The sequence below is a fragment of the Rhododendron vialii genome, chromosome 8a, assembly GCF_030253575.1.
Source record: "Rhododendron vialii isolate Sample 1 chromosome 8a, ASM3025357v1".
NCBI classification, from domain to species: Eukaryota; Viridiplantae; Streptophyta; class Magnoliopsida; order Ericales; family Ericaceae; genus Rhododendron; species Rhododendron vialii.
Genome location: NC_080564.1, coordinates 18,399,429 through 18,542,834, shown reverse-complemented (window position 1 = coordinate 18,542,834; position 143,406 = coordinate 18,399,429). Strand labels below are relative to the sequence as shown.

The 143,406-nt window shown below is 40.3% G+C and overlaps 7 protein-coding genes and 1 long non-coding RNA gene across 19 annotated transcripts; 2 read left to right on the top strand and 6 right to left on the bottom strand.

The window, feature by feature from the left end:
• The first annotated feature begins 26,190 nt into the window (after positions 1-26,190).
• On the top strand, positions 26,191-35,198 carry LOC131335722 (uncharacterized). 3 transcript variants are annotated; one of them, XM_058371203.1, is made up of 4 exons: positions 26,194-28,002; positions 28,118-28,310; positions 34,647-34,995; positions 35,134-35,198. In XM_058371203.1, exons 1-3 carry the CDS (start codon positions 26,435-26,437, stop codon positions 34,857-34,859), a joined length of 1,974 nt encoding a protein of 657 aa, XP_058227186.1. In that variant the 5' UTR covers positions 26,194-26,434; the 3' UTR covers positions 34,860-34,995; positions 35,134-35,198. The 3 variants fall into 3 exon arrangements, with proteins under 3 accessions (XP_058227188.1, XP_058227186.1, XP_058227185.1); XM_058371202.1 differs by having other exon boundaries at positions 34,647-35,011; XM_058371205.1 differs by lacking the exons at positions 34,647-34,995; positions 35,134-35,198 and adding an exon at positions 33,481-34,578 and having other exon boundaries at positions 26,191-28,002.
• LOC131335721 (uncharacterized) lies at positions 29,598-33,328 on the bottom strand. Its single transcript, XM_058371201.1, has 3 exons — positions 30,719-33,328; positions 30,507-30,625; positions 29,598-30,172 (listed from the first exon to the last, which is right to left on the bottom strand). Exons 1-3 carry the CDS (start codon positions 32,517-32,519, stop codon positions 29,777-29,779), a joined length of 2,316 nt encoding a protein of 771 aa, XP_058227184.1. The 5' UTR covers positions 32,520-33,328; the 3' UTR covers positions 29,598-29,776.
• A 28,781-nt stretch (positions 35,199-63,979) lies between the features above and the next one.
• On the top strand, positions 63,980-66,192 carry LOC131335720 (transcription factor MYBS1). The gene is made up of 2 exons (XM_058371200.1): positions 63,980-64,618; positions 65,511-66,192. The coding sequence occupies exons 1-2, from the start codon at positions 64,194-64,196 to the stop codon at positions 65,980-65,982; spliced, it is 897 nt and encodes a 298-aa protein (XP_058227183.1). The 5' UTR covers positions 63,980-64,193; the 3' UTR covers positions 65,983-66,192.
• Positions 66,193-67,242: 1,050 nt separating this feature from the next.
• LOC131335719 (histone deacetylase 15) lies at positions 67,243-89,542 on the bottom strand. Of its 5 annotated transcripts, none has more exons than XM_058371194.1 (18): positions 89,386-89,542; positions 87,718-88,017; positions 87,439-87,615; positions 87,128-87,242; positions 84,866-84,942; positions 83,435-83,510; positions 81,805-81,869; positions 81,421-81,476; positions 81,164-81,287; positions 80,934-81,059; positions 80,638-80,688; positions 80,195-80,263; positions 75,753-75,861; positions 73,770-73,849; positions 73,361-73,443; positions 73,225-73,270; positions 71,927-72,104; positions 67,243-67,531 (listed from the first exon to the last, which is right to left on the bottom strand). In XM_058371194.1, exons 2-18 carry the CDS (start codon positions 87,970-87,972, stop codon positions 67,335-67,337), a joined length of 1,884 nt encoding a protein of 627 aa, XP_058227177.1. In that variant the 5' UTR covers positions 87,973-88,017; positions 89,386-89,542; the 3' UTR covers positions 67,243-67,334. The 5 variants fall into 5 exon arrangements, with proteins under 5 accessions (XP_058227177.1, XP_058227180.1, XP_058227179.1 ...); XM_058371197.1 differs by having other exon boundaries at positions 67,243-67,536; positions 71,933-72,104; XM_058371196.1 differs by having other exon boundaries at positions 84,866-84,915.
• Positions 89,543-96,472: 6,930 nt separating this feature from the next.
• Positions 96,473-102,573, bottom strand: LOC131335718 (probable E3 ubiquitin-protein ligase RHG1A). Of its 4 annotated transcripts, none has more exons than XM_058371192.1 (6): positions 102,462-102,573; positions 98,130-99,316; positions 97,936-97,986; positions 97,766-97,864; positions 97,386-97,550; positions 96,473-96,804 (listed from the first exon to the last, which is right to left on the bottom strand). In XM_058371192.1, the coding sequence occupies exons 2-6, from the start codon at positions 99,291-99,293 to the stop codon at positions 96,655-96,657; spliced, it is 1,629 nt and encodes a 542-aa protein (XP_058227175.1). In that variant the 5' UTR covers positions 99,294-99,316; positions 102,462-102,573; the 3' UTR covers positions 96,473-96,654. The 4 variants fall into 4 exon arrangements, with proteins under 4 accessions (XP_058227175.1, XP_058227173.1, XP_058227174.1 ...); XM_058371190.1 differs by lacking the exon at positions 102,462-102,573 and adding an exon at positions 101,908-102,444; XM_058371191.1 differs by lacking the exon at positions 102,462-102,573 and adding an exon at positions 102,053-102,444.
• A 2,967-nt stretch (positions 102,574-105,540) lies between these two features.
• Positions 105,541-106,250, bottom strand: LOC131335717 (uncharacterized). Its single transcript, XR_009202606.1, has 2 exons — positions 105,950-106,250; positions 105,541-105,846 (listed from the first exon to the last, which is right to left on the bottom strand). It is a non-coding gene; the product is annotated as an uncharacterized LOC131335717 (long non-coding RNA).
• A 643-nt stretch (positions 106,251-106,893) lies between these two features.
• On the bottom strand, positions 106,894-112,713 carry LOC131335716 (uncharacterized). 2 transcript variants are annotated; one of them, XR_009202605.1, is made up of 4 exons: positions 112,378-112,713; positions 111,728-111,843; positions 111,316-111,369; positions 106,894-107,027 (listed from the first exon to the last, which is right to left on the bottom strand). XR_009202605.1 is itself a non-coding variant. In XM_058371189.1 (4 exons), the coding sequence occupies exons 1-3, from the start codon at positions 112,691-112,693 to the stop codon at positions 111,318-111,320; spliced, it is 477 nt and encodes a 158-aa protein (XP_058227172.1). In that variant the 5' UTR covers positions 112,694-112,707; the 3' UTR covers positions 106,894-107,027; positions 111,316-111,317. The 2 variants fall into 2 exon arrangements, 1 of the variants encoding a protein (XP_058227172.1); XM_058371189.1 differs by having other exon boundaries at positions 112,385-112,707.
• Positions 112,714-117,538: 4,825 nt separating this feature from the next.
• LOC131335715 (TPR repeat-containing thioredoxin TDX) lies at positions 117,539-137,275 on the bottom strand. 2 transcript variants are annotated; one of them, XM_058371188.1, is made up of 11 exons: positions 137,254-137,275; positions 132,145-132,259; positions 132,003-132,039; positions 125,597-125,743; positions 125,419-125,506; positions 125,260-125,340; positions 125,087-125,151; positions 124,816-124,956; positions 124,379-124,495; positions 123,260-123,290; positions 117,539-118,143 (listed from the first exon to the last, which is right to left on the bottom strand). In XM_058371188.1, exons 2-11 carry the CDS (start codon positions 132,252-132,254, stop codon positions 117,809-117,811), a joined length of 1,152 nt encoding a protein of 383 aa, XP_058227171.1. In that variant the 5' UTR covers positions 132,255-132,259; positions 137,254-137,275; the 3' UTR covers positions 117,539-117,808. The 2 variants fall into 2 exon arrangements, with proteins under 2 accessions (XP_058227171.1, XP_058227169.1); XM_058371186.1 differs by lacking the exon at positions 137,254-137,275 and having other exon boundaries at positions 132,145-132,337.
• Positions 137,276-143,406: the final 6,131 nt, after the last annotated feature.

The window sequence follows — 143,406 nt, the reverse complement described above, 5'->3', positions numbered from 1 at the left end:
TTCCCGAGTGGTAACCTCCAGTTGGATGTTGTAATCATATTGCGCCACGAAAGCCGCATATAAGTCTTCCCACGAGCGCTTCTTCCTTTCATCCAACGAAGTGAACCAGTAAAGAGCATGTCCCACCAAGGTCTGGGAGAACATTTGGGCCATGGCATCCTTTTCTACTCCCCACATAGATAGTGCTCCGATGTACCCAGTCAAATGCGCTTTCAGATCCCCAGTCCCGTCGAATTTAGCAAAGTCGATTGGTCTGAACTTCTCTGGGAGCTTTGCGTTGGGAAAAAGGCAAAGCTTGTTGATGTCAAAACCTGTCGAGGCAATCTTCTCGTTTCTCGCAACAGACTGTTCTAACTGGGTGATCTTTGCCAAGACTGCTGCCATCTCGGTGTTCTGTGGGGCTTCCACTTCGAGGATCGGTTGCTCCGGGTTGGGATTCAGGTTTAGATTAGGGTTTGGATTTGGGATTGGGATTAGGTTCGGGTTCGGATTCGGATTTGGTTTTGGATTTGGGTTTGGAAGCCGTCGGGCAACCCCGGTTATCATCTTCATGAGTTGGGCGATTTGATTGTCGGTACGTTCGCCCAGACGCTGAATAGCTTGCGTGATCTCCCTCATTTCTCCATTCGGGATTTCCTAGTTCGGTTCCGGGTTTGGGTTAGGATTGGGATGTAGATTTGGATTTGGGCTCGGATTGCCTTCGCTAGGATTTGGATTGCCTCCGTTAAGGTTGAGGTTTGGGATTAGGTTCGGGTTTGGATTGTCTCCGTTTGGGTTGAGGTTTCTGATTAGCAAGTCCATTTCCGCCCTTGAATCCGATGCACTGGCGGGGTCTGCCTGAAGTTGGAGTCGCTCTAATCTCTGTCCCAAGGGTCTGGTCCAGGAGGGTATGATATTCTTCTTCCTTGGCCCAATTGCTCAGCACTGATAGCAAAGCAAAAACCGCGCTCAGATGTGGTCCCTGCTTACATTTTATGAAGTTTATGCGTAATTCTTTGGAAAATGCATGCGTCACCATCACCGTTGTCGACTTTGGTTTTTGAGAAATGATTGAATATTTGAGAGGTTGCCGTGATCCTCAGATTTTTAGGGTGTATCCTCATTTAAGGAGCGTCGTTCCTCAAAAGATGCTAAAATAAGTTAAGTATTCGGCTAGTATCTCATCAAAAAATTGACCATCGGTTTGGAATGACTTGGGGTGAACAACGTGATACGATAACCGAAGTGGCGTAAGCGGCACATTTGCTTTTAGCCTGGGCGGTGTCGGCATCATGATGTTCTGTTTCCGTGTCATTCCTCCCTTTGGTTAATTCCCCGACCGAACACTAGTCGAGGACTTAACAAAATCCTAGTTTCCCTTAGGTTTTAGCTTGAGGACTCATATGGTTAACAACACGCGTAAGGGTGCGTGACTCTTCATCGGGTCTCGGAAACCTCCCAAAGACCGCGCGAGCAAGTCTCGAGAACCATGGCTGACAGCATGATGGCGTGAAATGAAATGCAGCACATAGACATGATATAGCACATAATCCTACCCTGCAGGCCCCTGTCCTAATTTGGAATGTTCTATGGCTTGCTAAACATGTACAAGGGCCGGTTTTGGCTTGAAATGGGTTCCTCGGACTAGAGTCAAAGTATACCTCCCACTATTGAGCGTACGCCCAATAATGGTACAAACGGTAGAGATGACTCATCACGGTCGAGGGTTGCTGAGTGTCCCGGGATTCCCTATCACCGGCAAGCCGGGTAGGATTGCCGAAACACAACAGCGGGGCTGCACGAGATATATACACAAGAAATAGATGATGAAACAAAATCAATTTGAAAATCCCACAAACATTTTTCAAGCTTGGCTCACAAGTTTAATAAAACCATGATCCCCAGCGGAGTCGCCACTGTGGGCTACCACAGCCCCGGGTGAGATCGGGGTGGCCCGAAAAACACATACCGCTCCGGCTGATCGATTTAAAAAATTTTGAAAAGTCGCCACCCGGATTTGTGGTTCGCCACCCGAGAAACTGTTTTCGATTTGAAAATTGATCGATTTGAATTGAAAACCAGAGATCATTCGAGGATTCGGAAGCCATGTTACGAGAGGGGAAGGGTTTTACGGCCCCCCCCCCCCCCCCCCCTCGCCCGGCGCGATGTCGATCTCTACTAAACGTTTGTGGGATTTTACAAATGGATTTTGTTTCGTTAAACACGTAGCAGGTATCCACAGGTATGGCAAATAGGAGGTGTATGCTGGTGCTTGTGTACAAGGAGTGATGAAATGATGATGGACACATGCATGATGGCAAAGCTGTATAAACTGCTACTGGCTTCACTCTTGAGCGCTTGAGAGTACTCTCAGCGCTTGGGAGTTCTACTGACCAAATCCTGCAGAGTTTGTTAGCCACAAATAGGATGCCAAATAACAGTGTATGCTTGTGCACATGTATAGAGGGGGGATTATGTGATGAAAGACAGCAAGGTAACAGGAAATGAAACACTGCTCACTGGCTTCACTCTCGAGCGCTTGAGAGTGTCTGAACCCCACCTGCACATTCTGTTAGTACTGACAAAACATAATGTAAAGACTGCAAAATGAAATACTATTAAGCAGACCACTGGCTCAGCAGAGGACTTGAAAGACTGAGATAGGACCTCAAATTTTCAAATCATGTATCCTTGCCATTGCACGAACAGATCTACAATTTTAAAAGAGCAAATTACATATCCATGCATGCAGAAGCTCAGAAAGCACAGGAAACTGGGAAAGTGAAATGCAATGGCATGCATGCACTCCCGAGCGCTTGGGAATATCTTTGAGCGCTTGGGAGTGAGCTGCGTGCCAACTTACTCTCAAATAGAAAATGGCACCACTTCATCATGCAAACACCCTTATCTAAATTTTTAACAAGAGAAGATCTTATTTTTAACTTAGGAAAACTTTGTTCTTACTTGAGATTCATAAGAAACATTTCTGTTTTAGAAGAAAAAATGATCTTCTGTGTCTGCATGCCAGAGTAAAACCATTTTATTTAAAAGTGCACTTCACCCCCAACCTGCTGCTTACCAAAATGCCATGCATGAGACTGGAAACAGTCCCGAGCGCTCTGGAGAACTCTCGAGCGCTCGAGAGTGTTTCCAGTAGGGGTTTTGGGAAAACATTATTCGTGGACTCTTTGCTCTTGCTTTTTCACTAAGGTCTCCCAACCATGCACCCAGCATTAAGGGCTGGGACAGGCTAAGAGACCCCCCTCAGAAGGGAGAACAGCCTCTTGATTTGAACCAAGGATAGAAATATTTCTACCTTTGCTTGACACTTTGCTCCTTGGATGGTTGTGAAAGGTGAATGTAGAGTGAAAAAGACAAGAGATCAGAAGCTAAGAGTGTTCTGGATTTCTTGCCCTTTTCCTTGATGATTTTGAAAAAAACCTTTGAAGTTGGGAAAGAAGTTTGAGTTTGAAAGCTTTTTCCCTTGAACAAGAGAGAGAAAAGAGGAGGGGTTTAGAGAGATATAACTTTTGTGTCCTCCCTTTCAGCAAAAAATAGGTATATATATAGAGCATATAACCCATGGTTTTGAAAAAATGAAATGATTTTGAAATAAACCCTTTTTTTAAAGAAAGAAATCTTCAGCTGATATCCTCTCTGACTGAGGTTGAGTGTTGACTCACCTCAGCCGGTTCAAAGGGAATGCAATGATGGCTTGCATGGATAGTGGGAATATTTTTCACCCATTGGGCACTGGGAGAGATCTCGAGCGCTCGGAAGTGGTGTCAAGCGCTTGGGACCGTATTCTCGAGCGCTCGAGAGTGAGCCAGTGCCAGTGGTTTTTGGGAAATAGTTTGGAGCGCTTGGGAATGATTTTGACCATTTCCTTTTTAAATCCTTTAAGGAGCAACGTCTCAATTGGTACATGGCTTGTTTTGATCCATATTCATCATTGGGGAGTCTCAAGGCCACAAATTAAGGAAATTCGACAAGTCCAAATTGGGGTGTCTACACTGGGCCCCCCAGCTCATTAGGGGTGATCGGCCCGTTCATGTTGGGGATAGCGCTAGCTCTTCGGAAATGGCATTCGCACTTGTTCAAGGTTTGCTGCTCCCTATTGACATGCAGAAAGAGTTCGAGGCTGCACCTGATCGGCTCATTTCCACTGGTCTCGTTAGTGGGATCAAGGTATAGTATTCTCATTACTTTAAAGCATACTTTCCCTTTGCTTTATTTCTCTACTGTAATATCTTCTTGCTCATTTCTCAGTTTATTCAAAAGATTATTACACTGGGCCAAAAGTTCCAAGATGCAGATACTAAAAGGATCACGTTGTTGAACAACAACACCAGGCTGCTCCGTGCCATCTCTAGACTGGAGAGAGAAAGAGACAAAGCCAAGGCCGATTTTGAAGAGGCAAAGGACAAGCTTGGGACAGCTGAAGACAGCCTCAATCAGGCTTTGGTAGAAATGGAAAGAACCAAAAAAGCTGCTTACGAGGAAGGCTACCAGAAGGGGTTTGATGCTGCTACAGCCAGCTATGTGGAACAGATGCCAGCCATACAAGACCAGATCTGGGTTGCCAGCTGGGAGGCTTGTCTGACAAAGGTTGGTATTGCTGAAGACTCAATCCTCTGGGTGGAAAATGACCTGCCGAGCAAGCATTCTGCAGCGGCTCAGGAACACGAGGAATCCCCAAATGATGATGTCGAGCAGCAGATTGAAGATTTTGCTGATGCAGGGGAGGATATGCCAACTTACACTCATCTTGTGCAATCACCTGTTCGAGAATCAAACCTTGAACCCATTAACCTGGAGGAGAATACAACTGAAGGTGATACTACCGTGGGAGCCAGTGGAGAGGTCCCAAATGAAACTCCTTCAGAGATCCAGAACTTAGATTGATTTGGTAAGTCTGCATAAAACACCTTTAAAACATTTTGGCTAGTCCTAAGTGACCATGATATTCGAGCCCTGCGTGGCACCAGTACTTTCTCTTCATTGGTGGTATTTTGGTAATACAGGTATTCGGCCCCTTGTGGCATAACTATACAATTTGCTCGGCTCCTCTCGTTTTTGTATGTGTTCGGATGTAAACAGATTTATCTAAGTATTTCATACTTTGATCTTTTAATCACATGTTTGCTTGTGTATAAGTGTTCCTGTAAACATTATTTTTGTACTCTTAAAACTGTTTTCTAAGTTTCTCGTACTTTTAAACCGTTTCTAAGTTTCACGTACTTAAAAACTTTCTAAGTTTCTCGTACTTTTAAAACGTTTCTAAGTTTCACGTACTTTTTAAACCGAACTGCCTGTTCCCCGCTCCCCAATACGAATGGGGAAAAACAAGCCCGTAGTTCGTATTCTTATGGCAAATACCAAGAACGCAATATTATACTGCAAAAAGTAATTTTTATTGATAATCTTTGAAACTCAAGAGGGCGTTATTCGTACCCCTTGCAACTAGCAAGTAATAAAAACATAAAAGTTTTACTCGTAACTCCCACACAATTACGAAATACAGCCCTAAAAGACTGGAGACCTTTTAAATAAAAAACTTCCTTAAATTATGGATATTCCAAGGCCTTGGTACTGAATTTCCTTCCAAATCTGTCAATCTGTAAGCCCCAATACCCACAACTTCGATCACTCTATACGGGCCTTCCCAATTGGCCCCTAACTTGCCCTCGTTAGCCATCTTGGTGTTACCGAGCACCTTTCGAAGTACAAGGTCTCCAACACCAAACTCTCGTGGGTGGACATTTTTGTTGTAGCTTTTCATCAGTTGCTCCTGATATGAGGCTAAATGAACCAGAGCCCTTTCCCTTCTTTCCTCGGCAAGGTCAAGCTCAATCTCAAGCGCCCTGTCATTGCCCCCACTCTCAACCAATGCAGTTCTATTGGTTGGAAGGCCAACTTCTAGAGGTATAACTGCCTCTGTACCATATGCCAATGAATAGGGGGTCTCTCCCATAGACCTCCTAGGCGTCGTTCGATGCGCCCATAGTACTAATGGTAATTCATCTGGCCACTTTCCCTTTGCTTTATCCAACCTTTTCTTAATCCCGTCAAGAATGGTTTTGTTAGAAGCTTCTACCTGCCCGTTACTCTGAGGGTAGGCTGGGGTTGAGTAGTAATTTCGTATCCCGTATTGGGCACAAAAAGCTTTAAACTTTTTCTGAAACTGGGACCCATTGTCTGTAATCAATGAATAAGGGACCCCAAATTAAGTAACAATACTTTTCCACACGAACCTTTCTATCATAGGTTCTGTGATTTTAGCTAATGTTTCTGCCTCAATCCACTTAGTGAAGTAATCCATTGCCACCAACAGAAATTTCCTATTGCCAGTTGCTTTGTGGAGTGGACCCACGATATCCATACCCCATTGGGCAAATGGCCAAGGACTTATCAATGGTATCAAGTCTTCTGCTGGCGTCCGAATCATTGGTGAGAATTTCTGACACTTTTCATAGATTTTCACATAAACCTTGGCATCTTCTTGCATGTGTGGCCACCAATAACCTTGAGTAATTGCTTAGTGGGCTGTGGATCTGCCCCCAGCATGACTTCCACAGGTTCCCTCATGAATTTCGTGTAGGAATTTTTGCACCATCTCAGGATGCACACAAAGCAAATAGGGACCTGTAAAGGACTTCCTGTATAATTTTCTTTCTGGGGACAGCCAAAACTTAGCAGATTTGGTCCTTATCTTATGAGCCTCCTTTTTGTCAGAAGGGAGTATTTCGTCTCGTAAAAACTCCACGATTGGGTCCATCCAACTTGGTCCTTGGTTCACGTCCAAGACCAAGTCCACACTTCGCCCAATGCTCAGCTTACTCAGATACTTTACTGCCACCTTCCTTTTAAACTCAGTTGGTACAGCTGCAGCCAACCAAGCTAATGAATCTGCATGAGCATTCTGTCTAGAACTTATGTGTTCAATATATACCCTTTCGAAGGTATCAAGCAGGTCTTTGGCTGCCTGTACGTAGGCTGCCATCTTTTCACTCCGGGTTTCGTATTCTCCGGACAGTTGATTGACCACAAGTTATGAATCACAATACACCCTAACCCGTTCTGCTTTTAGGGTTTTTGCACTTCTCAAACAGTTAAGAGTGCCTCGTACTCTGCCACATTGTTTGATGCACTGAAACCAAGCCGAACAGATAGTTCGATCATTACTCCCCCAGGAGGAAAAAGGACTACCCCAATTCCTGATCCAGTATTACATGCTGATCCGTCAACAAATAGCTTCCATTCCATGGGGCCCTGTTCGACTGAGACTTGTTTCCTCGTGGGTGATGTCTTATTCTCCTGTTCCTTTCTCGTAGGAGGCAGGGGAGCTACTGCAGGAGAAAACTCTGCCACAAAATCAGCCAACACTTGGCCTTTAATTGCCGTACGCGGCTGATAATCGATATCGTACTGGCTTAATTCGACGGACCATGTCGAGATCCTTCCTGAGAAGTCTGCTTTTCGTAACAGTGATTTCAATGGAAACTCAGTATAAACCGCAACCTTGTGGCTTTGGAAGTAGTGTGGCAATTTCCTTATGGCTGTCCTAAGTGCCAGGACAAGTTTCTCTAGAGGCAGATATTTTGTCTTTGCATGCAGCAGTGTCTTGCTAACATAATAAATAGGGATTTGTTCGATTCCCAAATCCCTTAACAGGACTGCACTGACTGCATGCTCAGAAACAGCTAAGTACAAAACTAAAGACTCACCTGGCTGTGGAGTTGACAAAAGTGGGGGCTCGGCCAGATACTTCTTCAGGTTCTGGAAGGTCTGTTCGCACTCTGCTCCCCATTCGAATCCCTCCCTCTTTTTCAATAATTGAAAAAAGGGTCTGCACTTATCACTTGATCTGCTGATAAATCTATTAAATGCTGCAGCCATTCCAGTCAACCTCTGGACTTCCTTAGTGGTTTTGGGACTTTGTAGCCTTTGTAGGGCTGCAATTTGATCAGGGTTAGCTTCAATCCCACTCATGGTCACCAAATGGCCCAGGAACTTTCCTGAACCGACTCCAAACGCACATTTCGAGGCGTTGAGTTTCAGTTTATACTCCCCCAGGATCTTAAAAGCTTCTTTTAAATCCGTTATGTGTCCCTGTTAATCTCGACTTTTCACCACCATATCATCTATGTAAACCTCCATAGTCTTGCCAAGGAGTTTTTTGAACATGATGGTTGCAAGTCTTTGGTACGTTGCCCCAGCATTTCTTAGCCCAAATGGCATGACGCTATAGCAGTACAACCCTCGTGGTGTAATAAAAGAAGTATTCTCTTGATCAGGCCCAAACATAGCAATCTGATGATATCCTCGATATGCGTCGAGAAAACTCATTCGCTCATAACCAGTAGTTGCATCAACTAACTGGTCTATCCTTGGAAGAGGAAAACTGTCTTTTGGACACGCCTTGTTTAGGTCTGTAAAATATACGCAGACACGCCACTTCCCATTCTTTTTCTTTACCACCACGGTGTTGGATAACCACTCTGGGTAGTAGACTTCACGTATTGCTTTGGCCTCCAGCAAACGATCAACCTCTTCAATTACAGCATCCACGTGTTGCACGGCTGACCTCCGTTTTTTCTAAATGACCGGCTTATGCTGAGGATCAACATTTAAATGGTGACAAATCACACCTGCATCTACTCCGGGCATTTCTTTTGGCCCCCACGCAAATACATCAACATATTCCTTCAGGAATCTTATCAATTCAGCCTTTTCGTCTGATGGCAATGATTCTCCGATTAAGAAATATCTTTCAGGATCAGTGTTGTTGATCAGAATCTTCTCCAGGCCTTCAATCACCTTTTTTGCCGGACTTCTTCCAACATCCTCGATAGTTGGTTGATTTGGTACTTCTAATGTATGAACGTGGTGGGCCTTTGGGGCTCTTTTAATGATGGAAATTAGACATTGTTGGGCCACTTTCTGATTGCCTCTAATTACTTCAATCCCATTCAATCTTGGGAATTTCACCATCTGGTTATAAGTCGAAGAGACCGCTCTCATCTTGTGCAGCCATGTCCTCCCTATAATCACGTTATAGGAAGAAGGAACATCGACAACTAAGAAATCTGTTTTCAACACCATTGATCCAGCCCGAACAGGTAACGTTACTTTTCCAAGAGGCCAAACTGCTCATGCACCGAACCCAATCAGGGGTGTTGTAGATTGTTCCAAGTCTCTTTGGGCCAGCCCCAGCTTCTTGTATGCGTCATAGTACATTACCTCTGTACAACTTCCTGAGTCCACTAAAATCCTCTCGATGTCATATTCCCCAACTTGTAAGGTTATGACCAAAGCATCATTGTGGGGTATTTGGACATCTCCCAGATCATCATCTGTGAATGATATGCTTTCATTGCAGATATCGCTCTTTCACCCCCTCTTGTTACCCAATCGCATCACGTGCTGATTGTGCCTGACTTGCCTTTGTAATAGCCTGACCTCATTTCTCGTATAAGGTGTGGCCAACACATGTATCATATGGATTACCCCTTTAGGATTCTGCTCATATTCCAGCTCCATGGCTTTCCCTTTGTCCTTAAGATCGTCTTGGATAAATTCCTTGAGATAGCCCCGAGAGACCAAATCATCAAGGTGTCTTTTGTACATTTCACAATCTTTAGTCATATGGCCCCAATCTTTATGGTAGCTGCAGTGCTGATTCGTAGCACGTTTTGCGTCTTTATCCCCGCCTAGACTTGAGGGCCATTTGAAGTATGGCTGATTCTTTATTCGATAAAGAATCCTATAAATTGGTTCTTTCCAAACCGTAGTGACGGAAAAGAAAGATTTAGGGTCAGGGGCTTGCTTATCCTTATACGGCTCTTTCTTAGCCTGCCCGTACTCCTTTTTTTCTCTGTAAGCCTTGGGGTCTGGCTTATTCACTATCCTAACGGGCGCCTTTGTCTGTTCGGCAATAACCCTGCCATCCTCTCGGAGTATGTCATCCTCCATTCTGGCGTGTTGTTCAATTCGCTCCATTAGTTTAGCCAACGTTGCTACCGGATGTGTAACGCCCCGAATTTTGGGTACGTTAAAAAGACAATTTTATTGAAAATAAACTAAGTCTGGCTCTTTATTACAACAAAACTAAAGAGAAGTACTTTTATTACACAAGGGAAGGAAACTAAGGTTCCTAACTACAGCTCCGCCTGCTCCTCCATCTGAGCCAGCTCTTCAGCTCCAAAGGCCTCCAAGGTGTACTGCTCACCTTGATCATCTACAAAGTCTGACACATTATACCAGCGTCACCACCGATATAATATGTCAGGGTCACCAAAAAGGCAACACCGTGAGCTACGAAAGCTCAATAGAAAAATCCTTACCCGCTAACCCATAACTTACAAACAACAAGTTATAACATCACATCGATTTCCACATGATATGTATATACACAGCTAACAATGTCACATCCACATTCGTTAATCAACTATTGTTGGTGTCCAAGATTCTCTTTGTTTCTCCTACGCGACTCATCGTAGACCGTGTCAACATTTTCACATTTCAAACCAACCTTTCAAAATCATTTGCATTGGCTCCGTACCGCGGATAACCAAGCTACACACCTAACCTTTTAAAATCATTTGCATTGGCTCCGTACCGCGGATAACCAAGCACACACCCAACCTTTTAAAATCATTTGCATTGGCTCCGTACCGCGGATAACCAAGCACACGCCCAACCTCGGTTCCGCCGCGCCAGTCTCCCGAGTATCCTCACAATGGTTCCGCCGCGCCGGGTTCCCATTGGCATACCGCGGATAACCAAGCTACACACCCAACCTCGGTTCCGCCGCGCCGGTCTCCCGAGTATCCTCATAATGGTTCCGCCGCGCCGGGTTCCCATTGGCACACAATTGCATTGGCTCCGTACCGCGGATAACCAAGCTACACACCCAACCTCGGTTCTGTCGCGCCGGTCTCCCGAGTATCCTCACAATGGTTCCGCCGCGCCAGGTTCCCATTGGAACACACACAAAACACACACCACACAATGGGCTACCATGTCCAGCCACATTGCGGTTTCCAAAACATTTCACCTTTTTCAAACATTTCTTTTACACACGCACACAACTCACATAATGCCACCCAAAACCGGTCATTATGTAGTTTCAAAATATTTTCTTCCTCGAAAAACATTTCCTTTCATTAATCACACCCTAGGTGTCATGTTTCTACTTTCTCGGTTCTCGTGTCTCGTTTACATGCAAAGACTCCGCGGTAGGACAAAAGTAAGCAGGAATCATTCTAACAAGATCATCCAATTCTATATTACTTATCACGCTCAATCACCACTTATAGCATAACACCACATGTACGGACGCCCTTGGAGTGTATCACTTAGCTTTATTCAAAGCACAACGCCACATGTACAGACGTCTTTGGAGTGAAATCACTTATGCTTTATCACACCACAAGTAATACAAGCAACTCATATATGCATACTCATAACCATCTTAAATATCAAAAATACGAATACTTAAAGTAAATAGGTAAAGATACACTTCATATAATTAGGAGTAGTAGATAGGGAGAATCTACTTTATACTTGGGGTGGACGATAAGGGAATCCTACTTATACGTTGAGTTAGTGGACAAGGGACTCTACCTTACTTCTTGGCGGTAGGGCGGCTACGGAAAGTACGTCGGTGGTCGGACGGAGTAACTTCCTACGGTATGCCTTCGGGAGCTTCGAAAGAGAATGGTTTCTCTTGAAACTTCTTCTTGACTAATACTACTCTACTTTATGGATCGAAGGGTGGTCAGGTGGCAGTTTAGTGGCGGTCTTGGATGAGTTTCTTGAAGAACACAAGAACAACACAAGAACATGAAGAACAAAAGAAAGAACAAAGAAATTCTAGAGAGAGAAGTTGCTAGGTGAAGGTGTGAGTTGAATGAGAAACATGGGGTGCTATTTATAGGCAAAAATCTTGGGCTCTCCCTCCCTCTCATGGCCGGCCCTCTCTCTCTCCAAATCCTCCATGGATTTGCTCCATTTAAGTCATCAAATCACCTCACATGTCAAGCCATGCCTTGTCCAATCATATCTTAGGTGTAAGGCTAAAGAATCAAGTAATATCTTAGGCTTTTTAGGTGAATCTAGGTAATGATAACCTAGGTCTTGCTTGTAGTCAAAATCTTAGGCTAATAAAGGCTAGGATAATGGCCTATCATAGGTTGTCATTAGGCAAATTAGACTTAGGCCTAATAAGGTAGCTTGCATAGCTAGGTTAGGCTAAATGGTAGGCTTGCATGGCTAAGATTTGTCCTTGGATGTATTATGGAAGATTTGTTGGAAGATTTGGAGACAATGGTACAAGATTTTGTTTTAAACAAAGCATAGAAGTACAATGGAGAGTTATGTTTGGTTAGGAAGAAGATTTACCCAAGGATTTGAAAGATGTAGGAAAGTCAAGTCAAGGTACAACCCATCTTCCTCCTTTCTTCCTTCCCTCTCTCCCTCTCTCTCGGCTACTCTCTCTCTCTCTCTCTCTCTCTCTCTCTCTCTCTCTCTCTCTCTCTCTCTCTCTCTCTCTCTCTCTCTCTTTCTCTCTCAAGTACACTATAAGTATATATATATACACACATAATAACAAAGGTACAAAAGTACAAGATTTACAAAATCAAACACCCAATAAAGAATTGTAATTAGGCACATGTTGGATTTAAACAAATAAACTAGTGTACTCTAGGAAGATCAACTCCCCAATAAATTAATCCAATTGGGTACAAAACCCCAATACAAAATAATAAAAGAGTACTTAGGAAAACTTAGGCCTTAAAGGCTACAAGTACTAGCATAATAAAATATTTGTACCTCATCCCATGGGGTTTTTGAAAAAGACTAGTTTATTAAACCCATGTACTTAGTTGAAAGAATAAGGCTATTACCCAATGGATAATAAATACCCTAACTTTTATTATCCAATGGACAATAGTAACTAGGAAACTTTTTATAATAAAATAATCAAAATTGTCCTTTTAGGAAATTATAAAATTCCATTTATGAGTACTTGATATTCTAGCAAAGAATATAAAATTTAGGGTTTCTATTATCCAATGGATAATAGTTCTCCAAACATTTATTGTCCAAAGGACAAAGAATAAATCCAAAATAATAAAAGAAAATAAATAAGAAATTTCTAGGGTTGAAAAGGTTGACTAGTCAAATCAACTTTATTGGAAGGTTCCCTAGTCACATCGGTACTTTATTTGGTCAAAAGACTCTATTATCCAAGGGTCACTAACTTCCCTAACGGTTATTACCCAATGGATAATAATTCCCCTTGCGGTTAATAACCGATGGATAAAAGAGTACAAGTACTTTTATCTTTAAAATAGGATTTTGAAAAGACTACATGTACTTTTAGTCAAAAGCTTATTGTCCAATGGGTAAAGATTACCCTAACATCATGGACCAAAGGGTAAAGGTAAAAGGTTCAAAAGTTTCAAAAGGTCCAAAAGGTTCATCTAGTAACGAGGTAAGTCGGTTGCTCGGTTCCTCCAACTAAATTGGTCACGTAGGGTTTCTAGTCGAGAGTTAACAATTGACCAAAATCTAACTATGACGAAAATAAACAAGAAGTCATATTGCCACTCAAGAGAAAATAAGTAATTCAAATAAAATTCAAATATTTAACGAAATTTTTACTAACCAAAATTCAGGGTCGTTACAGGATACATATTCAAAGACCAGCGCAACTCTCCCCGAACAGGCAAGCCAGTCTTGAAGGTTACAATCGCATATTCTTCACTGCAGCTCTCAATCTCATTGAAAGTCTCCCAGTACTTTTTAGCGTAATCTCTGATCGGCTCGCTTTCCGCTTGTTTCATAGTGGAAAGGCTTTCAAACGTCTTCGAGGCTCTTTTGCTTGTCAAGAACCGGGCAGTGAATTCCTCGGCCAACTGCCTCCATCCTCGTATGGATCGTGGGGCCAAGTTATGGAACCAAGATAGGGCCACCTTCCCGAGACTCGAAGGGAACATTTTGCACAAAATGGCATCATCCCCATCATGCATGAACATAGCCTGTTGGTAGTGATGTATGTGAGCTACGGGGTCTGCGTTTGTCTCGTAAAGTATGAACGTACCATGCTTCACTCTGCTTGGCAACCTAGCTCTTGTAGCCTCCTTGCAAATGGGGAGGCTGCTATATTACTCAGGGCCTTCCGTGCTGCTTCCCGTGCCGTCATGGTTTCATCTTCTAGTCCTTTTGTTTTGTTGGGTCTAATCCTTTCCCAATCGGAATCAGGTCTTTCGTACCTGTCCCTATGATGCTTCCTAGTCCCTTCCTCCTCAGGGGTAAAACTTCGGCCCTTACTTCTCTACGGGCATGCGTGCCCTGGGAATTTCCGGATTCCAAAATGCAAGGGCCCAGATCGAGGGAGCGCGAGCAGGGAAGCAAGCACGAGCAAAATACAGAGTCGCCACTTGGGTTTGAAGGTCCGACACCCAAGGAATCGTATTTCAGAGCAGAACATACTAGCAAAGTAGACAAGCATACTTACGGAACCTAATTGGTTGAATGGACGGACGGACCGTCGCTGGGGATGAAAGTAGAAGTGGACGAATGCATCGCCGCTTGTTGATCAAATTTGGACAGGACATGCTGTCGCTGCAGATGTTGATGGGACCGGCCGTCGTTGCTGGGGATCAAGCTATCCTCGGCACAAAGTATTCCAACAAACATGGGTAGGTCATGTCAGGCAGGTTGAATTCCATCTGTAGGGAATCAGAGCCAATCTCCTTATCAAAGACCATCCGAGACAGAGCAATAAGCCTGCTGGAAGATGCACTTGCGGCTAGACTGAGGGTGATTGTCGTTCGGGACAGGCCAAGACGGACTCTCCTGGGGAACAATTAGTTGCGGATGAACGGACCATCGAATGATGTTCTGGTCGTTGTTTGTGGATTTGAAAGGACCGGCTATCGTGAAGGCGAACGGAGAGATCAATGTGCCGAATGATCAGATCGTTGAGGAACTTTGACAAGAGACGGGCTGATCAGTGTACCGAAAGATCAAGCCGTTGGGAACTGTGACAAGAGACGGGCTGATCAGTGTACCGAAAGATCAAGCCGTTGAGGGATTTGACAGGACTAGCTGTCGTGAATGTGGACGGAGAGATCAATGTGCCGAAGATCAAACCGTTGGGGGATTTGACAGGACCAGCTGTCGTGAATGCGAACGGAGAGATCAATGTGCCGAATGATCAAACCGTTGGGGGATTTGACAGGATCAACTGTCGTGAATGCGGACGGAGAGATCAATGTGCCGAATGATCAAACCGTTGGGGGATTTGACAGGAAGGATCATCAGTATAAATGATCGAACCATTGAAGTCCAGATGGGAGGATCATCAGTATAAATGATCGAACCGTTGCAGTCTGGATGGGAGGATCATCAGTATAAATGATCAAGCCGTTGCAGACAGGATAGGAGGATCATCAGTATAAATGATCGAACCGTTGAAGTCTGGATGGGAGGATCATCAGTATAAATGATCAAACCGTTGCAGACATGACAGGAGACGGGCTGATCAGTGTGCAGAATGATCAAGCCGTTGATTTGGTGGAGATAGACGATATGGCTGACCGTCATGGATGATATGGCTGACCGTCGTTGAATGACTGATATGGCTGACCGTCATGGATGATATGGCTGACCATCGTTGAAATGACTGATATGGCTGACCGTCATTGATGATATGGTTGACCATCGTTGAATGACTGATATGGCTGACCGTCATGGATGATATGGTTGACCATCTTGGAATGACTGATATGGCTGACCGTCATGGATGATATAGCTGACCATCGTGGAATAACTAATATGGCTGACCGTCATGGATGATATGGCTAACCATCGTGGAATGACTGATATGGCTGACCGTCATTGATGATATGGCTGACCATCGTTGAATTGGAAGGGCGGATCACTATACAAATTGATCGTCATCGGGGTTGGACAGGACCGGCTGTCGTTGATTTGAACTGGCGGATCACTATACAAATTGATCGAGCCATTGGGGTTGGACAGGATCGGCTGTCGTTGATTTGAACTGGTGGATCACTATACAAATTGATCGAGCCATTGGGGTTGGACAGGACCGGCTGTCGTTGATTTGAACTGGGCAGATCAGTATGCTGAAAGATCAAGCCGTTGAGAAATTTGACAGAACCGGCTGTCATTGGATTGTTCTGCAGAAGATCGCATCGCAACCCTTGGCAAACAAATGATATGACGGCAACCATGCTGGCCATCTTCCTGCTCTCAACATTTAATACACACAATATGCAAGGGTATGTATAATATACTGAAAATGTAGATGCAAGCTAAGGGCAGCTCCTTGGAGGACAACGACACCTAAGGACTACCACTGAGCCCCATTACTATACTGTCTGTTACTTCTGAGATGCGCACCCAGATTGATAGACGCTGAACGAGCTGACGTGCCCCAGTTGACGAAATTAGGCTTGCGTGCCCTTTCTTCGATGCTTGGGCAGATGAGCTCCAGAGACGCTTTGCTTTGCCTTGGGCCGACGTGCGCTTGCTGTGCACGAGATTCCGCTGCTTGTGGTTTACAGATACTAGGGTAGCAATGTAAAAATTGCATTTTCCAGTTTATTGACATGTAAACCATGCGCTAATATCTAATTTGCATTGACAAGTGAACTGAGTCGATACACAGACACACATACATGTACAAACGTGCCTAACTCGAACAAAAAGGGAGAAAGACCCCAGATACGATGCAGATCCTTAGACACAAGGAAAATAATGAAATTTTGGGTATTAGAGTGCCAAAACTCATAATAGTCCTTTTAGACAGGTGAAACTGACACTTGTAAGGTCAAACATATGTACGGTGACCTGGATGAACAAATAGAACTGAGAAAAGCATCTCGACATGACAATAGATTGAAATCTAGAAAAATGCCACAAAAACGGACATGAGACACAGATAAAGACACATATAGGCCCGGACTGAAATTGACACCCCCGTGCAGTCACATTAGGTCTGCACGGTATGACAAAACTTGGCAAAAAGCCCCTTGAACAGGACTCGAAGGCAGTAGCTAACTGCTATTGATTGGCTGCTCGAATCAAAGAAGCGCGCGCAGGTTTGAGACCAACGCACATAACTATGAACAAGTGCGCGTGAACCTCAAACTAGCGCACATGACTGCAAAGCTACTGCAACTGCTCACACTAGACTTCGCTGAACTTAGAATAAACTGTGAGCCGTTAGGCCTCGCCAGCATTTCATTCTGTTTTTGATGCTAAAAATCTTTTAAGGCTTTATGCTCAGCTTTGAAATTGAATTAGTAGTTTGCAATAAAACTGAAAGACAAAAGGTTTTCCCCCTTTCAGACGCCTCCCATGCAGCTTGATCTTCGATCCTCTTCGACCTTTGATGTGTACCAAACGTCATCCATGGATCTGATTGATAGATTGTGACCGAGTCTCAAAGAGAGACTGCCTACGTATCCCAAGCTAGGGAATCAGGTCAAAACGTAGTTCAGGCCAAGGTTCACTCGAGTATTTTACCTTACCTTTTACGCTCTAACTTTTGCCTAGAACCGCCCATTTGGGTTTTCGGTCTAGCGAGCTTTCAAGTGTTGCCTTTACTTTTGCCTAGACCTCCTTCATAGGTTCTTGGTCTAGCAGGCTGCTCTAACTTTTGCTTGGAACTGCCCACCCTTGGGGTTTTCAGCCCAATAAGCTTCTCTCAAGGAAAAGTTGCTTTTGAATTGATCCAGGTTGACCAAGGTATTGAATTTGTTGCCGTCGAGGTCAAAGACCTTTGGCTGCAGCCCCAGATAATATGGCTTTAATGACGCAGAGTCAAAAGTGCTTCGGTTGACATGCCTTGCTCCGGGCCATTTTGTGCACTTTCTCACTTGTACTTGGCGGAACGCCACTGTTGTTGCCTTTGATCATGATGCGAGGCCCAGAGCCTTCTAAGCTTCTGCTTTTTGGATTGGCACGGATTGGCACCCGGTAGTAGAGGATTTGATGTTTTTTTTATCTCAAGACCAATGCAAGGCATGTCTTAATGAGACAACACCAAGACGTCAATGCTTGTCTGACCGAGCGCAATGCTCCTTTAGGGGCAGTGCTTGGACCAACTTTGAACCTTTCGGGAGGTTATACTTGTCTTTCAAGTTTATTTGAAACTACTTATCCTTTTAATAGGCTGAGCACGCCTTTCGTCTTCCCTTTCGGCGAGGGAACACATTTCCTTGGGGATGATCCCATCGAAATCTATCCCTTCGTCATCAGAGTCGACACAGTTTATATAAAAGCCAGCGAAGTACTTAGAAGCAAGATAAAGCATATCATAAAAACCCTCGGGGTTTGCCAAGTACAGCAGACTCGAAACTTGAAACAAATGCTACGATGTGGAGGGCCAAGAGGCACAACCTCCGACTCAGAGCTAGACTAGACAAATGCAAAAGACTCTGTGTCAGACTCAGACAAAACGCCAATGCAAACTAGACGTGGTTTTGAAAACGCAATTGTTAAAAAGCTACCCGTAGCTTCCACAAAAAGAGGTAGGATCCAGCGGGTCTCAAGCCCAAGCAACAGCACTTCGGCCTCCTCAGCTTCTTCGACCAAACCTACTCGGTGTTCCTTTGATCAACGGACCTCAGCCAGTCGGTCCTCTCATTTGCAAGCCCCTCATCACTGTCAAACCAAATGTCAGCAGAGGAAGTCCCAATTGCACAAACAGCAGCCAGCAAGCTGTCCTCAGGCTCGAACGAGATGGGTACATTCGGCTCAGAGCTCGGGTTGATTTGAGTAGGGTTGACTGTTATATGACCATCCAGAGGGTCAGACCCGTGTTGAGGCAAGGAGTCAAAAATGACATTGGGCTTTGGTGGAACTTGAATCGTGCCATCATTAATAAGATCTTGTATCTTGTGTCGGAGACGATAGCACTTGTTTGTGAAATGGCCAGGCATTTGGTGGAAGGCACAGAAATGGTTGGCATTGCAGTTGGCTGGTAAGACTTTGGGTGGGGAAGTCGGGGTCAAAGGCTTGAGATGCCCGGATTGGAAAAGCTTCTCCATTACTGTAGATAAAGGTGCCTCGAAGACAGAGAAACTCCGGGGTTGGGTTCGGGCTCGGAAGCTTTAAGCGTTTTGAACCTGATTGGTATCGACTGTTGATGGTGGTGGGGTTGTGATGATACCACAATCAACGAGATCTTGAACGGCATGTCAAAGCCGGAAGCAAGCATTGGTAGGATGGCCAGGCATCTGATGGTAGGCACAATAGAGGTTATACTTGAAGTTGGGTGATGGATTTTTGGGTAGAGGAGTTGGATTGAGGGGCTTGATGGAACCAGCATCGAGGAGCTTCTCATAAATTGAGGCCAAAGGTGTAGAGAAGCGTGAGAAAGTCCTTGGTGGGTTTCGGCGAGTGAACTGAGAATCCAAAGCGGAACCCTTGTTTGCTTCGCAGTTGCAACACATTGCCTCATCAATAGGATGCATTCTTTTGCCTTCGGGGCTGAATTCATCACTAAGTATGTCCTCCCCTTTGGCAATGGCTTCGACAAAGGAATCAACATCCTCCTTCGAGTGAGTCTTAGTCTCATGGAATTCAACCAGGTCGTTGAACATGTCTCCTGAGCATAGTTTGATTCCGACCGTTGGAGAGTGGTAGGCTTGAGGAGGTTCTTTGACTAGCCCCATATCTGGCTGCAGGGCTATGGAGGTAATGAGGCCAACGAGTCCCTGGACCATAATCATCTGTTTGTCCATCTCGTGACCCAATTCTTCTACAGCCTTCTTAAGCTCAGCCAGCTCCATTTGTATTGCCATTCTGAATTGATGAACGAGGCAGGTGATATGACCTTGGAAGCAAAGGTGCAACAGCTTCGGCAGATGTTCCCAAGCAGGTTTGGCTCTTCTTTTCGGTACTCTCCGACGATGCAATGGCCTGAAGCTTTGGACAGCAAAGTAAGACAAAAGCTCAGTGGTGTTCCTACAGCAAAATGCAATGTACACATCGTTGTCGGTGTCAACCCTAGACTCTAGAACTAGAGACAAGTCTATCACATGATGTTCGGACGCTGCCAGAATCCTCGAAATTCTTTTTGAGGGTGTATCCTTTGAATAGATCAAACTGATCCTAAGAGATGTCAAAACAGACTAAGTCTTCGACTAGTCCCATTTGAAGATTCGACTTTGAATTAGAAACAACTCGGTATTGACGGCGTGACACCTTAACCGGGGTGGCGTGAGCAACGCTGTGCTTTAGCCGGGGTGGTTGTAAGTGACAAAGCACTTGTGACCTGAATGATATCAATGTCACGACGTCAATACTTTGTGGTTCCTTATTGTCGGTTGAATCCTTAATCGGGCATGAGCCAAGGACTTAATAAGGTTTGATTTCTCAAAGTCTCGCTGATCTAAGGACTTTGAAAAATTAACAACGTGCACCATCGAGATGCACGACTCTTCATCGGGTCTAGCAGCGTCCTAATAAGCATAAGACAGACTCGAAAGAGAGAGACAACCTAGAAGCCGCCCTAAACATGCTCCTATGCAAAATAGAATGTATGTATGTACAGTTCCAGAGACGAGTTTGCCTCACGAGTTTCAGACGTTGCTGGAATCCTCAGAATTCTTTTCGGCGATGTGTCTTTGAGTAGATCGACAGATCTTAAAAGAAGTCAAAATAGACTAAATCTTTGGCTAGTCCCTTTTGAAGATTCAACTTCGAACTTGGAACAACTCGGCGTGGATGGCATGACACCTTAACCTTGAACACCGCAGTGTATAGTGACAACGCACTTCAACCTGGGTGGTGCCAGTGACACGGCATCACTACTTCGTTGTTCCTTATTGTTGGTTGAATCCTTAATCGGGCATGAGCCAAGGATGTAGTAAATTTTGATTTCCCAAAGTCTCATTGAACTAAGGACTTTGCGATTGATAACGAACATTCGACAGAATGATCGACTCCTCATCGGGTCCAACAACGTCTTAGACAGCGTAAGACAAACTCGAAAGAAAGAACCACCTTAAGCATGCTCCTATGCAAAACAGTGCATGTACAGTGCATGCGATAGGGAAAGCAGTAACACGTAGACAGTATATGGGGTTAGATGCAAATAGATCTTAACATGTAGCTACCTGTCCTAGTTTGGAGAGTTCTAATGCTTTATATATGCAAAGGCTGGTTTTGGTTTGTAACGGGTTCCTCGGACTAGAGCCAAGATATACCTCCCGCTGCCCGCGTAATCGCAGAGCAATAGTCAAACGGTAGAATGACTCATCATTGTCGAAGGTTGTTGGTCATTCGGGGTCCCCGAGCTCCGGTAAACCGTGCCGGATTGCCAAAACGATCCAACGCGGCTTTATCCCACATCGATGCATATGAAAAATGCTAAAGAATTTGATAAATCAAACAGAATCGCAAATTCGCAAATGCCTTTTCAAATTTGGCTCTCTTTATTGATCAATACTTAAAAGAAACTACACGAGAGAACAATTAGAAAAGCCCCAGATTGGATGGCCGGACACGAGGTCCTGTTAAATCACCAATCCTTTCTTTAGCAGCGCGAAGCTCACTATTTTGATAGACTTTTGTGGGATTGTTCTCGAGCGTATTAAAATCTAAGTATAGACCAATATTGATTCGGTCCCCAGCAGAGTCGCCACTGTGGGCATGCGTGCCCTTGGAATTTCCGGATTCCAAAATGCAAGGGCCCAGATCGAGGGAGCGCGAGCGGGGAAGCAAGCGCTCGCAAAATACAGAGTCGCCACTCGGGTTTGAAGGTCCGACACCCAAGGAACCGTATTTCGAAGCACTTGCCGCGCTGATTGATTTGAAAAAGTTAAGGAACCAGTCCGTCATAACCATATCTGGGTTCGGGAGCCAGGTTATGAGAAGGGAAGGGTTTTATGGCACCCCTCTCGCCCAATCCGGAGATCGGTCTCTACTTAGGCATTTGCAAAAATGTTTGTTTGCGATTCTGTTTGATTAATCAATTTTTTAGCCAATTAGGGCGGGGGAACAGTTAATCGGGGATTAAAACTGTAACATGTTTGCAGGATGTGATAGATAGCATGCATGGATGAGCAGTTAGTATAGGATGAGAACAGACTGCTGTGGGAGTTTAAACAAACTGGGAGGCCCCTGTTTTGGAGTGACGTGCGTAGAAAGAAACCAGCATGCACTGAACGAGTCACTGCATGTTGTTTACTCCTGTGCGCACAACTCCAAGACACGCGCGCGCCGGTGAGCTCAAACCCACAGCTCTTATTCTCAAACCATCTGGGCTCTAGAAGGACCAGTGCACACCCAGGACAAACCACGCAGTTTATAGGCAGCATAATATACAGTTTCAAGGTTGTAAAGCCCTACAAATTAATAAAACACCCCATAAACAGTGTGGGGACAAAATAATGACCTAAAACTAAGCTACCCGTGTAAGGCCACTCACTGGTCACAGGCATACTATCGCGCGACGGAGCCAGTCTGGCGCGCGAGGATGCGCCCTGGCGCTCTGTCGCGCGACGGAGTTAGTCTGGCGCACGATGGTGCGCCCTGGCGCACTGTCGCACGATGGAGCCAGTCTGGCGCACGATGGTGCGCCCTAGCGCGGACCAGTGTTTGGTTTACACATTTCTGGGTTCTGGGACAGGTCCAGAATGATCCTAGGGGTACTCCAAAACAGAAGACATGCAAATTGAACTACGGCTAGCAATTTCGAACAAAGGAAAGCAGTAAACTGGTTTTTAACATGCTTAACAGTGATCTATATACAAAATAAAGCATGAAATAGTAGGACACCAATCCCCACGCGGTCCATCGCATGCAGCACCGGAGTGTCGCGCGAGAGAGTGGGACCATCGCGCGCTGGTTCCTACCATGACAGTTTTTGAAACCTTGCCAGCTTTAGGACCAGAACTGGTATTGATTACCAGCCTTGGCCCTGCCAGCCCCCCTCAGGGATTAGAACAGAAAATAGAACAAAGGTATGCTATACCTTTGGTTTTTGAGTTTGAAAGGTGTTTGAACTTTGAGGTTTGATTGAGGTGAAGTTTGATTGAGGTGTTTGAAAAGGTGGAGGTGGAAGAACAATCTTTGTTCTTGGATGGTTGAAGTGTGAAAATGGAGGATTATGAGTGTAATCCTTCTTCGGGCTTAAAATTTGGTAACCCTTTGAAAGAATAACCATGGGGGGGTATATATAGGGGGAGATGGAGGTGAATCTGGTTGGAAACAGAGGATTTCAGCCAGTCCACGAGGCCTGGCTGAGGTTGCATTGGTGGCCAACTGTCCTCCTTCAGAAAGGTTGGTGGCAGATTGGTCCGTCGCGCGACGGAGTCAGTCTGTCGCACGATGGTGCGCCCTGGCGCTCTGTTGCGCGATGGAGTGAGTTTGGCGCGCGATGGTGCGCCCCGGCGCGCGATGGTTGCGCTCTGGTGCGCATCAGTAGGGTTTTTGGTTTTTTTGAAGTGGTTTAGGCCAGGTTAGGTTCAAGGGTTTTTCAAACACTCAAAGCTCAAAATCTCGACATTCCCGGGGTGTTCTTGATCCGTTTCATCATCGAGGAATCAAATACCGTAAGTAAACTAATCTAGAAGCCCAGATTGGGGTGTCTACATTCTCCTTCTTTTTGGAGAAGTCCTTCTTCGTTCCGGTGTTCAGCTCTTGCTTCTGCTCCTTTTTCCTCGTGAAGGGGCTTTTTTGTATTTTACCATAGCATACCCGTTGCCTCTGGAATCTCTTCGAGACAGTCCGAAATCCTCCGGGTGTTCCCTGATTCCCTCTAACTTCCTGATCTCATGCTCTCGTTTTTTAATCAGACGAGCATACTCCTCGATTTCTTACCTCTTTTTATCGAGAACATCTTCGCTATGGTGCATACTCATGGAGTGTGCGACTGATTCATCCCTTCGGTGGGATTTACTCCTTCTCGTGGATCTTGATGCCGTCCCTCCCTCTCTGTTCTTAAAGTTGTCATGAACAGTAAGGGAGCGGTCCTTACTCGTGGTCCTCCTATATCCGCCTTCGGGCTTTTTCGGAGCCCCAGGCGGAGATTTATCTCCACCTCCATCTAGCAGATTTTTCGGATCGTGTGGTGTTGCTGGATCTATTTCCACCATGGTCTTTTTTCAAAGAAAAATCGTTCGTTTCCCACAGACGGCGCCAATTGTAGGGGGATGAAAACAATTGATGTTTTGGATCACTTTAGATTGCAACGGCTTATTCGTGCCTTTTCACCGGAACCCTAATTCGTCGTCGGAAACCCAATCTGCAAAACAGACAAGGGGTGAGTGCACCTTTGCCTCTCGTGGCAAAGGCCCTCTGATGCCAAAGTTAATGTCACGTACTAGTCAATAAACCCTAATTATCAGTAGGAGGATATGTCAGAATGCAACGTATCTCGTACCTTTATTTCTAGTTTTACCTCATATTTATAGATTCGTGGATGCTTGCCGCCCAAGTATCCGTTTTGCACTAGGTTTCCTACTCTGTATAGGAAACCAAAATATCTTGGATTCTCATTCCCTTATCAGTTTATTACCTTAGTCCACTTAGGACTCTTTTCCATAGCTAGCCGGACATCCCACTTTCATTGGGTATCTATTCTAGATCCTATTTCCTCGGGATCTCATTCCTTAACGGAATAACACTGCTTCTGGACCTTTCCAAAGTGTTCTTCCTGTCCTAGCACCTGATTGGAGCTCCTTCCTTGTTCGGCTATCTCATAGCCGAACAGACTGTCTGGACTGGTTTACTTCATACTTTAACTGGTCTTTTATCAATCATTTTGGGCTTACGTCTTCTCATGAGCTCTCAGTCTGTTCGGCCCTACTCTAGGCCGAACAGATTATTTGGAGCAATGACTTCGCATGTTATTTCTCCTATTAGATCTATACCACGGTGCTTCATACCATATATCTTAATTCTATTTGTTCGGAAATACTTCCATACAATAGAAAACGGGTGGCCTTAGGAAACACTCTTGTAATGGCATTCATGATGGCTAACTCTCTTTCTGTGATGATAACATCGGGAAGTGATTCGGGATCTATCATACCCTTCAACTTCTTCAATACCCACGTGTAGTTGTCCTCCTTCTCCTTATCCATGAAAGCAAAGGCAACCGAAAACGTCGTCTTCGTCAATGTGATGCGAACAATCTGGAGCAAAGGAAACCTGTGCAATATTGTAAATTCACATCATAATAAGACAAAAAACAAGTGTGGGTATGAAAAAAGGAGTGTGAAAATCACTACTGTAAAACATTATCCTTTTTCATTTTTGTACTTGTTTTCCAGTTCTTTTACTTTCAAAAAAAATTACACGTATCTGTCCTAGTTTCTGTTAAATTGAACGGAAAGCATAACTTTGCATTTTAGTCCACAAACCATAGAGGGTATGTGCAAGTTTCGAAATGAGAGGGGCAATTCGCACCAAATCCAAACTGCAAAAGGTCAAAGTGAAGTTTGCCCTTCCTACATGCATTCCAATTGATTTCAATTCACCAAACCAAATGCATCCATCTCTCTTCCCTATCCGATTTTCCATCTCTTCATTGTCTAACACTCTAACCAAATCCATAGGGGAAAAAGTAAAAATAACTCTTGCCCAGTCTCATAAAGTTTGAGCATGAAAATGTCTCTCAACAAATTCTGAAATAAGAGCATATACAATGTAATAATTAAAATTGAATAATTAAAAATTGTCATATTATTTTTTAATTATCCATTTAGAGGTTGTCAAAGTTAGCAATGTCAAGTTCCACATTATTTACTTTTTGCCCATAATCAAAATGGGTTGCCAAAAATTTAAATCTAACGGTTAGTTTTTTTTTCTTCTCAGTCTAATAGTCTATATTGAATGACATTTGTTAAGATTCATATAGTGATCAATATTGTTAAATGGACAACCACTTGCCAAAGTAGAGAGTGAGTTTTACTTTCCCATGATGGGTGTACTGGATTGAGAAGACGTGGAGTCCAATAAATTTGGTTATTGGCAAAAGATTGCTAGTTTTGATTATTCAAATGTCAAAATTTGATAAGTTGCTTAAATGTTACTAAGTTTGATTATTACAATATAAACACTTTTTTGAGCACATATTATTAATTTTAACAATTTTTTTAATTTCGATTATTACATTATGAACGCTCTAACCAAAATTCGTGACTACCAGAATTGAGAATGCAATTGCAAAACGAGAATGGAGAGTGAAACGCAAATGATTTTGAAAGATTTATGAGTACGGTCTTGCAAAGCAGCAAAACTCTCTTTCAATTATTCCCCCTCCCATCTCGAAACCCATTGCATTTCTCTCGATTCATCCCTCCGTTGAACTTCCAATTGATATCTCCAAAGGCGTTCCAACTGAAAAATGAGTTCCTCAATCAATGAAAGGCAGCAGTGATGCTAGATTCACTTTGAAATGAGCCGGTCTCCATCCTTCTCTCTAAAACCCGACCAACCCATTTCGCAGATCGATCCACAATCCTTGCGCAAATGGGTCGTTGCCTTTTGCACCATCAGGTTCGATCTCGAGCAAGGCCAGCTCATCGAGGACTGTTTTCCACATGGCTCCCTCACCCAAGAAGAAGAGCTCGAAATCGCGTTCAGTTCTTTCCCCGATTCTGTCTCCCAGCACCACAACCGCTCCACCATCCACGATTGCATCTTCTTTTTCCGGGTCCGAAGGCGGCCCCCGAAAAGATCAGATTGTGGTAACCAACTTTCCCCAAAACCAGTTCATAATAATAGTGATAGTAATAGTATTAGTAGATACTTGTATGGGTTTGTGTTCAATAGGCAGAGACATGATGAGAGGCTAAAGAGAGGTGGTGAGCAGAAATCTGTGGTGATTTTATCTCACAGTCCTTACTCTGGTGTGTTCAAACCACTGTTGCAAATCATGGGTCCTTTGTATTTTGATATTGGAAACAAAGCCCTTGAGCGTATTGCTACTTATGTGTCAATGTGGCCTAGTCCGGTACCGGGTAATCTGATGGAGCTTCCCATTGGGAATGCTACGCTAAAAGTTAACTTGCCGCCGCCTCATAGTTTGGCCTCCGAGGGTGGAATATCACTTGAAGAGTCCACTTCCTCTATGGCTCCTTTTCTTCCCAATAACCAGTCAGTACCACAGGGTCTATTTCACGATGCGGATATTTTCGGGATATATAGGGGCCTTCTTTTACAGCTCTGGCTGTTGTGGGAGTTGTTACTTATTGGTGAACCAATTCTTATCATAGCACCAACACCTCCCCAATGCTGTGAGGCTGTCGCGGCTTTAGTTAGTTTGATTGCACCCCTCCTTTGTAGTGTTGATTTCAGGCCTTACTTCACCATTCATGACCCAGATTTTGCCCCCTTAAACTCGCTTCAAGAAGGGCAAGTTTTCCCTCCGATGGTTTTGGGCGTGACAAATCTTTTCTTCTTAAAATCGCTTCGTAATATCCCTCACATTGTTTCAGTTGGGAGTCCTTCTCTCAATTCAAGCCGGCTTTCTCTTGCCCCTAGAGCTTCTACTGGGAGAATGTCTGCTAGGCCTGAAGGAATTGGGATTAGAAATCTATCTTTGAAGAAATTGTCTCCGTCGAATTTATTGAATGCTGTGAAGTTAAGGAGAGAGGGTCCTCTCTGTCTTATGACGGAACACAAGGAAGCCATTTGGAGCACTTACAATGCAACAACTAAGCCAGATACTTCTATCTTGAATAGGCTCATTGATGCAGGGATGTCACCTAGGGTTGAGGAGTCTATGTCTGTTGTCAACAATGAGATACTGCGACGCCATTTTTTGGAGCTCACGACCAACTTCTTGGCCCCTTTTGGCCCTTATTTTAGAGCTACCACACCTTCTGAAGGATCTTCACCATTTGTTGATCCACCTCCACTCCCCCCATTCAATAGTGATGAATTCCTTGGAAGCTTATCTGCGAGAGGTCCGGGAAAGTTTTTAGCAAAGCGGATGAGATACAACTGGTTGGACCTATACAGGTAAAGAAATTAGCCCTCACCCATCATGTCCTTAATTAGGATGTTATTCTATGGTTTTGTTTATGCAGTCCAATGGTCTTATGTTGTCGAAATGAAATGGTTAACATCTATTTAGGCGATTCTTGAAAGGACAGAACTTTAAGCCTTGGTTTCAAAGAAGGCGTGCTGTTGCTGAGCAAGAACAACAAAGGCTTTGGAGGCAAGCAAGGATGAAGACTGACATTCTACAATTCATATCTAAAATGTCTGAATTGGAAATTGTTGATTCCTTCAATGCCATCGAGAGATATCTTCTAGCAGAAATGCAGGTGCATCTCTCGTGTATCATTTTCTGGTTATTGTGTCTTGTTTTCCATGATTTTCTTCCACCATTCGTATGAATGACATTATCTATGGATGCTTAGAATGTTGTCAAGTCGTAAAGCTGATTTAGAAAGAACACAAGTGCAATTAGAATAGCTTTTAATCAGTATTTCTGTTAATGCCAAGGCAATCATGGTTTTCTAGGTGGAAGGGTAAGTGTTCTCTTTTGGCCTTTTTAGGAAAAAAAATTCAGGGTCAGCCTCTAATTACGTTAAAACTAAGAAGAATTCGGGATATAAGCTTGATGGCACCCTCACCTCAAAAGCTAGCTTTTGGGATTGAATTCACCCAGGATTGTAAGCCAATACCAGCTAAATTCTTTTCTTCGAATTTCCACTGATTCGCTATTGGTGTCTACTGGAGCCTATGGATCTTGTGATGTGTTTCACCTTCTTTTATGGAGAGTACAACATCGGGTAGCCTTTTAGAAGGGACATCTTCCACATCTGCTACTTTTTTTGGTTTGGTGGTGCTTTGAGACTTTTAGCAAGACTATAGGCAGAACGGTTGCTGAAGTGGTTTAGATAAGGTTTTGGTGTCATCCATTTATAGCTTTTCAGTGTCGTTCCAGTTAAATGGTTTCTTACAAATGCCAATGTCTCAAGCTAGCAATATAGTTCATGGAAGAGCTCTATGAAGTGACTGCTTTTCTTGGATAGCAATTGGCTTTTGAGGTGGTTAGAGGTTAAGGCAAACTTCTGGGAGAATGTATGTACTTGACTGCCACAATAGTATGGGTATGTGTAGCTTTTTGACCAATTTTTTTTAGGTTTACCTCTTTAACTGCAGAGTGGGTAGCTTTGTGTTGGCCCAAGAGACCTTTACTTTTAGTTTGTTTTTAAAATGTTGTTTTTTTTATAGGCAAAATTATGCTATGAGGCATGAGTGTTGACCATACACGAGTGTAACCAATATCTTTGTGAAACTAATTTAGTCTCACCAAGTGAATTTAGGGCCATAAACCTCATATCAATCAGTTTGCATTTTTTAACACAAAGCTTTACCCACCATTCCTGGTCCCCAGGCAATGTTCTAAAAATCGCTCGGCGTTCGTCGCTCGGTCGACCACCTTCAAGCTTCAAGGCCTTTTAATCGCCGATTAATCGGCTTGTAACAATTAATCGGTTTTATATATATATATATATAAATATATATAAATATATATATATATATATATATATAGACACACACACACACACACACACACACACACACACACACACACATACACACACACACCCCAATGACAACCCTTATGAAAAAGTAGTAAAGTACTACGAAATAACTAGTCAATACAATGAGAAGTTTAATGTTCATAGTTCAACTTCATACCAAAGGAAACCAAATACGAAATTACTAGTCAATTACAAACCAAATAAAATCAAGTACGGAATTACTAGCCAATTACTCTTTACTCATCCTCTTCTTCCCCATATCCATCCATAACTTGGTCTCCATCGGACTCAAACTCAAAATCCTCATCTACCTCCTCTTCGGGATCATCTTCCGACAAAAAATCTTCCTCATGTAGCTCTCGTACTCCCACATTTCTAGTACTTCTTCTATGTTGGAGGACTTCATCCGCTCCCGTAGCTTCCCCGATCATCTCCCATGTAAGTCCCGAAACCGGGTCTTCTTCATCAACATCACCACCTTCCACAATCCATCCTTGCGCATGTGTTGCTTCACTAGCACGTAATACATCATTCCCCTTTCTTTTATTGTTGATGAGTCTGGCATTGAATTGGACATACACTAGATTGTTCAACCTTGTCGCATCTAGTCTGTTCCTTTTCTTTGTATGTATCTATACAAAAAAGAAAAAATCCTAAGTTAATATAATTCTTGTCCGATGCATATATATATATATATATATATATATATATATATATATATATATATATATATATATATATATATACACACTAGATTGTTCAACCTTGTCGCATCTAGTCTGTTGCTTTTCTTTGTATGTATCTATACAAAAAAGAAAAAATCCTAAGTTAATATAATTCTTGTCCGATGCATATATATATATATATATATATATATATATATATATATATATATATATATATATATATATATATATATATATATATATATATATAAAGAAAGAGAGAGAGTGTGTTTGTATTTACTCCCTCAAAAGTGCTCCAATTTCTCTCACACCCCGATGAACTTGAAGTCAAAGAGAGAATTCGAGTGGCCATTCTTTTCAAATTGGGTGTATGATTGCCATAGTTAGACCACCATCCAACTAGTCATAAAAGAAAGCACAAAAAAAATATATTACTAAGTAACCTAGCCAAAAAAAAAAAAAAACACTCAAGGAAAGTAACTACTTATTTACCCGGATCATAAGAGTCATTGTTCGTCGCACATCCCATTGTGGCTAATGGTCTTCCAAATCCACCTTCTTTGTTCTTGTACTTCAACAACTCTCTATTGATGACTTCATCTTGAACATTGACATCATCGGGAAAAAAAGCTTCAACACAAGTAAGAACCCCATCCATAATGATAGGATCATCTTGAATGGTATGATCTTTGTAGAAGTAAAAAGGATTTAAAAAGTAACCCGTCAAATGCAACGCACTATCTAACCGACCCTTGGCTTTCCCATCAATGACATCTAGTATTGGCCGGTAGTTAGTCTCAACTTGCTTGTATGCCCCTTTGATCTCTTCTTTTGCATTTTTGAGCTCACCATATACGAATCCCATTGAGGGCTTCCGATCCCCGTCAACAAGTCGAAGAACCATAACCAATGGACCAAACACTTTCAAGCATAAGGTCACACCATTCCAAAATGCCGTACTCATCACGGTAGCAAATGCCGTTTTCCCCTTTGGGCTCTTCGCCCATTTACTCTTGTCCCATGCGTCACTACTAAACATTGCCCGCAATTCTTGTTTCTTTTCCATCAAGCTTTGCAAAGTCAAGAAGGCTATCGCGAATCTAGTAACACCCGGCCTCACTATGTCTCTCCTCTTCGTATATTTTCTCATCATCGCCAATGTATTATGATGAGCATAAACAAAAATAGTGAACGCCTTAGCCTTATCAATAATTCCTTTAAACTTGGATTGCTTACCGATTCCTTCAAGCATGAGATTTATTGTGTGAGTGCCGCATGAGGTCCAAAATATGTTAGGCCTCTTGATCTTTAGCAAATCCGCCGCTGCCATATTGTTGGATGCATTATCCGTGACTACTTGAACTACATTTTGTGCCCCAATATCTTCAATGAACTTGTCAACGTATTCAAAGATATACACCCCTGTGTGTGATGCCTCCGAATCTTCCTTCGAAGAAAGAAAACAAGTCCCTTGCTTACAGTTAACGCACAAGTTCATAATGCTTCTCCTCTTTCGATCGGTCCAAGCATCCGTCATGATAGAACAACCCGTCAAAGCCCACTCTTCTTCTTGCCTCTTGAGTAATTTTTTTGTTCTATCCACCTCCTCCTTCAACAATGGCTCCCTTAGTTGGTATTGGCTTGAAGGTTCGTATCCCGGTCCAAATTGGCCAACCGCTTCAACAAAACGTTTGAAACTATCATTGTCTATGGCATGAAATGGAATACCGGCTTCGTACACCCATCGAGCCAAGTATTGATTCACTTCATGACTCTTCTTCTTCCAAATTGAATCTTTTATATTTGGTTGTTTTACCTTCTTGAATCCACTCGTAGTCGTGTCAGAAGAACCAGGATTGATCTCTATATATCTATCTAGGGGACCAAGAACATGGGGCCTCTTCCTTGAACCTACATGCTCAACTTCATCATCTTCAAATTCATCACCTTCTTCATGTACTATATTAACTTCCTCCCTAAGATTAATGCCTCCTTGCTTCTTCTCTTTCTTTTTAGCTGCTGTCTCATCAAGTGCCTTCTTACACTTTAATATATCTTCCTTGCTTGCCTTAGTGCATGCGGCAACATCTCCCTTAACCTGAGCTATGTGTTTTTTCATCCTACTAACCCCTCCAGTATACTGATTCCCACACAAAATGCATCTTAGGCGGTCCTTATTTTTAACATCCACAATAACTCCATACTCCCATCCAACATCATCCGATTTTCTTTTCAATACTGGCTCAGAATTAGAGGCCTCTGAAGATGGAATATGAGTGGGATCCATTGACATTTGATATCAATATAGTCTACACAGTAACACACAAAAAAAACCAAAAAAAAAAAAAAACAGAGAAGAAAGTCAAGAAATTGGTAAGTGTTAACATGATTATAAGTTAAGATTTCACACTTTGTGTTAATTGTTAACACCAAACAACACTACTGACAACACTTTGTTTTAAGATTTAAAAAAAAAACATTTTGCCATTTTGGCCACTGTCCAGACATGGCCGGCCGGTATGGAGTGAGTCGAGTGACTGGAGTTTATGGACTTACAAAATAAAAATGAGTTACAGCAGTGCGAGAGAGAAACTGTGAGAGAGAGAGCCATACGAGAGAGGGAGAGGGACCGAGGATTCGAGAGAGAGAGAGAGAAATTACAGCAGTGCAATGGTGATGGAAGGTGACGGCGACGGCAGGCGACGGCGATGGCAGGCGGCGGCGGCGGCGGCGAAGGCAGGCGACGTCGGCGGCTTCGGTCCAAGTCCAAGATCGATCGAGAGTGGTCTGGGTAACAAAGCCCTAAACACAGTAAACGGGATTCGAAGGAATTGAATCCATTTTAACTGGGTATGAGACATAAATTACAGTTACCCCCCTTCATTTTCTAAAAATACAGATTTTACCCCTTTTAATTGCCTTTTAACCGATTAATCGCCTTTTAACCGATTAATCTCCTTTTAATCGATTAATCGAGTAATCGCCTACTAATCGCCTACCGATTAATCGCCGATTAATCGGCGATTAATGCCGATTAACCTCCCGAGCGCCAAATCCAGCCGATTAGGCATTAATTTTATCGGAGATGGCAAATTTCCGATTAATCGCCGATGGCGATTAATCGGCGATTAATTCCGCCTTTTAGAACACTGTCCCCAGGGCTAAGGGAAAGCATTGATATCCTGACATTGAATTTAGCGCACTCACTCTGAAAGCATATGGTATATTTCAGTCCAAAGTTTTGAGTAACCCAGGCTTTGGAAGCTCACCAAGGATGGATGGTTTCCATGTATTTCTGTTTGAAGGAGGTGGTACTGTCTGTTTGACCCTGCTTCCCTGGGTTAGGCTCTCGAAAAGATCAGCAGTCTAGACCAGTCACTTCCACAGTTGCTTAGATGGTTAATTTGTTTAGAAACCAAGGCCTACTGGACTGAGTTCCCTTTGCTTGGAACCAGATGTTGTCTTATCTCATGGTTTCATGGCATATTGCAGTTTGGTTTAAGGACTGAATTCTGAGCCAACGCTAGTGCTAACCCTTGTGTGCAGAGCGGTTGGCTTTCTGTTGGCCAAAAACATGTTACTTTTGTCTTGTGATTGTCATGCTATGTGCTATATGGAATTAACAATGCATAGAGCTGATAAGTTCGAGCTTGTGTTCGATCATTAAAAAAGTTTGTTCAAGATCGATTTGTTACATAAACAAACCAAGCTTGAACAATTTTTTTAGCTCGTTAAACCAAGCTTGAACGAACTACTAGTCAGCTCGTTTTACTTTGATGTGAAAAATATTTAAGTTACTCGATATCGACTCATGATCGGCTTGATTAAAGCTCTTTTCAGATTGGCTCACCTGATAAATAAGCCAAGCTTGAAACATGTTTTTGTAGCTTGTTAAGATTTTAAAACCAAACTTGAACAATCCACTGCTCGGCTCGTTCAGATCATTTTTCAACCCTAACCATACACGATGGTAAGATAAATCATTGCTCTTTTTTATGGCTAAAACATTGCTCTTGGTTGCTTCAAATTCCCATCTCATAGCTGACAAATCTGAGGCATTCTTTTTATGCCAAAAAAGCGGAAAGTAGAGTATGCAGTGTGGTGTTTAAGTCTTTATTTAAGTTGGTTAATTGTTGTCATTATGTCTTATCAAGCTTTAGGAGTCAATATTTCCCAGACATGAAATACATCCATCGATGACAGTATTGTTTGTTCCATCTAGCGTTGTTTGTCTAAATTGTCTGACTGCTTTAAAAGGCATTTAATTAGCATTTAGCACACCTCAAACATTCAAGAGAAACGCATACACAAATTAATCAGCTTGACAGCCATTACGTTTTTTTTTTTTTTTTTTTCTTTTTTGTTGCAGTCACTTTGCTTCTCTCTTTATTTTACTTAAATACAACTTCTGCTGCTACAGTCTGGAAAGGCTAATGCAGACCATGCACCAGTTTGCCTGAAACTGAAAGGAGATTTGGAAGCAGTGTTCAATGTTCTTCCAAAGGACATGCAGCAGAGTCTACTTCTGAACCCTCACAGAGAAGCTCTGTTACAAGGAAGTCATGATAGGACAAACATTACCGATTGTCCTCTTGTACAAGTTGCCATCATTTCTTCCACTTCACCAAGATGACAATCAAAACGTGAACATAATTGGGAAAAGAGGATTTCTTGTGCTCCAGGAAAACACAAAAGATGCCTACATTTTGCACTGGTTTCTCAATCTCATTATTTCATCTACTTAATGAGAAGTTCCCTGATTCTCAGTTGTAATTATTTTTCTAGGTCAGTGTTTTTCCTTCTTTTTTCCCCTCCTCAGTCTCCCCCTTTACGACAGTTGTGCTTTCTTTCTTCTATTCTGTGCAGTGGAGTTTATTATCGGTATTTTGCTCTTTATCTTTCTCCAGAACTCCAGAAATCCGAAGGCAGAAAGAATGATGATCTACGTTGAACTGCATTTCCCTGGCACGTTGAGGTAATAATCTCTTCTCGCATTTTACCTCCAATTGTTTGAAAAGAACCTGGAAAAGAGGATTCAGAACTCGTGGTGGACCGGTGTTTTTGTCTTTCTAAGGGAAGATCGGAGGCTCATGCTGTTGGTTGATACTAAAGCTGTTAGCAATCCTTTTGCTGCATTACTTGGAGTAAAGACTCCCATTAGTTGTGTACTTATGTTTCGTTCCAACATTGTTTCGATTACTGGAAATGTCTTTGTTTTTTCATTTTTCAGAAGCATTTGTTTACTTGAGCATGGCAATAATTAGTTTTTTTCTAGAAATTGTGATTTTAGATCCACAATTGTAATATATAGAAGCCGATGGCATCATCAAGAGTTCATTATGCAACATGCTTAGGTATGAGAAGCATAGTGCTTATTGTTTCATCTGATCCCTTAAATAGAGTATCGCTGGTTTAACCTTCATTTGATTTGTATGCGTTATTTGTCTCATTGGTGTGCGATAGGTCTGATTATCAGTTGTGTTAGATGCACATGGTAGGTTGTAATACTTTATATTAATGAATTTATTGCCGTTCCTCCAAAAAAAAAATATATCTTGGTTTTCCCACTTTTCTTTCATAAAGACATCTCGTCCATTTGAATGCACTGTAGCTTTTTTTTTTTGGCTGTTCTCTTTCAATTAGGGAATACAATTTTTTAAGCTGCCATTGTTTCGTTTATCTACGACTTTCGGTTGAAGTTACCCTCCTATTCATTAGAAAGACTACAAATTGTGTCTGTTTGATTAGTACTACGGAATTTGGCATGTGTTTGGAATTTCAAATTCTTTTTGAAGCATAGTTGCCTAAATAGTTCAGTACAGAGGTCACTGTTGAGGCGTTTGTTCTAACCATAATGTTTTCCAATCGTTTATGATATCGAAATGCTATTGGTACATATAATCTGTGCACAGATTTTGTTGTGGGCTCACCATGGGTCCCACACAAATGATCCAAGCTGTTCATTAAATGTAAAATATTTTTTCAAGGGTTTCTATAAAAAATCAGCCCAATCTAATACCTAAAGGTGCTTGATCTAATCATCTAATTTTTCATTATCCGAAAATCTGAATGAAAATTTAGATAATTGGATCGAGCACTTATAGGTATTAGATTGAGCTGATTTTTTACGGGGACTCTTGAAAAAATATTTTACATTTAATGAACGGCTCGAATCATTTGTGTGGGACCCGTGGTGGGCCCCACCACAAAATCTGTGCACAATCTGTGCACAAATTGTCTGTACCACTAGCATGGTTCTTTATGATATGAATTTAACAACTGATTTTCCAGCGAAGATGATAGCCTTGAGATTTCCATTGTTTAGTAGCATATATGAGTGTAAGGATTCCATCCCTTTTTTTGAAAGGAAAGGAAGAAATTGGACCACAATCAATATAATCGTATCTCTGATCAAGGAATATATATATATTCAGTCCGGATCCAATGAGAGATCCCTTACGGCCTTACCGTGCGGGACTCCCCTTTCCCGATCGAATTGTGACGATCCGAGCCGCTTAAAGTGATCAGAACGTGATTTTAAGGGTACTCGCGAGAAATCAGCAAAAAAAATGATCGGGAAGGGCTTGATCCGAACAGTTTTATATATATATATATATATATATATATATATATATATATATACACACACACATACATGTGTATAATAGTATATGTATATGTGTATCTATACATATAGATATGTATAATCTTACAAAAAGTCTAGAAACACAATTTCTGGAAAGAACTCTGAACACAACTGTGTTCGGAGTTGTGCGATGTATGTAAGACCACATGCATCAAACGGCTTTGGACGCAATTGTGTCTGGAGTTGTGTTTTATAACATTGCTCTCATAATCTTATCCCTTTGCAGTACTTGAGTGAGAAAATTGAGAATCAGCGACTGAAGGTGACAGTGTTGGATCTTCTACGCTCTTTTATCTTTAAGGGTATCTTAGTTCCTATGGTATTAAAATGCTGGGTCATCATCAAAAGGAGACATTAAGCTTTCAAAGAAAGTGATGCTTTGGTTTAAGTTTGGGTACTAATATCCATCTCCAGTGGTTCATATGGCTTTTATACATTGGTTGTTTTACACCATAAGATGTCATTGATTGCTCCATGTGATCTAAGAATCATGAGTTAGGCTCCTTTTGTTTCGTCGTAAAATATTTTCCTCGAAAACTTTTTGCTCAAGTTACGGTGTTCGGTTTGGTAATCTACATGTAAAATAATTTTCAGTAAAATAATTTTTGTTTACCTAGTTAAGGTGTAAAATGACTTCCCGGTGCACATCGAGTCGCAGACTCTGCAGTCTAGAGAACCCAAAACAAGTGAGGCAAAGTAGCATTTTGACATAACGCTGCCATGGGAACCGATCATATAGGAACCGACTGTGCATAGACGGCATGCGGGACCTAACTCCGGATTTCGCAAGGATAATCTGAGTCTATAATCTGAATAAAAAATTGCAAACATGTATCAGATTACATTGATTCTTTGTGTGGCCTCTCAAAAAATTATTTTATAATTATTAAACAATTTGAATTATCCGTGCGGAATCCGGAAGGAGTACTGCATGCCGTTTGTGCACGGTTGCTTTCCATATGGTCAGTGCCTTTATCATTTTCACAGCGACAAGTCACCGACGGAAACACATGCACTCTCTCTTTTCTTGTGGGAGTGAGAGTTGTATCTAAAAGTTGCTGGTTCTATCTCTAGATTTGGTTGTGGGAGGTTAATTTGCCAGTGTTCTAAATCAAGAAATTAATTGGCGATTAATTGCTGGCGGGACCTATCCGATTAGGTCCGACTAACGATTAATCGCCAATTATTAGTTAGTATGCACCGATTAATTGTCGATTAATTCGATCAATCGCTCGAAAGTGACCGATCACTTGACTAGTGACTTTTAAAACATTGTAATTTGCCCTCTCTACAACTTGGAGTGGGGTAATTAAAATAGTATCACACGTTTTACAAATTTCCCTCTACAAGTTCAAGCTTGAAGCATCTTATCAGAGGTCTATCACATGACACTCGAGACGTCATGTAATTTAACCTCCAAGTGAAAATGAAGCTAGAGTTATATATTTCAAGTGATTTTGCTACTCTCGTTTTCTTTAACGGCACTCTCATTTTCTTACAAAACAAATCATCTTATAGAAACACAAAAGGGAGTGTCGTTAGAAAAAAGTGGAGTAGCAAAATTACTTTCCTGTTTTTCTGCTTTTTGATTGGGACAGCTAGAGCTCATTCAACTATTCGTGTTTCCGATGCTATTTTTGGGTTCCTAAGAACATCCACAATGGTCTAAACCAAAATTAATTGCTAAGGCTAGTTAATGTTTGTTCAAAAAAATACTCACATTGTAATAAGCAAACTAACAAATCTTTTTTGATCATCCAAAATTTCATTTTTATTTAAGTTTTTTTAATATCAAAATTTTATTTATCAAAAAGTCAAACGGATCTTAATTCAAGTTTGGTTTTTTCTTCCTGTGTTTTCCTTGGGGTTGTCAAGTAATAAACTCGTAGTAATTGATGGAAAAAAATAACTGATGGGAAAAATATCTACTTGACCCATATTCAAATATAGCTTACTGGCTCATTGCTACCAAGGTTCTTTGATTTCACATCATTCCTTACAAAATATTTGTGCAGTCCGTAAAACGAGAATTTAAGTTAAAAGAAGACATTTATATTATTTAAGAAAACATTCAAAGTTCTAAGTTAAAAGAAGTCATTAATATCTAGAAACTTTTATTGAATTTTTCATGGAGTATAAGTTTTCATTTTACAAACGGGCAAACATTTTAGAACATTATTTAGAAGACAGTGAAATGGAGAGAGAGAGAGAGAGAGAGAGAGAGAGAGAGAGAGAGAGAGAGAGAGAGAGAGAGAGATTGTTGCTCAAATTAGAAATGGAGAGACGACCACGAAGAGAGAGAGAGAGAGAGAAAGCATGGATAAGTGCGCTACCAAAAGTCCTTTTCTATACGTGCTTCTAAAGCGCATTATCATCTATTTTTGGAAACAAGCTACTGTATTCTCCAGAAACTCTTCAAAAATATTTGAGGTTTCGAACACAGACTGGGTTCCATCCATAATTCTGAGAAAGTAAAGGCACTGTATAATCATCTCCATTTACAGAAAATGAAGTAAAACCAAAATGATTGAAGCCAAAGTTGCCCATGAAGCAAAGGAACTCCTACTTCGTGACTTTCTGGGTCTTTTTGTTAACTCTATAGGCACAAAATCTCATATATTAGTGGTGTAGATAGTGCGGTAAAAAAAAAAAATAGTATAACAGCCATTCCAAAAAAATTGTCTACTAGTCCAGGGGCGGAGCCATAAATTTTGGTTAGTGAGGTCAAAAATTAGATTCATATGCAATATATTTTTTCTACGCACAAGTCCAAAAATAACTAAATTAAAAGGTTTAATTATAAGATCGATATGCATTAATAATTCATTTTTGCCTCATAATTGGCTCCGAAAGACTTGTTATATTTGAAAAATAATACATGATAGTCTTATTTCTAATAGTACTATCAACTCTCGAAAAGAAGAGAACGCTTGGGATTTTTATGCACTTAAAACAAATTGGGGCAATTTAGAGATTTTTGTGGGGTCAAAATAGCTAAATTATGCCTATTTCTATGAAAATTTGGGGTCAAATTAGTAAAAATGGGATAAAAATTATACCTATTCCAAGAGAAATTTGGCAGCCAGTGGGGTCGGCCACCTTCAATTCCCTTGTATCCATGTGCCTCCGCCCCTACTACTACGGACGTAAAATGAGAACTTTAAAGTATAGTATATATTCGCCAAAAAACAATTCAAACTTTATTTAAGATCTCTTATTGCGTGGTGGAGAATCCTTTTTAAATTGGAGCTGGTAAGATTTTAAAGTTGTTCTGGACGAGTTTTTTTTTTTTTTTTTTTTGAGCCAATGTTTAACCAGTGTACTAATCAACAATACTCTTTCTAAAGAAATTGTGTCGAGTAGTTTGGGACTTTAACCTTTTTAAAGACACGTTCCAGGATGATAAGACGATATTTTCTATCGTAGTCATGGATCCGAAGGAAAAAACTGTTCAAATTATCAGGGTTTTGAAATGTAATTGAATTTCTTTTAAGCTTATTCATAATTCTATAATTAAGCTAAACCAAAAATAATAATGTAGTTAATGTCATGAATACAAAATTATTACATTTAGACCATCCTCAACGGATATAGAGAGAAGGCAGAGCACAAAACATACCTCAATAGATTCTTCTTGGTTTTTTCCTCTCTTTTCCTTTTTCCTTTTTCCTTTTTTTTTTTTTTGAACGGCTCCTTTGTGGTTTTTTTATGGACTTATGGGTCATAATTGAGTTGATAAAATTGTATTTATTTATGGGCTGATTTTTTGGACTAGGTGTTTAAATAATTTTGAGCTGGGTGTTTAAGAAAGGGCTAAACTAAAATTATTACATGTATTTTATGGTAAAAGAAATTGTTTTGGGGTGTTCAAGACTACCTTGGCTTAGGTGTGGAGCCGCCACTGGCCCTTACCCCACATTACAAGTTCATCTACCTCCACTAAAGTTTACTTCATCCGTTCCGATTCTTTAGTCCTTTTTGGGAATCTGTGTCATTTTTTAATTGATCTATAATCTTTTAGATAATTTTGAAAACATCGTTTAGAAGAACTCATTGAGATCTATGAAATAAGATCCATATTGCATATAAATAGTATTACCAATTAAAAGTTATAATTAGTTTTTAATCCGATTGAGATAGGACGAGGGACAAAAGAATGGAGACGGAGTGAGTAATATATAAAGATATTATAAAACTTATTTTCACAACTATTCCAAATGTTCCTAGTAATCAAACACCAATTATAGCTTTCACCGAAAAAATTTCACTGAGATTCGCTGAGGTTTCTGATAAATGCGTGGATGTCCCATGAGATTTTGACAATTGCATTGATCTCCCTTACTTTAAAAGGTTTAATCTAGATTTACCATTCCAAGTTGACAGTAATGCTAATAGTTTTGGATCGTAAAAAACTGAAATGAAATGGAAATAATATATTAGGTGAACTAAATAACCATATCTTCTTCCTTTTTTTTCCCTTTTAATTGTAGTTTTAAATTCTGAAACAAAACTAGACGGATTATATATATTTAATGAAATTTGTGTAATAAGTAGTACATCTTATTCAATTTTTCTTATAAAAATTATATTTTTCACTTCATGTATCTCATTTTTGTGGTTTCATAATGTGTTTTTCCAAGCAAAATGCAATGTATTCCTAACTCGAGTCATATTCCGAAATTAAAAAATTTCTTAGTTTTTATTTGTAATGACTTATTTTGTTTTGGAAAAAGTGAATGTAACTTATCCATTAATTATTCTTCAATGTTTATTTTTGCTCTTTTTAATTTTCATTTTATCAATGCTTGAATGTTGAAAAAAAAATAGTCTTGAGATATACTCCCTTTGTTTTGGAAGTCTGTCCCATTTTTATGTAATTATAAAAATAGTAGAATTAATTGAGATTTATCAAAAATGATTCATATTAGTTGCGCATAAAAAGTGTAAACAATTAAATAAGTAATTTTTCATCTGTTAGGACAAAATGAGGGACAAACAAATGGGGACGGAGGAGTAAAAAGTTCAGTCAAACTCATATAAATAAATGTGCATTGTCTAATTTGATAACCCTTGTCTATTTGTTTCTCTCCTATGTGTATTTCTGAAAAATGAAAGACACTTATAAATTAATGTTTAATCCATCATAGAATTAAAATTATTAGAAAAAATTAACTGTAGGTACGTCGACCTGGGGTCTGGTCCCTTGCGTTGGCGCTGGCGAGGTTTTTAATTATTTTATTCGTGTGCTGTTAGTAGTCTCGTGATCTCTTTACTAGAGGCATCTCTCTTCAGAGATCATGGCTTTTCCAGTGGACGTTTTCAGGGGATTTATGGCGTTCGACGCTTCTATTAAGCAAATAGTGTAAAGACCCGTATTTATTTTATCAATGTTAATGCTTTATAAGTGCATGATTATCGAGAAAGAAATGTGAAATAATAGTGCTTATGTAATTTGGGACTAAAGTGATAGAATTGATTGTGAAAGGGTGCAAAGTGTGATTTACGTATATGTGTGTATATATATAGGAGGGTGAGAGAGTAGAGAATCATTTTTCTCCTCTCCATCTCTCATGCCTCTCTCCCCCTCTCCGACGTCTCTCTCTCTCCCTCTTGCTCTCTCACTCAAAACCCACACAAAATAACCTTCAATCTTTCATCTATGTGCGTATTGGAGCTCATACCTCATTGGATCGAGCTCGGTAGGTGTCTTTTGCTCGGAGTAGATTTTGGAGGCTAGGGCTCGGTCTCTCTCTCTTGGAAATTGTTCTTCGACTTCGAGGTAGGGATTCTACCTCTCAATATATGTAAAAGAAGTGTTTTCTTTTCTTGAATCGTGCCTATGGTTGAAGTTGTTGTTGGATCCTTGAAATTTTGTGAAAATTGATGCTCATAACGCGTGGGTATTGATACAACAAAAGCCTATATCGATACCCGTTGCTTATTCGGACTCCAATAGCATCAAAAAATTGTAGGCGTCTCCGTATCAATACAACATTTTGTTGTATCAATACCCGATCCTTATGGGGCAGTTTTGCCCATGCTGCTCCCCCACTTTGATTGTTTTGACTTCCAATCACTTCTAACTTGTTCTAAGCATCTCTGCGTCATCCCATAGCATGATTATTCGTACTCGTTGAGTTCGTGGAGTATCTATGCATCTTTGGCCCTTGTTCGGTAGAATTTGACGTCGATTACCAGATGAACGACGGTTGAATTGAGATGACACATTATGATTCAGGACCTACCGATGGGTATGGTGCCTGGCAGGGGGTATCAGGATCCCTTAATTGGCCCAGTAGAAGCTTCGGCTCATGACACATGAAAGGAAAAGACATTGGACACATGAAAAATGGAAGTGGTTCTAGTTGGAGTTGTGCTATAATCGTTAAGTTGAGGACTTAGGATTATTGAGCCAAGGTCGCTATTTATTGAGCGAAGGTCGAAAGGTGGAGTGTCTGTTGATCCAAGAAAGATAGAGTTGGTTATGAATTGGCAGCGACCGAAGAATGTGTTTGAGATTCGTAGTTTCTTGGGTTTGGCCGGATACTACAGCTGTTTTGTTCTTGACTTTTCTCGTTTAGAGGCACCGATGACTAGATTGACACGTAAGGGGACTCGTTTCATTTGGAGTGACTCGTGTGAGGCAGCTTTTGAGGAGTTAAAGATGCGATTGACTACAGCACCGGTTTTGATTGTGCCTAAACGTGGGGTTGACTACTTCGTATATTGTGATACGTCTAAGGAAGGATTGGGGTGTGCATTGATGCAAATGGGGCGAGTTGTAGTGTATAGGTTGCGGCAGTTGAAAACTCACGAGTGGAATTATCCTATGCATGATTTAGAACTTGCGGCCGTCGTTTTTGCTTTGAAAAGTTGGCGTCATTATTTGTATGGTGAAAATTTTGAAGTCTTTTCCGACCATAAAAGTTTGAAATACCTATTTTCTTAAAAAAAACTTAACCTTTGACAATGCCGTTGGATGGAACATTTGGAGGATTACGATTTCGAATTGAAATATCACCCGGGGAAATCGAACGTAGTGGCACACAAGTTAAGTAAAAAACCAACACTCCTAGCGAGTCTAGCTATCCATGAATAGAAAATGATGAATAATTTGGGCTCTTAGGCTTTGCACTTCAAGGAAGTTCGGGAAGGGGTCACGTTATGCAACTTAACCATGCAATCGACATTATCAACTCGAGTAATTAAGGCTCAACAACTCGATGAAGAAGCGGAGGAACTTCGTACTAGATTCCTTAGTGGAAACGCTCAAGAGGGGTGGATGATTCACGCTGATTAAAGCTTGCGCTATCAAGGAAAGTTATTCGTACCCGTTTCATGTCGGGAAGAAACCTTGCGAGAGTTTCACCATTCTTCGTTAGCCATTCATCCGGGGGGAACGAAAATGTATCATGACTTACGAAGGCAATTTTGGTGGTCTGAAATGAAGAGGAACGTTGTGATTTTCGTGCCCAAGTATCTTATGTGTCAACAAGTGAAAGCCGAACATCAACGACCCACAGGAGAGTTACAACTATTGCTAGTGGCCGAGTGGAAGTGGCAGAATGTGACCATGGATTTCGTTATAGGTTTACCGAGATCGCCAAGGGGTCATGACGTAATTTGGGTAATCGTGGACTGTTTGACCAAAACCGCTCATTTCTTGCCTATTCAAGTTACTGATTCTGTGGATATGCTTAGCCATTTGTATATTCAAGAGATTATTCGACTTCAAGGGATTCACGTATCTATCGTGTCCAATTAAGATCTGAGGTTTACCGCGCATTTTTGATAGAGTTTCTAGTCCGCTTTAGGCACCAATCTTTTGTTTAGTACCGCGTATCATCCTCAAACCGATGGGCAATCCAAGAGAACGATTCAAATATTGGAAGACATGCTTCGGGCTTGTGTCATGGATTTCCAGGGTAGTTGGGAGGATCATTTGCCACTTGTCGAATTGTGTACAATAATAGCTACCAATCGCGTATTGAAATTGCACCATATGAGGATTTGTATGGGAGACTGTATCGATCGCCTGTGTGTTGGACCGAATTGGGAGAGGCTACGTTAGTGGGGCCGGATATGATCAAGGAGACTTCCGAGAGCATGAAAGCAATTCTCCAATGCCTTTTGGAAGCTCAAGAGAGAACGAGTGAACAAATCAAAGTAATTCGCTAAAGATTGTTGACCGCTCAAAGTAGACAAAAGAATTATGCTGATCGTCGTCGTCGCCCGTTGTCATTTGAAGAAGAGGATCACATATTCCTTAAAGTATCACCGCGTAGGGGTTTATCGCATTTTGGGCAAAAGGGGAAGCTTTCGCCACGTTATATCGCCCCATTTGACATTGTGGGCATGCGTGCCCCTTTTTCTTTCCTAGGAAGGGATTCCGTTCCCCTCCTAAAAGAGAAAAGTGCCGGTTCGCGGGAGCGCTTTCAGCTGGACAACAAGCGCTCGCAAAAATACAGAGTCGCCACTCGGGTTTGAAGGTCCGACACCCAAGGAACCGTATTTCGAAGCACTTGTCGCGCTGTTTGACTTGAAAAAGTTAAGGAACCAGTCTGTCATAACCATATCTGGGTTCGGGAGCCAAGTTACGAGAGGGGAAGGGTTTTATGGCACCCCTCTCGCCCAATCTGGAGATTGGTCTCTACTTAGGCATTTGTGAAAATGTTTGTTTGCGATTCTGTTTGATTAATCAATTTTTTAGCCAATTAGGGCGGGGGAACAGTTAATCGGGGATTAATACTGTAACATGTTTGCAGGATGTGATAGATAGCATGGATGAGCAGTTAGTATAGGATGAGAACAGACTGCTGTGGGAGTTTAAACAAACTGGGAGGCCCCTGTTTTGGAGTGACGTGCGTAGGAAGAAACCAGCATGCACTGAACGAGTCACTGCATGCTGTTTACTCATGCGCGCACAATTCCAAGACACGCGCGCGCCGGTGAGCTCAAACCCACAGCTCTTATTCTCAAACAATCTGGGCTCTGGAAGGACCAGTGCACACCCAGGACAAACCACGCAGTTTATAGGCAGCATAATATACAGTTTAAAGGTTGTAAAGCCCTATAAATTAATAAAACACTCCATAAACAGTGTGGGGACAAAATAATGACCTAAAACTAAACTACCCGTGCAAGGCCACTCACTGGTCAGAGGCATACTATCGCGCGGCAGAGCCAGTCTGGCGCGCGAGGATGGGCCCTGGCGCACTGTCGCGCGACTGAGTGAGTCTGGCGCGCGATGGTGCGCCCTGGCGCACTGTCGCGCAATGGAGCCAGTCTGGCGCGCGATGGTGTGTCGTGGCGCGGACCAGTATTTGGTTTACACATTTCTGGGTTCTGGGACAGGTCCAGAATGATCCCAGGGGTACTCCAAAACAGAAGACATGCAAATTGAACTACGACTAGCAATTTTTAACAAAGGAAAGCAGTAAGCTGGTTTTTAACATGCTTAACAGTGATCTATATACAAAATAAAGCATGAAACAGTAGGACACCAATCCTCACGCGGTCCATCGCATGCATCACCGGAGTGTCGTGCGAGAGAGTGGGACCATCGCGCGCTGGTTCCTACCATGACGGTTTTTGAAACCTTGCTAGCTTTAGGGCCAGAACTAGTATTGATTGCCAGCCTTGGCCCTGCCAGCCCCCCTCAGGGATCAGAACAGAAAACAGAACAAAGGTAAGCTATACCTTCGGTTTTGAGTTTGAAAGGTGTTTGAACTTTGATGTTTGAAGGCTTGATTGAGGAGTTTAAGTGGTAGAAGCAAAGAACAAGCTTTGTTCTTGGATGGTTGAAGTGTGAAAATGGAGGATTGTGAGTTTGGAAGAAAAGCACTAGAGCTTGTGCTTAGCCTTTCAATTTTTGGAACCCAATGTGTATGGATCTTCTAGCCCTTCATGTATCAATTTTTTTGAACCCTTTTAATGGAAGAAGAATGGGAGTATTTATAGGGATGGATGGTGATAAATCTGGTCGGTGCAATGAGAGGAGCTCAGCCAGTCCATGAGGCTGGCTGAGGTTTGCTTGGTGGCTAAGCATCCCAGCTGATAAAGGTGATGGGGACAGCTTTGACCATCGCGCGATGGAGTCAGTCTGGCGCGCGATGGTCAACGATCAAGCTTTGACTGTTGACCACCACCTGGTAGTTTGACCATCGCGCGACAGAGTGAGTCTGTTCGCGATGGTGCGCCCTGGCGCGGGATGGTTGCGCCCTAGCGAGCATCAGCGGGGTTTTTGGTTTTTGAAGTGGCTTAGGCTAGGTTAGGTTCAAGGGTTTTGCAAACACTTAAAGCTCAAACACTCGACATTCCCGGGGTGTTCTTAATCCATTTCATCATCGGGGAATCAAATACCGTAAGTAAACTAATCTGGAAGCCCAGATTGGGGTGTCTACAGTAGCCCCCCTTTGACGGCACTTGAAGCACCATTGACTTGGTACAAGTAACATCAAAGGTTTCTAGACACCCCTCAAGGCAATCCAGAGCAGATCATACTAGCAAAGTAGACAAACATACTTACAGAACCTAATTGGTTGAATGGACGGACGGACCGTCGCTGGGGATGGAAGTAGAAGTGGACGAATGCATTGCCGCTTGTTGATCGAATTTGGATCTGACAGGCTGTCGTTGCAGATGTGGACGGGACAGGCCGTCGTTGCTGGGGATCAAGTTATCCTCGGCACAAAGTATTCCAACATGCACGGGTAGGTCGTGTCAGGCAGGTTGAATTCCATCTGTAGGGAATCAGAGCCAATCTCCTTATCAAAGACCATCTGAGACAGAGCAATAAGCCTGCTGGAAGATGCACTTGTGGCTAGACTGAGGGTGATTGTCGTTCGGGACAGGCCAAGACGGACTCTCCTGGGGAACAATCAGTTGCGGATGAACGGACCATCGAATGATGTTCTGGTCGTTGTTTATGGATTTGACAGGAAACGGGCTGATCAGTGTACCGAAAGATCAAGCCGTTGGGGGATTTGACAGGATGGAAGGATCATCAGTATAAATGATCGAACCGTTGAAGTCTGGATGGGAGGATCATCAGTATAAATGATCGAACCGTTGCAGACATGACAGGAGACGGGCTGATCAGTGTGCAGAATGATCAAGCCGTTGATTTGGTGGAGATAGACGATATGGCTGACCGTCATGGATGATATGGCTGACCATCGTTGAATGACTGATATGGCTGACCGTCATTGATGATATGGCTGACCATCGGGTTGATTGGGTCGGACGATATGGCTGACCGTCGTTGATGATATGGCTGACCATCGGGTTGATTGAGTCGGACGATATGGCTGACCGTCGTTGATGATATGGCTGACCATCGGGTTGATTGAGTCGGACGATATGGCTGACCGTCGTTGATGATATGGCTGACCATCGGGTTGATTGAGTCGGACGATATGGCTGACCGTCGTTGATTTGGATGGGTGGGAAGATCACTGTGCAGAATGATTAAGCCGTTGGAAATTGGATAAAACCGGCTGTTGTTGATTTGAAAGGGGAAGATCAGTGTGCAGAATGATCAAGCCATTGAAATTTGGACAGGACCGGCTGTCGTTGAATTGAAAGGGCAGATCAGTGTGTAGAATGATCGAGCCGTTGAGAAAAGGACAGGACCGGCTGTCGTTGATTTGAAAGGGCAGATCAGTGTGCAAAATGATCAAGCCGTTGTGAAAAGGACAGGACCGGCTGTCGTTGATTGAGATGGGCGGATCATCAGTCTAAATGATCGAGCCGTTGAAGATTGGACAGGACCGGCTGTCGTTGATTTGAAAAGGGCGAATCATGCTTCAGGATGACCGTGCCATTGAACATTGGACAGGACCGGCTGTCGTTGATTTGAAAAGGGCGGATCATGCTTCAGGATGACCGTGCCATTGAATTGGATTGAATTCTGATTCCCCAAAGTGCATTCTAAGTGCCAATAGAGCAGGACAGCGAGGTTGTGTGCTTAATGGTTACCATGGCAAATGAGACAAGGAAAGTGGCGTGTGGCATTCCCCCATTCTTGCACTAACCCACAGAAGCGATTCCGTCATAGAATTTTTCCGCTTTAAACATTTGATATACAATATGCAAAGATGCATACTAAGAAAATGCACAAATTGAAAATGTAGATGCAAGCTAAGGGCGGCTCCTCGAGGACAACGACGCCTAAGGACTACCACTGAGCCCAAGTACTTTACTGCCTTTTGCCCTGAAGATGCGCACCAAGATAGAGAGACATTGAGCGGGCTGGCGTGCCCAATTGACATGTAGCAACAGTAGTGGGCCTGCGTGCCCTTTCTTTGATGCTTGGGCGGACGAGCCCCATGGATGTGCTTTGCTTGGCCTTGGGCTGACGCGCCCTTGCTGCTTCAAGAGATTCCGCTACTTCCGGATTACTGATACTAGGGTAGCAATGTAACAATTGCGTTTTCCAGTTTATTGACACTATTTTACAAGTGTTGAAGAGAATGCAAAAACTAACTACTAATATCTAATTTGCATTGACAAGTGATTTGAATCGACACATAGACATGCGCACATAAACAGACTCGCCTAGCTCGAATGAAAAGGGAAAAAGAGCCCCAGGGTATAATGCAAACCCTTAGACACACGGAACATAATGAAATTTTTGAGTATTAATGAGCCAAAAACTCACAACATTCCTTAGACAGGTGAAACTAACACTTGCGAAAGACGCAAAAAGGCACAAAGAACTGTACAAACAAAACCGAGAAAAGCATCTCGAAACGACAGTTGATTGAAAAGCTGGAAAAATGTCGCAAAAACGGACATAAAACACAGATAATGACTCGTATAGGCCCGGACTGAAACCGACACCCCCGTGCAGTCACATTAAGTCCATATGACTTGCATGGTATGACAAGACTTGGCAAAAGCCCCTGGAATGACATTCGAGGGTAGTAGCTAGCTGCTACTGTCTGTTGCAAGAAGTGTGCGCAAGTTTGAGACCAACGCGCATCACTTCGAACAAATGCGCTGCGGTTGCTTATACCAGACTTCGCTGAACTTAGAATAAATTGTGAGCTGGTTAAGGCCTCTAGCATTTCGTTCTGTTTTTTATGCTTCAAATATTTTAAGACTTATGCTCAGCCTGTAAATTGAAGAAGCAGTTTGTAATAAAATTGAAAGACAAAAGTTTTCCCCCTTCTGATTCCTCCAATGCAGCTTGATCTGATCTTCGATCCTCTTCGACCTTTGATGTGTACCCAAAATGTCAACCATGGATCCAATTGATAGAATGTGACCGAGTCTCAAAAAGAGACTGCCTACGTATCCCAAGCTAGGGAATCAGGTCAGAACGTAGTTCAGGCCAAGGTTCACTCGAGTATTTTACCGTACCTTTTACGCTCTAACTTTTGCCTAGAACCGCCCATTTGGGTTTTCGGTCCAGCGAGCTTTCAAATGTTGCCTTTACTTTTGCCTAGACCTCCTTCATAGGTTCTTGGTCTAGCAGGCTGCTCTAACTTTTGCTTAGAACTACCCACCCCTTGGGGTTTTCAGCCCAACGAGCTTCTCTCAGGGAAAAGGCTTTTGAAATGATCTAGGTTGACCAAGGTATTGAATTTATTGTTGTTGAGGTCGATAATATGGCCGCAGCCCCAGATACAATGGCTTTGATGACGCAGGGTCAATAGTGCTTCAGTTGACATGCCCTGCTCCAGACCACTTTTGAATTTTTCCAACTTACGTTTGGCGGAACGCTGTTCCTACAAACTTGAACATGGTATGAGGCGCTGGACCTTTTGAGCTTTGCTTTACATGGTTTGGCACCTGGTAGCAATGGGATTTGATGTTCCATTATCTAGGGATCAACACCAGGCGTGTCTTTGAGGGACCATGCCAAGATGTCGATGAATTCTTTGAGCCTTTCTAACCGGGCACAATGCTCCTTGAGGGACTGCGTTGAATCAGTTTGAACCATTTGGAGGTCTACCTTATCTTTCAAGTTTATTGAGAACTACAATTTCAATTAATAGGCTGAGCATGCCTTTCGTCTTCCCTTTCGGCGAGGGAACACATTTCCTTGGGTATGATCCCATCGAAATCTATCCCTTCGTCATCGGAGTTGACACAGTTTATTCAAAAACCAGCGAAGTACTTAGAAGCAAAATAATGCATATCATAAAGAAAGCCCATCGGGGTTGCCAAGTACAGCAGACTCAAAACTTGAAACAAAAGCTACGACGTGGAGGGCCAAGAGGCACAACCTCCGACTCAGAGCTAGACTTAGACGACTCAAAAGACTCTGTGTCAGACTCAGACAAAACGCCAATGCAAACTAGACGCGATTTGAAAATGCAATATTTAAAAAGCTACCCATAGCTTCCATAAAAAGAGGTAGGATCCAGCGGGTGTCAGGCCCAAGCAATAGCACTTCGGCTTCCTCAGCTTCTTTGACCAAACCTACTCGGTGCTCCCATGAACAGTGGACCTCAGCCCGTCAGTCTGCTCTTTTGTAAGTTCCTCATTACTGTCAATCCAGGTGTCGGCAGTGAAGACCTCAATTGCCCAACCTACAGCCATCATGTTAATCTCTGATTTGTACGGGATGGATACGATTGGTTTGGGTTGGCTCTCTGGGACGATATAGTGGCTAGGGTTGAATATGGTGGAGCTCGGGTTGATTTGAGTGGAGGTGATAGATATTTGACCAACCAGAGGGTCAGAGTTGTGTTGAGGCAAGGAGTTGGAAATGACGTTGGGCTTTGGTGGAACTTGAACCGTGCCATTGTCAATGAGATCTTGAATCTCATGTTGAAGATGATAGCATGCGTCAGTGGGATGGCCAGGCATTTGGTGGAAGGCACAGAAGAGGTGAGGTTTGTAACCAGAAGGTAGAACTTTTGGCGAGGAAGTTGGGGTCAAGGGTTTGAGATGCCCAGACTTGACGAGTTTTTCCATCACTGCGAATAGAGATGCCTCGAAGACAGAGAAATTCCGAGGCTGGGTTCGAGCCCGGTAGCTTTGGGCATTTTGAACCTGGTTGACATCGGCAGCGCGATTGGAGTCAAAAGCCGGAGCATCGCTCCCACTTGTAGCAGTATTAGAGTAGTTGTCGTTACCGAACAACGTGCTACTATTTTCAGAGTAGGGCCGCGGCTTAGCTTTCTGTGAGGAGGACTCTCCCCTAGGCAGAATTCCACTCTGCAGTGCATCCTCAATGGCCAAACCAGACTCAAAGAAAGTCTCAAAGTTTGCAGATGCTTGAACCAACACGAGGTGCTTGGCATAGTCAGGCTGGAGATTGCAAGAGATGATGCGAAGTTGATCCCTCTCGCTCGCGCGATCAGTCATTAGTGCAGCCTTGGCTCTCCACCTCTTAACAAAATCCGCAAAGGACTCATTTGCTTCTATTTTGGTGGACTCCAACTCACGAGTAGTCATCTTGAGCTGTGAGTTGTAATTGTACTGCGAGACAAAGGCAGCCCCTATGTCTTCCCAAGTTCTTCTTTTGGAGATGTCGAGCGACAGAAACCAATGGAAGGCAGGCCCAGAGAGAGTCTGTGGGAAAAGCTGAGACATGGCCTCACTTTCCACACCCAACAACTTCATGGCAGCATGGTAGCCAAAGAGATGAGTCTTGGGATCACTGCTCCCATCGAACTTATCCAAGTCAGGCATCTTGAATTTGTCAGGAAGCCTAGCATTAGGGTACAGGCAGAGACGATCCAGGTCAACTCCTCCTGCGCTGATCTTCTCAGATTTTGAAATAGCTTCTTCCAACTTAACCATCTTGGCCATAAGAGCAGCTATGTCAGGGTCTTGAACAGGCCTAACAACAACGGGATTTGGAGCAAGCACACGAGCCTCTCTAGAAGTGGGCTGAACGATAAGCCGGCCTTCACGGTTTGGATCCTCAACAAGCACTACAAGAAAAAGTATGTTTAGTGACGAAAAAGTGGCGACAAAATTTAATTTCGTCGCTAAATGAGTATATTTTGTGACAAAAAAATAAATTTGTCACTGTTTTGATAACTTTCTTGACGAAATTATTTTGTCACCAATTCTAACTATTTAGCGACGAAAAAGATATTTTTGTCACCAAAGGCTCTTATTTGGCGACGAAATAAAATTTTCGTCGCCAAAAGAGTAAAAAAGGAGACGAAATTATTTTTTGTCGCCAAAGATAACTATTTAGTGACGGAAAAAATATTTTGTTGCCAAATGAACCAATTTGGTGACGAAAAATATTTTCGTCTTCTTTTTATGTTTTCAGTGACGAAAAATTTATCCTTTGCTGACGAAATTTATGAATTACGCTTTGTCACCAAGTATATTTCGGGCATAACTCTTTGCTCAGAACTCCGATTGAGATAATCTAAATTGGGTTTGAACAATAACATAAAGAGCTACGACTTTTATGTTTATTAAAATTGCTAATTTTAATGTTTAATAGTTCAAAATATATTTTAATGTTCAATGTATGTGTTATATATTAGATATTTCAAACATATGCTGAAAAGTTTGTGTGGTGTAGTTGGTTAAAGCTTGCCTGCAAAACTTAGGAAACTCGGGTTCGAAACCCCGCAGGAGCAAGAAAGTGAAATTTTTTTCACATATAAGAATGGCTTTCGCGACGAAAAATTTCGTCACCGTTGGGTCACCTTTGACGAGCCAAAGGGAATAATTTGTGACGAAATTTTTTGTCATCAAAAAGCACAATAGGTGGCGAAGAAAATTTCGTCACCAAGTCATTTTTCCGTGACGAAATTTTTCGTCACCAAAAGGCACTATAGGTGACGAAAAATAGATTTCGTCACCAGGTAGGAATCCTCGACAACCTTTAGTCGACAAATTTTTTTTCGTCACCTATATTATTTGTGACGAAAAACATACGATTTACGACGATTTTCATTCGTCACCCAATGCAATTTTTCTTGTAGTGAAGGACGGGTTCCGCATGAACATCCTCATCGTCCTCGCCTTCCTCTTGGGCCACTGGTGAAAGACGAGTGTTGATAAGGTCATTTAGGCGAGTGATGTTAGCATCTGTCTGAGTAGCCCTCTGTTGCATAGCAGTGATGCTAGTCTGGATATTCATGAAGATGGTTTCCAAAGTGAGCGGTTGATCTGTCATCGCAGGTTTTTCAATGGAGCTTGAAGAAGCTGAAGATGGGGAAGCCGGCGACGTGGCATTTCGCAATATCGATGGCGAACCCGACTGTAGGGCGGCCAACAGTGAACCTGGAGAAGCCTCCGTTGTGATTGACAGGGAATCTAGCCTGACAAGCCTTTGAATCGGATTCTGATGCAAACGTTCCCAAGTAGGTTTGGCTCTTCCTTTCGGTACTCTCTTGTTCGGTGCAATGACCTTAAGCTTTGGACAGCAAAGTAAAACAAAAGCTCAGTGGTGTTCCTACAGCAAAATGCAATGTACACGTCGTTGTCGGTGTCAACCCTAGACTCTAGAACTAGAGACAAGTCTGTCTCATGATGTTCGGAGGCTGCCAGAATCCTCGAAATTCTTTTTGAGGGTGTATCCTTTGAATAGATCAAACTGATCCTAAGAGATGTCAAAACAGACTAAGTCTTCGACTAGTCCCATTTGAATATTCGACTTTGAATTAGAAACAACTCGATATTGACGGCGTGACACCTTAACCGGGGTGGCGTGAGCAACGCTGTGCTTTAGCTGGGGTGGTTGTAAGTGACAAGGCACTTGTAACCTGAATGATATCAATGTCACGACATCAATACTTTGTGGTTCCTTATTGTCGGTCGAATCCTTAATCGGGCATGAGCCAAGGACTTAATAAGGTTTGATTTCTCAAAGTCTCGCTGATCTAAGGACTTTGAAAAAAATCAACAACGTGCACCATCGAGATGCACGACTCTTCATCGGGTCTAGCAGCGTCCTAATAAGCATAAGATAGACTCGAAAGAGAGAGACAACCTAGAAGCCGCCCTAATCATGCTCCTACGCAAAACAGAATGTATGTATGTACAGTTCCAGAGACGAGTTTGCCTCACGAGTTTCAGACATTGCCGGAATCCTCAGAATTCTGTTCGGCGATGTGTCCTTGAGTAGATCGACAGATCCTAAAAGAAGTCAAAATAGACTAAATCTTTGGCTAATCCCTTTTGAAGATTCAACTTCGAACTTGGAACAACTCGGCGTTGATGGTGTGACACCTTAACCTTGAACACCGCGGTGTATAGTGACAACGCACTTCAACCTGGGTGGCGCAAGTGACACGGCATCACCACTTCGTCGTTCCTTATTGTTGGTTGAATCCTTAATCGGGCATGAGCCAAGGATGTAGTAAATTTTGATTTCCCAAAGTCTCATTGAACTAAGGACTTTGCGATTGATAACAAACATTCGACAGAATGAACGACTCCTCATCGGGTCCAACAACGTCTTAGACAGCGTAAGATAAACTCGAAAGAAAGAACCACCTTAAGCGTGCTCCTATGCAAAATAGTGCATGTACAGTGCATGCGATAGGGAAAGCAGTAACACGTAGACAGTATATGGGGTTAGATGCAAATAGATCTTAACCTGTAGGTACCTGTCCTAGTTTGGAGAGTTCTAATGCTTTGTATATGCAAAGGCTGGTTTTGGTTTGTAACGGGTTCCTCGGACTAGAGCCAAGATATACTTTCCGCTGCCCGCTTAATCGCAGAGCAACAGTCAAACGGTAGAATGACTCATCATCGTCAAAGGTTGTTGGTCATTCGGGGTCCCCGAGCTCCGGTAAACCGTGCCGGATTGCCAAAACGATCCAACGAGGCTTTATCCCACATCGATGCATATGAAAAATGCTAAAGAATTTGATTAATCGAACAGAATCGCAAATTCGCAAATGCCTTTTCAAATTTGGCTCTCTTTATTGATCAATACTTAGAAGAAACTACACAAGAGAACAATCGGAAAAGCCCCAGATTGGATGGCCGGACACGAGGTCCTGTTAAATCACCAATCCTTTCTTTAGCAGCGCGAAGCTCACTATTTTGACAGACTTTTATGGGATTGTTCTCGAGCGTATTAAAATCTAAGTATAGACCAATATTGATTATATCCCCAGCGGAGTCGCCACTGTGGGCATGCGTGCCCCTTTTTCTTTCCTAGGAAGGGATTCCGTTCCCCTCCTAAAAGAGAAAAGTGCCGGTTCGCGGGAGCGCTTTCAGCTGGACGACAAGCGCTCGCAAAAATACAAAGTCGCCACTCGGGTTTGAAGGTCCGACACCCAAGGAACCGTATTTCGAAGCACTTGTCGCGCTGTTTGATTTGAAAAAGTTAAGGAACCAATCCGTCATAACCATATCTGGGTTCGGGAGCCAGGTTACGAGAGGGGAAGGGTTTTATGGCACCCCTCTCGCCCAATCCGGAGATCGGTCTCTACTTAGGCATTTGCGAAAATGTTTGTTTGCGATTCTGTTTGATTAATCAATTTTTTAGCCAATTAGGGCGGGGGAACAGTTAATCGGGGATTAATACTGTAACATGTTTGCAGGATGTGATAGATAGCATGGATGAGCAGTTAGTATAGGATGAGAACAGACTGCTGTGGGAGTTTAAACAAACTGGGAGGCCCCTATTTTGGAGTGACGTGCGTAGGAAGAAACCAGCATGCACTGAACGAGTCACTGCATGCTGTTTACTCATGCGCGCACAATTCCAAGACATGCGCGCGCCGGTGAGCTCAAACCCACAGCTCTTATTCTCAAACCATCTGGGCCCTGGAAGGACCAGTGCACACCCAGGACAAACCACGCAGTTTATAGGCAGCATAATATACAGTTTAAAGGTTGTAAAGCCCTATAAATTAATAAAACACCCCATAAACAGTGTGGGGACAAAATAATGACCTAAAACTAAGCTACCCGTGCAAGGCCACTCACTGGTCAGAGGTATACTATCGCGCGACAGAGCCAGTCTGGCGCGCGAGGATGCGCCCTGGCGCACTGTCGCGCGACTGAGTGAGTCTGGCGCGCAATGGTGCGCCCTGGCGCACTGTCGCGCGATGGAGCCAATCTGGCGCGCGATGGTGCGCCGTGGCGCGGACCAGTATTTGGTTTACACATTTCTGGGTTCTGGGACAGGTCCAGAATGATCCCAAGGATACTCCAAAACAGAAGACATGCAAATTGAACTACGACTAGCAATTTTTAACAAAGGAAAGCAGTAAGCTGATTTTTAACATACTTAACAGTGATCTATATACAAAATAAAGCATGAAACAGTAGGACACCAATCCCCACACGGTCCATCGCATGCAGCATCGGAGTGTCGTGCAAGAGAGTGGGACCATCGCGCGCTGGTTCCTACCATGACGGTTTTTGAAACCTTGCTAGCTTTAGGGCCAGAACTGGTATTGATTGCCAGCCTTGGCCCTGCCAGCCCCCCTCAGGGATCAGAACAGAAAACAGAACAAAGGTAAGCTATACCTTTGGTTTTGAGTTTGAAAGGTGTTTGAACTTTGATGTTTGAAGGCTTGATTGAGGAGTTTAAGTGGTAGAAGCAAAGAACAAGCTTTGTTCTTGGATGGTTGAAGTGTGAAAATGGAGGATTGTGAGTTTGGAAGAAAAGCACTAGAGCTTGTGCTTAGCCTTTCAATTTTTGGAACCCAAAGTGTATGGATCTTCTAGCCCTTCATGTATCAATTTTTTTGAACCCTTTTAATGGAAGAAGAATGGGAGTATTTATAGGGATGGATGGTGATAAATCTAGTCGGTACAATGAGAGGAGCTCAGCCAGGAGCTCAGCCAGTCCACGAGGCTGGCTGAGGTTTGCTTGGTGGCTAAGCATCCCAGCTGATAAAGGTGATGGGGACAGCTTTGACCATCGCGCGATGGAGTCAGTCTAGCGCGCGATGGTCAACGATCAAGCTTTGACTGTTGACCACCACCTGGTAGTTTGACCATCGCGCGACAGAGTGAGTCTGTCGCACGATGGTGCGCCCTGGCGCACAATCGCGCGATGGAGTGAGTCGGGCGCGCGATGGTGCGCCCTAGCGCGGGATGGTTGCGCCCTAGCGCGCATCAGCGGGGTTTTTGGTTTTTGAAGTGGCTTAGGCTAGGTTAGGTTCAAGGGTTTTGCAAACACTTAAAGCTCAAACACTCGACATTCCCGGGGTGTTCTTAATCCATTTCATCATCGGGGAATCAAATACCGTAAGTAAACTAATCTGGAAGCCCAGATTGGGGTGTCTACAGACATTATCGAGAAGATTGAGGAGGTTGCGTATCATTTGGCTTTGCCACCGAAGCTATCGGGTGTACATGACGTGTTCCATGTGTCAATGTTGAGAAAGTATAAACCGGATTCGTCTCACATGCTAGAATGGTCCGAATTTGAGTTAGAAGCCAATGCATCTCATGGTGAGGAACCGATACATATCCTAGATTCATGTGATCAAGTTTTGCGGGGTAAGACGATACCATTAGTGCGAGTCTTATGGAGTAATCGGGGTAGAGAAGAATCGACGTGGGAAATGGAGGACAAAGTTAGAGATCGAGAAGCATCCGCACCTATTTTCGGAATGAATCAATGTGAGCATTTAAGATTTAAGTAGCATGATAGTTGACTTGTTGCATAATACTGATAACCTAATTGTTGCATGCATATGTGATGTATATGTTAGCTAGACATGGTATTGAAAATTTCGAGGACGAAATTTCTTTAAGGAGTGTAGAATGTAGAGACCCGTATTTATTTTATCAATGTTAATGCTTTATAAGTGCATAATTGTTGAGAAAGAAATGTGAAATAATAGTATTTATGTGATTTGGGACTAAAGTGATAGAATTAATTGTGAAAGGGTGCAAAGTGTGATTTACGTATATGTGTGTATAGAGGAGGGTGAGAGAGTATTCTCCTCTCCATCTCTCACGCCTCTCTCCCCCTCTACGACGTCTCTCTCTCCCTCCCTCTTGCCCTCTCATACAAAACAACTTTCAATCTTTCATCTCTGTGCGTATTGGAGCTCGTACCTCGTTAGATCGAGCTCGGTGAGGCGTATTTTGCTCGGAGTAGATTTTGGAGGCTAGGGCTCGGTCTCTCTCTCTTGGAAATTGTTCTTCGACTTCGAGGTAGGGATTTTACCTCTCAATATATGTAAAAGAAGTGTTTTCTTCTCTTGAATCGTGCCTATGGTTGAAGTTGTTGTTATTGTTCGATCCTTGAAATTCTGTGAAAATCGTTGCTCATAACACGTGGGTATCGATACAACAAAAGCCTGTATCGATACCCATTGCTTATCCGAACTCTAGTAACATCAAGAAATTTCAAGCGTCTTCGTATCGATACAACTTTACAACTTTTTGTTGTATCGATACCCGATCCTTATGGGGCAGTTTTGCCCATGCTGCTCCCACTTCGATTGTTTTGACTCCCGATCACTCTAACTTGTTCTAAGCATCTCCGAATCATCATGTAGCATGATTATTCGTACTCGTTGAGTTCGTGGAGTATCTATGTATCTTTAGCCCTTAGAATTTGACGTTGATTACCACATAAACGACGGTTGAATTGAGATGACAAATTACAAGAGTATAAGATTCTTGGACACTTATTAACACAATGAGAACATTCAGGACCCATCGACAGGTGGGTGCCTAGTAAGGGGTATCGGGATCACTTAATTGGCCCGGCAGAAGCAAAAGCTCGTATTGGTTTCATTCAGGACCTATCGATGTGTATGGTGCCTGGCAGGGGGTATCAAAATCCCTTAATTGGCCCAGCAGGAGCTTCGGCTCATGACACATGAAATGAAAAGACATTGGACACAAGAAAGATGGAAGTGGTTCTAATTGGAGTTGTGTTATAATCGTTAAGTTGAGGATTTGGGATTATTGAGCCAAGGTCGTTGATTATCTTATAGTCCTTGTTCTTGTTCTTATCTTGAAATTGTCCTAGCATTTCATTTGCATATAATGTTAGTGTAGAATTTTCTACTGGGCTAGTATAGCTCAACCCTTCATTGTTTTTAGGTGCAAACCCAAGACAGTAGCTTGCATGCTTGGAATACTTGGATGTGGAAAACTCTTTTGAAAGCTAACATAAAGGAGTTACTTGGCCATCTTTGTAAATCACTTTTTGAAAGATGTATTTGTAACTTCATTTACTTTCCTTTTGATAGTGGATTATTGTAACGCCTTAACTCTCTTTTGATACTCGATACTTATGTAATATTTTGGGCCATTGTGCCATGGATGTAGTATGTTGGAACTATTGGAGCTGGAACTGTAATTTGATGATGTAGTAATGGAAATGCTAAACTCTTTTAGGGGTATCGTATGGGTTATTGTGAGGTTCTATTTATGAAAATCATTTATATTTATATTTAAAATCGAGGGCGTTACAAATAGTCTCAACATGTTGTCTATAAGGAGCCATATTTTCGGAAATTATTTAAAGAGTATATAGATACAAGAAATTTGAAAACAAAAAAATGTGAAATGTTATAAGTTTATATGAATTTGGGTTAATGTGATAGAATTGCTACTTGAGGGAGTGCAAGTGTGATATGTGTGTACTAGTATATAAGTGTGTGTGTGTGTGTGTGTGTGTGTGTGTGTGTAGGAGAACAAATCTTCCATCTCACGGCTCTCTCTCTTCCTCTCCCTCTCTCACGCCTCTCTCACTCTCTCCCTCTATTGAGTTCAATACTCAACCTCTAACCCCAAAACCCATAAACTTCAACCTTCAATCCGTCTTCTACACGAGATACGAGCATTGGATCTCATGGGTTTGAGCTTGGAGTTGTTCTTGGTGGATTTTGAAGTTTGGGAAAGCTAGGGCTTGATCAATTTCTTTGGATTTCACTCTCCAAGCTTGAGGTAGGGATTTCTTGCTCATTCTATGTGTTTATGAGTGATTTTGTACCTTAATCGTGCCTTGGATTGTTGGGTTTCGTTGGTGTGCTTGCCCTTGATTTTCTGCAGAATCGCTGCTCGAAACGCTGTGGTATCGATACAACATTAAGGCTTGTATCGTTACTACTAAGTTAAATTAGAAGGTTCCAGTACAGTAATATTCTATAAAGAATGAGATCCCGAGAACATAGAATCTAGGTGAAATACCCAACGGGAATGGGATGTTCAGCTCGCCTGTATAAATACGTCATTATGTCACAAATATGTAGGGGAGTACATTTTTTCAGATCTAGAATAGGATTTACATTACTTGTTGCTTACTTTTGCTTTGTCCTTCATTGTTTTTCATTTTCTTAGCTTAATTCTGCACTTTTCTTCCTTAGTTAATTGTAGTTTGTTATTTTACTCTTCATTAAAGTTGTAACTGCACTCTTGATCTATATAAATCTCTAGTTTAATTTGAATTCCATTATGTTTTCCACAATTAGTTTTGTTGATTCAATTTCTAGCATGAGTGAGTAGTTAATTAGGTTTGGTCATGGAGTGATTAGCACTCCATGACTTGGATTGATCATGCTTTTCTCAAAAAATCTTCATGTTTAGTTGGGAAATCAAGGTTGTTCGTGTTTGTCTATCAAAACTTGGCGGTGTTAACTTCTTTAATCTTGCGTAGGCAAGAGCGAGCCTACTTGCCACGCATGATGCTTGGAGCTATGTCATCCCTTGCGTTTGCTAGATGAACACTAGAACTCGCTTGGTGTTTCAACTCTTTTTCTAGTAAAATGGGATTAATGATAAATCTTCCGGTTTAGGAGATGTTGACGCGTATCTCAAACCGAGTAATTAAAGAGAAAAGTTGGTTGATTCAAGTTGTGGGTGTTGAGATCCCCTAGACCTAGCCCATTAGTTTAAATAGTTTTTAAAACTCAATTTTATCACATATTTTCTCCATTTCAAACCACTCCTAAAGTTGGCTGTCTCAAGGCCGCGAATCTTACTTCTACAAATCCAATCAAGCCGTGATGATATTCCCATGGGTACGATATCCGGACTTCCAGTTTATTATGCTTCAAATGACGTTTTAGCCCTACGCTTGGGGAGATCTATATATATCCCAACTTCTAGTCATTTTTCAAATGAGGAGGTTAAAATAACGAACTCCCCATTTCTCCCATTTCTTATTCGAATTTCGATGATCCGAGCCGCTCAATATGTTCAGAACTTGATTTTAAGGATACCCACGAGAAATCAGCAAAAAAAATGACCGGGAAGTGGACTGTATATATATATATATATATATATATATCAAAAATCCTATATGTACCGACCAAAAATGTAGGAAAATCGTACCGATATACATATATACACGAAAAATAGGGTGTTTAGATCAAGCACCCTACATACATCGGATGCCGTTGATTCCCGTGATGGGCCCCTCGGTTTTTTTTTTTTAAAAATTTGGACGGCTCGGATCGGCCGTCCGGTGGCCGAAGACGGCCGCGCGCGGCCGTCGGTATGGAATGGTCGGTGCAAATAGCACAACTCTATATATATATATATATATATATATATATATATATATATATATATATATATATATATATATATATATATACATACAGTTGATTCTTGTCAAATTTGCTCATTTAGTTGATTCCTGTCAAATTTGATTGGCTCATTTAGTTGATTCCTATCAAATTTGACAGGATAAAATTGAATGAGCCAATCAAACCCTTACCGATATCCAAATGAGTTGATTTTTTACGGGAACCCTTAAAAACATATTTTAAACAAAATGAACGCCTCTGATTATTCGTGTGGGGCTCCAAAAAATGTGTTGTCTCTAGAACCGGTCATCATATATATATATATATATGAATTGGATGGGGAGGAGGAGGTAGGAATTGGATGGGGAGGTGGCACTATTCGATAAGAATTCACTAAATATTTTAGCCGTTACCCAACGTTAGTTACCATTCCCTAGCAACATTTTAACCGTATCAATATGGAAAGAAGATTAAGTGTCTACTCATGCTTTGTACTGGACTTAAATTTTTTGTTAAAAAAGAATATAAGTTTGGTTCAACTATCTTATGGTCTTTGAATGAAAATTATTGAGATATAATCTTCATGATCTGGCCCGATTAATTTTCAAATAGATAATTTCTTTTTATCATTCTGTGTAAAAAAATCAAGTTGTTCAGATATTAAAAACTGCCAAATTGACTTTCATTACCGTAGCATCTGTGTATTTTTTTCTGGAACCGGGGGTGGGACTAGTGGCGGACCCACACTATGGCAAGCGGGGTCATGTGATCCCGCTGAGTTCCGAAATACCCCTAGAGCAGGTATAGTTTTGAGGAGTATTTCGTAATTTTGCCCCAAAAGATAATATTTGTGCCCCGAAGATCCCATGGAATTTACAATTCTTGCTCTATTTGATTGTGACGTTATGCAAAGAACTCAACATTTTTCCTCTCTCCACAAAGTCTACGAGTCTATAGACTCTATACTCTATAGTCTGTTCTTCTCTAGAGAGAGAGAGAAAGACAAAAGCAAACATAGGCTCTTACAAAGACAAAAGCAAGTAGTCAATTTCTACAAATAACAATTTTCCTTAGCAATGGTAGATGAGTTTTCTTAATATACTAATATGAATAGTTTCTACTCTTTGTTTTTCATTTTCGTATAATTCAATTCCTTATCCGATTTTTAAGTACATAAAATAAATTATATGTGTAGTAGATATTTGACCCCACTACAACCAAATCCTGAATCCGCCCTTGGATGGGACGTGCCACCCCGAAACTCCACACACCTTCGCCTCTGGTTAGTTGAATGGAAACCTGTCAAGTTTTGGTTTTGATTATAAAATTTTGAGTTCGGATCGGGTTTGTCAAAAATCATGGCCGAACCAATCCATTGTCATCCCTACCTGTGAGGTAGCCACTGAACTCGAGGGTACAGTCTGCTCAACTAGGGCACAAGGTAAGCAAATGTGCTCTTTCACACGACATCTAGTTCACAAGGACTATTATCGCAACCGGATTTGAACTCCCATTATTTGAAGAAAGAAGGAATATTTCACTCGCACCTTTGACAACGCGTCTGGTCAATAATTACTCATTTACTCTCTCACATGGCCTCCTTGTGTTTCAAAAGCTCAAAACCCCACTCACCCTCCTCCACTTCTTCTTGTTATGCCACAAATAGTATGCGCGTGTGCGTGTGTGTGTGGAGAGAGAGAGAGAGAGAGAGAGAGAGAGAGTTGTGTGATTTTTTCATGAACATGACAAATCAACCCATCCCTTCAACCTCAAGTTGGTGGTCCTCTTTCATTAAAGCTCTTTGATTCCCACTGTCATCCCTCACTGTTTCTTCTCTTCCCATCTTACCCTACGCACCCTCTCTCTCTCTCTCTCTCTCTCTCTCTCAACCCAAACCCAAACCGAAACAACTTCCCTCAACTAACCCATGTCTTCTGCTTCAATAGAGTGGAGCAGAGCAGAAGAAAAAGCTTTTGAAAATGCAATTGCCATTCACTGGACTGATGACTCAAAAGAGCAGAATTGGAGCAAAATTGCTTCAATGGTTCCCAATAAAACCGTTGAAGAACTGAAGCAACATTATGAACTATTACTCGAGGATGTTATTGCAATCGAAGCAGGAAAGGTTCCGGTTCCCAAGTATGTTGGAGAGGAAACGTCATCTTCATCAACGAAGGATTTCCATGGGAGTTGTGGTGGGGTTACTAGTACTGAGAAGAGATCGAATTGCGGTTTCGGAAGTGGGTATTCGGGGTTGGGTCAGGACCCGAATGGGCATGGAGGGAAGGGGGGAGGATCCAGGGCGGAGCAGGAGAGAAGAAAAGGGATACCATGGACAGAAGAAGAGCATAGGTACTCCTTTTTAACTAACTGTACTTCAGTGCTTGAGCACAAAATAAATAAAATAATGAAATCAAACAGAAAACGGAATTTGGAACTGAAATTAAACGGGATTCTTTGTTCTCAAGTACAAGTTTTGAGCCTGGAAAAGATGTCCCGACACAGATGAGTCTGCAGCCATCCAATCCTTGCTGGCTGCTGCCAATTACTCTGTTCTTTAAGTAGTTTATATCGTGTTCATATACTTGTTGGTGATCTATTGGATGGTAAAGTGTTGTCCAATTCTACTCCAATTGCACGAATTCGTCTTGCAAGATAAGTGAAGTTTTTCTATCTCTGTCTTCTAGCCGAGAGCTTCTATACTAGACACAAGCTAACCACCGCGACATGGTAGTCTTTTTCGCTACACATTTGTGTGGGAACCACACACTTAGTGATGGAGTCTACACAAATATGTATTTAATGAAGAAGGCCCCGGAGCACCACATGACGGTGCTTGAAGAACAAATAATAAATTTCTCAAGCCAACACCTTCGAGGACTTTACACGGAGGGTCCAGATTTTTTTTTTTTTTTTTTTTTTTCCCGGTCCTTGATTTTGGATCAGAGGGGCTGATTATTGTTTTTGCCCCGATAGATTCACATAAATTTTAGTATTTTTTTCATACGATCTAGGGCCTACAAGGTGGACAGACAACATTAAATATGACAACGATTGGCATCTTTCAAATGCGCAAAGGATAGGGTCTAGAGGGATATTTTTTACTAGAAAAATAAACTTATAATAGAACGGTGCGACAGACCTAGTATAATTTTACGTATAAATAAAAACTTTGTGCATACATAATTGCCCATCTGAAACTACCATGATTGTAAAGCATTGTGAGCTATTTTCCAATTTGCAGGCTGTTCTTGCTGGGTCTGGACAAGTTTGGAAAAGGAGACTGGAGGAGCATTTCGAGAAACTTCGTAATATCAAGGACCCCAACACAAGTGGCAAGCCATGCCCAGAAATACTTCATCCGACTCAACTCCATGAACAGAGATAGAAGGAGATCCAGCATCCACGACATCACTAGTATTAATGGTGGTGATCCTTCAACTCGACCCCCACCTATCACCGGCCACCAAACTAATGCAGCGGCAAACCCAACAAACGTGGCAGCAATTGGACCGCCACCCATCAAGCATAGGATTCCGCCCCCGAACATGGCGGGTTTGGGAATGTATGGTGCACCAATGGGGCATCCTGTGGCGGCAGGTCCAAGTCACATGGCATCAGCTGTGGGTACACCGGTTATGCTGACTCCTGGACACCACCACCCTTATGTTGTCCCATTAGCATACCCTATGGCACCTCCAACAATGCACCAATAACCTCTCCCCCTCTTTGATGTGATAAAATTATTCAAGCTATGTTCACATGGAATTGGGTTGTGAGGTTTTTAACCGTACAAGAACGCAATCGCACCATTTAACACACCATGACTGATGTTTCCTTTGTGTTTTGGTGGTAATGTATGAAGGACCTTTCCAGGTGTCTTGATACCCACTATATATGAACTGAAAGGACCAGGCAATTAGTAACTCTGCATGTCAAAAGTGGAAGAATCCCCAGTCAAGGATTTCTAAATTTCAGTTTACCATACCCGAAAATTGGGAGCATGACATGAACCACAAGGAAAAACAAAACAAAAACTCATAACAAAGTAACAGAGATCATGCTGTAAGGCAACCATCACACTTGTATCATTGGGTAGGATCCTGTATCCTTCCGTCTAAGGCATCCATTATACACAGGGTGTACATTTCCCACCACATTTTGCAGGTAAGAGAGGTCTAGGAAGCAGTTATCGACATTTCCACTTTCCAGACACAGAATCCGAACGCTTCCAAGTGCATCACCGTCTGATGCAGTAAATTGGAGGGTCTTTGTGCCATTTTAGCCACAGTTCCCCTACTAAACTTTCTTTATTAGGGTCCTTGGGTCTATATATAGGTATATGAGTCTTTATTTAGTAGTTTTCGATATTTGAAGAATTATATGGGATTTCTCTCTTAAACATATCCATTTCTAGCTTTGATTCAATTTTGGTTGCATTGGTCTCTGCCTCAAAGGGAAATAAAAACGGCTGACAAAGTGACGAGCCAAAAGGGGGGAAAATGCTGAAATCAAGCAGAGAGAAACTACCACAATTGTGTTGATTTCAAATACTTTCAACCAAGTATAAAATTGCCCCCCCACTGCTGTTGACAGTCAACGTCGTATCTTGTGAAAGGATTTATGGAGGGAAAGGGTATAAAAAAAGATGACGGGATAAATGCAGCCCCAAAAAAAAAAAAATGAAATGACAACTAAACTTTCCTATTCCACTGTAAAAGTAGGATCCGCAGAGCCCATATCTTTTGAGACAAAATATTACCTGCTGCCTTCCCCACACATGCCTCAATCCCCAACCATTAAACCCATGCAACGTAACTTCCACAAAAATAGTACGAATAATGCGGCTAGATTGTTGACTGCTGATGGACCTTGGGCCATGAAGGTAGCTCAAGCTGTTTAAAAGCAACCATGGTTCACTATGTTTTAAGAACTAAATAGATTGCAGAGATCCAATTACCCTCACTATGCAAGAGTGGTGGAACTGATCATCTAAACATTAGCACCAAATGGGCTAAACAAGGTCAACTCAGTACAGGAGAGCACATAATAGGGAGGGACAAAAACTCTAGGATACATCGATACACACTACAATTAAGTTACCCAAAAGAAAGAAGATGAGGATGCATGAGAATATAACACAAACATTACTCAAACACCCTTCAATCTTACATGAAGGTCCCCGGATAAGAGATGATACAGCCACCGTTTTTGCCCCCACTGCCACCATACCGGCACTCCAGCCCGCTGTCTCTTTTTTTTCAGCTTTTCTGCACGAGAAGGTCATAGAATAGGAATCAATCCAGCCCCAGAAATTACTTGGTAAACAAGTAAAAGAAAAGGTTAAACCTCTGAATAAATAACATCTTGCATGTCTTTAACAGGGTAATTAAACAGGTCTAGGGGTCCTCATTCCTGCAGTAGGACAAATACTACAGCAGTATTTCTAAGCATAATGTATCGCACTTATCAAAGAAACAAGAAACATAAGCCCTGTCCTATTGCAGCTTCCACATATAAACTCTTAGCCAAAACAGAAGATTGCTCTTCCACAATAAGAACCCTGTCTTTGCATTACGTTCAAGAGCGTAACGTACCCTGGCGATAGGGAACGTTGAGCAAATGTGGTGATGAGGTCGTTGCCAAGACCGTGTCGTGGTCTAAACGTGAATGGGTCCATGCATAGGGCCTGTTCTCTGACTTCTCAAACAAACAACTGCGTCACAGGGAAAGCCCGTCAAAGTTGGTTCGATGATGCCTTACTCGTGAAGGACTTAACAGTGAATAACAATAATGAAACAAGAAACAAACTAAATGCCCCACTTATATCGCCGTGAATAAAGTGACAAGAGTACATGAAATGGAAAGGAAAACAAACTAGAACTCTCTAATATTGGAATTAGGAGTCTTTGAATGAAAGGAAACAAGTAAAGTTGCGAAAACTGAAAAGATAAAAGCTAAGGAACTGTAGATAATGACTGGAATTTGAATGATGAGGCGAGAGCCTTGAGCCTGCCCTGTTTCCCCCTATTTGTAGCAGCTAATCCGCTGAAAAATAGCTCAGATGACCCCGGTTATGCTCCACATTCTAGTCCAAGCCAACCGCTCTGCTTTATTTGAATTAAAATAAAACTTTATGGCCGTTGATTCTCAGCTACTTGAAGGTAAGGCTCGTTACTCGTGTATTCGTGTAGAGGGGGAAAAGGTTTATGGAAACTGGCGCGTAAACTTAGACCGCACCACAACCTAGAAGCAGAAAAAACTTCTGGAGGATGAATCTCGAGAGAAGTAAAGGGAATGGAAGCTCAGGGAATCCTAAGGGCAATTTCGGGATTTGCTGAGTGATCCGGACTTGGGAAGGTAAAAAAAAAAGAGGAGAAGATAAGGGGGAAGAGTGTACCAGGAGTCTGTGGCAATGCTTGGGGACAAGTGATGAGAATGGCAATGGAAGAAATCAAGAGGGTCTGGTGTGTTTGGGACGAAGAAGAGAAGCCCTAAATATAGGCTTGCATCGTGCAGGAATCCAGGCAACAAAGGCTAATCCAGTTTGTTGAACGTGGGCAAGGTGTAGGGGCAGGATCAGTGTATGTACCACGCCAGATCTGGGTCGTTCGACGTGGGCGGCTGATCAACGGTCGGGATGAAGACGTCTCTTAAATTGAGCCTACGAAAGGACATTTCTGATACTCGCATTAATTAACCCTAGGGAGATGTGCAGATGCCGCCGCTTTGATCCCCTTCGTCAAACCTGGGACTGTTCGGCTCGGGAATGGGGGACAACTGATGAGTATAATTTTGGACTCATTTAGCCTAACTCTCAAGGGTTGACACGTGTCTTGTTTACTGCTCGGATCAGCCAGTCTGCTTGGCAGGGAAGACAGTGCTCGGCTGAGGTTAACCCTTGGTCGACAGGGGAGCCCACAATCATGTCGAGGGGGCTTTCCTGAGTTACAGCATCGTGGGGGGAAGTTATAGTTCCCCACAATATCCCACACTTCAGTCACCCACAGATCGTGGAAATACAACCGCCATTCACTTCAAGGGAACCGCTCCACTCATCGAGAAACCTCTCCACTCACCCACGAACCCAGTTCTATGATCGTGGAGAAGGCACGAACAGTGAGGGGTGTTTATAAATAACAGTAGATGAGACATACACAGGTACGCACTCTGTTCCCACTTCAATACAGAGCAATTATCTTCAAATCCCAATTCTAACTTAGCCTTCGGAGGTCCACGACTGGAAACACCCACTGGCGGCACTACATGTGACCATGAATGGTCGCATGAACACCCAAGTTTTTTTTGCTATAATACATGTAAATTTTTTGTATTAGTCTATCTTTAAACACCCAACTCAAATGTAAATGAACACCCACCCCATATATGTATATGAACACCCACCCAAAATATGAGCCCACAAACCATTGGTTCTGACTCTTCCTATCACCACTGCAACAGTTGAAAGAAGTTTTTCAGCAATAAAGTACATAAAGAGCAATTTGCGCAATCGTATGGGAGATCAGTGGATGAATGATTGCTTGGTCACTTATATTAAGAGTGATGTATTTGATACCGTAGATAGTGATGCTATTAACGGTTTCAAAATATGGAAAATCGTCGAGCACAATTGTAATAGCTCATATACTTTGATATTTTTGGGTTGCATTGTAGATATTAATATATAACTTTTTGTTTATATTTAGTTGTGGTTTCTCGAGGTAATATAGTGCAATTTCTGAACACCCTTCGAAGAATTCCTGAAGCCGCCACCGGAAACACCCCCAATCATTGGACTTGCTTGCAGGAACACTTGGAAGAAGTAGCTCGTCTTGGCTGACCATTTTCTGACTCCAACAGGTTGTATTGAACTTATGGATATCTCATTTTGTTTGAATGGTTTTGGTACTCAATGAGTACATTTCTCAACACATTTCACCGAGCTCTTAGGAAACAACACGTGTCCAGATTGTTGCTCGGATCAGCCAGTCTGCTTGGCTGAAAATGCCCTGCTTGGTCGGAAGAACTCCTGGTTGGCGAAGCCCCCACGATCGCCACCCAAACCTGTCATTGAGTGGTGGCGTCGTGATGAGGCAGTTAACACTCCCCCACGACCTCCATCACCCCACTGATTTCCGGTTCATGGCGATGTAACTTCCACCCACTATGTGCAAACCACCCCACTCGCCCACAATCTGGGTTGACCACCTGGGGGATGATGTACTCAGTCACAGGGCCCCTATAAATACGGGTACATGATAACATACATAGGTATGCACTCTGTTCCATTCTCAATACCGAACTCTCACATACAATCACCACTTCTAACTTGATCGTTGGAGGGTCCGTGACTAGAAACTGTGAAAGTATCTTCTTTGTATCTTTCTAATTAAGACATAGATTAGGCATAGATGAGATATACCCTAATCTATGCCTTAAGTTAAAAGATACATGGAAGATACTTTCATAATCAGGCTGTGGCAAGGGAAATCGAGGCACTGGGTGCTGATCTGGGCCATTCGACGTGGGATAATCTTTATGTCTGAGATCAATGCACGAACACTGATCTGGGTCGTCCGACAAATGCCCTGCTCGGTCGGAGGGACTCCGGGTCGCCCCCAAGATTGCCACCCAAGCCTGTCCTCGATTGGTGGCGTCGTGGGGAGGCAGTTAACACTCCCCCACAACCTCCATCACCCCACTGATTTCTGTTTCATGGGGATGTAACTTCCACCCACTCCGTGGAAACCACCCCATTCGCCCACGATCTGGCACCACCTGGGGGCTGGCATACTCAGTCACAGACCCCTATAAATACAGGTACACGAGACATACACAGGTACGCACTTTGTTCCATTCTCCATGCCAAACTCACTTACAATCACCACTTGTAACTTGATCGTCGGAGGGTCCGCGACTGGAAACACCCCTAGTCATTGGACTTGATTGCAGGAACCCGTTAAAGAAGGAGCTTGGATTGTCCATCCATCTTCTGACACCAACAGTACTCATCCATTTCGTTTTATTCACAATTTGTAGTTTAAACTTCAAAAAAATTTAAAAATATATATTATATAAATAAATATACACGTGGCATGTCCCCCGCCATGTCTGTATCCCCATTTTTTTAGAATTCCCATGTCACTGTGTCCGTGTTCATGCTACATAGGTATCTGGTAATAAACCGGTACCGATACGTACAGGTGACAAAACCAATACCATGACCAGTATGGTAACGGTACAGGTACAGACTGTACCAGTGACAAAACCGGTACCATGACCGATATGGTATTCAGAACCTTGTTACGCACTTAATCCACTTTCTACACTTCACCAAGTTTCCAAAATTGCAAATATTATGCAAATAATAACACTCGTCGCTGAACATTCTGATTGCTAGATGGCCCAAACAAATGGTCAAATTACTTGAATCTCTACCAAAGCCCAACATGGACTGACCCAAGCAGGAAGAGGTCAACGTGGTGCAGGTCTGTGATGTTTGGGCGGAACGTATCATTTATTACTTGACAAATATGGAACTGTCTGAAGATAGAAAAGGCCAGATGACAAAGGTATCCATCGGCTTTCTGACAATAAGGCATTCCATGCCTCTGCTCAGAAGGGATTACTTTGGAGGGAAAATCTAACAAGAAGAATTACACTCACTTCTATTTGGAAGCGCGTATGTGCCCCACTGCAAGTTCAATTTTAATAAGACAGGTTCCAGAGTAGGCCAGAATTTCATCTGAATTTTCAGGACTTCCATAACAGTTAGCAGTCCAGATTTAGATGGCACTGCATTCTCCGCTTCACATCCAGGACTTTCACCAAGCAAGACCTTCATCAGAGAGATAACAAGTTAAAAGGAGGCACATACAAGAAAAGAAATACATTACACTAATAACTGTGTAACAAAACCAACTAAACATCAACCAGGGACAGCAAGAATTGCCATACAAAACAAGTCACACAAATCAACAAAAAGGCTCTATAAAAAGCATGTTTACCGGATTATAAATTCAATGACAATAATAATTTCCACCCAAGTATGTCTCACGTTTTCGTCATTCCGAGCTCCCAGATGCAGAACCAAAATTCCATTCAGTCAGTGCTATCCACACACATAAGAAATCTGTGCCAGCGTGCACAGATCCTTTTTGGACCCGTTTTGGGTCCCAAAAAAATGATCGAAGCCGCTCATTCCATGTTTCGCAAACGCCCTTACAGTTATCCTGTTTAAAATATTTTGTTAATGGTCCCTACCAAAAATCAGTTGAATTGGATGACTGTAAGGGCGTTTACGAAACATTCATAAACAAAATGAGTGGCTTCGATCATTTTTTTGGGACCCAAAACGGGTCCAAAAAGGATCTGTGCACACTGTCACAGATTTCTTATATGTGCAGATATCCTTCCTGTTCCAATTATCTCTTCAAATCAGAGAACGAGAATCTACAGATCTTCAATAAGCTAGCAGCATCCAGAGTTTCTTTTCTTTCCTTTTTTGAACAACACCAAGTTTCACTAATTGACCCGAAAAAGGCACGGAGTTTCACAACACAAAGTTTCACCAATAGTCCTTGTTGGCACTTTGTTGCACCTCAAGTTCGTGCCACACTTGCTGTTAATTGGTTGAACACATTATCTACTCTTGCAAATTTAGGAGTTAGGACCTAATCAATCACGTAGTCAAGAATCCCATCAAGAGATGGTAAACTTACATGATTCATGATTTTTCTGAAGTGAAAACTAGACAAGATATCCCCGTTAAGTTGAAACTACGATAGAGTATCTCTCAAAATGTTGAACACACACCACAAACTACCCCACTCAAAATGGTAACAAAAAAAAATGACATAAAAGAACTGTATCTAATTAGAACAACAATTATAATGGATGGAGAAGAAATTTCCAAAAATAGAAACAGAATTCTTTAAGAGTTGAAGGATTAATTTCACCTTAATCACTGCAGTAGCAGAGGATGATATTGACCGGAGATTATAGCTGCAAACAAAAACAATTCATCGATTACACTCCACGTAGTGCGACGATTCGAAATAACTGAAAACCAAGGAACAGAAGTAAACCACAAACCCGCCCTCAAGAATAACAAGCAACTTTCCCCCAGAAATAGCATTCAACGCATGTGTCATTTGTGCAAATCCGGAAGGGGTTACCTACAAATTGATGTGGCGAAGAATAAACATTTGAATCCTGTTATCTGATTGAAAACTACAAATTTGACACAAACCATGGGTCTGTTCAGTAAATAAGCCACTTAAAAAGTATATTTTTTTAAACATAGATAAAAGATGTGGTTAAAGTAAAGTGGTTCATTGCAAAAGCTGTCAAGATGCTTCCACAGTTGCTGAAAACAGCTCAGGGATATTTTCCATTTGAAAAGTCCCAAAGAAGCAACCAGAAAGTTCTTCCATATGACACTCCCACAACTAATGGATGTCAATAAATGATAAGAGAATTAAGCTGAAAAGGCGATCCTTACATCACAACAACCCAGGGGATCACCCCTAGCAGCATCAAACCCTGCTGATATGATGATGAAATCAGGGGAGAACGCAGAAGCTGCAATGGATATGGTTTTGAACATTATTAAATTAATTCCAGGCCAGTAACCAAACAACCACAATGAAATGTATTATGTCTGGGTATTATGAATAACGCAAGTAGGTAATTAAGTCATCGACAGTTCACCTACCATAAGAACAGCCAAGTATTGCACATAGTAATGACAATAGTGACAACAAACCTGAAACTGTAGCAAACACAGTGTTCTAAAACAAGGAATTAATCGGCGAGCGGGGCCTATCCGATTAGGTCCAACTAACGATTAATAGCCGATAACTAATTAATATGCACCGATTAATTGCTCGAAGATGGCCGACCGCCCGACTAGCGCCTAACTTTTAGAACATTGAGCACGCATACACACTGAGTCCGACACAAGTATGATCCACAGACAGATAATAAAACCAAATGAGACAGATAATAAAAGAGATTTGAAAACTTGTGTCTCTGTGGCACCAGTCCTAAGTATTCTATGGTTCGTGTCTTCAGCAGGGCTATTGATAGTTATAGAATAAAAAAAAATTCAGATGCATTTTTCATAATACTAGCTCTACATAAAATTAGAAACTGTGGACGATGAAGCTCCACGAGCAATATGAATATAGTGCATACTCCCATGCTTGCATTCTTCATTCTTATCTTTGTCACCCTTTTCCTATGAAGGAAGTCTGCTACTGCATATCTTACGTTAGTCATACATTTGACATATCCTGTTAGAATTGTTATGAGCTACATTTGGGGTACGAGTTTAATTTCACAACATGCTAGACATTAACCCATAGAGCGTTGTGGCATAGAGCGTAGTGGGACGCATCTGAAAATCGGTGTTAAGGGCATGAGACATGTTGTCCAAACATCTGAATCTAGGAAGAAAGTAAAAATAATAATAGTTGTAATCAGGACAGATACAATAAGTATCGGATACATATCTACAAGAATTTGTGAAGTGTCGGTCTAACACAGACACAACTCCTCTCTTCAATTATTCATGCTACTAAGTTACAGCCCCTATATACAAACAAAAATAACCAAACCAAAGAACAGAAAAAACACCAATTACTTGAAGAGTTGAAAACCTTACGGAACTTAAGTCTGCAACGGAGCTTAAGATCAACAAATTTCATCAACACAATTAACAGATAAAACCATCCGACTAACTCTTTTTGCCTACCAGCTGAAATGAACACTAAACTGCTGATAATAGGTGTCACATGTTTAATTTTAGTCAGTATATTGCAAAGGAACTCAGTTACTTTTTCTGTCCTCGGATGGATAGGTACAGACCAGGAACAATTTTTTTAAGTTTAACTCAGATTCTCCTATTACACAAAAAGTTTGAACTAATAAGGATTGCAAACCACCAAATACGTCTACGAATTCCCTGATTGGTCTTTCTTGATAGGAACTGATCAGTTCTTCCCAATTTACAATAGTGGTAATGGGGATGTTCATCTAAGGTAGTAAGATACATTTTCGGAAAAAAGTTTATATAGGGCATCAATGATTGACTCAACACTGTTAATATTGTATTCTTTTACAACTAGAAGACCAAAGCAATAGAGAAGTAGATGCACTATAAAAATGACAGTAGCTTCTTGACTGAACTATATACTGTGAAAGTATTATGCATCGTGATCTCGTCGTATCTTGTATTTTAGGCATAGAATCGTATCATGATAATATCGTAATCATATCTCTTTGTAATCTTCTATTTTGGGTATAGATTTCTAGGCTTTTCTCTATTTAAGTTTGTGCTAGCATTGGAATCATTTACTCTCAATATTCAGTAATACAAATCCGTTCTCTCTCCCATATGTTTTGTCACATATACTTCATAGTATAATTACATGAAAAGGCAAAATATTCCTTCTGTCATTTAAATTAGAAAATAAATAATAACCTATCGGTAGGACAACGTGCTGAAATGCAAAAAGATAATCATTATCTCCAACTCCTCCACGACTCCATGGAACATTCACACAATATCCTTCTGCACCCATGCTACCGACCTGCAGAAAGAAAAAGTCAATTGTGACCCTTCCTATTATTGTGGAAATACTACTTAAACAAATGTCAATAGTACATGCACCATATTGAAAAGGGTAAGAGAGATACATCCCCATTAAAACAGATAAGATAAATGGACGTAGAAGTAGACTAGACGATGCACTGGAAGATAAAAAGCTGGCAAAGTTGCAAAGCAAATGTCTCAACCATTTTCATAAGTATGACAGAGCATTCTAATCAGTAAAAGATCACAATTATCCAATTTTTGAGTTCAGTCCCTGCAGGGATGAGAGAACCATTCATAATATATATGAAGTGTTCTATTGGAAAAAATTAAATTTCAGTGAATTCGGAAATGTGTTTCTGACATTGATTTTTCCTACCCATTCTCTTAATTTTGATGACAGTCCACGTACGATCTTTAACCGCACACAGTTCCTCTTGTTTGCAGCTCTTTAAGAGAGTATTTTGCACATACATAACTGCAACATTCTGTACTTCAGCTATACTTGATATAGTTTAAATTATCATGCCTACTTTTTTCTTGAGTCCTACTGTGGGACTCATGGCTGTACAAGGGTTTCGGCAGGAAAAGAGGAATGTGGTAAAACACGGAAGAGGTATGCAGTAGTTCTGAAGAACAGAGGGAAAGATACGCAGCAGAGCAATTGAGAGAGAGAATGGTTCTAAAAGAACCGCATTCCTAGTGAAGATATGGGGCAAGGATGGCAACGGATAGTATATGGATTGGGGATCCTATCCCACCCCCGATCCCCAATCGGGTGATTTTTTACCATCCCTGCTCCAATGCCCAATGGGGATATTGGACGAACTACCAAACCCGCCTCCCAGTAGGGATCGGGCTTTCATAAAATAAACCTGTACCTGAACAACAAAATTGAAGAAGAATGACACTAAAGAGAAAGCAAAGCATCCCAACCAAAAAAACATTACTTCAAATCTTCGTTTCAATTGCTAAAACTAAAACAAAAAGGAGTAAATAGAACAATATTTTGCCTGTAAGAACTTCAAAACTCAACACCTTTTATTATATCGATCTTTTGTTGACAGGCAAATTCAAAATATGCACATAACAACGCATGTGGAAGTCCAAGGTTGTTACAAATTGGATTAGACCCTTTTCCAAATCGTGAATTGTAACGACAGGGTCAAAATTTTCAAAACATATAACACAGACATCCATGAATTCAGGATACTAAAGATTGTAACATATATCAAAAGTTCAAGCCAAAAACAAAAAAAAAAGGTTCATTTTGAATGATTATTTAATAGATAAGAAACTTGCTTGTATCACCACAGATGGAGTTCAAGGCTTTAATGCATAATCCTACATAGCATAGTCTATTTTGCAATGAGGTATCAACTAGAACAAGAATTCAGAAGAAAAAATATATTTAAAAAGACATGCATTCATACTTATATTATTATACTCGACAAGATTCATAAAGTCATGTATATCTATTGCTCAAGAAAAGTACGAGAGTCTGTAACAAACATCGAGTCTATCTGATATGACTCATATCCTACTAGACTAACTTTATTTTATCAAAATAGCAACAAATAGCTCATGAATGAAGGTTATTTTAGCTGTAAACATCATTAGTAGATGTATTTTGACATTGTTGAGGGAAAATTCTACTAAAAATGTCAAGAATTGGATCCAATTAAATTCTCAAATCACCAAAGGATCAACATACTTTTGCATGGGTATTGCATATATTCAAGCTAAATAAGTTACATTCTCCATTTAAGAAAGAAGGGAAAAAAAAAAAAGCAAAGAGGTAAAAAAAAGGTTATCAATTAGTCAGGCATAATAGTTTCAAGAATCAATTGAAGTGGAAATTGTGAATCAAATCGTGAATCGTATGATTCATTGCCAATTCCATCCCAATCTCAATTAACCTACATATTCATTTCATTTGAATCGTGAATCATGTGAATCGTATGAAATGAATCGTATGATTCATTTCGTTTTTGTATGAATCGTGAATGGTATGGTTCTGATTACTATGGGTGCAACAAATACGCACCAAATAAAAGAGCGCTACTATCTAATTTTTTGAACACATAACCTGACAAGTAATTGACTGAAAGACATCAATTAACTCCTAACTACCAGGGGAAACTACAAAATTGCCCATCAGTATGCAAGACCACGGCAATACTAAGTTCTCTGCCACATGGGCATGATTTCTGAGGGTATCCTTTTCCATGTTCCTAGAGCCAGGTTGACATGTGGAGTTCAGCAATGACGTGCCAAGGACACACACGAGACAATGTGTCCAGCCATTATAGTGTCGCCTCTCCTCATCTTCTCCAATAAAGCAATATTTCCTATAAAAAGTACAATGAAAGGAGCCCAGAACTTGTCTTGAAACGGTAGAAACTGGAAGTGCAAATTCATGTTGCCAGTCCCACAATATTGGTCATACATGGTCCCCGAATTTTCCGCTACCAATAGAGTATCAATTGATTTGTTTTCCTCAAGTCCAAAGAGTGCAAGGAGATGAAATCAACCAAATAGAATTACACATCTATATACCTCCCTTCCGACCAAATGGAAGTAAAAATTGATTGACTAATGACTCCTGCCTTTATAGTTTAGGGGGTCACAAAAAACTGAAATAATAAATTTAGTACAAGATGAAAGAGAGAAGTCAAAAGTAAAGAACCCGGGAGTTTTTTTCTTCCAAAAAGAAGAGAGAAGAGAGACACAGTATTAAGCGCTACTTTCAATGAGGTTGTTCAACAAGGTGCACTCCTTCCTATCCAGGAAGGGTGAGTTTGTGGTTAAGCAAGTTAAACAACTCATTAGACTATGTATTTGAGCAGTACTCGGAGGTACACCTCCTTGTGGCACCTTGACATTACAGACTTACTGCTCCAAACAGCCAATTGACTTCACCTACGAGAAAAGAGTAGAGATCTACTTGCTTGCTTATCTCGAACAAATGACATTCCTTTCACTCTGGTTTGAGATGTGGCAAAAGAATCTCTGGGGGAATGCTGAGTTTAGGGGGCAGCACATATAATTTAACAAATCTATCCTTGAGTCTTTCTACATTCCATGAAATGGAGAAAAGCGTACAGCAGAAAGGCCATACCTTCGCCAAAAATTGATAAATAGTTGTCTCCTTGCTTTCAGACCCAAGCGACGAGGGACTTTGCTTCACTTATGCAAGAGGATAAATTGTTGCGGTAATGGTTGTCTAATTACCATCACAGATTCAACAACAAATATGGAAATATATATTTGGGCCTGTTACTGAATATCTTTATAAAAGTATTCACTTGCAGATAACAGACCATAGTTACCAAAAAACTCTTCTAGAGGAATGAAACTCGCTTCCCAGGAAACTTGTTTCCAGAATGAAGATGATGTTGTGCAATTTCAAGGGAAAATCTCAAGAAGCATTTCCGAGACGTTTCTGAAACTTTAGCACAACATAAATCAACTTGTTAGAAACTGTTAAAAAAAAGTTGTAAGAACTCCTGAGAACTCGCTCTGATAAATTTTATTACTTTTCCTAGCTAGCAGAACTTATTATTGAACAGTTGTATGTGATTGTTCATTGTTCTAACATATCACGAAAGAAATGTTATACTTACAATTTGCCACTTCTCAGGTTCTTACTACATTTCTTTGAAATATCCTGTTCAATTTATCACACAACATATCGCAATTTGCTTTTCGTGATTCTGTTTCCTTATAATTTTCCGCTTCCGTTCTCAAATTGGCAACTACGTGTTACATGGACTCAGGTGCGAGTATCGGGTGTGGGTGCAAGTCCAAGTGTCGGACCTTCCTAAACTTAAATCTTAGGATACGTAGATATGTGTCCCCAACTTGGGTACGGGTACGGGGACACGTATTGAACTCTTGTTTGTATTATATATTGCATAATTTTCACAGATTATGTACCATAAACTATGTTTACAAATGTATTCAAACAAAAAAGGGTTAAGAAAATTATGTTTTTGCCATTTCCGTATTTCTTGTCTATGTAAAATACTCAAAATATTGCTGTTCCAGCTAATTTGATATTCCTTTTCTGAAAGTATCTTAACAATTAGAGGATCCGAGTGTCCAAAAGATACGGGTGTCGGACACATCAATACGGGTACTTGAGCCAAAATGAAGGATCCATGTAACATAGCGTAGCATACAGAAGATAGATTGTGAAGAAATATTCAAAACAATGAGGCATATGAAATCTTCATACAAGAACATGAATCAAGCAAATAGAAAACTGAAAAGAGCCAAAACCATCAGCCACGCTCTCATATCTGCCTATCAAAAAGTACAAAAACTACCTCATGAGCTGCGCCAGTGCCGGGATAGAACTTCCCCCCCTCATGCCTATGTAAGGAGACATACAAGACCTACAAATGGGTTCAATCTCATTAGCTCTAGAAAAAACAACCAAATGCACTAGCACTTAAAAGCATCATTGTACATGCAGCGAACCACAGGATATATTTATTTTTTAAAAAAAAGGCCAAAAGGTGGATGAAATGTGACACCCCAGAAAAGACTTTAGTGCATGAATCTTATCTTGCAAAATCCAAATTGTGGTAAATTTGAAGGTTTCAGCAATCCACTACCAAGAAATCTCAAACAATTACAACAAAAATAGGCACGTGAATTGGCTCATGCCTCTTCCATCCAAATATAAACTATTCTAGCCAACGTCTACCACTTCATCACATAAAAGAAGTTTCAAACTTAACAAACAATTTACAAACTACATTATCACCGTTTTGCTCCCATCAAATATTTCTTGTGTGCCATTTCCATGATGTACATCCTGCAACAAACGACCAAATTCTGATTTATTATATAGAAGCATTATACCTGCAGATGCACGGAGGCATCCAGTAGGGTGCGTAAGATATAGCTAATGTGAGGAAGCATTATGTTGAGAAGTCTTTTGATGAAATAAATCAAGCCAGAGAGACAGAGAAAGAAGCAACTACATCGTTATGAAGGAAAACATCCAAAAAAAAAAACAGGAAGAGAAGAAAATAGGAGTTGTTAGCATTAGTACATTACCCAGTCAACAATGAGAACCCTTTTAGCCCCAACACCCTGAGCTGCCAATGCAGCAACTGCTGCATTGTTGTGGAGACAGAACCCCATGGCCTGTCTTATACCAGCATGGTGACCAGGAGGCCTAACCTAAATCAGAGAGAGGAGGGGATGCAAAATTTTGTAGCAGTGAGAGTTGCTTAGATCAGGTTATTATAGGCAAGAAAGCCAGGAGACTTGAGAACATTTCTTACCAGAGCAAAACCATTTTTAGCATGTCCAGATAAAATTTCTGAAGCAAGATCAGCGCACAAACCTGCTGCAAGCCTAGCAGCACGTGCTGAATGCTCATTCGCGTATGTATCAGGTGTGAAGTAGCTGCCAATCAACAGGAGAAAACAATCAAAAGGCTAATCTCAACGAAATCAGTCAACAACCACAATGACCCATCACCACACTGCCAATTGTGCTTGCACCCAACTGAACCGAAAAAAGTAATAATAGCACACACCTAGCGAGAAGTTGGCTTGTAAGCTCTACAGATTGAATATGCTCCAAGGAGTGAACCTGCATGCTCAAAGAAGAGGTTACCACTAGGTTAAAGCCCATGGGATAGATATCTGCATCTTTAGCTCCAACATTGAACTGTAGAGGTTTGGCCAAATATACAAGACAGAGAAAATAAGCCCAGCTTATTGTTATCATCTTTCCAAACACAAAAGATAGGAAACATTCCCCAACAGAAATTTTTGTCTGCTGTCATCTTTATTATATATGTTTCAATTTATTTCCTCAAAGAAGTCTCAGATGCCAGATCTGACACATGGACTCACAATTATCTGATGAATTTTAATCCAGCCCTAGTATTAACTTCAAGATCGAGCTCATTATTTACCATATGCAGTTCTTCTTCTGTGATTTCTCTTGCAGAAATTGGAAAGCATCGTCCGGGAAATATACCTGCAAAAGTTAATGGCAATCTTCTTGGGGAACAGCGGAAACCATATGAATTAATACACAGCCGTAAGCTTTGTGATGCAAATTTTTTAGTGAAACGGAAAATAATTACTGAACAGAAAGAGACATATATAATATAACAGACTGCCGTAGAACTTGGGTGACACTCCCTTGGCATATCCTAATTCATATTCTCGTTTACTAGGAAATATTTAAGGTTAAATACCTAGACACCCCTCGAAGTTTACCTCTTTGTCTCGCCCACCCCCTCTTAGAATTTCGCCTATACAGAGACCCCCTCATTAAAAAAATTTTGTCCCGTACACCCCTTCCGTTGGGTATCCATCTAGAAATGTTACAATTTTGACCTAAATTATTTGAAAAAGGATAAAATATTCCAATATTGCCCCTATCTCTCCCTCTCTCTCTCTCTCTCCCCTGAAATCACCACCATCACCACCCCACCAGCCACCACAATCACCACTACCGACCACCATGGACGCCGGAGACCACCACCCATGCCGGCGACCACCACCATCGATCGAACTCGAAAACACCACCATCGATCAAACCGAAATCAAACTTGAAAACACCACCATCGACCACCACCATCAATTAAACTCGAAATAAACCAAAAACCCAGTCTGAGGGAATAATCCAATCACAGTCTGTGAGTTTCAATTGGAAAAAACTCCTCCGTATCCAAGAGTTTCTCCTTCTTCCAAAACCCTTCCCATTCTGCAACAAAATTCTAATTAAAAAACCCAAAAACAGAACCCAGCAATAATACTCCATTCATCACTCAAAACCAATCGAACCCGACGAAAAACCCAACAAGAACAACCCCCACCGCCCTCCCAATCTGAGCCCGACGACGATCCCTTCACCTGTGAAATATGCATCGAACCCGACGACAATCCCTTCACCTAAATTGTGTATCTCCATCGGCACTCCAATGATTTTGCAGAGAGAGAAGTGTGGTGCAAATAATCGACCGCTCCCTCCTGGCTCGGATGCCATTTATGGTCGCTTGATCCGGGATCGATTTCCCCAGCCCTATCCCAGCCAATTGGGAGGGGAACTGGCTTGAGGAGGCCTTTTAAGAGAATGAGGGTTTGGGAGGGGGGAAGGCGGTGGTGGGAGAAGGAGGGGACTAGGGTTTTGGAGTTTTTACGGAATTGAAGGAGGGCTTCGGGGGTGTAGGTACCGGAGAGGGGTTGGCCGTGGGTGGGTGGGTGGGTGGGGAGGGGGGGGCTCTCTCTAACGTGGGGGTATTTGGTCTTTCATTCTTTCTGTCCAACAGAGTTAGGTCCTCCAAATGAAAACTTTAATGAAGGGGTCTAACCGTAGGAGAAATTCTAAGAGGGGGTGAGTGAGACAAAGGGGTAAACTTCGAGGGGTGTCTAGGTATTTAACCCAAATATTTACTATGAAGACTTTACACTTTGTGATGCAAATATTACATGGATATACCAAAAAGGATTTTTTAGAAGAGCAGCCCACAATATAACAACGAGCCCCTGTAAACACAAGTAAAAGACAAAAGCAACAAAGGTTAAACAACAAACCAGCAGTCGCAAGGCTAGCTGTGATAGCTCGAAGACGATCAGGTCTTTCAGGATGTGGATGTGACTTCATTTCAACCTACGCCGGTATACAAAATGAAGTAAAATCGTCATCTTTAATAGAATAAGAAACCGCTGTGACCAGATTAAGACTAGCATCACCAGCGGACTAATATTCAATCATAAGGAAATCAAATGCATTACTAACAATCAATATCTTCATCATCAAAGCATGGAACAATGTACAGATGCCCGAAAAGATCCCACCCTCCCGTATCAATGACATGAATCAGACGCAAACCCTTCTAACAGTAATTACGAATGTATCAAAAATACGTAAACATGGCATAAATCATCTATAATACTTACTAAGCAAGTGCATGACACACGGCACACTCGTTTTTTAGGGGGGGAAATCACTTGAAAATCCACCTCAGCCACTAATATTCATCTTCCATCTCTTTTGATTTTCTCCCACTTTAGAGTGGGAAAAAAAAAAACTTTCAAACTTCCCATCAGGGTTTCCCTCACATTCAAACTTTTTCTTTTATTAAATTATTGTTTAAATGTTCAATCTTGAATCGATGAGAAGTAAATATCATACAACAAAAAAGAATTTTTTGGGGCTTTCGTGCATAGCACGGGTACCACGCTTGTATGCAGCTATAAGAGGGTAAAGGTCGAACACAAGCTGGTCGATGTGGGATGTATATTGCCCATCACTTGCGGCAACAAGATTGCAGGTTAAAATTTTGAAAACTGAGGCTTGCAGCACCCATATCAAGGCATGCTACAGCAGAGTTTCCAACCCAGTGACTGAGAGATAGTATTTGGCAAAGAATCAACGTATAATTACATAGCAACCAAAGTCGAGTTTAAGAGAATTCTAAAACCAGACATTGAAAAATTAAGAAACCAACAATGGGGTATTTTAATCAGGTTTGGGTGATATTGATAGAGCGATTTACTGACCAGTTCCTCAGGTACTACCCCAAAACTTTAGTGTTTTCACCAGCCCAATGAACAGGTAACCCATTGTTAGTTGCAAGAACCCAGAACATGTATTCTTCGAATCAATACTCAACACTTCGCTATATATTTACTTACGGAAAACTAACAATATTCTCGTTGCATGTAACGAAATAATGTTTTCGATGTCTATGCTATCATGATATCTAGAAGTACCATATATATAAAACAAACACAGTGCTGTCAACTTCTTGTAAGATCAACATCTAGCAGATCATTCACTTCTATTAATAAGGAAACTAATTTACCATGCAAAAACATGGACACCCAAAGATACCATCGTGGCATTAATCATATCATACAATGAACCAAAATGCAGATAGATGTACGTGTATTAATTCTAAGCTATATCGTTCAATTCTAGCTGAAATTTACAAAAATTACAAGCAGGAAAGCAGCACCTACTTCTGAGTGAAGCAACATTCTCTCATCAAACCCTACAGCAGTAAATTTGCCTGATTCTGAAATTTGTGAGCATGGATCTACACACAGAAGAAATTGAGTACGATGGCAGTGAACAAATTGCAGAATGTGAATCAACAGTTACCAACTACAAGAATTAACAAGCATATTAATCGAAAGGTGATGGTCTGCCATAACTGTTGGGGCTTCATAGCCACCTTACAGGTCCTGGGTCCCAATCCAGGCAATCATGTCCCCTCCCACTAGGTAGTAGATAAATTTGACGCTTTGAATGTACTCAAGTCAAAGCAAAAAAGGTATCATATGTTATAAGGAAGCATAAGATGCTATTTCGATATAGTGCAATAAAACTGCCTTCCAATAAACCCCCTTTTTGGTCTCTGGCATTTATTTTGTTATCTATCATTGCAAAATTCAAACATGACCATGTCAAAGACATTTGGTCAAGATATATAAGCACAGGCCAAAATTCACCACATGCTATAACAATACAGTATGAGACATCCACTCTTGAGCAGGTAAAAAGTCATAGAATCATTTTTTTTTTTTAAGAATATTTTTGGAACAATGAAATGATAATTAAAGAAATTACTTTAAGTCACACATTTAATTGCTAAGAATGAATGAGTTTGACTGTACATGTATTAATTAGCACACAGCTTTTTTTAATGATATGTTCAGTAAACATTAAAGAGAGCGTTACCATCTCAACAAGCATGGTTATGCATGATTTGTGGATTGAAGGGTGGGACAGAAATACTTTTTTAGGTACCAAAAATCTCTAAGATTAAGGAATAATGCAGTACAAAGGTAATAATTAGCTGGAAAAAGTAGACGTTGCACGTCCTAAAGTAGTTCGATAAGGATACCTACAACAAAATTATGGAATTACTTTAATCTTTCACTTAATTACTATGAGTGCAACGGGTAAGAGAGGACCTGATGTGGCCGTCTAGGATTATGGTGGCACTACAACGGCTCGAGACCTCCAGAGGTAGAGCTGGAGAGAGCTCAAGGTGGCCTTAGAGAGAGAGAGAGAGGGGGGGGAGAGAGAGAGAGAGAGAGATTGCAGTGGAGACTGCAGACTGGTCAACCAAACAGTTAAGAATGCTCCGTATAGGTCCTGCATATATTGAAAATAGATATCTTTATACAATCTAGAAACTAGAAAGCGTGGAGGCGAAGGAAAATCCATGTGCCAAGCTTCCTCCCCATTGGTGGGCGGAGTGGATGTTGATAAGGCTCCACTTTGACTCCTAAAATCAGAGTTTGGACTGTCTCATAAAATCCAAAGAGGTAATTAAGTGATATGTCATATATGTAGACTATATCATAGAACAAGTCAGGTGGTAAATATGATATGGGCTCCCAAATGTCAGGCGGTGGTTGTGATATCTTTCTAGGTGTCAGATGTTGGTGGACGCCCCCTCTCTCATAGCCAGTCAAGGTGGACATCCCCTCGTAGAGGTGAGCCTTGAGTCCTTGATCATCCCTTTGCTCTAGCCTCCAAACCATGCCACCTCTGGTCCCGAGCAAGGTATCTAGGCCATGCTCCCGACCTAGGGTGTTGTGGAATGAGGAGTCGCCAAGCTCAAAGGAGCCTTATTGAGTGAGTGAGTGAGTGTGTGTGTGTGTGTAAGAGTGAGTGTGTGTGTGTGTGTCGGTAGGAGATGCCGTTGGAATCTGTTTAAATATTCATAGTAGCATACTTCTCCATGAAGGAGGTCCTTGCATTAGGAGATAGGGAGACATGGAACCCAGAGGAGGTCCTTGCATTAGGAAATAGAGAGACATGGAACCCAGAGAATTCACTTGTTTGGATGATAACATGCAAACCTATCACTGACAGGAAAAACCATTGGTCAATTTAGGAAGCTGGCTGAAAATAGAAATAAGGAGACTCGTTAAGCTACTAAACTGCTATCGTAAAACCTATGACTTGTAAGGAAATCCTTACATAAGTACAAGTATGTGCATAAACCGAGTCACGATACTAGCTTTTCATACACAAGAAATGGATCCTAAGCGATATGGATACAAACACTTGCTCCATTATGTACACAACATTTTCAAAATATTTATGCTGACTATACTTCTTGCCAAAAACATAACTAGGTCAATTGACTTTAGTAGCCAAAAGAACATAATAGGTACCGCCAGAAGTTTCTTAACAACTGCATTGGTGCAGTTATGTCGGCAAAGGAATCAATATGACACAATCTAATAGCAACAATATGCGACTACCTTTGTATCTTTCTTTTACTTCTAACTCATTCTGAGAAAGACCTGCTTCTTTCAAGAAAGGGGAAGCGAAATATCCATGCTTAAGGATTCCTGATTCTTTATGTTCTCCACATATCTGCATATAAGGGATTGCTTTAGCATAACTATAGACAATAACCTCTCCGCTAAGAAATAGATAATAACATTAGAAACACAAAAACAAAAGATAATTCCACCGTTCACCCCCAACCCCCAGAAAATAATAGAAAAGGAAATAACAAACAAAGGTCATAGTATGAAGCAGAAAAAACAAGTTGACAATGTAACCGTACATCACAATGGCTATCATCACCAAGGTTGACCATCGTACAATTGACACAAAACCACTTTACAACTGCTGCAGGTTTTTGTACGGGCTCCCAATCACTATCATCATCTTCATCATCAAAATCATACTGGTTATTGTACATATCTTCCAATGTCATTTTTTTCTGTTGTCTAGCTTTTTTCTGCAGTTAAGTAACATGGCAAAAAGACAATTTAAAATTCTCAAGCAGGCAACTGAGGTTACAAGAACCTAAATTTCTTAAAAAAGAAATTTTTCCCCGTACAGATTTAACATCTGGCTTGATATTCGCAACCATGTCTTCGGCTCTATCTCTGACACTGATTGGTGCAGTTGAAACTCTTTCTTCCCCACAATTTCCACCCTGGCAAGGAGAAATGTTGATTCCAACAGAACCGAGGTCTCTATTTCTTCTACTATCACACTCACACTCCGAACCGAGGACTCTATGTTGAGTATAAGGATTGTGCTCAGCCTCTCCATTTTTTAAACAACTCATTGGCAATGCTTCTAAGTCCATGATGTATTCAGGTCTGATAAATGCAATTATCTGCCAAAATCATTCCTTCATGAAAACCAGCTATCAGTCACTAATATGAGAAGCCATGAAAACGAAGTTAAAAGAAAATGAGAGGGGCGGAGACAAAATAGAAAACAATAATCATAAAGGAAAAAGAAAATGCTAGGACAATGTCACAATGCAACCAGATAGGGGTGGAAAGGAAACTACTGAGTGTATCATCTCTACTTGAAAGACAAACGAGTTTGATATATTACAATATTACATAATAGGGCACCCTTAGTGACATTTCACCAAAAGACGCTACATTACTTTTTCACACATGACTTTAGGAGCAAACAATGACCAGAGACTTCACACCATTGAGAAGATTCAGTCTAGAAGAAATATAATTGAAGAGGAGCAAATTATAATTATGGGAAGAACATCATAAATTATAAGTTTTCTTGGTCTCCTAATACATGAGTCCATTATGCTCTAGAAGAAATCCTCAAAGGGTAGTCATGATTCCATGTCATTAACTTTAATTTTTATTGCAAAGATTACTAAGGGTAAACAGAATTGGCATCTTAAACATGGAGGATTTTTTGTAATGTTGCTGCAATGTTCGATTTCCTATCCCCTATTCCTATGATTTCATAATCAAACCAAAAATGTAAAACATGTAGCAGAAGTCGCTATTCAAGTTGGAAACTAAGAGTGTGACATTGACAGTGGTATGAGAGCTTGACCCCTATAAAGAGTGCGAAGGACTTCAGGAATGCATGGCAGCTGTAGTAAGCACTTTGCAGTTGATTTCTTCTTATACTTCTCTTATCCTTTCTTTACTTCTGCACTTGTATACTGAGTACTAAAGGAAATTAGGGGCCCTAGTTTTTACACATGTTGGAGGAGAGGACTAAGGTGACGGCCTCTTGGCCCGTAGGGCGGCCCTGCTTGTAAGCCAAATATGAACCAAATCTCAGACATAGCTACGGCTGCAAAACACCCGGATTAGTAGTGGGTTTGTTCATTCTTGATTTGAAAACTTAAAAGAGCTTCACAAATTTTTTAAAGATGAGCCAAGCTAATCAAACTGAGTAGCAGGTCGTTTAAGCTTTGAAAACTTAAAAAAGTTATGTGTTCAAGCTTGTTTGGTGCATGTAGCCTTATTCATTCAACATGGTTTATGAGGCCTCAATCATTCATTCAACACCTAAACAACATATCAAACCTTTAAAAAAAAAAAAAAAAAAAGCAAAGTACTATACTATTCAGCTTAAATTCTGATTCTAGGGTTCCCAAAACCCAATGTGTATATATGCATGCGTGTATAAAGTTGTGAGGGCGAACGAGAGGGGAATGGGAATCGAAAGCAAAGGGGTAAAAATGGGTGAGATGAGAGAGTTCTATGAGAGAGAGAGAGAGTCTCACCTGGTTGGGTCAAACATTTGGATGCTCTGCTCTCCGGACGAGTTTTCGGCGACGATGTATGCACGCGATGAGTACATGGATATCTATGGCCCCGGTCTTTTAGATGCATATATATATATAGGCTCTAGCCCATTGGAACCAAATCTTACGTGGGTGGAGTAGTAATTTTTACCTTCAAATAGAAGTCAGATCCTCTACATAAATTTGACAATAATTAATTTGTTTCAAAACATCAAAAATCGTATTTTGGGTTTTTTTTAGATGCTTTAAACAAACTTGACACTATCAATGTGTATGAATGTCAAATGTGAATGTGCCACGTTACTCTATCAGCCTTAAAAAAAAAATTACCAAATTTGAAGCACAAGTTAGAGATGCTTCAAATCTCAAACCGTCTCAAGCCCTTGCCCTTGTTGTCATTCAAACTCAAAATTTTAGTAGAAATCTTCCTAAACATAATTACGTTAATACTAAATTGGATCGTATGAATTGCCATTCAAATTAAATAAGACTTAAATTGTAATACATAGGCCTCCATTTTGAGATGAATGTAACCCAATCGGGTATCAAATACTATCTAACCAATGTGATTTCTTGCCAAGCAAAAAAAAAAACTAATGTGACTTTTGTTAAAATTATCAAATACTATCTAACCAATGTGATTTCTTGCCAAGCAAAAAAAAAAACTAATGTGACTTTTGTTAAAATGGATCGTCTTGACAAGTTATAGAATATGAACGGTTTCAATCTTCAAAGAAACCCTAGGACTCCAAAATGTATCGATTGCACAGTACATTCTGCTGAGAATTTCAGCATTTTTTTATGTCTTTATATATATTTATACTCCCTCCGTCCTCATTTTTTGGTCCATCGTTCCATTCTAACCGGATAATAAATTAATTTATATTTTTCAATTGATAATACTTTTTATATGCAATATAGATCTCGATCAGTACTACTCCCTCTGTCCCAAATTGTTGGTCTTATTTTACTTTTTGTGTCACTCAAACAATTATCTATATATCACAATCTATAATATTTTTTATGATTTCGAAGCTTTGTTTAATAAAATTAATTGAGATCTATCAAACAATATCCATATTTGATATAAAAAGATATTATAAATTAAAAGATATAGCCAATTTTTTTAGAGGCCCCAAATAGTAACATAACTAATAATTTGGAACAGATGGAGTATTAAACAAAGTTTTCAAGATGGCCTAAAATCTCATAGATTACAAAATATAATCAATTGAAAAGTGTCACAAACTCCAAAAAAAACTAAAAATTTGGGATGGATGGAGTATGAGTTTGCAACAATGTCTTTCAATGCATAAAAATAAATAAGTAAAAGATGGAGTGTATATAATTTCAGATAAGTAAGGACAAAAAAACAATATAAGTCCAAATAAATAGACCGTAAGAATCAACCAGTTTTGCTACTATGCATCCTTAAGGCTTTTTCTTATTCTCTCTTTCAAGCATGGCTCGAAAAGAGTCTATACTTTTGATCACTAGTTATACGAGTATATGTATCTTTTCAATAGAACAACGATTCTATGATTTTATTTTATTTTATGGTTTTTTGAGTTATTTGAATGAAAAAGTGAAGGGGATGACGGCAAATAAAATATACTGGTAACAATTCAACTCACAATTGGCTTGTAAATATGAAAATGGGGTTTTGTTAACGTATGCCTCATAGACACGTGATAGAGACTATATATTCTCCTTCATTTATATTTGTTTGCAGGGGAAATCTAAGTTTAAAACACTAGCCATAAACCTTCATTAATTGTTTTTGAAATGATCAACTTTTTTCGTTTTGGATAGAAATACCCTCAATCAAACATACACATTTTCCTTCCAAAAAATTCCGGCATATAAGTGTAAAATTAATCAAAAGTGCTAGGTACGAAGAAAAGTACCCGGAAATTACCCATAATACACTATTAGAGATGTTTATGACCATTAATAGACTTTTATTAACGGTAAGAAGCCCCTATTTTGGGTGATTTCTAGGTACTTTTTCTTTGTACCTAGCATTCCTCAAAATTAATTGGTTCCTTTTGCCCTCCACAATTCGTTTGGCTCCCTCCATATGTACCATATCAAAAGTGTTTGCCTCTTCCATTTTTGGCCTTTGTTGGATGATCCAAATCTCTAGGGGAAGTACTTTTGAAATCATAATCACTTCTCAGGTGGTGTCGGTGAGCTCATTGCCAACTCCGGCGTGTCCACTAATTAAGCTCAGATTAGTTGAATGGTTGGATTTTGATCAACGCGTTTTGAGTTTGAAATCATTGATGGATTAAATATGTCAGGGATTGGGTTTGGAGAAGTCCCCAATGCCGGAATATGAGGTATACCTCCAATCCAAAGGTTGTCTAAAAGCGAGGGTCATGTTGTCTAAAAGCGAGGGATGACCATGGAGACCAAGTTCGTTGCTAATGGTAACAAACTGAACATAGCACGCTGGCTTCAAGAGATGGTGGTGCGGCCACAATCATCGAAGATGGAAGGTGAAAGGCCCAAAAAATGGAGGGGACAAACACTTTTGATATGGGCCATATGGAGGGAGCCAAACCAATTGTGGAGGGAAATACGAATCAATTAATTTTACACTTATATGATGAACGTTTTTGTGAGGAAAATGTATATGTTTGATTGGGGGTATTTCTGTGCAAAACGAAAAAAAAAGTTGATTCTTTTTGAAAACAATTAATGAAGGGTCTATGACTAGTATTTCAAACTTAGATTTCCCATACAAAACAAACATAAATGAAGGAAAATATATAGTATGTATCATGTGCCTATGGGACTTACGTCCAAAACCCATGAAAATGTTATAAGAGAAATATCATTTGTGTATATACTAGTGCAAGGCATAACTTTGGTTATTGTGTGTCGGATCTCGGGGTACATTTTGGCGGTTTTAGAGGTCGGCCTTGTGATCAAGACCTAAGATTCAGTGGCTTGCTCTCTTTTAAAATTTCAAATTTGAAATCTATCAAGTACTATTAACTCATTTGAGTTCCTGCCGGGAAGACATTGATCTCTCCACCTCTTTTTTCGGCGGACGGTGGCAACTGAAAATGCCCTCCCACTGTCAAATTAGTTTTCACTCAAGGGCAAACTAGTGACCGGACACTCTTGTCCGAGAACTAACGATTGTATGCAGTGGAATGGAAAAGTAGTTTTCTATCCTAGGGCATGTACACCAATGATAGGTATATTACTTAGTTAAAAAGTGCAAAATCTATTTTACCTATTCATTTTTTACTTGCACACTACAACAATCTTCTCTATTACTCTCTCCATCACTATTTAAGAATTATATAAAATTGGGTTTGGTTCTTGGAGGAGAGAGAAGAAGACTGGGTTTGGTTCTTGGAGGAGAGAGAAAATAACAGGCGTGCATCAGAGAGATAATATTTGTTTATTTTTTCCGTTGCTACAGTGCCCATTTGTAAAATACTTATGCTGATAGCTAGACTGGTGCAGCCTTTTTTTTGAGAAATTTCTCTCTATTTTACCTAAAAGTGTGATATAGAGAAGCTGATGTACATACTTTTACAATGCTCACTTGGTACTTGTTTGTTCACGTCCCTTGTGTTGTCTCGACTTCGGGTATTTTTATAGGCGAATGGGCTAACCACCCTAAGGTCCCTAAGGCTAGTTAATTACTCTTCTTTTAGGACATGGTTAGGAGTCATCATTGCTATTCTTTCCATAAAATCTTCGTGTGATTTAGGACTTGTCCTGTCCGGTTACCCGTCAACTCTGATCCTCGAGGAAGACTAGCCCACCTAAAACGATCACTAAGTCTTAGGGTCCGTTCCGGAACAAAAAAAAAGCCCTTATTTTTTAAGAAGGCAATTTCAAGCTCAAATATTATGGGCTTATTGAAATCTAAAAATATGCAATATGGATCTTTTCTGAAAGATCTTGATGAGATCTTTTATACGATGCAAAAAAAATTGAAAAGTTATTTTCCATTTACTTTATTTTTTAGTTTGAAAATGTGAAATAAGCTGCTTATTTTTTAAGAAGGTTTCTGGAACGGAAGCTCGGTTCCAGAAACCTTCTTAAAAAAAAGTACTTATTTTGCCACTTCTCATTCAAAAATAAAAAGGATCATTCCACAAAATCCAAATAAGAAGTTCCTTTCATATTTTCAAACTCAAAAATAATGTAAATGAAAAACAAAAATCAATTTGTTTTGCACCGTATAAAAGATCTCAATGAGATCTATCAAATAAGATCCATAGTGATAGGAAAATTATTTGCGTAAGCACATGATTTTTGAGTTTGAAATTGCCTTATACAAAAAATAAGACTGTTAATATGATAATGAGCACCGGCGGAGGGAAATCGTACGGCGGCTACGCCGGGCCGGCTTCGGCCACCGAACGGCCGATCCAAGCCGTCCAAAAATTTTAAAAAAAAAACCGGAGGGGGCTTTCGAGGGAATCAATGGCATCCGAGGTGTGTAGGGTGCTTGATCCGAGCACCCCTTTTCCGTGTATATATGATCAAGCACCCTACACGGAAAAGGAGTGCTCAGATCAAGCACCCTACACACCTCGGATGCCATTGATTCCCGCGTTGGCCCCCTCGTTTTTTTTTTATAGAATTTTTAGACGGCTCGGATCGGCCGTCCGGTGGCCGGAGACTGCCCGACGCGGCCGCCGGTACGATTTTCCTCCCCGGCCGATCAGTACCTATATAAATTCTTCCAAAATAAGTACCAGCCTTCTTATTTTTAGGAACAAGCCTTCTTATTACACAAAAAATAAGTTCTTATTTTTAGGAACAAGCCTTCCACCGCACTTTGGGCCTCAAAACAATATAGAAAAATATTCATAAATTTTAAAATATTTTATTATGGGGCCCCATTAAAAATCAGCTCCAACGAATATTGGTAGGTATATTTTCTGAATTCACAGAGGCAAAACTGAACAGTTGAGCAGTTTTGCCCCTACGAATCCAAAAAAAATACCCACCGATATCCGTTGAAGTTGATTTGGCCCCATAAAAATAATATTTTAAAATTTATGGATTTTTTTTTGTATTTTTGTAGGGCCCATAGTAGGCCCCACGTAGCGTGTGGTGGACTTGTGTGGTGGATGTGGCATTGTTGTAGAAGGATAGCCTCAGCTTCTTGAAAGTGGTCGGCAACCATTTATTATGGATTCTCAGAACATCCACAATGTAATAATCATAATTAGATAACCAAAATTTGCCATATCACCTTTTGATTATCCATTTTAGACATTCTTAAGGTTAGCAATGTAGAGATCCACTATGTAATAATCAAAATTGGATAACCAAAACTTGTTACATCACTTTTTCAAACTACAAAATTCTAAAAACTATGATAATAATTTGAATCCTTTTTTTGAAAGAAAATAACAATTTAGTGAAATTAAAAACAGTTTTTTTTAAAAAAAAAATAGTTCATGTTAAAAAAAGTTGTATAAAAAACCATTTTTGTGAGAAAAAAAAGTTTTTCGAAACAAAAAAAAAAAAGTTGTGTAAATACAGTTTTTTTTTTTAAGTTTATGAAAAAAACAGTTTTTTTAAATTATTTTTTGAAAACATTGTTGAGAGAGAGTGAGAGTGAGAGAGAGAAGAAGAGAGAAGATTTTTGTGTAATGATAGGTATACTTGATTGAGAAAATGAGTACTAAATTTGGTTATTTGCAAAAGGTTATTAGGTTTGGTTGACCAAGAGCCAAACTTTGATTAGTTGTTAATGGTTGTTAAGTTTGATTATTACCATGTGAATATTTTTTTTAAGCAAAAATTGCTAACTTTAGCAAACCCTGGTTTTGATTATTACATTGTAGATGTTCTCACCCGTCCGTCCAGAGGAGGCGAAAAACTATTTTCATTACGAGTCCTGCTATTGGTACTGATGGGTGCCGTAGGGAAAATGCACCGACGGCCACGCCAGGTCGTCTCCGGCCACCGGACGGCCGATCCAAGCCGTCCAAATTTATAAAAAAAAATAAAAACTGAGTGGGCTTATGCGAGAATCAACGGCATCCGATGTGCGTAGGTGCTCGATCAAAACAACTCATTTTTCATATATACATATATGCATCTACGCATGTCGGATGCCATTAATTCTCGCGTGAGCCCAAGCATAGGCCCACTCGGTTTTTAAAAAAAAAAAATTGGACAGCTCGGATCGGCCGTCTGGTGGCCGGAGACGGCCCGGCGTGGCCGTCGGTGCATTTTCCCTACGGTACCGTCGATACCAATATCATTTGGCTTTCATTACTCCCTTTGTCCTCATCTCATTAATCACCTTTGGCTTTAAGATAATTATTGGTCATAATAGATTTACTCTCCAGAGTACTTTCATTACTCCCTACTCTCCCTTTGTCCTCTAACACAAAAGAAATTCACTGTTTTTGCAGCTTTCCAATGCAGTGCCTAAGGGTTGGGTGTTGGTCTCTCTGCATGCTTAATTTTTTCGGTTAAAAAGATGAAAGGAGGGTTGGAAGAAGACATTTCTTGGTAACTGAGGGGCAAGATGGGAAAACAAGTAAGTGGTTGTAAATACCTGTTGCAAATGAGTCAAATTCATCTGAAGTTCAATGGCGTAGTTGCTTATATGGTGTCACAACTCCAGGGGGTTTGGCCCAGTGGTTTTGTAGCCATCCTTCAAGTGGTGAGGTTTAGGATTTGAGTCCCATAGGCCGGTCTTGATAGTGATAGTAATCTAACTCCTGGATGTTGGTCCTCATAATAATCTAACTTCTATTGACATATCAACGCTACCTTTTGGGGAAAAAAGAAGAGACAATGGTATCTTTGTTATAGAGAAGTAGAGAACCAATGAGAGAAGAACGAAGATTTGTAAATGGGACCAGGGGACCCTATAGTGCATGGATGCACTACATAGTTGTAGTTCAACATCCCATCCGTCCATCTTTATAATCAATGATCCAGATTTTAAAAAATATCCTACATGTTAGATTCTTTCTTTTATATGGACCATTGAAAATACTTTTGGACGGCTAAGATGCCCTAAAACTAAACTTAAGAAACAGAAAAACCAGAATGCATAGTTCCCTTGAGCAACAACGATATTGTAAATATTTTCTGTGACAGTTCTGCAGCAGTGAATTCCTAGAGGGCAGGGCTTATTGTTGAAGATCAGCTAAAGGGATTTCTATGTACAGTAAAACAAAAGAAAATAAGAGTTCAATTGAACAAAGCCATATGATTCCTGAAGAAATAAAATGGTCCTGTCTATTAACTGAATGAGGGCGACCGTGAAGTTGCTGCTGAACCCTTGCAGATGGGACACCAATTCTTGAGCCGCAGCCACTGATGTATGCACTCCACATGATACCCATGTTCACATTCCAATTTTCCAACCTCATCTCCAATTGCGTACTCTTCCTGCAGACCAATACGTAAATGTTCCATAAACATGAGTAATCAACTCAATCCGGCAACAACCAGATCAACAAAACTAAACTAAACAAAAGAATAAAAAAGAATGTCAACAGGAAAGAGGTGGACAGCTTGCAGTAAACCACGGTTTATCATTTCTTCTATTCCCTAGGCAACAGGGAAATTGACTATGGGATAGGTCTGTGTTTCAGGCACCCATATAGTTTAACGGTATAATACTTGTAACTTGCAAGAATATTTTGAGAAAGTGACAGTGTGAGAGCTCCTAGTTTCAAGTTTCAATGCCAGTACTTGCATAACTGTTCGGTTCATGTCATCAGTGCAGATTACACTTAAAAGTTCAAGGATAAAGAAAATCATTAAAAGTGGAAAGGTGCCTTCGAGATTACAGTTCTAGGTTGTTACTTTTGGGTTGCTATAAGAAACACCAAATGTTCTGAAACCTGGTTCTCGACAGTATTAGTTACTCAGCTCATTGCAATTCCAGTGAGAGTTGCAGTTGGGGTGAAATTCAGGGACCAAATCAATAAATATAGCAAAAAACTTTCATAGTTATTGGAGTAGACCTGACAAATACTGCATTTGCCTTGATTTTCGTCTTCCGTGCATTCCACAGCTCCTCCTTTGGGAGATAGAGGCTGATAGATGCTTCTTTTAAGACATTTTGATAGAGCTTCCTCTGACAGTGCTGTGCTCACACTACCCATCTTCTCTTCTAATTCTAGTAATTCCTGTCAAGCAGTACGATAATGTGTGATTCAACTGACAAGAAGAAAACAACTAATATCAAAGAAATGATTTCCTCAAATAAACCAGACAAACAGTTCATGCCCATAATGGTACACGAGTAAAAGGAAATGCAAGATAAGACACCACAACTGACCATAACTAAATCCAAAAGCATCGAGGTTTAGTCTGCTAGATGTGCGACAGAAGAATAACAAACCTCATAAGACATGTTATCAATGTCCAGTCTCATGTCCCTATGCTGATCATATAAGCCAAGTCCACCAAGGAATATATTTGTCTCCAGAGCAAGTAATTCCTGCAGGACAATTGACAGACATTAATAAGGAAATAGGCAATCTGTTTACATTCAGTACCCAGTACCAGTACCTCATGTGTTAGCCCCTCATCTTGTTCAATTCTCTCAAGCGCCATCAATACCTGCACATCGCAAGAAAACCAAGACAACTGATTGTAGTACAAATAACAAACCAAAGGTTTTCTTTTGCTCCGACTTCCCTCTGCACTGTATACAAGTACAGAAGCATATGAAACTTTTGCCAGTTACATTGGAAACTATATACCTCTGCGATACCACCCATATTATATCGCCGCAAGCCATCATGATTCATAAGGGAACAGGGTATCCCAAGTTCTGCAGGTCCTGCTCGCATAAGGCCAGGTGAACTACCACCACTACTACTATAACTACTAAAAGAGGTTGAGCGACTTGAAGAAGCAGCTTCAGCTGAAAACTGATGAGAAGAACCAGGAATACCCCCACCAATATGCAATTCTGGTTGAGGCACTTGTGGGGTTATATCCTTTGGTAACAACCCATTTCCATTTCCTTGAGAAGAAAGCCTCGTCCTAGTGGTACCATTGATTGACTTCCGAGTCCGACCCCATCCCAAGCCACCATTTCCACTAGGAGACCCATTTCTGGTTCGTCGTGAATCAGAAATGGAAAGTCCCTGGGTAGAAGTTGTACCATCTGATGATGGTCTAGTCATCTTCCTACCACAAACAGATGAACAGCTTTCTCCTTTAGGGTTTCCATTTTTCAGTATATTGTTTCTCCTACTAATTTTTGATTCGGATGATGAACCACCTGAGGGGACTACTACATCAGATGCTGAGTTGCATCTAAGATTTCCCAAACCATACCTGTTTCTTGCCCCCGGGCTTGTGCTGGCCAAGGGAACAGAAGGACCTAATGGATGAGCGTCTCGGTTGCGTATCCCAGATTTCTGCCAGAATGCCTTCCGAGGTCTACTATTGGATGCTGCTATACTAGAGCTCCCCGCTTCAATCAAACTAACTTTCCCGGACCTCTTAGCATCAGATTGATTCCCAATCTGAACACCCCTTCCAGATGAGGAGGAGACAACATCCAACACTTCTGGCTCGTCCTCAACACTACTAGGTGCAGATGAATCCAGTTCTGATAGAGAAGATGGCTTTTTCCTGGTTTCCAGAAACGATTTTCTTGTGTTGGCAACTGCAGAACAAGTCCTAGTAGAACTTCCAACTATCTCCTTGCCATTTGAAGCATGGAAAGAAGGTCTTGAGGACTTAAATTTTTCAGAACCATTATGGGGACTTCTGGTATGGTTGAGTCTGCCGTTGCATCCAATTCTGTTGCAAAACTTATCCCCACTTTCAGCTGCATCTCTTGAAACAAGACCAGGTCCTTTCCTGGGTACAAGAAGCCCACCAAAGGATCTTTTACCAGAATACTCACCCATGTATATCTGTCTTGTCTATATATCTGCAACAACAATAGTATATGGAAATCATCATTACCTCCTGAAAAGGCATAAATCTTTTTTTTTATTGGAAAAAGTTATGAATCTTAACAGCACTTTAAGCCTGTGTTACACAGAATTAGTACTTGTACGGTTTTACCATGTCTGATTAATCCAAGTGCATGGTACTTATAAACTACGATGTAACTTTTCATGCATAGAATGAAAGCATAATGCATAGTCCAATACATAGCTTTAAAACCTATTTGATGGATGTATATCCAGCTCAACATGTATGACACATAAATCACACAATTAATACCATAACCCATCCAAATGGAAATTTCTCAGATTTACCAACATGAAAAAGAATATGTCACCACATTCTTTACAATGGTTCAAGTAGTTTACAAAATTCAACAAGCTCTTAAGGAAAACGTGTTAATTACCTATAGCAGTGACAATCACTCAATGGTAACTAAAAATACCAAAATAGTCAGCCAGATTTATTCAAAGACAAAAACATTAACTATATCCACATAAATCAAACTCTCAAGAGCCATAAACACTGGGATATTTGTTATGACGAACTCCTATTGGGAACTCCACTCTTGCCATAAAGCAAAGTAAAAAGAAGAAGCCTAGCAACCTAGAGAATGTGCAGAACCTTTAAACTTGTCATCAGAGTTGAAGAAACAAAAAGGAAGCCAACAATGAGAGAAGAGCTGTTAACAACTTGAAACTACATGAGAACGTTGAGCTTCAAAAGGAATACAAGAAATTAGGAGTAGCTTGATAGTTGATAGTACTAATGATTAAAGAAAATTAAGACAAAAACCAAGATCCATGTCATCATTATTAATCACGAATTCACACTCTCAGACCCAGATCCATATACGGAGTATCATTCTTGGTTGCAAAACAAGCTAAGAAAAACAACTTGACCATTACAATGGTGCATAGTAGAGCCATAATCGCAAAATGTAAACTGCAAGGAATGATTTAGTCCATGTTTCGCCTTGAATCACAATTTTGATCATGCTCCGTCCCTCTTTTCCTCTCTACTACATATTAGTCCAGAAACTGGATCAAAAAATGGTGGTATAGTTAACGTATACCTATCCCTACTGCTTCCTGCCTTCCATGTGTAGAATTCAAACCTTTTACTTTTGATGTCAACTAATGGCTCTACCTAACTCCTTATTCCCATGCATAGTGAAATGGAGAGAGAGAAATGGGAGCACCAAAACAGTATTCAGTCCAATATGCACTAATGTATAAACAGATTGCAGATATGTGTGAATAATAGAAGACTATGCATATGCCAATATATGCGTATACCCACACACACACACACACACACACATATATATGCATATTCTAGGTATATATATTTACAAATATACACACACACACACGTATATGATATATGTAATGTACACGTGTATAGATTACACATACATATATGTCCAAGGGATATGAGAGGGATAACGTTGGAAGCTTGTTTAAAGAGGAAAATATGCTATAAGTTAAAAAATAAGACAGCAATGTAAAGCACCAGTAAAGGACTTCTCTTTCTTTTCTTTTCTTTTTTTCCCTCAGATGAATTTTTTAGTATTATGTGACAAACAAAACGCTTCAGATCAGGTCATAAACCAGCAACTTCAAGCGATTCCAAATGCATTGCAAAGAGAGGCAAGGTGGGGGTGGATGACGGAGAAGTAAGTGGAAACAGGAAGAGGAGCTAAGAAAATTGGTATATCCTTTGAATCAAAGAAGAAGAGAAAAATTTCAGCAATTGGAGGTCAAAAATGTTTATCGCTTTTGACGTAGCTGTAATGACATATCAGTAGCAAGAAAATAGCATCACATAGCCAAAATAAGCTTCCACCTATCAATTAGTTCAACCCAAGTAAATAAGAAATATAACGTCAAGTATAGAAGTATCAGCAATGTTCATGCAAAAACTTTGGCCTTCCCCTAACAGGGATTTCAGAAGTATCCGGATTTCAAAGTTGATAATTGGGTTGGACAAAATTGTCATTTGACAATACAGTAATACACAAAGCAGATAAATTTTCCTCCCTTCTGTTTTCTGGCATTTTGTATCATGGAGAAAAAGACTACAAAGGATTACTCTAGTTCTGCCATTAATCAGTGATAAACGTAGTATGAAATAACATACCCAGATGAAATTATATAACCGTATGGAATAACAAAAACCCAAACAAAGCATAGGATGACTTCATCCCAGAGAAAAGTAGAGCTAAGATAAGGAAAACGTTCCCCCACCATAAGATAAAAAACACCAGATATCATTTGTGTTCGCCCTTGCTTGTGGTGTCCACTACCACCAAACACACAAGACTTGGAACATTAAATATTTATGCCTACACAATTAACACATAGCGGGATTTCTTCATTATCATAAACGTAGAAAACCCACGAATTGCATGCCATCAATTAATTCCTTTCTCAAATAATTTGCCATAACAAAACATGGACAAACAGCCCAACACCGCACGACCAATGACCAATATTGAAAAAGCGATATCTCCCGCAGAAGTATGGGATCGATCATCAGGATACAACCACAAGAGCACTATCTACCTACCATCAATCAAGAAACATAAGAAGATTAATCAGCCACACATATGAAAACCCAAACTAACTCCTGCGATCATGGAAGAACTCTGAAAAGATTACAAGAAAAGAAAGAAGGGGAAAAGGCAAGCAATAAGGAGATAGAAGAGAGAGACCCCCAAAGAACGATAAGTTATCGACCAAGCAAAGATGGGTTATTCGTTTTACGCGATTGGCAAAGAAAAAAAAATACTTTTCCACTTTCTATTTGTGAAGATAAAGAAAACGCTTTCTCCGCAAATTAAGCCGTCGAAAAAAGCTCAAGAACAACCAACCAAACAGGATACCCATATATGTATGTACCAAAAAGGAATTAAAATACAAAATTAATTCAACAAAAAAAGAAAACCCATCTCCGCGTTGGTAGAGAAAAACAATTTTTCATGACCAACCACGAGATTAAACGAGCGAAGACCGATTAATAAAGTCCAAAGATAAAGGAACAACCAATGATGAGGGGCCAAAAAAAGAAAAAATAAGGCAGTATCGACTGGAATTCAATTCGCTGGGAATGATTTCCGTTACCTTTTCTACGCGTTGTGGTTATTCTGGAGAGGTTGAGGGGGGAATGATTGGTAGAATCGGTCCTAATATTCCACGCACACAGAGAGAGAGAGAGAGAAGCCACGAGTCTAATACATGACTGCTATGGGTACCGACGGTACCCATAGGGAAAATGCACCGACGGCCACCGGACGGCCGTCTCCGGTCACCGGACGGCCGATCCGAGCCGTCCAAAAATAAAACCGAGTGGCCTTTCGCGAGAATCAATGGCATCCGAGGTGTGTAGGGTACTTGATCCGAGCACCCATTTTTCGTGTATATTTGTATATACGTGTATATACACGAAAAAGGGGTACTCGGATCAAGTACCCTACACACCTCGGATGCCATTGATTCTCGCGTAAGGCCACTCGGTTTTATTTTTTAAAATTTTTGGACGGCTCGGATCGGCCGTCCGGTGACCGGAGACGGCCGTCCGGTGGCCGTCGGTGCATTTTCCCTATGGGTACCGTCGGTACCAATAGGATTTCTGCTAATACATATACCCAAGGCCAATGGATATAAATAATATTATAATAAATGAATCGTGGTTAGAATTACACTTGCACCCCTTTTACTCTCTAAAATAATGCGGAACTCCGTTATTTTTTGTATTTTTAATGTAGTAACACTTTAGTCCATCCCTGAGCAAACAATCAATTGACCAAACAGGAGTTTATGAAATGAACAGAATTAGGTCTAATCAATTTTGTACTTTTTTTATTCCTCTCGTCGAGATGATTTAATAATATACAAAAAATTTAGCAGAAAACTAACAACTGTGATAAAAATTTGAATAAAGACAAAACGCTCAAAAACTTAAAAAGCTGAAGAGAACAAAGGCTTAGGGTGTGTTCCACAAAAATAAGTACTTATTTTTTGAATTATAAGTGATGTATTGTGAGAGATTGACCAACCTCGTAAAACAGGGAATAAGTACTTACAAAATAAGAACCTTAGCGGACCGGTCTTTTTAACAAAATTCTGATTGGGTTGCCAATGTGATTTCAAAAGTAAAGGGGATGACACTGTAATTTTATAGAATCTAGTGAAATTTTTTTAACGAAAAAAAAAAAGTGCCGTCCTACCAATTGATTATTTTGGATTTCATCACCCGGTCAAAGAGGCATGATCTTCTGTGCTAAAAATTTATGTGTATCAGAGCTGATGAATTTTTGGGCCATCATATTGTGATTTTTTTTTCTTATCTTTTAAATCCAACAGCCGGAAAACTTTTCGGCACAGAAGTACATAAATTTTTAGAACAAAGAAGATTAGACTCGATCAAACACAATTTTGAATGGCCAATAATCTCCGATCCTCGTAACGGGCCCATGAAGGGTCCAGTGCCTAAAAGTGCATACATTTTCGAGACAATTTTTTAAAAATTACTCCTATATTGTTAAAATGTAACATGAAGTGTTTGTCAAAAGATTCTCTTATGTTAAGTTCCGCTAAGAATTCTTTGGAATTTTTTTTTTGTTTTATCCTTATTCAAATTTTATTTGCGTTTGTTTGTCCTATGACAAATTTTTATGAATTATTAATTCGTCTTGACAAGAAGAACTGGAAAAGTAAATTTTTTTACTTTTACCCTTTTTTTTTTTTTTTTGAAATATTCAAGATAAAGCCCCAAAAGCCGACTTTTTGGATTTTATCTTCAAATATTTTGATAAATATTTGGATAAAAGTAATAATTTTTTACTTTTTTCGTTCATTTCGTTGAGACGAATCAATAATTCAAAAATTTCTTTTACAAAATGAGCAAACGCGAAATTTATTTGAATAAGAACAAAATAAAATAAAAATCCCAAAAGCCCTTAGCAGAACTTAACCTTAATCAAACTTTAGACATATGTGATCATTGCAAACAAAAAAATGACCAATTTTTTTTAAAAAAACTAAATTTGGTATGCTTTGGGACAGACTTTGCGTTCTAAGTTATTTAAAGCTGATTTTTAATTTTTGCACAATCACTGTACTATAATTTTCCTGCAACTCAACTCAATTCATATTCTCATTGTTCAACCAAATATGTTTCTCAAGGTCTCCTCGAATTCAAATCTAGGATCCAAATATCACAACACACCCTCATGCTTACTAATTACATGTTGAACCAGCTTCACCATGATAATTGGAAAAAATATGCAGCTTGATAAGTAACACATTGCAAATGAGGTGTTGTTTTTTTTCCCGGAGGCTCCGTGAACAGGTTGAGATTCGTTTTCAATTCTTACCGATAAAAATTGATTTTCAATCCGGACTGTCCAAAAACACTTTGGACCATCGCGATTGGATTCTGTAAGTTCTTCTTTACGGAAACAACCATAAAAAATATTTTCTGATTGCAAATACATTATACATATTGATTGATGTGTTTAATTATATAGTTTGGTGCCAGACGGCCTCTTTTACAAAGTTGCAGTAGTCTGATGATCGATGGTATATTAATAGCTAGTCAGGCACACGGCCGGCCATTAAAGTCTTTTTTCTTAAAAAAAAATAAAAATATCTAGGCTAGCTCATGTATTGTTCACCACCTGCACGCGCGTATCTCTCTTGGTTTGGTTCTATGCATGCGTGCTAAGTCTTCTTCACCACCTGTACGAGCGTATCTCTATTGGTTTGGTTCTATACTTCTATGCATACGTGCTAAGTCTTCTTCCCTTTGACTAACTCCAAATTCTTTTATTATATAGATAGATACTAGGTGCATGCCGGCGTGCTCATTCATGCCATTTGTATAGATGCGTTTTGGATTTTCTTTAAATTATGGCTTTTGTTGATGATAGCAAAGGTTATATGAATAAGTTTGATCTGTATCATCAGAAGTTGCTAGTTGTTTAAGTTATGGTCTAGATAAGTTTTTACCTTGAACAAAAGATTTCAGGTTATTCAGCTACTTGCATGAGTTTGGCTACAGGGTTTTTTATACAATTGCCAAAGGATTAAACATAGCAAATGGTAGAGGATTCAATGAGCTGTTTTAAGTATGTGCGGTAATGCATGGGATAGTACTACTTGACAACTTAACTAATCAAGAACTTGAGACTTGGAAGCCGTATTCTAGTATCTAAATTTTTTCCAAATTCTTAAGAATAGAGGATGTTTCCCATGTTAAGAGAGGTAAAAAGAGTGCGATTTAATAAAAAAAATTGGAGAACAACATATTAAAGACTGAATATTTTGAGTTAATTGTGCAAAACAAACTTGCTTCAATTTACTACTATATTGAGCAGTTCTCTCACCGATTTGATTTATTTCTCGGTCGGCCGAAAAGAATGAATTCTACTAATAAGTGTTTTGCTTCCTCAATTAAACCTATCCCAACACTAGAGCTCAATCCAACTCTTGCCTCCAAATTCACCTAAAAAATTCAGCCGCTTTTAGCATACATATCGGCCGATTGTAGAACATTGCAGAAGTTATATCATTAACTTTACCACATTGTAGTATTGGAGACAAAATACCTGTTTAGACCGATACATTGTGGCAAATTCACCCATCACTGGTATAACATGCTTTTGCTCGGCAACAATGTGTTTGACTATTTGCCATTGACTTGTTTTTCCTCTTGCTCCCCTATTGTTCCACCAAAAAACATAGTATGTTACACAGCGCAAGTAAGCAGAAGTCTTGGCGCTTGACAAGTGTTACGTGATTCTATGCAAGGGGTAAAAAATCAGATTGAACGGAAATAAGAAAAAACTTTTGCTTTCCTCCTCCTTTGTCCCCTGAAATTCTTCTTTCCATGATCCAATACAGCCTTAGATAACAGTACCCTATCGACTAATCAGGGGCGGAGCCAAAAATTTTGGTTAGTGGGGTCAAAAATTAGATTCATATGCAATATATTTTTTCTACGCACAAGTCCAAAAATAACTAAATTAAAAGGTTAATTATAAGATCGATATGCACTAATAATTCATTTTTGCCTCATAATCGGCCCCAAAAGACTTGTCATATTTGAAAAATAATACATGATAGTCTCATTTCTAGCACTATCAACTCTCGAAAAGAAGAGAACGCTTGGGATTTCTATGCACTTAAAACAAGTTGGGGCAATTTAGAGATTTATGTGGGCTCAAAATAGCTAAATTATACCTATTCCTATAAAAATTTTGGTGTCAAATTAGTAAAAATGGGGTAAAATTTATACCTATCCCAAGGGAAATTTGACAGCCAGTGGGGTTATAGCTACCTTCCTTTGTATCCAGGTGCCTCTGCCCGTGCGACTAATAACTGTCGTATGAAACAACATTTTCATTTGATATAATTAATAAACATTAGAGAAGTATTTGTGACCCAATTGGTCATTATCTATATTAAAAAAAAGAAAAAAAGGTCATTATCTAGTACCATATCAGATTGAAATGACTAACTAATAGATTCATTGGGATTGAAGTGAAACTTTGGTGCTAGAACGAAAAATGCTAACCAAGAACGTGCAAGGACACCACGGTACACCGTTCGGATGAGCCAGAGTCTCGATTGCCCGTCAAAAAAGCTGTGCCGGAGGTTGAGGAGTCATTGTTCCCTCCTTGGATTCTGGTACAAAAAATGGGTATTTTAGTTAATTTTATGCTTGTCAACATCTAATTAAGTTGGAAGTAATCTGCTACAATCAAGAAAGGCACAAGGAAATGCAAAGAATCCCTCATATGAATAATTTTATGATGACTAAAGGCAACTAAGTTAACCATATTGCCACTGATTGAAGAGGTAACCATATTGCCACTGATAAGTGTGGGCTACCCGCTCGGATTTGAAAAATTAATGAGTTGCCACCCGGATTTGAGGTTTGCCACCCGAGAAACTGTTTTGATTGAAAAATGATTATTTGAAATTGAAAACCAGATATTGTTTTTGGGTTTGGAAGCCATGTTACGAGAGGGGAAGGGTTTTATGGCACCCCTCTCGCCTGACGCGATGTCGGTCTCTACTCAATGTTTGTGGGATTTTATTAACAATATTTTGTTTCATTAAAAAAACAGCTAGCACATATTTACAGACATAACAAATAAAAGTGCATACATATGCATATGTACAAAATGTGAAGATGCTATGATACGAAATGAAGGAATACGTAAATTAGGATAATACTATTGGAATCACTCCCGAGCGCTTGGGACTGCACTCCTGAGCGCTCAGGAGCTCTGCTGAGCCACCCTGCAAACATTGGTTAGAACAAATGCAATATGATACTCAAAACAAAAACACATAACCACTAATATGCACCAGTGCTCAGCAAAGGGCTTAAACAGCTAAGAACTGGTCTTAACCATCCAAATCTTGCTTCATTGCAACTGAAAATAAAATTAATTAAGCTTTGGAAGGACCAGTGTACACCCGGTATCTACTGAAATACAAGAAAAACAATTTTTAGTGACAAAATAGGATTTTGATGATGGCAGCACTCCTGAGCGCTCAGGAATGGTCCCAAGCGCTCGGGAGTGAACACAGTGCCCATAAATGATTTTGTTCTTTGTGTTTTCCTTGCTCTTATTGCTTGAAATAAAATCAAATGAGCTCATAACCAGTATGAGGAACTGGTATGGGCCCTTGATTCCCCTCAGAAGTTGAAAAAAAAGAAGTAGATTTTAGGTATAAAATGAGCTTTTATTCCTTTGCTTGACTTGAATTTGGCTTCTTGGACTGAATTGGATGCTTGAAAATGGGTAGAAAACAATAGGAAAATGGAGTTCTAGATGGTCTAGAGATTGGAGGCTTTTGAAGTACTTGAAGATTGTTTGAAACTTTTCTTAGAAAACACAAGTTTTGGAAAATGTTTGAGGGAGGGTTAGAGACTAAGATTTTCAGAAAACAGGGGAGAGGGAGTCTGATTTTCGTGGTCCTCTGTATGCTGAAATGGAGGGGGTATTTATAGGGAAGCCAAAAACTAGATTTTAATATGAAAATAAAATAAAAAATTAAAATAAAATCATTTTGGGGGGACAAAAGGGCTGAACAGATTCCTGCTGGCCCAGGCAGGCCTCTGGCAGATGCAGGTTTGAATTGCAGGCTGCAGTTATGAAAAAACGTGGTCAAAGGGTCAAGCTCATCATAATCTGTGACAGAGCTCCCGAGTACTTAGAAGTGGTCCCGAGCGCTCAGGAATGGTCCCGAGCGCTCAGGAGTGGTCCTGAGCGCTCAAGAGTGTCTACCCAACTTCAGAAGGGCGCCACGGACACTTCCGAACTTGGTTTTTGGTGTTTTTTGAAGCGTTGGAAAGCTCGTTAAATCCTCTTTCTAACTCAATTGGTTTCATTCAAATATATTTTATACACTGAAATGTGTGTCAATTTTACCCCCAGTGTGTTGGGAAAAAGAATGGTTTTGGTTTGCAAAAGTCCAAGAAGCATCGCCCAAGCTTTAGCCGAGTCCCATTTTGATTCCTTTTAAGCATCGGGGAGCCTCGAGGGCACAAATTAAGGATAGTTAATAAGTCCAAATTGGGGTGTCTACAATAAGCACCCAAGATTGGATAATCTTGGTGCTCAAATCCTCCATTTTATGATGTTTCTATATCTAATTGTTCGTTTTTACTCAATATTGCACGTAAGGTATTTCGTTGAGTTTTGTAGGTGAACCGTGCAAACAAAGCGATTTTGAATGCCAATAGATGTTCCGGGATGTAACCGAGCACCCGAGGCCATGAGGTGTTGTGTCACCAAGTCCAAGAAGTCGAGTGATGATGGCCCAGAGGATGCCCGGTGGTGTCGAGGCAAGGAAGGCAGAGCATCAGTCTGAAATCTGCATTTTCGAAGAATGTTATCGATAACATTTTAAAGGTTATCGATACCTTTGCACCATTTTGGTCCAGAAGTTGTCCAGACCTGAGGGTATCGATAATATCTGGTTGGAGTTATCGATAACTCCTTTCTACGAGGGATTATTCGATTGATGTTATCGATACCTTTTCTTATGGTATCGATAACCTTTGTTCCCAGCAAATATTTTTCTTACTTTTTCAAACTTTCCACTTATGAAAACTTTCTTTTAATGGGTAGCTTTATGGGATATTTGCTGACTTTTGAGGAGAGAGAAAGCCTTTGTGTATAAATAGGGCTCTCCTTTACAATGTTTGTATCTAGTTCATTATTAGCCTTTAAGTGTTTTTAATTCTAGAACTCCATTAATGGCTTTCAAGCTCTCTTAGCAATTTTCTTCAAGAACACTTCAAGGTATTAGTTGTTTGTTAATTTTCCAAGTATTAATGTTGTAGCTACAAGTTGGATCTTCATTAAAATCAAGTTTATTTCCGCTTTTATTGGCTAATCATGTTTTCATTTCCTAGCAAGCTTTCTAGTCTTTTTAATATGTGTGAGTAGTTTCTTGGCTAAGTCTCGAGGTAATCTTTCCCGAGGATTTAGGTGGTTAGTTGGTTCTCAAACCCTCGGGCTTAAAATCATGGTTTTCGGAATTTCATTAATCTAGTCATTTTGGTCTAAGCGAGGGGTGTTAACTTCTTGATATGCCGTTTAGCCAAGCAGTCTTGGCACGCGAGATATTGAGAGCTCGTGGCCTCCTACGTGTTAGATACATTAGCAAAAATAGGTTGATTTAGTTCCGTTTAATCACATCTTTTGATAAACGTAGTCGTTAAAGCTAAATCTTCTGAGTGTGAGCACGCGGCTGTGACTCTCACTTGAGTTATATTGAGAACCAGTAACGGCCTTTGTCAAGGGATAGACGATCCCTAGACTTGCCTCTTTTAAAACTCATTTCTAGTTTTTTTCATTATCATTTCCACCTTTCAAAGTAAAACCAATTTGGCCATCTTAAACGCCGAAATCCACCATATAAAACCTTCAATCCGATTAAGCTATCTTCGAATCCCTGTGGTACGATCCCGGTCTTACCGATTTATTATGCTTCTGTCGATCTAGCCCTACGCTTGGGGTTTTCTCAACCTATATTTGAAGGCGAGGTTGTGGTGCTAAGCAGCCACAAATAAGGAATACCAATCTACATCAATCATTTCCATTTTGTAAGACACAAAACAAGATATGCTCCAACATTGATGACCCTTAGATAACATAGATTAAATAATCCAGTCTTGGCATTCTCACTACATGCAATCTTATTTGCAAAAGTTACTTTCCTCTGGAACTCACAATAGGGCCATAGGCCACTCCACCACAAACTGACTTGTTCGAGAAATCTTTTTTCTTCAAATAAGTTTCAAATTGCAGGATCCATTTAATGAATTTCAAGTAAGAAAACTTTAAAGAAAAATATAACAATGATCAAGAGCATAGCCTTGAGAGTTTTCCAAGGAGAGTAGCAAAATTCCATCTTTTTTAAAACCATTTGAAAAACAAAGCAGCACATTTGGTAGACAGGTGTAAGTTAAAAAGTACGACCACCAAGTTGGATTCTATATGTTATATGCAGAGGCTTTAACTTAAGTTTGGTAAATGCAGATGCTTGAACTTAAATTTGAACATCACATAATCTATAACTTCTTCGTAGAACACCAATTACCTTGACTTGAAGCCTCAGGTGTATTACCCAACTTGAATTCTCCATGCTTCTGGGTTAAAAATTACCTACTTGAATGACCATATCCCGATAGGATATATTTGGTCATTTGAGCAGGTAAATTTGAACTCAGAAACCGGGAGAAGCCAAGTTGGATACCAATCAATTTGAAAAGAAAAACCACGGTATTGAAGGTATTGACAAGACCGTGCAGGAATCAGGTCCTAAGGGTTTGCAAATTATTACTATCTTATAGTCTGTCTGCTAATTTAAAGGTATTGACATCCACTGAAAGACAAAATATGAACTTCATCCATTTGATTTGAAGGCCACAAAAGGTTGAGAATCTTACATTTATGATGCTGTTTTGACATAGCAAGCTCCACTCCAGAAACAACAAGAAAAACTGCACATGTATTTGAGAAAAGGAAAACTTATTAGTCAATCCACTAACCTATACCCACAAGCCCAGATTCAAGCGAACTTCATTTGGAATGCAGGGGAAAAAATGCACAAGTATTTGGCTAGTAAACTAAATCCCCCAATACAAACACCCCAAAGCCCAAACTTGAGCCAAGACAAAATCAAATTCTTAAGAATTGATCACACAAAATAGGAACTAACAAACACGCACAAGGACAAACTTAAGGAAAAATTCCAAAAAAATAAAATTATGCAATAACACTAACCAGTCAAACATTAACAAACAAGCACCTACAAGATCAAAGCAAAATGCACAAGAAAGAAGAAGATCCATACCATACTGGAAATAGCTGGTGTGAGGGCTCCATCGCATAACCATACAAGCCCCAATCAAAGCCAGTACAAGCGAATATTTCTGCAACACTAAAGTATACAAAAGTCCCAAGCAGAGTTTAACCTGCAAAACCCATATTCAAAAGAGATGAATCAGACCCACATACGCACCATGCAAATGCGACAAATAATGAAATTGACACAGCAAACAAAAAATTGAAATCTTAATTGTGGTTTTTTTTTTTGAATCCAATCACAAAAAACCGGTGGGCTTTCGCAAAATAAAAAACCCTGAACCAAATTGGCATAAATCAGTTAAAATCAAAACGCAAAAGGGGAAAATACGAATCAGCATCAGCAACCAATCAAATGCAACAACACACCTCCCCATTCGACCCAAAAAAAAACAAACAAAAACAGGACACAAGAGAAGAAACTACACATGCAACACAAATAAAATACAGAACAAAAATGCAAAATCAAAGAAGAACAGGGCAACAAGAACACATAGAAAAGAACACATGCAACAAAAATAGAATACAGAACAAAAGAGAGAATGTAAAGAACCTACTGTAAATAAGATCTAGTCACCATTAATCGCCCACACAGAAATCAAACACAGCAACTACAAAATCCTAAAGCAGAAAATGAACATTACCTCTTACCAACAGCGAAAGGTATAGCAAGACCGCAGCAACCGAACAGACCAAAGCAAACAGCGAAAATCCGAGACACAAACGGCGGAAATCCGAGAAGCAGCAATTGCCAAAACCACTCTCTCTAACACAGCCTCTCTCTCTATCTCTCTCTTTTCTCCTATGATAATAGATATACACTGCTCCACCCAAAGACAAATGTCCAGCCCCTTTTGCCACATACCCCTCTAAGTAGAAGCAGTAAAATCCCCATTTCACGCAACAAAACAAATAACCAAAAACCAACAATAGAAGGGCAAAATTATCCAAAAGGAACATCAAAGTGGCAAGCGAAACCTCACCAAAACTGGTTCTTATTATAGAGGAGAGGAGGAGAGGAGAGGGATATTCTTCTTAATTAACTGAAAACTAAAGAAGGCACCAGTACTCATTCACTTCCAAGCTAGCTAGCCTAGGTAGGTATCGTAGTATATAATTTATAAACGTTATTACAACCCATCTCATGAATACAACAACATGTGGCTAAATAAAATCCTAATTCCTTGTCTTATATAGTAACGTATATTTAACCAATAAGGCATACGAGGCGGAAAAATGAAAATAACAACCTCCCACTCACCGCTCTCATCTTATATGACAGATAATAAACGTCAAAATCCTAAGCCCCCATAATGATTTCCAATGATGTCTTTACCCAACACATTATCTCCATGATCAAGTGGCGCCATCCTATGAGTGGGTCATTTTTTATACAATCCCTCAAAACTCTTTTTTTGAGCAAAATAAAAATTTGTATATATAGAAAAAAAAAATTACCTTGAGAGATTAAACCCCATCAGCTTCCCCATCCATAATCTCAGCTACCACGTGTTATAGCTTAACCAAAAAAAAGATTTCAGATTAGCAGTCCCATATCCCGACCATTAAATGTGCAAAATCTTAAAAGCTTTTGAGGACCTTAAACCTCATCTTCATCTTCATGTGTTTAAACTTGTTCTGACTTTTGAACTTTTCCTCCCTAACTAGTTTAATTCTTGAACTCTCGTTAGATTTCAGATCTTTCAAACCCTAGTCTATGGCCTCTCTTTTGAGCCAATAAAATGCGCAAACAAAAAACCTTAAGAGCGTAGGTTGTAATGCCTCGAAATTTTGGTAAAATTAAATCTTAGAAATCTGAGTTTTGATCAAGTTTTTTTACTAGAACATGAAATACATGATGATAGAAAGATCCAATTGAAAGTTGAGCCACCTAATCTACTGGCATGGTTCCCCCAGTTCTTCAGCTTCGGTGTTGTCCACGTTCACGGTTATTTATATTATCCTATTATTAATGTAAAATATAACAAATAAATGGGATCGAGAATACCACCCTTAAATCCTGGTTAGAATCACACTTGCACCCCTTTTATTCTCTAAAAAATAACACGGAACTGCGTTATTTTTGTATTTATGTTACACTTTAGTCCATCCGTTAGCAAACAATCAATTGACCGAACAAGAGTTTATGACATCAACAGAAATAGGTCTACCCTTGCCCTTGCATTATCAGATAACTATATTTTATTGCTTAAATATGCTATTGGTACCGATCTATGGTTGTACATACGGTGTACATCGTCGTGTGGGGCCTGCTACGGGTCCCACACAAATGATTCGATCCATTGATAAATTTTTAAAATATTTTTTCAAGTGGCCCCGTAATCCATTGATAAATTTTTAAAATATTTTTTCAAGTGGCCTTGTAAAAAACTACATCAATTGAATATGTGTAAGTACTCAATCCAGTCTTCTAACCTTCCATTCAGAATCATTTGTGTGGGACCCGTAGCGGACCCCACACAACAATTTACGCTGTATGTACAACTATAGGTCGATACCAATAGCACCTCTCTATTTTATTACAGGAGAGTTATTTCCAGACTCTCTTATTACAAGCCCCCGCGCCCGCCTTTTTGTTTTCATCTACATGAATTTACTATCTTGCCTTTTTTTCAATAAAACTTTTAAGTACATTCAAGAGCAACGTTATAAATTCACGTGGATACAAAAAAGGAAGTGTGGACTGTAAAAAGGGGACTTAGGGGAGTGTGAAACTCATTTCCTTATATATATTATATATATAAGCACTTGATTAAAATGAAACAAGCATAAAAGCAAATTATCTACTAATAAAAAGATTAGCCTATTGAAGTGAAAGGAAAAGACAAAACTCATAAACAAAGTAGCAACCAAGTATAACAAAAAAAGTTCCTAAACCTAATAAACTGAGATAAGTGTCCGGCGTGCAAAATTAGGCCTCACAAAACATGCATGTTTTTCATTAAAAAATTTAGTTTTTTTTCACAATCTAATAGAACTCATTGCTATCTATTGATTTGTAAAAAAAATTTAATTTTTTTAACGAAACAAATGCATCTTTTTGAAGGTCTAGGTTTGCGCGTCGGACACTTATTTAGGGACGGAGGGAGTACAAATTATTGATTGTAGGAAGTAAAAGTTACTCAAATTATTTACTATCTTTCTCAATAGTTGTGTTGCATTTTGTGAATTTCTTTGTATATGCGTGCATGGGTGCGCTTTTCATCTTTTTTGTGTGGGGAGTTAAATTTGGAGTAAAAAGTTGGAGTAGGAAGGTTTGGTGGCATACGAGGGTTGAGGTGGGTACAATGGAGGAGCCAAAAAAGAGAAAGAAAGGCTGTACAGACGGCAACGGAAAATGGTAGATGGCGGATGTGTGGTGCAAACGATAACTGGTTCTCACATTGGCCGATGGTCGGTGGTGGGCGTGCGTTCTCTATTTTAAGTTGGTGGAATTTGGGTAGAGTAGAATAAAATAAGGGAAAAAATGAAAAGTCGTGGGGATATTTTAGTAACTTTAATAGTAGGTCTTTCAATTGAGTTACTAAAAGACATTGTCTGATTGGGGTGCCAATGCGTGTTCAAATAGTAGTAAAAGAGGATGGTGATGTGATTTTAATAGAATCTAGGGGCTGCCAGTGAAATTCAAGCAATGCCGTCCTACAAGCAGACTAAGCAGTTGATTACTGGAGTAGTTATATATATTTTGGACAAGAACTCCCACGCCTGATCAAACAAAACAATATATGTTGGAGTTGGACGGCCAATTTATCCACGGTTGTGGGAGACTGATACATCAACGCCAAGGAGTCCTACATGGCTACATCCTCGAGGCGGGCCCATGGAGTGGATTGAGTTACTAAAAGACATTGTCTGATTGGGGTGCCAATGCGTGTTCAAATAGTAGTAAAAGAGGATGGTGATGTGATTTTAATAGAATCTAGGGGCTGCCAGTGAAATTCAAGCAATGCCGTCCTACAAGCAGACTAAGCAGTCGATTACTGGAGTAGTTATATATATTTTGGACAAGAACTCCCTCGCCTGATCAAACAAAGCAATATATGTTGGAGTTGGACGGCCAATTTATCCACGGTTGTGGGAGACTGATACATCAACGCCAAGGAGTCCTACATCCTCGAGGCGGGCCCATGGAGTGGAGGGTCCAGTCCAGTGTCTATGTGATGTGCACAACATTTTCGAAGCAATTTTTTACTCCAAATTGTTGGAGTACCAAATACTCCTATCCTATCTTAAGGTGTTTGGTCAAAAGATTCTCTTAATCAAACTTCAGATATAGGTGATGATCAATACAAGCGAAAAATGGCTTACAAATTAAATTAGTGCATTTTGGAGAAACTAAATTAATTTTGGTATGTTTTGGGACAGGTTTTGAGTTTGCAGTACTCCACTTTATAAGTTGTTTTCTAATTTTTGCACAATCACTATAGAATTTTATACTGCAACTGAATTCACATTCTCACTGTTCATGCAAAAAATAGTACTCCGTATGTTTCTAGAATTCAAAATTTAGCATCAAAATGTTAGAAAACACCCTCACGCTAACATTATTATGTTGTTGAACCTTGATTGCTTCACCGTGATATTCGCGAATTAATCGAAGCCGGAGCTTGATAAATAAGACAAGACAATTGCAGATATTGATGTGTTTGGTTCGGTGCTACACCCGTTGCAAAGTTGAACTCTTATTTGTATTAACAGGTAGCAGTTAATGTATTTTTCTTAATTAGAAGCCCATGTTCAGCGCCTATCTCTCTTGATTTGGTTCTATGCGTGCTAAGTGTTTTATTGACAAAGTCCAAATTTATTTTATTCTTACCTTAAAACTAAAAAAAGGTATTGTGTGTAACTATTGACCATTAAATCTTTCCCATAAGTGGCAGTTTTTGAAACCATCATATTTTGCTACCGAGGTTAGTCTGATAGTCTCCCACCTTCCATTTCTATGTCTGACAGAAGAAAAAGAGTCTTTGATCTCCTTGAGCAATTGGGCTTTATTGGTATCAAACAGCCATCTCTTTCACATACACATGTACACACCCATCGATCAATTCTCCACTAGAAACGTGACCTCTTCTCGAGACTCTCAGAAATTTGATTATGGGGACGACGACAACGAAGATGATTTCGACAATTCCCTAGGACGAAGGACCCTTGTTACACTCATGCAAATGAAAACAATGGTGTCTATAATCCATATTTGGCTTCTGAGTTTTATAACTTAAGCCTTTTCAATTGGGCTCTACCATGGTGTCAAGGGGACCCCTCGTCGTCTCCAATAGTGGATCCCTTCTACAACCCCGGGAATCATTCTAGGGAAGACTCATATATCTGGTGCAAGTCATTGTTGTGAGTCAATACTTAACAACTCAGCAAACCCATAGGTCCCATACCCATTCTCGGACAAAGGTGCTAATAGTTTTCAGCCCAAAACCTGTCACATACGAGTCTTATGAAGATTTTGAACGGAAGTGCTTGCTGAACAAGAGCACGGATCCAAATTTGTAAATCCATGGCTTTGTGTGAAAGTGCAATTTGGTCCGCACTTCAAAACTCTTCCTATCCCGCAAGATGGTTTTGGCAGTTGTAGCTCTTAGCCTATCCCCCCTCTTAAAAACGTCTATGGTCTTGAGGTCAAAGCCACCAATCAGCTCCTGAATTTCTACATCTTCATAGTCGGTCTCTTCTTCTTTTCCTCCAACGATGCTGTCCCTATATTCATTCAAGAGCAGATAAACACCAAGACAATAACAATGGCCTGTCCCATCGCAGGTACACCAAAACAAGTTAAATCAGAAACCAGCATTTGTACCATAACCCATATATGCACAAAGCTCAAATATACAACATTAGGACAAGAAGATAAGACCAGTATGATGAGTCACACAAATGTACACATAGAGAGGTTCAAGATCAATTATAGGCAGTGTCCCTATACATGTCAAACTATTACAAAGTGTATTAGTAGCACCCATACAACTGCGAGGCTACAAGTACACAAACCATTTTGAGTAAAGTCAACACTCCTTATGAAAACATGCTAATTTCAGTAGTGAATCACGGCTGGCCAGCGTAGAGGGAAATCTTCTTTTCCAGTGAGCCTTTGTCAGCTCCTACTACCTTATCGATCTCTTTGCCATTCCTTATAAAGAAGAAAGTCGGCACGCTGCTAACATTCCAACGTGCTGCTGCATCTCTCGCCTCGTCAATATCAACTTTCAAGAATACAACTTTGGGGTACTTTGCAGCCAAGCTTGTATAAAGAGGAGAGATCATACGGCATGGCCCGCACCAGGTTGCGGTGAAGTACAGAACTGCCAGACGGGATGACCTTGAAGCAGCATTTAACATCTTCTCCAGTTCACCAGCAGAGGGAATGCCAATAACTTGCCCTACAAAATCATCAAAAAAAAGTTCATATATTACTTAATCTGTGAGACCCCATATAGGAAAGTTAGTCCCACATCGGGAAATTGGGAAAAGGTTGATTGGTATATAAGGCTTCGCGAGCTATATGACCCGAGGTTAACCTTTTGAGTCATGTGGTTAGGCTAAGGGTAAGCAGGTCAGTTGGCGCGAGTCGTTTTTCTATCACTTACTACAGATATGTGAAAATTATATATCAAATAAGATCCATATTGCATATAAAAGGTATTACCAATTGAAAAATATAACCAATTTTCTATTCGGTTAGGATACACTGAGGGACTAAAAAATTGGGACAGAAGGAGTATTTTTTATGGTTAAGACCACTTGTTATCTAATTCCCATCTACCTTCAATTCTTAAACACTGATCTTGGGTCCCTAGAAGATATGATTCCTTACGGTCTGATTCTAATGATTCTGACGATGAACTTTAGATTATTAAAAACAGCTGCTATGAAAGCAGAATAATTGGAAGCTGAGAGTTCATCAAAATCACCACCAAGATCCAGTCAATGCTGCAATTGTACTAGGAGCAATCATTCGGGAGGACACCAGAGGCTCTTTCTCAACTATTTAGCTGATCCACCAATTTTTCCTCCAAATGTATTCTAGTGTAGATTCTGAATGATATGTTCTATTTTTCTCTGCATTGGTTATAAGGTAAGAAGCTCATGAACTTCCTTTTATACAAAAGATGAATAATTTTGGCGTGCTAGTTTGTCTTCCCTTCAAAAGATTGTGGCACTTCGAATACTCGCTTATGGAATAGCGTCTGATTTCATAGATGAATACTTAAGGATCAGAGCAAGCACTGAAATGAAAAGCCTAAAAATATTTCAAAGCAGTAGTTGAAAACTTTCCTTGCGAATACTTGACATTTCTAGACTGGTAGCGACCGGTGAAATTAATGACTATCCTGAGATTTTGGGAAGTATTGAGTATGCGTTGGATGTGGAAGAATTGCCCAAAGGCATGGAAAGGGGCATATACTGGTCATGCCCAAAGCAACACTTATTTTTGCAATAGTAGCTTCATCTGATCTCCTGACATGGCATGCGTTTCTAGATTAGCTGGATCTCTTATTGATATTTATCTACTAAAAAGGTAATCTGTCAACGAAGCACAGGTACTTATTTTTATACAAGTTTTTATTTCTGGCATGCTATAGAAAAACATGACCTTATGCATTCATGGACGTCCCCGCCTCCACTTATTAAACTTATACTTTCCTTATTGAATTTATTCTCTCTTTGTTGTGTAGGTACTTCAAATTAGTTCTTTTGCAAATAAGAAAGTATATGAAAGATAAATAGAAATAGAAATATGAAATATGACTGGGAGGAAAAAATAGTTATTAACATTAACAATTAAGTATCTAGTACATGAGAGAGAATAGGTGTCAGTGGCATAGCCAAAAATTCATACCAATGGGGGCACAATCCAGCACATGCGACTTCGTTGTGAAATTTGTTTTCCTATCTCCTTTCAAAGAATCTGACAAACCTTGGTTTCCTTTCAAAATTATTTCTTCAAGATCCTTATTAGAAAACGTGTTTAACTATCACGTTATCCTACGTTAAAGCATCTTACTCAAAACCAATTGGCAATGAGGTGAGAGGCTGCCCAAGCTCATACACCTGTTTTTGAGGTAATAATTAACCAATGTGGGATAAACCCTAACTCTCCCCGCAAGTGCGACCCCAATAATGGGTTAACTCACGCGTGGAGAGTTAACAAGGATCAATAACATAGGATCACAACAAATAACGAAACTAGGTTCACTTAATTAAACACAAATAATGGGACAATCAATCAAGAAAGTCCTGTCCTAAAGCCTCCGAAAACCTAACTCTGATACCATGTTAAAGCATTCAATTGAAAACCAATTGGCAATGAGTTGAAAGGCCGTCCAAGGTCATAGACTAGTTTTAGAGGTAACAATTAACCAAGGTGGGACAAGCTCTAATCTAAGTAGCACGGACACGGATACAGACAAGAACACGTGACACAACAATTCTAAAAAAATGGGGATATTGACACGGCGGAGGACGCGCCACTATATATGAACAAATGAGCTTTCAATGTATCTTAACCATTTATCTGTTTTTTCTTGTATACATACATATATATGCAGAGAGAGAGAGAGCTCCTGGTTCACCTAGGGCTCGGAAGTTTGGAACGAGTCGATTGGATCGATTGATGTAGAAATTTAAGTTATAAATGCATAATTACTATTTAACCCAAATGTTTTGAATAATTTCATATTAACCCTCCAAAATTAAAAATATTACATTTTGACCCCAGTCGTGTCCCCTATCAAAAAATAATAAAAAATATTGGACACGCCATACGTATTTGGGCGTGTCCCCGTGTCCAATATGCGGATACGGCGCCCTTTTGGAGTGTTGGTGCTTCATAGCCTCTAACATCTTAAAGTAGCTAAGGAAAAAAATATCAAAGATAATTTTACATTTCAGATCAATTTATAATTTTCAGAAGTAAAATAATTCCATTTTTTGTTCTAAACGAATCATCTGCAACACCACAAGAGATGAGTTATTGATAGATTTAAGCAGAAAAAGAAAGGAATAAGGGAGAAGGTGAAAAAGAGCTTGGATTAACTCCATTTTGTCATGAGATAGTAATTTTAATTTCGTAAACATGTCGTAGTTTGGAGATGAAAGTTCAGTGAATATAGACTTGCTTGTAAGTAAGTAATTATTCAGTTGTTTTGGAGCACAGCCACATGGTGCCCCAACTCACTTCTCCATCACATGTAGGTGGGACTCACACATAATGTCTTGATTCCCAAATAAATGTGGTGGAGAAGAGTGTGGGGACATATTGAGAATGTCCTAAGAGCACATAACTTTTCATTCTTTGAAGGTGTTAGCGTGATAATTTATTTGACATTATATACAAATCCAAAAAAAAAAACCAACGGAGGCCCAGGACCCCAATGGTCCTTAACTCCCTCTGCCACTGGCAGGTGTACCAGTGTCGCACCCATCAACATACCCATGGCGTACCGGCGCCGTACTTGGATACAAAAATTTACCCAATAGATTTTTGGTGTGCCGGGTACGTACTTTGCCGTCCCCGTACCTGGTACTCATACGTCAACATTTATGGAGTACCCGTGCTCCGTAGTATTCCTTATTTAGCGAGCGAGCCCATGGTCGTGCTTCTTGTGTCAATAACACTTGTAAGTGTAATAATTACACAATGTGATACTATCTCGTTGATGGAATATATTCATGGCAATCTGTTAAAACACTTACATGTCCACAAGGGAACAAGAAAATACATTATGTCTTTTTTTTTGAACGGCAGAAAAAACATTCTTCAACGGCTCTAGAGGCACATAGGAAGACATAGAGCGTGCATTTGGGTGCTTCAAGCACGTTTTGGAATTATTGGTGGACTTGCATGACCTTAGGATCATGAGACACGCCATATATTATGAAGGCTTGCATTATACTTCATATCTCGATCATTGAGGATGAACAAACTAATAAAGTTCCTCCTGCAAAAGCATAGCACGAGCACAAAACCGAGCTTACAGAACTCCTTCAACGCCATTGTTGCATCAGAGCTAGAGGAACTCATCCTCAACTACAATCGGATCTTGTCAAACACTTGTGGCAACTACATAGCTAATCATGGGACAGTGTTGTTTCAAATGTCACTTCATTGTGACTTTAAATTTCATTATGGTTTCTATTATTTGAATGATGAGTCGTTTTGACCTCTCTTTTTTCCCTTCCGATGGTTCCTGGAGTTTGTATCTGTTAGATTGCCACGAGAGATTTGGGGAGAGAGATGTGGATGCTCTAAGGAGCACATATACGGACATAGAAAGGGACATGTTGGATGTAACCAAACCGAGCCTAAGTCTCAATCAATAGGGGTCGGCTACATGAATACATTTACTCCATTGAGCTCCGATGAGCGCATCGTGTTCCGTAATATACAAGAAACCTAAGTCTTTTCGAACTACTGCTAATGCTGAATACAAGATAAACACATACACACATATACGTACATACATACAAAAACAAAAAACATTAATTATGCCAAATTAGGAGAAAATAAACAAACCATATCAACGTTGAAGATGTTATGGAAATTATGAAAATTTCGACTCTGGCCCAACTCTGGAAATTACATTATGGTCTCCTAATATGTTCCCGGCATGTCCCCCACGTGTCTTATCCTGTCCCTAGCATGTTTGACCAGGAAAAATATGATTCAAATTGAACATGAATTTAAGCGTGCTCGACACGTGCCCAATGCGACTCGTATCGTGTCTGACACGAACGCGAGTTGTGTTGGGTTTACCACAGTTATGTGAGGCCAGCAGACGTGTCGCTGCATCTTAAGTTGTACCCATTGCAGAAGGCTCGAACTTACAACAAAGCCTAAGTGAGGTAAAAAGGTAGAATACTTCTCCAAACTCTTCTTTTATTGATTTACATGAGTAACTATAGTGGTTGACAGGACTTCCATATGAGTTAAAACATAAGTTGTTGGCTTTCATTACAAGGTTGACAGGTACTTTTATCTCTAGAACACTATGCAAAAACGAGGATCTATTGGTTCATTTAAGGTTAGTTTCCTTACTGGGTCCTAGATTGTATGAGAAGTGGGCTATCAGTGATTTCAGATCTGGATCCTATATCCCATATACTTTGCTTTAAATTACTGTGGATGTTTCTAAATCAGTTAAATTCTTGTGTAGAGATGCACAGGAGACTCCATTGATGGTTGCGCAATGCTTTGGAAAGCTGATAAGTAAGATCTGCATTGGGTCCTTCGTATTGAAAATACTTTGCGTTTGAAATACCTGATTTCATTTAACTCGTTCCGGTCAGGTAAAAATATCTTCATGAAGAACTGATAAGAGAGGAAAGACTGTGAAAGCCAACAAGAGAATGCAAGCATACCCAGAAATAATATTTGACGAGCAAACCATTCTCAGAAATAGTACTGTGCCAAAGTATTACTAATACGAAACAGAATTCTATCATAGTAGTTGCAAGCATCATACGAAATAAACGGTGAACAGAGACAACTCATACCATCTTTCAAGGCAGACACAGCTTCCTGACCCTATAATGAATGCAGGTAATTAAAAGAGTAATTAATCAACAGATATAAAGAGGTCTTTCAAAAATATACATCAAATGCAGTAATGATCAGCATTTAAAGAGGGATTAACAACCAATATAGAGACACTTGTAGAAATAGGGAGGGAATGACCACCTATCCGATGACAATCACATGGATGCAGGGCCTATAGGTTTTCCTTATTAACCAGGGGTACTCTGTGACATCAAGTAAGATCACCACCAGCTTCTTGGAACAGAGAGAGAGAGAGAGACCAAAATGAAGGAATCGGGCTGATTAACAGGTAGCTAAATCGAGCGTCATCCAAATTCCAACTTGGACACAGGCACTGAGAGAGTGAGGGGAACATTTGTATTTACACAAACAGGGCAGTTGGGCCTAAATTGTTCATCTTAGCTTGGTTAAGTGCAAATTGAAGAGCCTTATTTTTGTATTTATCAGTATAGAGCCCCAAGAAGGAGAGCAATAGGGCACTACACCCATAAATGAAAAACCCATCATCTAATTTTGTACCAGTGGACAAACCTAGAACTCTAAGTCTACTAAAGCCACTTGATCTTAACAACAGATAATCAAGTAAATAGCTGCACATGACCAGCAACCACAAACTGACGTCCAAAACATCGCTCAAAAGTGGTTAACAGCTACTTCTCAGAAAGAAAATTTCCTCTGACTTAAGTTGGATTGTCCTTCCATGGCTCCGGTTCTTCTTTGGTTGTCTGTTTCCACTATACGGGACATTCCAAAATCGTCTCTAGTTTCAAAATCATTCTTTTTAGATAATTTGGAAACTGCCTACAAGAACTAACAGAGATCTTTTGATTGGTAAATTTTTTGTATATTTATTGCTTATGTGATGAAAGGGCACACTTCTAAAACTGGGCAAACAGAACGGGAGGGAGGGATTACATCACATCGTATAATAGAAGCTCATTGAAGCTTCACTTTCAGAGGTTGTCCATTTGCTTTTCTCTTTCGTATGTCGCGTGCAGCACAAACTTTTTAGTTATCAAAATAAGAAACATGGAATTTACTATGCGAAAACATTGAACTACAAATGGATTACAAACTTTGGCTTCAGCGTGCCGCCTTTGCCTTTCGCGTTCAATTTTTCGTAGCTCCCTTTCTTTGCGCAGGCGTTCGTATTTTCTCCGATGCTCTTCGATTTTGTGTGCATTGGGTTCAACCTGCATATTTCAGAGGGTAAACTGGTTAACAGTCAATGGCATCTATTTGACCTACACGCAACCTGGAAGCTAACTAAAATGGATTTTTCAAGAGGCAATGTAAGGGTACATCTTCAACACATATATACATATATGTATCTATATAAAAGATTGTTTTGTCAATTTAGTAAGGGTATATAGGGGGACAAAATCAACTAGAACAGCTGTGAAACAAAAGGCTCTCGAGTCTAAGATCTCATAGAATGGTATCTATGACAGAACATAAAAGCATGAACAAAATTGAAAGTTCAAGAAAAAAGGGCGAGAAACGGAGGCAATACCTTTTTAAGGGCCACACCAATCTCCTCGTCATAATCCAACTTTGAAGCTACCCGCAAATCACTTGCTGCTTCTTCCCACTGGCCCAACATGGCTCGTGCCATTCCTCGTACTTTAAACCCTTTTGCTGAGTCAGGGTTGATCTTGACATGATTAATGATATCATACAAATTATGTCAGATGATAAAATGAATGAGCACATTATTGACCAAGTTCAAACTTTCTTTTATTTGCGTTCAGTTCTCTGAATGAATAACTGATCTAGTGACAAACCTGCAAAGCTGCATCAGCATCACGCATTGCTGCATTTGGCTTGTTAAGTTTCGCGTACACACTAGCTGTGAGTAAAGCTTTCAGTTTCCAAGGTAAAAACAGAAAGGGAAATATGCACAACAAAGACAAGAAAGCAGAAGAAACATCAAAATGCTTTACATGTAAAGACTTACCTCGAGTTGCATACAGTATTGCGGAACTTGGATTCAGCATAATGGCTTCTGTAAGATGACCTATGGCTTCCTGCAGCTTACCTGTTACACATACAGAAGTTGTTGCACGGCCGATAGCCAAGTCTGCAATATTTGAACAGCAAGAAACTGATAACTTGCCTCCTGAGATTGAATCCATGGCTTGTGATTTTGATATTTGTGCAGCATCCCTATTTTCTTCAGTAACTTCAATAGAGGGATCTCCCATCTGCAATGGAAAAAAGTAGAAGTGATTTTGTTTGAGGTTGAAGCAGGCAGCAGCATCATATTCCTCCACGTAGTTTCTCCTATTACCCACCTTCTGTGGAGGATCATAATCAGGATCCACAACATCAGTGTTATCCACCTCAACATCAGACTCAACAATGTCCTCGTCTGATTTATCATCACTTGACAGGTTGGGGTTTTTTGCATCAAGAGGTTCCTCTAATATATCCTCCTTATCCTGTAGATGAATGGCCAATAATTAGACAGTTTAGACCGATACTATAATCAGAAAGAAACCTCTAAATGTGAAAGATACAGCTAGTAACTTTTAATACACCAGAGAGAGAGAGAGAGAGAGAGAGAGAGAGAGAGCTAGCGAGCATGGTCTCAAACAATCTTGCTAAGGTGGCACCAAGAATGCCACGATATCTTTCAACTGGTATAAAACTCGAACACTTACAGGGAAAAAAAGGAACACCCCTGGCATTTGACGAAATGTCCTAGAAATCCCATCACACGGGGGGAAAAAAACATCATGAACACTCCCTCAAATTTGAAACCCAAGTGACAAACTGCAACCGTCCATTCTGATGTTAGCAAATCTAGAAGCTGCGCTATTAACTCAGGTGTCAGTCACTGATGATTAGTTCGTGAACTTCTCTTTACCTCAATGAACAACCATCAATGTGTTAATTAGAAATTTCAATTTTTTAATTTACTCCTTTTAAAAATGCTACTAGACATCCAATTTTATTGGTGTTAAAACACCTGTGCACTGTAAATCAACTCCCAATAAAAAACAGTCATTACATAAATCAGCTATGCCCTCAAATCCCCGGATGTTCACTGTTTGGTTTCTTTAATAAAGGTCAAATACCAAAATGCCAATTGCTTCATTTCATTAATGAAGATCATATTGTAGGACATTATAACATATTAACATTCCAGTACCATACTCCACATTATAAAAATTTCTGCATCTGGCATCAAGTATTCCATCAAAAACAAAATATCCGAGTCCCTAGATTAATATCCACAAAAGTAGACAATGAGCCATCATCCCCAGGTCATCACCCTTAGTGCCAATTACCTCTGCTAAGTCCTTGACACAAATAGTTATCCCAAGCTCCATAGGTGGATTAGCAGTCGAGTCATACACGTCAATTCTCCTATCCTGCCTCAAAGATGGTTGGATTCTCAACATTCCTCCCTCCTTGAGTGCCTAATATGATGCTTTAGCTCATCCAGGGTCATTGCTTCTTAATATCAATCCTTCTTTTCACAAGTCAGTAGGCATTTTGATGGTCCAGGGAGGTACTTGGGGCACCCATGTTTATGCTTGTTTATAGGGATTAATATCGAGCACTCAAGTAGTGCCATAACATTCCTTGCAGTGCTGATAAAAAAAGGGATAGTTTTTTCCCTTTTCATTTCGTAACAAAGAGGGGGACACATTTGTTAGACCACATGTGTGAGATGTCGGATTAAGGCGAAGAACAACAGAAAGTTTAGTTTAAAAGTTAGAATTACGTCTGGCCATGTTTTACTTTATGCTGTATTTTTATGTTTGATATTCATGGTTATGGTTCTTCAAGGAGGCTAGGAAAGCGGCGGGGAAGCTAAGATGAGATCGTTTGAGGATTTCTATGCTAGACAAGATAGTAAATGGAGAGAAGAATTTTTATAAGCTTGCCAAATGGAGAGAGACGAAAACAAGAGATATTTGTCAAGTTCAGTGCATAAGAGATGAAGATTGTAGGGTATTACTAGAGGATGATGAGCTTAAGGGTAGATGGAAGAACTACTTCGACAAACTCTTGAGCGAAAAGCATGAGGAGAACCTAAGCGAAGAGGGTTTGAGTGCTTCTAGTGGTAGCGGCCGCCAAGATTATGTGTTTCATCGTGGAGTACAAGAGCCCGAATGGCGAAGGCGCTGAGAAGGATGAAGCCAGACAAGGCTTTAGGACCGAATGGTTTTCCTATTGAGGTGTGGAAAAGCCTTGGTGACGTTGGAGTGTTGTGGTTGACAGACTTTTTCATGAAGATTATTCAGACTGAAAGATGCCTTGTGAGTAGAGAAAAGAGTATCTTAGTACCTACATGCAACCACAAAGTGGATTTTCAAAGTCGCAAATTATAGAGGTAAATTGATGAGCCACGCATTGAAGTTGTGTCAAAGAGTTCTGAATATTTCCTAAGAAAGATGACAACAGTATGGGAGAATCGGTTTATCCCTGGTAGATCAACTATGGAAGTAATCCATTTGTTAAGGTGATTAGTTGAAGAGTATAAAGAGAAAAAGGACCTTTCACATGGTTTTCATAGACTTTAAAAAAACAGATCATAAGGTGCTTAAAGGCGTTAGATGGTGAGTCTTGGAGAGAAAGAGCGTGACAAAAGGGTATATCGATGTGGTTAAGGACATGCAAGAAGGTGCTGCCACTACTATTACATCTCTAGTAGGGGAAACAAGCGAATTCCCAATCACCATAGGATTATACGCCCGCTTTGAGCCCTTAACTCTTTGCCCAGGTTATGGACTAATTGACTAGGCATACTCAGGACGATATCTCATGGTGTGTGTTATTTGCGGATGATACTGTCTTAGTACATGAAACCACAAGAGGTGTGAATGCTCAATTACAAACCTGGAGACAAGTATTAGAGTCAAAAAAAATTGAAGGATCGGTAGGAGGAGGATTGTAGTTGGTTGACTGCCGATTTAAAACAAGTATCCTAACATAGGTAGTAGTTAGGGGTTGCAAATGGGCGGGTTTGGGCCAAATTGGGTAAGTTGTAAGTGGGTTGGGTCTTTAATGGGTCAATGACCCATTAGACCCATTAATTATGAGTCTAGTTACTCATACCCAGCCCGACCGATTTATTTAAAAACAAACCCGACCCGCCCATTAGCCCAATTACATACTACTATATACTAAATTTAAAATGACTAAAATATCAATGTACACTAACATGACCATATTACCCCTGTAAATTTAAATGACTAAAATATCCATATACACTAAAATTAACATACTATCCCTCTACTACTTAAATGACCAAATTACCCTGTACACTTAGGGTGAATTTGGCTTCATAAGTGAAATAGTAACTTATTTTTTGTCTTTATTCAATTTTTTTTTTATTTGTTAGTTTTCGTCAAACTTTTATGACTTATTGATTCGTTTCGGCGAGAGGAATCAGAAAAGTATAAAATTTTGATCAAAACTCATAATGTTTTAAAAAAAACAAAAATAAGTAAAATAAGTTGTCTTTTTGACTTATTTTTCGTCTTTATTCAAAAAATTGAGTTTCGATCAAATTTTTTTACTTTTCCGATTCCTCTCGTCTAGACGAATCAATAAGTCACAAAAGTTTGAAGCAAAATTGATAAATGCTAAAAAAATCAAAGATCTGTCTGAACGAAATTGTCATCTAGAGTCTGAATGAAACACATATGAGAGAGAGAGAATATTTGTGAGTATGGTAATGAACTTTGGCTCTCTCATCTGTGTAAAATTCATAGAGAATTTTGACCCAAGTGAACAAGAACTCTGGCTCTACCCATACTCATTTGTGAGCAATGAATAATTTGTGAGATAGCTAACTTAATTTTGGTTGGTTTTTTTGTTCTTTGTTAAATCTTGCTAGAATTTCATAATTCAAAGGAATTAACCGAGTCACATAGGCAATTGATGTAACAGTTGAACGATTTGTGTGGTTAATTAGCTTGCTATGGGATGGACAATGCCAAACATAGAGAGAGAGAGAGAGAGAGAGAGAGAGAGAGAGAGGAGTGGATGGAGGTTTTTTTTTTTGGGTCATGTTCATGACTTATTGGGCCATTTTAGTTGACCCAATTAAGACCGAATTAATAAATGGGTTAGATGGGTTGGGCCCATTCTAACCCAACCAATAAATGGGTTGGGTTGGGTCCTTAGTGGGTGGGTTTGGGTTGATTAATGGGTTTGGGTCCAATTTGCCACCCCTAGTAGTAGTAAAGGATATGATGCTCACACTCAAATGAGGACATGGCACTTTATAGAACCACTTAGATAAAATTGATCCATGCAACTAACCCATATAATTGGACGACTGTTAAATGTAGGAAGAATAAAAAAGAGAAGAGAAAAACAGCAAAAATGTACATATTTGTTGAGTTGAGTTAAATGGACATCTCAATCTACTTAAACGGAGTCGTCCAGTAAAAAGCAAAAGAATAGCTTCTAAAAAACACAATTAATAACACTTTGTGAAAGTGCTGTTATGCCCATTCTATGGCATAGTGGATGCACCTCGCTTCTGAAAAGAGGTGTAACTGTATAAGTACTGAGCTAAAGACAATCATGGAAGTGTCCAGTCAGTTCCTTAACTTAAGCATGTGTTAGGCATGAATTTCCAGAAGCCACCAGCAAGTATGCCACTAGTCTATGCTCAACTACTTTTTCACTTTTTTCCTTAGTTTGGGTAAATTAAAGCTAGCTTTTCTGGGATCACCAATAGAGTACAGACGTCCAGCACCACATGAACATGCTTCAGCCAAAATGCAAGAGGCAGAAAATAACTCAGTACATTAGGACAATGCATCCATATTGTCACAGATCTAAGTAGCATGATCTAGGACGAGTATATATGACCTGATACTGAAAAAAAATACTCTATAACCACCTAACTCATAATCACTAATTGAAATAAAACATTATATTTATCACGGAATTAATGTGCCATTGCTAAAAAAGACACTGCTTCCTAAGGAATGCGTAAATTACAACACAGAAAGAAGAAAGCCAATTTGGCAATCCAAATGGTGTCTTTAGAAGCCAGAGTAGTCCTCGGGTTCAATCCAAGTCTCTGTACGTTTATAGCGGTTAGTTCGCTCCTGGTAGGAGCTATTTATGACTTGTTCGCTTAAATATGACATTTTGGTACTCTACAGATCTGCTGCAGATAGACTCCAGCCTGAATTTTTGGCTACTTTAATCCGAAAAGGAGATAAACCTAGCTTACCATTCCACAGAATCCGTAAAATGATTCTTAGCACAGGTCTATAACTCAATACCCAAGATCTCAATTAAGCAGTCTCCTAGTGCTTCTGCAATAAAATTTGCCAATGGTCCAGCAAACTGCAGCCCCTTTCAATATATAAACCTCCTACCTCTCCTCTGCCAATTAGAACCTATGGTGGCTTCGGTTACGAGCTCGGTAACCATGCCTAGACATCGTGAGCCGAGGTCTCGTAAGGGTCCACCCCGCAAGTTAATACATGTGATGGACCCCGATGTATTGTTCGGTTTATCGCTCGGTATCAAGCCCTCTGTACCTGCTTTGGTAACTGTCAACAGCATACAATACATTTGTATGGACGTTCCCGAAGCCGCCTACGAGAGGTAGTTACTCCAGATAGGGACCACGATGATTATGTGGCAAATGTAATCATTGGGATCAGATCTGGCCATGTGCTCCATAACCGTTTTGCTCCATTTGTCATATATGACGTCACCCGAGGCAGTTACCCGAGCGTATCCTCCACTCGCTAGCCTGGAGGCCAAGTAAGCCTAGGTCTATAAATACAAAGGGATATTCACCTGGAGAGGTATGTCATTTTTTCCCTAGCCCTAGATCTACATTTCTCCCCTGAGATCTAACTTGATCGTCGGAGGATCACTGGGTTATCCCAGCCCTAGTGACTTGTTGCAAGTCTAGCGGCGGGAGGACGGAGCAGCAAAGGGAGAAACATAACCTTTATCACGGTCAAGATCCCGTCAAATCGAACCCCTACAAAACCAAAGGCCAACAACACACATTACCTAAACCCACACCACAACCAATGGTGGGCAGTATTATTGCAGGCATAAACTACCACTCGCAATCAGATAAAATCCAAATGTGGACTTTGAAGGAAAGATTACAATCCAAAGAGTCCCCAAGTTTTTGTAGTAGTGCACATCTTCAGGCATAAAGCTAAACAAAAATTGGAATATCAGTTCATTTTCATGGAACATCCAAACCGCCAACAAAGCAATGAATCAAATTTCTTTGTCAATAGGGCTACAAACGAACCGAGTGGCTCGCGAGTAGCTCGTGGCTTGGCTCATTAAGGGCTTGAATCGTTTACAAACAAGCCGAGCTCGATCTCGAATTTTAGGCTCGTTTAGTAAACGAGCTGAGCTCAACACTCTAAAGCTCGGCTCAGCTCGAAAAAACTTGGCTTGTTAGTATAGGCTTGGCTCGTAGAAGAGGCTTGTCTAGTAAATGACTGGATTCCACTCGTTTAGACACGAGTTGAGCTTGAACACTCGGCTTGGCTTGGTTCGGCTCGTTTGCACCCTATTTGTACACCAGTTCTTCAACTTAAAATATTGACTTCAAATTTAGTCGTAAGCAACAAAAACAATGGCAGTAGAATTGTTGTAGTTTTGTATTTCCAAGTGGGTGGCTTTTCTTTTCGAAAGCAGATAAATCAAAGTAAATGAAGCAATAAAGGTTGATTCGCTTACTGATTTGGGAGCTGCCGGTGGAATTCGAGCGCCAAGGCTAGAGACAAAAAGGCCCCCAAAATGTCTCAGATAAAGACGATACGCTTTTGAATTTATGAATATAGTTATCGAGTGAAAGCAAGAAAGGTTTAGACTGTTGTACCTTTGGAGATAGTTTTTGAAAAACGCTAGAGATGGGTTGTGTATAATCGAGGGGTTGGATTGGCACTCCTTCACGAAGCCCTTTAGCTCTGCAACCTTTTCAGCTTCCATGGCCATCTCTCTCTCTGTCTCTCTCTGCGCGCGCGCCCCTTGCGACCTTCGAGCTTCAAGAATTGTGGAGAAAGTGTGTATTCTGCGGAATTTTTATTTTAATAAAAATACTTATGATGGTTTTTGGGAAAACTACCAAAATCACCCCGAAGGTTTCCAAAAATTACATATTTCCCCCTCATTTTTGGAAAATCACAAAATATCTCCTATCACATAACAAATTACTCCCTTGTTGTGATGTAGTCGCAAGAAAATTTGTTGAAATCTGTTTTACATTATCAAATTCTAATTAGAATGGACCACATTATCCTTTTGTAGCTTGTGAAAAGGCTGCACGGGTTTAAAAATAGCCATTCACAGGCTAAAAAAGGAACACTTTGGTCTCTTGTAATTAGGATTGATGATGTCAAACAAGTTTCATCGATTTTCCAAGCTGCATCACAACAAAAGAGTAATTTGTTATGCAACAAGGGGAATGGTATAATTTTCCAAACATGAGGAAGCAATTTATAATTTTTAAAAACCTCAGGAGCGATTTTGCTAATTTACCCTAGTTTTTAAACCATATATAAAACTCGTATAAGGCGCATTATGAAAATGTGCCCTCCTATCCTTTGGATACAAGGCTAAAGGCATAAGCTGATAATTTGCCCTTCTATAGGTTGCATTGCCCTAATACATCATTCGGTTTAATTACGTCTCACTATTCATAATTTTGTGCATATCCACTAAGTGATTGGGTAAAAGAACGAAGAGGGGAATGTTCCAGAGGTGCAAAGGGTGGGACAATGCACAACGTTGGTTCAACAAACAATGCTCTTATTTGCTCATTAAGTGGGAGCAATCATGAAAGGACTGTTGGAGGTAGTTGCGGAAAGAAAAAAGGTGGTGGTTTACAGAGTACTAAGATAACTCAATTCTGTCAAACAAAAAAAAAAAAGATAACTCAATTCTATAAGATGACAAAGGTTGCATTTACATGAGCGACTACCACCATGGGATATCCATGACCAGTACATTTCAAGACTGGTCGAGGAATTGCGAGAGGGTTGGATTTGACCTAAGTGGTAACTAGTGCCTTCCCAAGCCTGCAAAACCCACCACCAGTCAACGATTAACCAACCATACACAGCAGGAAGGGACTCCAATGCCCAATTCAATCTCAACTATAAGGTAAAGGGTATAGAGCTTTACTAATGTAGTAAACACATACTTTTATAAGGTTTATTAAATACCTTGAGTAGAGAGACTATACTTAGGCTTCAAGTAATCTTGTGTTAGGCACATGCTTCATGGAATGAGAAGATTGAAGTAGTATCTTCGTTAGCCTTATTATGTTACCCATAATCGCCTTTGTGAATGGCGTCACGCACCTAGTGTCATGTGGATGGGCTCCACATCACCAAGCCATGCCACACGGCATCTACGTGCAGCCTTGCAGGTTGTTATCCCTCCAAGTTGGTTCTATGCTTGCTTGATTTGATCGTCATGCCTTTCACCCTTAGTTCCACGGGCTTAGACTAGCAAGTTCCAATCCTCCAAGCCCATACCAGCTTCCGGCCAATAGTGACCTAGCTAGTTTGCCCACACACTATCTAAGTTGTGTGCTTTGCCCATTTCCCAGGCCAATGCCTACTTCGATTTGGCCCACTACAATGAGGTTAAACATCATTTTCTACTCCCACCTTTTCAAATCCGCAACGCTAAATATGTCCATTTTTTCCTTATGGTTTACTGAAATCGATGGAACTGTTGTTAGGATAGAAAGATCTTGGAGTTTGTCCTACATTGGTTAAACATAACCTCCAAATCTAGTATGTGAGCTTGGGAGCCTCTCCACTTCTTACTAATTGGTTTGGAGTTGAATGCTTTAACATGGTATCAGAGCTAGGATTTTAGAGAATTTGTTCCCCCTTGTTTGTGTTATAAGTGCACCATTGTTTGTTGTGATCCAACAAGTGTTATGGATCCTTTGTTTACCTCTCCACGTGAAAGTTAGGGGTCGCATGTGCGGGGGAGTATTAGTATTTGTCCCACATTGATTAAATATAACCTCAAAACCTAGTATATGAGCCTAGGGGCCTCTCCACTTCTTGCCAATTACTTTGGAGTTGGATGCTTTAACTAAAGATTCACATCCATTGTCACGAAGGTTGCAATGCCATCACCAGAGGGATTCCCACTGCCATTTCAATTTCCATGGTCATACATTGGAATTAAAAACAAACACAACTTAGTGAACCAGATCTTAATGTTAAAAGAAAATAGAAATAAAAAAACAATAACTAAATCTGTACGATTAAATCCCAATCTCTTCTCTCTCTACCTTATCTTCTCCTCCTTCAATTCTCTCTATACTTCTCTTGTCCAGCGGCTAGGTTTTTCGTTCGGGGGGTGGGGGCTGCCCCATCCTCTCCTCTACCTTTCCCCTCCTCACCTCTTCTTCTGCTTCCCCCTTTTCTCCCATCATTTCCTTCCCCGTTCTCCCTCCCCCGTCTGTTTTTCTTGTCTTTCGTTTTATCCATCTAGTGGTCGGGCTGTTTGAGGCGGTTCCCCATTCCAGTGTTCAACGTTTTCTGGTTTAGGCCGGAGCAAGTAGGCAGCTTGCAGTGGTCTGACGAGGTTAGGCCCCCCATCCGTTTCCTTGTTTCATGCTTCTTGTTCTAGTAAATGAGCCTTTTGTGGCGGTTCCCCGTCTTTAGTTCAATGTCTTTGGGTCGGACCGGAGCAGGATAGGCGGCTAGTGGTGGTCCGGTGGGTGGCAGTCGTCGGTGTGGCTTAATAAGGTGAAGGTGAGGTTGGGTTAGGGTTTTTTTTTCTTTTCGATTTTTTTCTTCCTCTACCGACTGTTTAGGTCTCCCCTGAATCGGTTCGGTCTTTTACCAGTTTGGTTTCCCCAGATCTGGTATGGTTGAGGTGGTGGGCGAATAATCCGGTGCCTATTGAGGAATGGTCTATTGATGGTGGTATGTTGGTGTTTTGTTTGGGGTTGATGGTGGTTCGGTGGTGTAACAGGGGTTAGTGGTGGTTCGATGGTGTTGGTTTGGCAGCGCAATTGTTCGGCTAGAAGAAGGCTGGTCTATGGTTGCCGTGGGGATAACAGCGCGTTTGAATCGCGGACGGTGTGTTCGAATGTCACGCCCCGCCCTGCAAAACGACACCCATTGTGGGCCCGAGTCGGCGCGGCCACGTGGCATTCCCAAACGCCAACCAAACAATCACTTAACAACAAATATTAACTCAGAATAAACCAGCGGAAGACTTAACATTAATATTATTAAAAGAGTCGACGTTATACCCATAACTTTACATACTTGGCAAACTAAAGTGCAAAACATCTTTTACAAAACGAGTCGATTATATATACAAGACAACTCACTACCACCGACACAATCAACATCCTCAAAGCCAACCCCAAAACGCCGACCGGTAGTGGACCATCCTACAAACCCCTGCTATCTGGCAATCCAAAAGAAAACCAGGAGTGTGTAAGATATAGAATAAATTCAATAAAACTCAACATAAACAACTAACTGAACAACTACAATTTATGTTCACAACACATGCAGTGACACGTTTGCCACATCCTATGTACCCAAGGTATTGTGTCCCACACACCAAGCTCCCATTCACCGTAAATAGAACGGCACGGCCCACGACATGGTGTGACTCACTCCACAAACCTTATACGGGTACAATCAACATACACCAATCATGCACGCCAGTAACTAAACCAACCATAGCATGATGCACAACCAACATGTTAACATCTCATTGAAGATATAAGATATCAAACACACTCACCTGTGAGTCGACCGAAGTTTGCCAACTTACGGTTTTGGCACCTCCCGATTACTCAGCTCGTTACCTAACCACACGCTTAACTGTATTAGTAATAAGTTCAACGAACGATCAACACAAGAATAATAAGCTCATAAGGAACTAAACAATGGCCAAAGAATAACACACATGAAGTTCAAACACAACAACACTCCCAAAATAACAAGACATCCTACAACCAGCCTGTCTTTAAAAGACTGTAGCATTTTATAGGATCAAAGTTGGGTCATGAAACCACCACCATTAGAAAGTAGACTTTCAGTACACCAATATCGATAAAGAGTTTGTCCTAAATAGATTTCGAATGACAAAGTTACGACTGTCCAAAGATGCATACTTAGAAACACAACTCTGCAGTTTCTGCACAACAGCCTGTGATCGAATGCTCATTAAAAATCACATACTCAATCTTTTCCATTAATTCTAACACCAAAACATCACCAATTGATCAGTGTTTAAGACTCATGAGAACCCATAGCCAGTAAGTATATTTATCTATGACAACATTGATGAATAACATATCTCCAAAACCTGCCCAGATTTCCAGAGTTAACAAACCATTAACTTCAGAACCGAAACTGAGTTTTCCTAGAAGTAACTAAGGCACAAACCTTACATGTTCAGAAAGGTATGTAAGTCTAGTTTCAGAATCAAGAAACGGTGTGTAAAACCGACACCCGAGCAAGAAGTTATGCCCATTTTTCCAACACGTGTCTGTGCTGTCTGCACAGACGCGAATCAGACACCAGTTCAGTCCACGAATTTTGTAGGCCAGAACACTTCGAGTTATTTTCTGAAAATTTAACACGATGCAATAGACTCACAAATGAACCTTCAGGATTTTTTTCAAGAATTTAGAAGATTTCTAGGTACCTTGAATAAATTCGTCAAAACAGGACAGATTATGAACTTGTTCAAACACAGTTATGCATGTTCATCATATACACGAATTCTCTGAAATAAAAACTCAATTCCAACCTCAAAAACCCTCTCCCATGGCTTCAATTCAGAGCATATTAGATGCAGAACATGAAATCTAGTATGGAAACATGAATTTCAGCACTTAAGAAGATGAAACTCACCTAATTAAACTTCAATTCAAGGCTAGCTAAATCTTCTCTAAGTTTTCCCCTATTCTTCTCTTCGTCCTCCTGCCATTCCTCTCTCTCTCTCTCTCTCTCTCTCTCTCTCTACGTGTATCAACGAAGAAAAGAAAAATAGAACACGTAATCCAGTTTGATAAACTCTAGGGAAGATTATTGTGTACCAACAAGACCACATGCTATCATGCTCCAATTCCCAAATCACACACAAGCCCTCATGCTTCTAATGTATGCAATTTAACCCCGTGACGTATAATTTAATTAAATACGTGAATTAAAATACCAAATATCCGAGACGGGTGCGACATCGAAGCTCGCTGTGTCAGCAAGGGCTTGCCTCAGAGTCTCTCCGCTGCTCTGGTTCGGGTGTTTTGGCTCTCATCCAGATCTGGCTGGCAACCCTTGTGGATTAGTCCATGAGAGCAATTAGCTTGTAGTTGATATTGTTGTTGTTTGCCTTTGGATTTTAGTGGTGCTTAGTTTTTAGGGTTTGAGCTGTGGATCTTTGAGGTCCTCTGTTATCTAGACCTAAATTGGTTCTTATGTACCGACGATTTTGCCGGGCCTACTTCGGCAATAGGTGCCTGAGATCGAAGTTTAGGTGGCTCTGATTCTTTTATGTATCTTTTCTGGAATCTGTATTGCTTGATGGGCTTATGACATTTTCAAAAAAAAAAAAATTATGTACGAGCACCGGATATATTATGATTCCTAAAAAAATAGAATATATGTTTTTTCTGAACTGAAATCTGACTACATAAAAAAAATAAGAAAATTATTTTTCAAACTCGGAAAACTAAACCTCGAAACCAAACCAAACTAAACCTCATAAAAGGCTTTTTAATATTTTCTTGCTATTGCAAACTCATATTGCATTTATAACCACCACCTCTAGGATATATAGTTGGACCCAAAAAATAATTAAGCCAATGTACCGTATGGTAGAGGTGTGTACTGTACGGTGGAAATGGTAACCGCCCCAACTGTAAATCGGTTGGGACGACGTTGGTTTGATGAACGGTGGATAAGTTGGCCGTACGGTAGAGTTGACTTTGGATTTTTGAAGAAATTGAAAGGAATTGTTCCCAAAAAGGTTGAATTGAAATCTGTTTATCAACATCGGGGAGTCGGGGACTTAAAAGATGTCTAAGGCATCCAAATTGGGGTGTTTACATCATAGCCTGATGCTGATGTTGTAATAGAAGCCATAATATAACACCACGCCATCTTATCAACCTTAACCCAATCTTTATAAGGCTTTGCTTCTTGTTCTGTGGCATTCTCATCAGGTCTAGGAGGGCACACCTCAGACAACACAATATCCAAGTTTCTTTTCCAGTCAATATAATTCGGTCCATTAAGATTATTTTCTTTGAGAATAATGGCAAGTGGATTGAAAGTGTCCATTTTTGAATGTGAGAATCACATAACATAACAACAATTATGAAGGGTAATAAAAACTTTGAATTTCATTTTAATATTGGTTCCCTCAACCATATGTTAAAAGAAAAACATTGGCACCTCGCCAAATTTTCATTGGAAAGAGAGTGTTTTTCCTCTATGGATTTCTAAACCCTAGCTAGGGCTAGAGGTGAAACCTCAATGGATTCATGGTATTTATTTTATTGATTCGTACTTATTTTTAATGCAAGATTCGTATTGATCGTTTTGATTTATTTATTTAGAAAAGTTTTTTTGTTTTGTAAAATCTTGAGCTTCATCGTGATTTTGGATACGTTGAATGCTTGTTGTTGTTGAGATTCCCTGCGAATAAATAACGGAGTCTTTAATGTTTTAATCAATCGATTAACAGTATCAATCTTTAGTGAATATTTTAGTGCAATCACTGTTTTTATCTTTCGACTGGAGATGCCCTTTGTGTGATTTTCAATTGGGGTAGTTACCTTCAGGGCCCTGAAAATTGTCGAATTGCGCGTAAACTGATCCGGACATTCGATTTAAAAAAAAAGATAGACCAAAGACGACCAAAGAGCTATCTTTTTTGTCCTTCGTGTCTTCTTATGTGAGCTTTTCAACTTCCGTCCAATTTTTTATTTTTATGATTTCTTTCGTCAAGACAAATGATTACTTCTAAAAACTAAGACGAAAAGGCTTTAAAAAATTAATAAAAATAAATAGCACCAAAAGTAGGTGGGGTGGAGATGTTGGAGCAAGTTCAATAGAGCGTGAAAAAGCTTTCAAAGAAATTTTGGCCACCCACCTACTTTTCGGGTGCTCCAAGGCATAGCTAAAACAATAACTAAAATTTAGCAACAGCCAAAGGAATTGCCATGTGTGACATTTGGGCTTATTTACCTTTTTGGTTCCTTAAGTATTGGCGAGTGGCCGATTTCGTCCCCAATCTAAACAATTGTCCAATTTCGTCCCCAATGTTGAAAATGTGTGTCAATTTGGTCCCCACCCCTAACTCCGTCTCTCTTGTTCGTTAAAATGAAGGGCATCAATGGTATTTCACCCCTTGCCATCATCTGTCTCTCTCCCTCATTTCATTTACAGCAACACACCCAACATACAAACCCCACTTTTTATGTTCCAAAATCAAAATCAAAAGGCCGAAAGCAAACAATCAGAAATCTCCTTCACACCATTCAAAACTTCAACCTTCCTAAATCAAATCTCTCTCTCCTCCTTTTCTTCTTTCTCTTCTCTCTCTCTCTGAGAGAGAGACAAGACTAGAGGAACTGCTGGAGCTTTTCTCAACCTAGATACAAACAAAAATATACACACGCGCGCACACACACACACACATAGATATATATATATATATATATATATCTATATATATATATCTATATATATATATCTAGAGAGACAGGTGTGCGAGGATGTTGGGATTTCCGGCTCCGGCCACCACTCCATCGACCAACCCACTTCACCCCCACCCGCCGCGACAGCTTCTTCCACCTCTGGCGGCAACTCTGCCTCTAACCGCCACTCTAATCGCATATCCGCTCGCCGCCTTCTCCCTTATCGCCCGCCGCCTCTCCCCCTCCGCCGCCGTCCACCACCACTCCATCTCTCTCCACCACTCCCACAGCCACCCCTCCCTTATCATCATCAACCCCATCTCCCCCTCCTCCTACATCCACCGCCTCATCGTCGCCTCAGCACCCGCGAGTAAGTTCACGCCTTCGCCACCCCATAGACTCATTTTTAAGTGAAAAACCAAATGAGAAAAACAGAGAAAAGGCAAGAAAATTACTGGGTTTTCCAACCGAACAAGATTCAAAAGAGTTTTTTGGGAACAATGAGCAGAGGTCAAATTGGTTTATGCTCTACAGAGAAAGGATTCAGATTTCTCTTTGGGACATTTGAAGGTTTTTTACTTCCAAGAAAGAGAAGGAATGAGGGGAAATAGGAGTGAAAAAAAAAGTTTTAAAGGTCGGAGGAATTACAGAGAAGAGAATGGGTTAAACTGTGGATTAGAAAAATAGATTGGATAGGATTTGATTCATGTTATTGTATGAAATCCACTTTGATGGGTGTGTTTCGGGGAAGGGGGAGGTGGTAGTTGCGGTTGTAAGATTGGAAGTAGCTGAGCCCTGAGAAGAACTTGGGGTAGGGTTAGATTCGGGTAGGTTTTTAAGCGTTTTAGGTACTCTTGTAGGTGAAATTCCGGAAAAGCCCCTTATTTTAACGGACAAGAGGGACAGAGTTAGGGGTGAGGACCAACTTGACACACATTTTAAATATTGGGGACGAAATTGGACAAATATTTAGATTGGGGACGAAATTGGCCACTCACTGATACATTGGGGATCAAAAAGGTAAATAAGCCGTGACATTTGCTTAGGCCATTTTCAGATATTGACCAAATCTTTCTCACTTTTATCTCCTTGTCACTAGGATCTACAAAATCAACTGTTATGTCTTGATCAGGTTGTCACCTAAGGACCACCACAAGGTTTCTTTTTACAAATTAAAAGACACCAATTTTTAAGGAAATTGATATTTAGACCTTTTTTTTGTATTCACATTCCCTTTTTTGCTTTTAGTAAAAAAATACAAACACTTTCGACACTAAAAAAAAATAGTGGGTAGCAAAAAAAGGAGTATTAATATCAATTCCCTTAGACTTATTGTGATTGTAGGCTTATATTGTTTCATTCAGTACATGTATTTGTAATATTGTACAATATTATTATGTTGCATATACTAAGTATTTGGATGCGTCGAGGTAAGGATACTGAAATAAGTAAGTTGAATTTTCTCGTTCCTGAAATACATTTCATGACTATAATGTCCCTCATGCAGTGGGTGTGGAGGCCACGTAAAATGTGGGCATGGGTGATTGGTGTAGTACGTGAAGCCCATCAAAAAATGTGAGTGTGTGTGTGTGTCTATATATATATATATATATATATATATATATATATATATATATATATATCAGAAATCTTCAGGTAAGGACCTTAAAATGAAGATCTTATATGCGGACCTCCCATTTCTCGCCTTTCCTGATCAGATTTCGATGATCCAAGCCGCTCAATGTGTTCAGAAAGTGATTTTAAGGGTACCTAAAGGAAATCGGCAAAAAAAATGACCGGGAAGGGCTTGATTTGATCAGTTATTATTTGAACCGTTAGATAAAAAACAAACAAAAACTGCTCGGATGAAGCCTTTCCCAATCTTTTTTTTTTTGCCGATTTCTCGTGAGTACCCTTAAAATCACATTCTGAACATATTGAGCGGCTCGGATCATTGAAATTCGATCGGGAGAGGGAGGTCTGCATTTTATTAAAATAAAGTAGTCCTTATAAGAAGGGGACTCATATATATATATATATATATATATATATATAGTTCGGATCTCCTAAGGGATCCCGTACGGGCTTACCGTGCGGGACTCCCCTTTCCCGATCGAATTACGACGATCCGATCCGCTCAAAGTGATCAGAACGTGATTTTAAGGGTACTCTCTAGAAATCAGCAAAAAAAATGATCGGGAAAGGCTTCATCCGAACAATTTTTTATTGAACGGTTCAGTAAAAAACTGTTCGGATCAAGCCCTTCCCGATCATTTTTTTTGCTGAATTCTCGCGAGTACCCTTAAAATCACGTTCTACACACTTTGAGCGGCTCGGATCGTTGCAATTCGATCGGGAAAGAAGAGTCCCGCACGGTAAGTCCGTGTGGGATCCCTCATTGGATCCCGAGTGTGTGTGTGTGTGTATATATATGTATATCAAATGTTAAAAGAACCTATTTTTACCCCAACCCCAACCTAACAAATTACAATAGGTATAAAACTCCTCTCGATTTGAACCCGGAACTTCACAACTGCTACACAACCACTCCGACTGCCCTAGAATTTAATTTTTTTGACAAACAAGATCATTCCAATTATATTTATACAAAAATAAAGTACAAATAAAACAACCAAATAAAATATAACAGAAAGAACAAAACAAAATACACTGCAGGATTGCCAATAGATCTACTTTCAGACGCTTTTATCATTGTCGCTGAAGAGCTCAGGAAGCCGCCATTTGAACTAAACCGACCAGGGTTTCCGTACAAGAGAGCAGTGGAATTTAATTTGAGTGATGGAAATATGTGAAACTTTTAGTACCTTTTTGTTGTACACATGCGTGTAGACAAGTGTCATCAACAACGACCAATAATAGGACCATTTTAAATCTTAATCCTTAGAGTAAATAGACCTGCCCTCGAAGGGACGATTACAAAGAGAATAATTTTCTACGGCATTTCCACCTTAAGCAACCCTGCATCCAAACTTTGTAACCGTTGTTTGAAATCCATGAGATCATATTTTTAATCATTGATTTAGTTGTTATTTTATAATTATTTTGTCAAAGATTTTTCAAAACAATTGCATGGTTGGCGAACTCCAAAATAGTTTTAATCCAAAATAATTTTTATTCCTTCGATTTAGTTGTTATTCTAGAATTATTTTGTCAAACATTTTTCAGAACAATTGCATGGCTGGTGAAGTCCAAAAAATAGATTTAATCGAAAAGGAACTTGCTTTAGGAAAATAAAAAAAATCTAAAATTTAGAAATTCAAAAGTTTGCCATAAATATTAGTATAAGGAAACCAAAGAAGTTATGTTAAAGAGTGGGAAGCAGGAATGCTTTAGCGCACCGTTTTGTTCTCCTCCCCTCCAGATCAGCACTTATCTTTTCCCTACGGTTTTGGCCTCTACATTAGACTTTGCGAAGATTAT

What these genes read in the sequence shown, in the direction of transcription:
- LOC131335722 (XM_058371203.1), top strand. Translation starts at nt 26,435, where the DNA reads ATGAGCCGGTCTCCATCCTTCTCTCTAAAACCCGACCAACCCATTTCG. An exon ending in AACTGGTTGGACCTATACAG is followed by an intron (nt 28,003 to 28,117) that starts GTAAAGAAATTA and finishes ACATCTATTTAG; the next exon opens with GCGATTCTTGAAAGGACAGA. An exon ending in ATCTTCTAGCAGAAATGCAG is followed by an intron (nt 28,311 to 34,646) that starts GTGCATCTCTCG and finishes CTGCTGCTACAG; the next exon opens with TCTGGAAAGGCTAATGCAGA.
- LOC131335721 (XM_058371201.1), bottom strand. Translation starts at nt 32,519, where the DNA reads ATGTCAATGGATCCCACTCATATTCCATCTTCAGAGGCCTCTAATTCT. An exon ending in CAATGACTCTTATGATCCGG is followed by an intron (nt 30,626 to 30,718) that starts GTAAATAAGTAG and finishes TTTTATGACTAG; the next exon opens with TTGGATGGTGGTCTAACTAT. An exon ending in ATTGGAGCACTTTTGAGGGA is followed by an intron (nt 30,173 to 30,506) that starts GTAAATACAAAC and finishes TTTTTTGTATAG; the next exon opens with ATACATACAAAGAAAAGGAA.
- LOC131335720 (XM_058371200.1), top strand. Translation starts at nt 64,194, where the DNA reads ATGTCTTCTGCTTCAATAGAGTGGAGCAGAGCAGAAGAAAAAGCTTTT. An exon ending in TGGACAGAAGAAGAGCATAG is followed by an intron (nt 64,619 to 65,510) that starts GTACTCCTTTTT and finishes TCCAATTTGCAG; the next exon opens with GCTGTTCTTGCTGGGTCTGG.
- LOC131335719 (XM_058371194.1), bottom strand. Translation starts at nt 87,972, where the DNA reads ATGGACTTAGAAGCATTGCCAATGAGTTGTTTAAAAAATGGAGAGGCT. An exon ending in GAATGTTGCTTCACTCAGAA is followed by an intron (nt 83,511 to 84,865) that starts GTAGGTGCTGCT and finishes ATACCGGCGTAG; the next exon opens with GTTGAAATGAAGTCACATCC. An exon ending in TATTTGATGGGAGCAAAACG is followed by an intron (nt 80,264 to 80,637) that starts GTGATAATGTAG and finishes ACCCATTTGTAG; the next exon opens with GTCTTGTATGTCTCCTTACA.
- LOC131335718 (XM_058371192.1), bottom strand. Translation starts at nt 99,293, where the DNA reads ATGGGTGAGTATTCTGGTAAAAGATCCTTTGGTGGGCTTCTTGTACCC. An exon ending in ATATGGGTGGTATCGCAGAG is followed by an intron (nt 97,987 to 98,129) that starts GTATATAGTTTC and finishes TGCGATGTGCAG; the next exon opens with GTATTGATGGCGCTTGAGAG. An exon ending in TTGATAACATGTCTTATGAG is followed by an intron (nt 97,551 to 97,765) that starts GTTTGTTATTCT and finishes ACTGCTTGACAG; the next exon opens with GAATTACTAGAATTAGAAGA.
- LOC131335716 (XM_058371189.1), bottom strand. Translation starts at nt 112,693, where the DNA reads ATGTTCCTTTTGGATAATTTTGCCCTTCTATTGTTGGTTTTTGGTTAT. An exon ending in TGCTATACCTTTCGCTGTTG is followed by an intron (nt 111,844 to 112,384) that starts GTAAGAGGTAAT and finishes TGGGTTTTGCAG; the next exon opens with GTTAAACTCTGCTTGGGACT. An exon ending in CCTCACACCAGCTATTTCCA is followed by an intron (nt 111,370 to 111,727) that starts GTATGGTATGGA and finishes ATACATGTGCAG; the next exon opens with TTTTTCTTGTTGTTTCTGGA.
- LOC131335715 (XM_058371186.1), bottom strand. Translation starts at nt 132,260, where the DNA reads ATGGCCATGGAAGCTGAAAAGGTTGCAGAGCTAAAGGGCTTCGTGAAG. An exon ending in TTCAAAAACTATCTCCAAAG is followed by an intron (nt 132,040 to 132,144) that starts GTACAACAGTCT and finishes TTTTGTCTCTAG; the next exon opens with CCTTGGCGCTCGAATTCCAC. An exon ending in CATGGATTCAATCTCAGGAG is followed by an intron (nt 125,341 to 125,418) that starts GCAAGTTATCAG and finishes TATGTGTAACAG; the next exon opens with GTAAGCTGCAGGAAGCCATA.